The sequence below is a fragment of the Leptidea sinapis genome, chromosome 27 (assembly GCF_905404315.1).
Source record: "Leptidea sinapis chromosome 27, ilLepSina1.1, whole genome shotgun sequence".
In the NCBI taxonomy this organism is placed as follows: domain Eukaryota; kingdom Metazoa; phylum Arthropoda; class Insecta; order Lepidoptera; family Pieridae; genus Leptidea; species Leptidea sinapis.
In genome coordinates, this window is record NC_066291.1 from 9,586,115 (window position 1) to 9,689,984 (window position 103,870).

A 103,870-nucleotide genomic window follows, 5' to 3' on the forward strand; every position below is an offset into this window, starting at 1 on the left:
ATGTCGTATCGTCCCGGAAACACCGCACAAGGAAGCTTATTCCACAGCTTTGTAGTACGAGGAAGAAAGCTCCTTGAAAACCGCACTGTGGAGGACCGCCACACATCCAGATGGTGGGGATGATATCCTAATTTGTGGCGTGTCGTGCGAAGGTGGAATTCGGCGGCAGGAATCAGGTTGAACAGCTCTTCGGAACACTCCCCGTGATAAATGCGGTAGAAGACACACAATGAAGCGACGTCTCTACGCAACGCCAAGTGATCCAGCCGTTCACAGAGCACTGGGTCCCCGACAATTCGAGCTGCTCTGCGTTGCACGCGGTCAAATGGATCGAGCTGAAACTGGGGTGCGCCAGACCAGAGATGACAGCAATACTCCATGTGTGGCCGGACCTGCGCTTTGTAGAGCGCTAGAATATGGGCCGGCTTGAAGTATTTCCGTGCTCTATTGATGACGCACAGCTTCTTCGAAGCCAATTTGGCCTTGCCCTCCAGATGGCCACGGAATTGGCAATCGCTCGAGATTTCGAGCAAAAACCGTCGACAACGACTTGTATGGGGCGCACTCAGTGAGGAAGCTAGAGGTCCACTTGCATAAGCTCTCGGGAAGCCCAAATAATGGAAGTTTTGAGAGGAGCGCTTTGTGCCATACACGATCAAAGGCCTTCGCTATATCCAGGCTAACGACCAGGCCTTCCCCCTTGCTTTCAATAGCCGCCGCCCATCTATGTGTTAGGTATACCAGAAGATCACCTGCCGACCGACCATGATTTTGGAGAGCAGGGCGATTATAGCAATAGGCCTGTAGTTTGCCGGATCCGAACTGTTTCCTTTTTTTTGGATCGGGTGGACAAGGGCTGACTTCCATGAGTCAGGGACTACGCCTTTGGAATAAGAGTGCCGGAATAAACGCGTTAGCACCGGCGTCAACTCAGGGGCACACGTTCTAAGCACAATTGGAGAAATGCAATCCGGCCCGCTCGATTTCCTGACGTCCAACGAAAACAGAGCTCTCCTAACAGTTTTCTGTCTGAACTGTACTTCAGGCATAGAGCTCTGACACCGCGGGATGGTCAGCGGTGTTTTTCCGTTGTCGTCAAGAGTCGAGTTGGAGGCGAAAAGAGCGCACAGGAGATCGGCTTTCTCTTTTGCCGTATGGGCCAGGGTGTCATTCCTCATGTGCAACGGCGGCATAGACGGCTGGTTGAAGTTACCGAGAGCAGCTTTCGACAGCGATCAGAGCTTGCGTGTTGCGGTCGGGTAACTGGAAAGCTGCTCGCCGATTTTGACGACGGGCTTTGACTTCGCACGGGTGATTTGCCGCTTAAAAAATCTGGATGCACGGTTATATTTCCTCTTAAGAACTTTGCAGTTCGGATCCTTTGTGCCCAGCGCCGCAACCCAAGTTCGATACGCCTGTTTTTTGCAGTCAGATGCTGTTTTAACTGACGCATCTAACCAGGGCTGTGATCTGCCACCGATCGGTACTACAGAGCTTGGTCTAAAAATATCCATGCCCTGCAGTATCACATCGGCTACTGTAACGGCGCAGGCACTAGGATCATCTGAAGGGAAACAAACCGTGCCCCAAGTGTAGTATGCAAAAAAGGAACGCAAGCTATCCCAATCTGCTGACTTGTAGTGCCAAACGCGGCGGGTCGCTGGTGGTCTGCGACGTTGGCGTCGGATGGTCACTACACTCCTGGCCAGGCAATGGTCGGACGTTCCGAGAGGGGCGTCGACAAAGACCTGGTAACCATCGGGATTTGTAGTCAGCAGAAGATCTAGTAAGGACGGCATGTGGCTATCCACATCCGGGAGCCACGACTCAACCAATTGGGACAGACCATACACCAATGCAAAATTATGCACAGATCGCCCTGCGTAGTCTGTGGTACGTGATCCAAGCCATTCGGCATTGTGCCCGTTGAAAACACCCGAGTGGCCTCCGGTCCTCGACACTAACCTATGCGAAACATAGCAGCACTACGCCGCTACTTCACGCCGGTATTCTGTGCGAGTGTGGTAAGTAACCCGGACGAGTCTCGCCCGATTGTGCTGACGTCAAAAGACGGTAGCGTGACGCTCCCACTTTCAATAATCCCGTAGTCGCCTCTTACGACACCCTAGGGCCTAGGACTACCCTATTCTTATTAAGCCCCGGGGAAGCACAGGGCAAACTAACTTATCTAAATCAAGAATTTTTTGCCCATACACCTAACGGAAGTTATCTGGTAATCGAGTATAGTAATGAAAAATTATCTTCTTTTATTGTGTTTTGGTTTGTTCTGATGGTCTTGTTTCCAATGCTCTAAATAAATAAAATAAACAACAATTAATATTGTCATTTGTCACTTGTTTCAACTGACAGCGCCAAGTGCTAAAAACATTTTGAAAGTTTTGGTTATTTGATTTTACTTTTCAATTTTATTTTTCGGGCTTCAGCATGCGGAATATTACTGAAATTGTGTTATATCTAATTTTATAAATAATTTTACTTACTTTAAATTTACAATAGGTTACTGAAAATAGTTAAAGAATAGTTTTTGTATGTAGAAATAGGTACTTTCCAAAAGAAATATTATTTTAATTAAAATCCGGTTTAAATACACACAGAAACATGGTATTTTATTTTACGAGTAATGTTGTTACGCCTCCAGTTACGTTATTTATGGGTGCCGATAAACATGAAAGTAAGTATTTAAACATTCGATCCTTGGTAAAAGTAAGAATTTAAATTTATAACGGGCTTCAAATTCCAGATGAAGATCTCATTAAATGGGGCTGGCCTGAGGATGTATGGTTTCATGTTGATAAAGTCTCATCAGCACATGTGTATCTAAGACTCAAACCTGTAAGTTGATCAGACACCATCCTTTTGTTTCAAGTTTCAACCCTCTTGATATTGTGGTGATTTTGAGTTATTTAATAAATGCAGATGTAAAAAAATTCTTACGACATTTAAATTTGATGTTTTATAATTATTATATATTTATTTTGTAAGCTTTTTTTAATTATAATTTAAGAAATGTATAAAATTAATTGTTTATAAATATGGTCTCTTTAAGAATTATAAAAATATTTATATATTATGTTTATAGGGACAAACTATTGATGATATTCCTAATTCTGTGTTAGATGACGCATGTCAATTGGTAAAGGCAAACTCTATTATGGGAAACAAAATGAATGACATTGATATAGTTTATACAATGTGGTCAAATTTGAAGAAAAGCCCAAGTATGGAGGTATGAATATTCTTTACAACTGTTTGATTTTATTTACTATAAGAATAGTCATGACTCATGACATTAATATTCTTGCAGGTTGGACAGGTTGCTTTCCATAAAGATAAAGATGTGAGAAAAGTTCATGTAGCTAAAAGATGCAATGACATTGTAAATAGATTAAATAAAACTAAAACAGAGTCATTTCCCGATTTAAGAGTAGAAAGGGAGACTAGAGATAGACTGGAGAGAGAAGATAAGAAGAAACTGTTAAGAGAAAAAAAGGAAAAGGAGAAAGAAGAAGAAAAGAAGAAAAAAGAGGAAGCAGAACTAAGAAGTTACTCAACATTAATGAAAAAAGAAAACATGACAACTAATTATGATGGAAATGATTCAGACGAATTTATGTAAATAATAATATATTGTGCCAAAATCTTATACTGTAATTACATACCTACCTGTTATTAACATTGAAAATCTAGGTTAATAATTTGATGTGTCTTAAGTTGAGACATCTTTATCCAACTATGTGGAATGCACCTGCAGCACTAAATATGTATGGGTAAAAATAAATACATATTTATAATTTCAAATAATTTTTATTCCAACTGATGATAGGGAATTAATAACCCATGTGGGATAGTCTTTGTTAGGATAAAGTTCATCAACAAATGTTTTCACAAATTCTGGAAAAGTCCCTTTTTCAATATTAGCTCTCATTGTACGCATAAGGCGCATCTGAAACAAAAGAATTAGCTAGAGATATATATATAACAGTTATGATTAAATCAATTGTTACTGTGCAGTTAATAAGAACTACGTGATAGAGCCAACATAACATCACAAAATATAAAAATGGTTATGCAAGACAACATTATAGTACTAGTTCAGACTGCACACTTTGAGTAGGCTCTTGATATGGCGAATGGCTTGCTTTTAATAATACATACATACATAAAATCACGCCTCTTTCCCGTAGGGGTAGGCAGAGACCACTTGCTATAATCCTTACATACTTGTTTCGCTTTGTACACTTTCATTATTCCTTTCATACATGCTCTCTGGTTTAGGGTACTCTTGACCTGGCTTTTCAAGACATCCCCGATTTGATCTTGAAACGTCCGCCTAGGTCTACCCCTTTCAACATTTTCATTCACACTGGCCTTATACACTTTCTTCATCAATCGTTCTTCATTCATTCTCTTGAAATGTCCAAACCATCTCAGCATATAGCTGCTTTTAATAATACCTTTATTATACAGCAAACCTAGAACAGTTATAAAGTTGGAAATGCTTCCGTAGTATGAGAACTAGACACAGATGCAGAAAACAATGATATAATTAGCTATAAATAATTGTAAATGCTACAACATTTTTATTTGTACCAAAATTTAAGACCGAGCCAACTGTCCGAGTGACAAAGAATCCCAGAAGTGAGGGATATCACTTAATAATAACAAACTGTGTATCAATGCTACTTTGATGAATAGCTTTTTAATAGTTCTTCAAAATTAAATACTATTATTAATACAACTTCATTTATTTACAAGTTGCATGAATATACTATAGACTTTATATTAAATGTTAATATCATATTCAGATTCAACTGTTATAATTTGATTAATCAATTCAATTATTTCTTTGATTAGTACTTACCTAATGAAGAACAATTTCAACAATGCCAGAGGACCAAATATTAGTTTTGCATGCTATAATTCCTTTGAAATAGATGTCATATTCACATTCATCTGTGATGTACTATTCTAAGGTAGTTCTATATTTTCTTTATGACCAAAATCTCATGGCACAGAAAGTAATCACTCAATTGAATCGTCAATCTAATATATATAGCTTAATGGTTCTGAGGTCCCCCAATTAGTGGTTTTGACAAATATGTATGAGAAAACTATCACATTGCTCCTACCATGATAAACGTACTATAATAATATAATATGTATATTTTCACAAAATAACTGAAAATATAGTGCACCACACCAACTTCAATATGAAGTGAAAACAGCTTTTTTTTATGGAAAAGGAGGACAAACGAGCGTACGGGTTACCTGGTGTTAAGTCATCATCACCATATTCTCTTTCAACACCAGAGGAATCACAGGAGCGATGCTGGCCTTTTAGGTAAGTGTACGCGCTTCTTTTGAAGGTACCCATGTCGTATCTCGGAAACACCGTACAAGGAAGCTCATTCCACAGAATGTAAAAACCGCACTGTGTAGGACCATCACACATCCAGATGGTGGGGATATCTTAATTTGTGGCGTGTCGTGCGAAGGTGGAATACCGCGGCAGGAATCAGGTAAAAGAGATCTTCGGAACACTCCCCGTGATAAATGCGGTAGAAGACACATAATGAAGCGACGTCTCTAAGCCAAGTGATCCAGCCGTTCACAGAGCACTTGGTCCCCGATTTGAGCTGCTCTGCGTTGCTCGCGGTCAAATTGATCGAGCTGATACTGGGGACCTGCGCTTTGTAGAGCGCTAGAATGTGGGCCCACATGAAGTATCGCCATGCTGTATTTGTGACGCCCAGTTTCTTCGGAGCCAATTTAGCTTTCCCCTCCAGATGACCGCGGAATTGGCTCGTGAATCCGAGACCCAGTATTCAGATACTAAGCGAGGCTGTAAGGGCGAAGAGCGGTGATACGACAAAGGGGTTTTTTAGTGTTAAACGCGCAAACTTGAGTCTTCTGGGGGTTAAATTGGATAAGGTTCAATTTACCCCATTCCGCGTCCTGCATGGCCCGTGTATACGGCATCACCAGTGCTTTCGTCTGCATAGCAATGTATGTTGGAGGTGTCCAATATATTATTGACATACAGAAGAAACAGCGTAGACAGCACACAGCCTTGGGGCATTCCAGCGTTCACGGGCTTCGCGTTCGCGCAATAACCGTCAACACCGACCTGTAGGCTGCGCCCAATGAGGAACCTGGAGGTCCACTTGCATAAGCTCTCGGGAAGCCCAAATGATGGAAGTTTTGAGAGAAGCGCCTCGTGCTTTACACGATCGCTTTATCCAGGCTATCTGCCACGCCTTCCCCCTTGCTGTTGATAGCCGCCGCCCATCTATGTGTTAGGTATACCAGAAGATCGCCTGCCGACCGACCATGGCGAAAGCCGTACTATCGGTCGTTGATCAACTGGTGACTTTCTAGATACACCTAGGGTTGGCGGTTAAGTATGCTCTCCATTATTTTGGAGAGCAGTGAGGTAATAGTCATACACATAGACATTCTTTATTCGATTAACTATGGTGTGTATATTGTATTATGCCGAATAGGATCCTTCATCAGAATTTTTTGCAGTTATAAACTGCAACACTGGTTTTCAGAAGGCCCTGAACCATCAAGCTCAGCCTGAATAAAAATTATTATTAGATATAGGCCTGTAGTTTGCCGGATCGGAACTATCTCCTTATTTTTGGATCGGTTGGACAAGGACTGACTTCCATGAATCAGGGACTACGCTTTTTGAATATGAGTGCCGGAAAACGCGTTAGCACCGGCTTCAACTCAGCGGCTCACGTTCTAAGCACGATTGGAGAAATGCCATCCAGCCCGCTCGACTTCCTGACGTCCAACGAAAACAGAGCTCGCCGAACAGTTTTCTGTCTGAACTGTACTTCAGGCATAGGGCTCTAATACCGAGAGATATCGGCGGTGTTTTTCCGTTGTCGTCAAGAGTCGAGTTGGAGACAAAAAGAGCGCACAGAAGATCGGCTTTCTCTTTTGCCGTATGGGCCACGGTGTCATTCCTCATGTGCAACGGCGGTAGGGACGGCTGCTGGACCAAGAGCAGCTTTCGACAGCGACCAGAACTTGCGTGTTCCAGTCGGGTAACTGGAAAGCTGCTCGCCGATTTTGACAACTAACTTCGATTTCGCACGGGCGATTTAGAAAATCTGGAGGCACGGTCACATTTCCTCTTTAGAACTTTGCAGTTCAGATCCTTTGAGCCCAGTACCGCAACCCAAGTTCGATTAGCATGTTTTTTTGCAGTCAGATGCTGCTTTAACTGACGCATCGAACCAGAGCTGTGATCTGCCACCGATCGGTAAGCCAAAGCTTGGTATAAAAATATCCATCTCCTGTAGTATCACATCGACTAAGCCGTTTCGCAGGCCAAAATTATGCACAGATCACCCAAGAGAACGATTTCAGAGGAGGAGTTCACATCGTCAATTGCCGCTTGAACGCAGCCCATGAGATTATCCGTTTCTGCGTTACCACTATGGGACATGTAGATACACGAATAGATGCGGAATGAGCTCCGGTCTTCGACACTAACCTTAACGAAACATGGCGGCACTAGGCCGCTACTTCATGCCGGTATTCTGTGCCGAGAGTGGTGATTAACCCGGACGAGTCTGGCCCGATTGTGCTGACGTCATAAGACGGCAGCGTGACTTTCCCACTTCTTGGTTTGACCCACCACACACATTGTTGTTGTTGTATCGGCTTAAGGTTAACCTATTAGTAACTCGTTGATTTTTATAGATGAAGAAAATTAATTATTTTACCTGAAATGCTATATTGTGAACAGAAATCAAATGACATGCAACTGTCTCCACTGATACTATGCAATGCAGATAAGCTCTGGTATAGTTCCTACAAGTTGAACATGTACAATTCTCATCAATTGGGTTGAGATCTGTTGCATATTGGTTTTGCTTTAAGTTTAATTGCCCCTTGTTGATAAGAGCACAGCCAAATCTCTGAAAAGTTAGAAAGCTTTAAATAAGTAAACAGGTAAAATTAGTTAAAGCCCTAAGGGGAGTATGCTTAAGCGGTGTGTCGTTGATGTATGGAGACACGGGGGCGTGCGACAGGCAGGAGTGCTATCCGGCTTAGGTCAATGCAGTGGATTCTTAGCATGCAAAAAACCAACGCACGTAAAATGAACGTAGTTATTGCGGAGGGGAAGTCGAAGCACATAGGCCGTATTGGCGAAAGACTGGTCATTCGCGACGGCTGTCCAAGGAAATTTCTGCCGGCCTGCCATTTCGCCACTGCATAGGTACGATGAGTTGGCTAATGTCGCGAAAGAGAAAGATGATTTACTGGGTTCCCTTTTCGCGTCCAACTCGAGTCTGAAGGTGCAAGGTGCACCACCACCACACATTCCGCGGTGCGACTCATACATGCCGAAGGTAAAATTCTGGCATGCCGCAGTGCTTACGACGATTTTCATTGGACATGCATAAATTGAGTGAGCCCGATGGCATTCCCCCATTAGTGCTGCGAACATGTACTTGGGTCTTTACCCGTATTTTCAAGATCTACTCATCAGGCGGAGTCCTAAAATTATGGACGGCGGATTTAGTGCACCTGATGCTTATGAAAGTTGCACGCTCGGATCCGTCAAACTAACGCCCCATTGCTATTATCTGGATATTCTCCAAGGTACGGAATCTATTATCAACGGGCAGCCCTTGGGATAGCTAGAGGAGAATCAGCGACTGCCAGTGCAGTTTCCGTGAATGTCGTTCTATGACTCCAGATACTACAAGTGGCAAATAGCCAATCAAAATCAAAGAGCGTCGTCAAAATTAGCAAGCAGCTTACAAGTTACCGTTACGTTACACTTCAGCTAGACGTTCCCGCCGCGCTGTTTATGGCCCATACAAAAAATAAAAGGCTCATCTTCTGGGCACTATATTTGCCTACAACTCAACAACGCAAATACAACACAAAAAACGGACTTTATGTAAAAATACAGCTACAATCGTTTAATAGTAGGTATAATATGATACAAGTGAGCTAAGTTGCTTATTATACACGAGGCTGTGGGTTGCAGTCCGAGACGTAGTCGAGGGTGTAAATCAGCCTAGTGTCTAGTGAGCAAGTTGTTCACGAGTTTAATATTCACTTTTTCAACACACTTGCGAGGAAAAAACAAAAATGTATAAACAAAACAAATAAAAAAGAAAATTATGGGAAATGGCGCGCAAGTTTTTTTTTGCACGCGCCAATTGTTAGGTGATTTATAATATAACTAATATATAGCCATACAGCCTACTTCTAAATTATAACTTTAATGATAAAATGCATATATTTTATAACAAATTTTTGTGAATTATATATAATTTGATACTAATAAATGTTATTAAAAGGCATAAAATGAATTTATTTTCTCAAAATTGATTCCTTTAGAATTGTTTTTGATTCTCATTTCTAATATACTAGATCCAAAAATGTAAACGTATTTTCAGCGGCATAAAACCTCTGTTGTTACAAAAAAACAGAATTACCCATTTCAATTGAAAATATACTCTGTCTACTCTCATATAATTTGCAGTTGGGTACTAACTTAACTTTTTTAGGGATAATTCTATCATGCACTAGTGTGTTGAATTTCGGTTTATGGCCCTAAGAATGATGCAATAAGGCTCACTTTACGAGCAAGTGTGATGAAAGGAATAAGTATTTTAAACAATATAGTATACACACATATTAAATTATTTTATTTAAATAAATTCATAAAACTACTAAAATGGCTGGCAAGCCTCCTGTGATTCCTCTGGTATAGCAAGAGAAAGTGATCAGGTCATCAGGTGATAGACATACTTGACTTGATACTTACAGCTGTTCTTGTGGGGAAAACACAGTCGAACATATCAACACCAAGAGCTACACAAACAACAAGGTCAATAGCTACACCCACCCCCATTAGATATCGAGGTTTGTTTTTAGAAAGTAGGTCTGTACTCAGACTCACTATAGGCCAAAAGTCGTCTTTTGCTTCACCACCACTGTAAATTAAAAAAATATTTAAATAGATATATACGAAGAAGCTGGGCGTCATAAATAGAGCACGGCAATACTTCAAGCCGGCCCACATTCTAGCGCTCTACAAAGCGCAGGTCCGGCTACATATGGAGTATTGTTATCATCTCTGGTCTGGCGCACCCCAGTAACAGCTCGATCCATTTGGCCGCGTGCAATGCAAACGAGCTTGAATTGTCAGGGACCCAGTGCTCTGTGAACGGCTGGATCACTTGGCGTTGCGTAGAGACGTCACTTTATTGTTTGTACCTGATTCCTGGCACCGAATTCCACCTTCGCGCGACTCGCCACAAATTAGGATATCATCCCCATCATCTGGATGTCCGTCCTCCACAGTGCGGTTTTCAAGGAACTTTGTTCCACATACAAAGCTGTGGAATGAGCTTCCTTGTGCGGTGTTTACGGGACGATACGACATGGGTATCTCATAAAAAGCGCGTACACCTTCCTTAAAGGCCGGCAATGCTCCTGTGTTTCCTCTGGAGTTGAAAGAGACTGTGGGCGGCGGTGATCACTTAACAACAGGTGACCCGTACGCTCGTTTGTCCTCCTTTTCCATAAAAAAATATATGATTGTTTTGTATGCATACATGTGGCAGAATTGGAACACCAATGTATATGGCAGCACCGGTAAATGCGGTTGAAGCGACGCGGGTAACAGTACAATGATCCATATATAATCTATACTAATCTATATGAATGAAATGATAGAGGTTTTCATTTGTGCGTGCATCATGGAAACTACTAGAACTAGATAGATTTCAATTGTCTTATAAGTTTTATTCTATAAAGTATAGCAACTTGTCCCTTCATCATCATTATCAATGCTTCCGCCGGTGGACATCCACTGTTGGACAAAGTCCTCCCCCAAAGATAGCAATGACAATTGTTCCTGCGTTGGCCTCATCCAACTTATTTTGGCCATCTTGACCACTTCATCGGTCCATCTTGTGGGAGGCTTACCAACATTACGTCTTCCGGTACGTGGTCCGCATTCGAAGACTTTACTGCCCCAACGGCCATCTGTCCGTCAAGCTATGTGCCCTGCCCACTGCCACTTCAGTTTCACAACCATCTGAGCTATGTTGGTGACTTTGGTTCTCCTACGGATCTCCTCATTTCTGATTCGATTTCGCAGGTTCTAAACGTCCTAGCATAGACCTCTCTATTGCCCGAGCAACCATGAGCTTCCTAATAAGGCCCATAGTAGCAACCATGTCTGTGTTCCGTATGTCATCACTGGCAACACACACTGGTTTAAAACCTTCATCTTCAGACACTGTCGTATTTGGGATGAGAAGATTTTGACCTGCCCAACTGGATTATTTGTCCTAGGTAGACCTACTCATCAATTTCGAAGGTACATTTCCACACTGTTACGGGAGTAGATGCGACATGGACATTAGACATGATCTTCATCTTGTCCATGTTCATTTTGAGACCTACTCCTTACAAAGCTGTATTGAGACCATCAAGCATATGGCTTAAGTCTTCCATGGTGTCAGCCATGATTACGATAATATCTGCAAATTGAAGCTGAGTGATCTATTTGCTGTTGATATTGATGCCCAGCCTGTTCCAGTCCAGAAGCTTAAAGACATTTTAAGACCACAAAATTGACATGCAAATAGTAACGACTACAGCACAATGTCAGCCGCTTGGCCGTATGAGGTATGAAATACAATATAGTAATATAATTTATAAAATATAGTTATATAATTGCCATGTAGCATCAACAATGCTAGAAATGCTTTAAACTTTTATGTGAAATAGCATACAGGGCTTGTACATAAAACCATGTGTGTTAGGATTTAGTAACAAATTTCTGAGTTATATGCAAAATAAAGTAATGTACTTAATTACCTTAAGCCACCAATTGCAAAACCATTAACATCTTTTGTCATGTGTTCATTTGCACTTTGGATTCTCAATTCTTTATTTAGCAAACCTTGAACAATAGGAAAAATATTTTGATCTGATGGTCTCTTGTGTGCTCTTAGACATCGATCCAGCCATCTACTGGTTCTCTCAGCTGCCAGTTTAATGCGATCATTGTCTTGGAATGTAGTTCTCACAACATCATCCAGTTGCATTATAATATCAGCACCTATAAATTAATTAAAACAAAGATTTGGTGTCACCAGGAAAAGTATTTTTTTTACGTTTATGCAATTATAAAATATACTAATAAGTAATAATCTTTGTCCATTTAGATTTTAGTGCCTTGTTAGTGTTTATGATAGAGGATATGAACAAAAAAATGAGCTAAGACAGATATGAGGCTGTCATGATATTACATAAAATAAGTATTATTTATGAAATAAAAGCTGATCCTAATGTCTCAGTTATTTGAATATACATAATACATTTTAAACCCTCCGATATTGACTGGTGATGGATGGCAGTAAGTGGTAGGTATATTGTTTAACCACCACCTAGGGGTGTTTCTGTGCGCGCCTATATTTTGCTTGATAATATATTAATGGAAAAGAATACCTTTCTCATTAAACAAATATTTATTTGAATGTATAATCTGGAATCATAAACAGGTGTTTGGCGCTCATGGTTATTTTGCAACTGAATTTATATATATATGTGTGTGAAGGAAAAACCTATTGAATTGGTGATAAATTTAACTATTATTTATTGTAATATAATTTTGTGTTGCTATGGATAGTTTTTTACATATTTTACATACTATCAGTAATAGAACCAGCAATGTCTACCTATCTCGGCTATCACTAGCATGATTATTCTAGCTATTTTACTTAAAATTACTAATAAATTCAGGTATAGTTTATTTCAGAGATTCTACTTATTTTATTCTATTTACATAAACAAATTGGTGTCACAGCCTACCTGCTTATAGCTTTGCTGCCACATTGAATTACAATAAATTTTTATTTGTAATTTCTTACAAATTTGAATTCATAAAATTGGAGCTATTAACCTACTTGGTAGCTCTACAGCTGTTGAATGTTTGGATGGACTTTTTGCTATAACCCCTTATTTCTATTAGGAATTTTTTACCATGTTTTGAATTCTATTATAATCAATGATATATTCATTGATTATTTTCAATTTATTGATATTAACAATTTTTGCAGCCTTAGCTAATAAAATTTATTATTTTTCTATATATTATATCATTGCCTGAAATTTGCAAAATCACCCAAAATATGAATGTTATGTGAACCCATGTTAGGGCCCTTAAATAGTCTGGATGGTTTAGCAATACCAAACAAGGAATCATGTTTTTTTGTATCTATTTTCTTGTATTTTGATAAATTGAGTGTATTTTATTAAAACATTTTAGAATAAAACAATGTTTAATAAATGAATACAAGTATTTCTAATAATTTGTAAAGTAAATTTTACAAAAATACAAGAATTTCAGTAGAACTATAAAAATGTTAGATTTTGTCAAAATTACTATACAGTAAGCATTAAAACAGTATCATGTGCCGTTTTTAATCTAGCAGGGAATCCTAAAACCCTATGTGTCACTTCCAACCGTCATGGTATGATACACACAAGATATTGGCTATGTCATTGTAGACCGCTGATGGGTTAACAAAAAATTAATTAAATTAACAAAAACTATTTTATTTTCTTCATTCCAATAAAAAATGCTACAGTTATAAAATTTACTAATTACCAATACAATTCTGAATTTCAATTGACTTCTCAGGGGTAAGCATAATTTCTGAACCATCATATGGCGACTTAAATTTTACTCCTTCCTCTGTTATCTCTGCTAATTTAAGCAAAGAAACCATTTGAAAGCCTCCTGAATCGGTAAGTAGAGCTCTATGCCAGCCCATGAATTTATGTAGACCACCTGCCTTTTTTAATGTCTTTATTCCTGGCCGATTTCCTAAGTGATAAGTATTTCCAAGAATTATTTCACAGTCTAATTCTTCAAGCTGCTCTGGCAATAATCCCTTCATAGTGCCCTTATAACAAATAAACAAAAGAAAGATTTTATTAATCCCTATATTACAATTATTAATAGACATATTTTAACATCATACCTGAGTTCCAACTGGCATAAAAACAGGTGTTTTAACTTCATAATGTGGAAGTTTCATTAAACCAGCTCTGGCTTTAGATGTTTCACATTCAGAACACAAAGTAAACGATAGGGCTGCAAGATTTGGGCCCATTATGTTGGATTAAATTAATAAAATATGTTAGTACAGTTGCTGGAATGATACACTCTACAGTATTATCTATAATATTGCCTACTGTTAATCCATTTTATGTACTATGAACTAATATCCTATTATGTTATTCATTTATGATTAGATTGAATGCAATTTAATTTATTTGCAGTACTTTGGTTGCACATTGCATTAAACACACAGAACACTTTTACTCTAACGAGATTGCACACATAAAACCAAAGTCCAAAGAGAATATAATCACTACATTTTACTTTTACTCTAAGTTACCACACCACAGATCAGAAGATAGCGCGGCAGGTTATGAATTTATCGTATTCATCCAAAGTAAAGAGGAAAAAAAACCTATCGTAACACGCGATATGCTGAGCCTGAGCAGTTGTTTCCAACGTTTTGTGAAGGGACTTAAATATTTAAAAAAAATCAACAAATTTAAAATCGGTGTAATCTTTGATAAAGCCAACTTAGCTAATGTATTTTTAGATAACTCTTCATTCTTAAAAGAACAAGACATTATCGCATCAATCCCAGCTTCATCCACTGAATTGACTGGAGTAATAACCTCTGTACCAATTGATGTCTAACAAAAATATTTTTAAAGCGCTAGCATTAAGCACAAAAAAAAATTATTAGTGTCAGACGCATAATGAAGCGTGAGAGATTTAACAATACATTTTCATTGCAGCCTACTCAGACAGGTGCAATCACATTTGCAAGCTCCACTTCTCTTCCAGACTATGTCTATCTGAAGATGTGGAGATTGCCAGTATTGCCATATGTACCTCCTGTGAAGCAGTGTTACCGATGTTTAAGGTATCGACATCTTGCCAAATTTTGTAAAAATGCTGAAAGGTGTTCAGTTTCTGGTGATGGACATTCTTTCAAAACTTGCACCATCAGTGTAGAAAAAGCAGTATGTGTTCACTGCAAAGGGGACCATATTGCTATTTCGGGCAAATGCCCTGTAAAACATCAAAAAATCACAGAAAATAAAAACAAATTTATTTCAAGACCTTACCCATCTTTATTTAATGAAAGTAATTTCCCCAGCTTAAATAAAAATCCACTAGATCGTTAATCAGAATAATATCATTAAATAAAACAGAAAATATGGCAATTAACAGTCAAAATATTACAGATATTTTACATGCAACATTAAAAAACAATAACACCTAACATATCAGACTCAAAGTATTTTTTTTATTGACTAAGAATTTACTGAAAAACATTTTTTTTCACTTCAAATTCAATTTCAACACCCTAAATATTATGCAGTGGAATGCTCAAAGCATTATGCATAATAAAAATGTTTTCAAGAAATTTCTTAGTGATAAACAAATTCACATAGCTTTAATTTCAGAGACCTGGTTAAAACCTTCTATGAAACTTAGTATAAAAGGCTATGCCATTGTGAGAAATGACTGTTGTTATGATCATAATGGTGTGGCTGTTATAGTTCATAATAGTATTCATTTTCAAAATGTAATTACTTCATATGATGATTCAATACAAAATATTGTTATACAAATACAAATTAACCACAAATTAATATCAATAGTAAGCTTCTATAGTCCTCCATGTTCCACTTCTAGTTTTATAAAATCAAAGTTGAATAATTTAATAAAGTCCATTCCTGGTCCAATGATAATAGCTGGTGATTTTAATGCACATAATACTCTTTGGGGTTGTGGAAGCACAGACACTCGTGATAGAGATATCTTAGATGTCATGGAGGAGAATGACTTGGCACTTTTGAATGATGGAAGTCCCACTACAGTTGGCTCAAACAGTTGGCGGCCGAATGGTCTTGATTTGACAATGGTATCCTCTTCATTACTTTTATCTTGTGAATGGAAGGTCTGTGATTCCCCTTTAGGTGGATATCATGTACCCATATATCATATCCCACTGTAACAGAATATACATTTGATTATATTAGTCATTTAACAAAGTCAACTCAAATCATCCCTAATCATTTCAATCCAAAATCTTTGTACATAGGCCAATCTACCAAAGATTGGCCTATGTACAAAGAAAATATTAACCAGTTAGTTAGAAAATTTGTAGTGGATCCAAATGATCCATTAAATTCATATAATCAATTTTGTGTTACTTTACTTTCTACTGTTAAAAATTCATTGCCTAAATCAAGAATTTACAATAATAATCTAAATAGTAAAAATATTCCACATGGTAAAAGTAAGAAAATATTCTTGCCTTTACCTTGGTGGAATGCAAAATGTTCAAAAGCTGTTGATGACTGCAAACATGCCTATGTTATATTCAAAACATACCCTACTTTACAAAATTACATTTCATTCAAAAAGGCCCAAGCTTTGAAAAAAGTTGTATTAAAGAATGAGTGTCGACTGGCTTGGGAACACTTTTGTAAATCTTTGTCGTTTGGTTCCTATGAGTAGAGTGTGGGAAAAAATGTGAAAGTTTAATAAAACTTATAATACAAGAAAACAATTCATTAATGATGATTGGGTTACAAATTTTCTTCAAAAATACACACCTGATACAGTAGAGAACACTTCTATCTCAAATAGTAGCCTTAAGTTATTGCCCTCCAATTCATATCTGACTGATAGCTTTACAATAGTTGAATTACAGGCAGCTTTGAAATCAAGAAAGAATACTGCTTGTGGACTTGATGGCATATCATATTAAATGTTACAGTTGTTAGATACATCAAACTTACAATGTTTTTTGGTAATTATTAATTTACTCTGGAAATTTAACACCATACCTCGCGAATGGAAAGTTGATTGTTTGGTACCAATACTTAAACTGGACAAAAACCGTAATGAGGCAGATTCTTATCGCACAATTACTTTATCATCTTGTGTTGGAAAAATTTTTGAACAATTATTAAGACAAAGGATTAAATTTTATGTTGAACATAATAGCATATTACCAAGCAATCAGTTTGGATTTCGCCGTGGTCGCTCTGCCAGAGAGAGTCTTAGCCATTTATATTTGGATATTGATGATGCTTTTCAGAACAACAAAGTCTTAGTAGCTGTTTTCCTTGACATAATTGGTGCCTTCAACAATGTAAATTTGCATATTCTTTCATCAATTTTAAGTTCACTCCAATTTCCTGGAAAAATAATAGAATGGATTTTTAATTTTCTAAATGGCAGAGAAATTTTTGTTAAATATAATAATAAATTCATTGGTTCAAGATATTCACATAAAGGTCAAGGTGGAATTTTAAGTCCCCTTCTCTTTGTTTTATACATATATAGACTGAATCTTGAACTTGGCTCTGAAGTTACTAATCTTCAATTTGCTGATGATTTTGTGGTTTACTTTTCAAGTACTAATATACAAAGCACTGTCAGTGTACTTAACAATGCCCTTAAAAACTTAAATTCATATTTTAACTTTCTTAATTTGGATATCAGTCCTGCTAAAAGCAAAGTTATTGCATTTCATGCATTTCTAACCAAGCCCATCAACATTTATTATAATAATCATTTAATTCCAAAAGTGGTTTTATCAACCACAAAATTTTTAGGAGTAATTTTTCAATCTAATTTTAACTGGGATAAATATATTGATTATCTAACAAATAGGGCTTTAAAAGCCTATAATATACTCAAATCTTTAGCAGGTATATATTGGGGATCTGATCCAAAAATACTATTAACACTTTACAAAAGTTTAGTACGGAGCCATTTTGAATATGGATATTTGTGTTATGCTCATAAATCATTACTAGTGGAAAAACTAAATAAAGTCCAAAATAGATGTTTACGGGTTATCATGGGTGCCATGATTTCAACACCCATCATTTCTATGCAGGTTGAAGCAAATATACCACCACTTAGTCTGAGGTTTAAATATCTCAAGTACAAGTTTGTTCTAAATTTGTTATCCTATACCAGACACCCTTTGCTCTTAAAATTATTTCATGCCTTTCATTTAAATCATCGTTCTTTTCTGGTCCAAGATATTGATAAAATTCTTAATTACAAAGCTAACTATGATATTTATAATAGTGTACTCTTACCTTGTCATAATGGTTCTTATTTAAGTAAGTCTTGCCTTATAGAGATAGTCATACACCACAAATTAAAATATAAAGAGGATGTCTTCAATGGTTTATCAGACTTTGTGGGATATCAACAAATCTACATTGATGGTGAAAAAAACAGTGAGGCAGTGGCAACTGCTTTCTATGATGTGACTGCAGAGAGAGGCTTAGGGTACAAGTTACCTGAAAAATTCAGTATTTTCTCAGCAGAGTCTTCGGCAATATTAGAAGCTCTGAATTATATCCAAAAGCAAGTCTCTAATAAATGGGTTATAGTCACTGATAGCATGAGTTTTTTACAAGCTTTACCTTCACATATTGGTGTTATAGGTAACGAAAAAGCTGATTTCTTTGCCAAATCCATCACAAACAACTCTTCATCTATAACCTTTTTCTAATAAACAGATTTCGCCTCCACAATCTGATCTTCTAATCTGTATTAAGAAGGAAATTACAGATAACTTTAAACAACATTGGTATCAAACTATTGAAACAAAGGTTAAATGGTATGCTGAAATTAATAATTCAATTGGTATTCCTTGGTTTTGCAGAGGTAACCAACACCATAATAGAAAATTTTATACGGTTTTGTGTCGCTTACGTCTGGGCCATTGTCTATTTAATGTTCATCTTCATCGGATAAACCTTATCCCATCTCCAAATTGCAACTTCTGTAATTCCAACGAACCCCAAAGTCTTCACCACATTTTCTTCGAATGCAGTAGTTTTATACTTGATAGGATTGTACTAATTGATCATCTACTTAGCATTTATAAATCATCAGATAATATCCCGCGCTCTCTTCCGCAACTTTTATCAAATAGAGATTGCTTCCTGGCAATCTACGAATTTATTCTTTCCACTGTGAAAGATTTGTAAAAGTAACATATGTATTGAATTGTCCGAGGCTTCTGCCTCTAGACTGAGTATAATATTTACTAGTTATGGACATGGTTCAGTCTATTCACTATTGATACTTGATATTGTAATTTAATTTGTATATATTTTAGCACTTCTACTTAGGTAAATTTTAATAATTATATATTAAATGTGATCTAGATCACATTTATCGGATTCACATTCACACATGTCAGTAGATACAATGCCTAATCTATTAAGATGAACAGGAGTGCAAACATGACCCAAACGCATTCTTATGATAGAAGAACATACTAACTTATTGCATTTGGCACGGAAAAACCATGGTTTAAATGAAATAAGTGGCTGAAGGTTAAAATATTTCCTGCCTTTTGATTGACCAGTTTCAGTCCAAAGTCTATTCCAACAATCCTGAAGGTGAACTATAGGAAGAGCACCTAGATCCTGGCAAAAAACTTTATAAGGGAAAATGTCGCCATCGACCACGGCTTCATTAGCTAGTTGGTCTGCTTTTATATTACCAGGAATGTCGCTATGGCTGGGGATCCATACAAACAACACAGAAAGACAAAAGTGATTGCATTTATTTAATAGATTTCTTATTTCTATGACAACAGAAGAAATGTTTTTTGATTTAAATGGGAACCTATTGAGAGACTGTAAGGCACTTTTTGAATCAGAGAAAATTATTGTTTTTGGAAGTTTAAATAGAATAATATATTCAATAGCCTTAAAAATACCATAACATTCCCCAGTAAACACCGATGTTTCCGGAGGAAGTTTAATTTTCTGTGATATTTTAAATTGAGCGTGATAGACACCTACACCAACGGGATCCGAGGAGGAATGTTTAGACGCGTCTGTGTAAATATGATGGTAATCAACCCAAACAGTATTTTTAAGAAGATTAAACGAAAAATTTGTACTAATATCGTGCTTATTTAAATCTGAGTTAAAATTAATTTCTGGAAGCAACATTAATGCTTCAAAGCTAGTACTGAAAAGAGGATAATTAATGGATCGATGAATAGGAGCTTTTATGTTGATAAATTTCTTAAAACTATTGATTAGACAAGGTGGTTTTTTATTTGACCAATATGCAGATGAATCTATATAATGAGAAAGTTTCTGAAGTTTGTTATAAAGAGAGTGGTTAAGAAACTGAAAAGATCGGAACATAAATTTGTCTGCTAAATATTGACGACGTAGATGTAGTGGAGGATCACCACATTCTACTTGAAGAGCATTGATAGGACTTGACCGCATAGCACCAGTAACTACTCGTAAAGCTTTGGACTGTATGAGATCTAGTTTTTTAAATGCCTTAACACTACCAGGCTCCAGCAAGAATGTACCATAATCTAATATACTTCTTATAAGAGCATTATATAACAATTTCATGCAAAAAGGGTGCGCACCCCACCAAACACCTGACAGACATCTTAAAATATTAAGAGTACGCTCACATTTAGCATTTAGGTAACCACAATGTGGGATACCAGTTAGTTTCGAATCTAAGACAATTCCCAAAAACTTAACATTATCTTTAACTGGAATCTGATAACCCTCATAAAATATAGAAATAGGAGGAGGAGTTCTTGATCTCGTGAATAAAACTATTGTACTTTTTTCAGGTGATAGATCAAGGCCGTTTAAGTCCAACCAAGTTTTTAAATTTATCAGCGGTTGTGTTATAGAAGAACTAGCTTTTTCAATAGAAATATCACGACAGTAAATTAATAGATCATCAGCATACTGAAGAACATTTACACTATTAAGTGATGATTTTAAATCGTGTGTATAAATATTATACAATATTGGGCTAAGTACTGATCCCTGGGGGAGGCCCTTTGAAACAAGTCGAGTAATTGACTTCCTGTCATCTAGTTTCAGGATTATGTATCTTTCGGAAAGCATGTTTATGATAAAATTTGTTAATAGCAGATGTATATTAAGTTGTAAAAGCTTACTCTTTAAAATACTTATTACGACATTATCATAGGCACAATTTATATCTAAGAACGCAGCTATTACTGATTTATTATTTGAAAATGATAATTGAATTTCAGAAATGAATATACTTAAGCTATCAATAGTGCTTTTCCCACGTCTGAAGCCGAATTGGGATTCACATAATAGACCGTTATGCTCAAGAAACCATTCTAAACGATTTTTTATAAGATGTTCTGTAATTTTCATCAAAACAGAAGAAAGTGCGATTGGGCGATAGGCAGAATTGTCTGAAGAACACCTATTAGGTTTCAGTAAGGGAATTATTTCTTGACGTTTCCACGTGGAGGGGATGTTACCAGATGTCACTATGGAATTTATAAGAGATAAATAATAAAATAAAGCATCATCATCTAAATGAGAGATAAAGGAATACGGAATACCATCCAGCCCAGGAGCAGAATCCTTAACATGAGACAATACACCTTTTAGTTCAGTGAGAGAAAATATACTGTTTAAACGAAAACAGTTATCATTATTTATATTTATTACAGGGTAAACAATTATTAAGTCTTCAGGAACGAAAGGTGGAGCCAATTTATCTAAAAAGCTATTAACTAAATGAAAAGGGATTGATTTTGGAGATGAATCTTTGTATGCAGATCTAAACCTTCTTATATTTTGCCATACAAGAGATGGTTTGACATCAGGTGATATTGAATAGCAGAAATTTTTCCAGCCATCAAATTTCTTTTTCTTTAGAAATTTTGAAGTTTCTGACATACTCTTTGTAAGAATTTCAAAATTCTCATCAGTGGAACATTGACAGTATGTAATTTCAGCATATTTTCTTCTCTTTACTGCCTCAGTACATTCGTTATCCCACCAAGGAGGAGAAGGAATAAAACCCAAAGAGCTATTTTTACTTGGAAATATCTCATTGGCAACCTCAATAAAGATTTTTGCTAAAGAATCTGCACACTGAGATTCTGTACCTGGATTAATTTTTGGAAGTGTAATAATTTTGTTTTTATTAGATCTTTATATAAATCCCAATCAACATCATTAAGCTTATATTTTAAACGAGGAGAATAAGTTTTATGTAATACTTTATTGTTATTATTGCAGGTTGGAAATGATAATAATAGTGGGAAGTGATCACTACCAAAAGTAGATCGTAATGGATCCCAGGACAAAGAAGAAGCAAGATTAGGTGTAGTGACTGTTAAATCTGGAGCACTTGGGCCCTCGTCAGGATGAGAACGTCGTGTAGGACGACCATCATTTAATATACACAAATTCACTGAATCAAATATATCTATTAATGTGTTACCATAACTATTAGAAGATAAGTAACCCCAGGATTCATGGCGACAGTTAAAATCACCAAGGATCATAAAAGGCTTCGGAAGAATGGAAATAATATCTTTAATTTCATTTAAGATTGCAGAAGAAGGATGAGGTATATAAATAGATACATAACAGATATTTTCAACTAAAGCAGCAATAATAGAAAAATCATTACTGTGAGAAGGAATAGAGAAGAGAGAAAAGGAAAGAGGGTGTTTCACAAGCATGGCTACTTCGCCATGCCCATCCACACGATCTTCTCTGAGACATGAATAACCACGAATCTTAAATAAAGATCCTGGTTTCAACCATGTCTCTTGAAGAGCACAGATATAAGGTTTATATTTATTTAATAAATAAATAAGATCACTTTTTTTAGGAGTGATGCTTTGACAATTCCATTGAAGAACTTTGTCCATTATTTGGTTTATAAATTTGAGTAATTGCAGAAACTAATAAGGCAGCGTTGGACGGTGAAAATTCATTTGATTGACTAAGAGATTTTATAAGAGAAATAATTAAATCAATTACTGAGGATTCCAAAGGATTTTCATTTTCTTTGTTAATTAATGCACATCCATTAGAGGGTTGGGGAATATTAAAATCCCTTAAAATTTCTTGGTGAGCAGATTTGTCATATCCTTTGCTAAGTGTAGGTGGAGGCTTTGGTTTAACAAAAACAGTTTTTTTATATGAAGTATTGTTTATAGCTTTAGGTGTTGAATGTTGATGCTGGGTTGGAAAAGTATTAGGAGTGATGTTAGGTGATGAGAGTAATGTATCTGCATATGAAATTCGAGAGACAGATGGATGTATCTTTGAAGCTTCTGAATAGGAAATACAGTTTTTAGCCATTGATTCCTTTATAGCTCTTTGTCTTTCATATTCTTAACATTTTTTATCAGTTGCAATATGGGAACCTTTACATAAACAACAAGATATAAAATCATCTTGAACAGAGCAGTTATCACCACTATGTCCTTGACCACATCTAAAACATCTTGGTTTAGATCTGCATTGAGATTTCACATGACCAAACCGACAACAATTGTAGCATTGAATAGTAGGATATATATACAAGTCTACAGTAAGAGAAGTGTAGCACATATATACTCGTTTAGGCAAAAACTGTCCATCAAAAGTAAATACCACAGACTCAGTACATTTAAGATGGTTTTGTCCATCAATCATCATCTTTCGTTTTATTCTCCTAATTTTTATGATTGGGCCACAGCCAATAGGAACAGAAACATTATCTTTTATTTCCTCTTCAGACCACTCAGCTGGTACTCCTCTGACTATTCCTATTCTACTCACAGAAAATGATGGAATAAAAGCCTTATATTTTTCATTTTCTAAATTTTTGTTTTCAACAAAGTCATTTGCATCTTGGTACTTAGAAAAAGAAATAGATAACCTATTCCGGCCTATCCTTTTTAAACTTCCATTCACAATATTTTTAATAGAATTTCTTTTGAGAAAACGACCAAATGTAACTGGATGTAAAGTAACATTATCATCGGGAGATGAATACTGTTTCTGAATGTGTACAACAAAAGGAGCAGCATCTAATGAGTTATATAACAGCCTTGCAACAGGGGGCTGTGGCTGTTGTGGAGTGTCTGTGTTATTTTTTTGTATGGTCTCTACTACTATAGAAGAATTATTGCAGGAATCGACTTTGGAAAGAATTTGTTTGTCACTAATGTCTACACATTTGCAATCACTTTCCTTAATATCCTTTTTATCACCACGGTGTTTTCATCGTCTTTTATTACAGTGTCTGCATATTCTGGGTCGAGCTGACACTCTTTTACGGCCACTAGATGTCTGAGACACAGAACCATCTGTATCCATCGTGCTACCTTCGTCATTATTAGATATAGTCACTACATGACCTATATCAGGGGCTGTCCCCCCAGGATCATCCGGGGGGTCCATCATATCATATAAAAGTGAAGAAGAAGAAGAAGAAGACTTACCAATAGGATGAAATTTACACAAATTAACACTTTAATAAAAACTAACTACTAAAATATATACAAACTACAACTTATCTGATCAAAATATCTAAATATTTACATGAAATTTAAAAATAAAATGAAAAATTATTAAAATTACGTGCGACCGATCTTAAGTTTCCCGCCCTTTCAAATGCTTGTTTTTTGTTATATTCATATCTCGTATACCTATTTTATATCGACATTCGACATGACATTGACTTGAAACATGACAGTGAAAGTCAGAAACAGAAGAGAAACTCGCTGAGTTATGTATTAACACTGAAATGACAGGAATGGTCATTTTTAGATTTAAGTTTTCTATTTTATTGTTTTATTGCACCTTTGTACTTAGCAGTAAGTATTTGTTTTCAAAAGGTTGTAAATAAAGGGATTGAGAAAAATTCCCAAATAACAGATGTTTAGTTAAGATATTTTAGAAAGCGTGGGAACGTAAGTATAGTTTTGTCTCGTGGCAAAAATGTACATTATAAGTACTGAGAGTGTAAGAACGTAGTATGACTGATGCGGGGGTGAGAACCCAGGTATTATTTGAGACCCTGGACGGGAAAATATAACTAGAGACTTGGCTTCGGCCTGATAAACAGATATACTTCTGAATTTCAAAACAAGAGACTTGGCTACAGCCTTTAAAAAAATATGATCGGACTTGACATAATATTGCAAAGAAACTGATATACTTCTGAATTTCAAAACAAGAGACTTGGCTACGGCCTTTAAAAAAATATAATCGGACTTGACATAATATTGTGGAGAAACTAAAAGAAAAAAAAGCATTAAAAACGACGAAGAAATGGCTGTTTGGGCTTGAACCCTTTGCCTGTCCTAATATTGGACCAAAAAAATCAAAAAAAAATCTTATTGCAAAGTATTCTGTCAACTGTGTATCTTTTATTTTTACTAAGCAAAAAGTATTAATTTTTAAAATTGATATTTTATCTAAGAAACATAAAAGTTTAACAATATTCACTTACTTTAAAAGTGACCCAAAATTCAGTCAGTGAATACCTTCCATTGAAAAATTGTACGTTTTCTATTTTAATTTTTATATCTTGTGTGTGAGGCTATTTGTAAGTGCGCATTTTAATTTATTACTTATTTGAAAAATGTTACGTTTTGTATTAAATTACACTATTATTTAAAAACTTTCCTACCTTAGAAAATATTACATTAACTTCCATGTTATAGTTTAATAAAATTTTGGCGATGGTGCTCAGCCACGTGGTTTTTTTTGCAATTGAGGGGATCCGGGTTCGATCCTGGGGGTTTTATTTACTATTTTCTTTTTTAAATCTTCGTTACGAATTTCGGCCTGAACGTTTTGTTTGTTAAAAATTATGTTATTATTAAGTTTATAAATTATTGCGTAATGTATTACTGTTCCTTTTGTAGGATTGTAAATTATTTATTGTATTATATGTAATATTTTTTTTTATAAATTTTTTTCATTATTGAAAACCATATCATCTAATTCATGTCACTGAAAGTTAGTCCATTTAGTTTATACTTTTAACACTGGTATGGTTGTTGAGTACTTCATGAGAACATGGTTCTAATCTCAAGATTTGTGTTGATTTTTTTTTAAAGTATGAGGTTAGTTGTCAATTTTTATTTTAGGATATTTATATTACTGGTTTTCCTTGCACAAAAGTTATGATTAAAAGTGACTAAAATGTCTAAAAGAAGAAAATTTAATAGTGACATTGGAGTGAAGTCTGATATACATAATGGGCAAGTATTGGTCTTACCACCAGAACTCCTTCAAAAATTAGGTATTTCTTTAGGAAACATAATTCATGAAAGTAAAAATATTGAAGATCAAGACGGATCAACACAAAGTAACTGTGGTATGTATGAATGTTATTTCTTATTATTTTTTATGTTCTTTGAATCCTACCATTAAAATGTCTTGTAATTGTTGAAGTAAGGCATAGAGAAACAATTGTAATAACTAATTACATTGGTAATCTCTTTAAGTCACTTGTGTGACTTTCAATGATCCAATTGTTTAAATTACCTCTAAAGCCCAACCGATGTCTTGGTCACAGTTCTAGTAACTCTCTCCTAAAATTAGGAAAAGTTCTTGAGAGGAAAAGTTTTGTTGTGGGCCTATATACAACAATTTATTCAAAGTTGACCATGATTAAGACATGTGAATGATTAAACTGCATTCCAAATGGTTGCTAATTGGCAAAAGGCAAAGGCTAAAGGCAATTAGTAAGTCTTGGTCATCCCTTGGTGTTAGAACCCTGAAATACAGTTCAGACAGAAACTGTTTGGCATGCTCTGTTTTAGTTGGATGTAAAGAAGTCGAGTGTTCCGTAAAGCATCTCACCCATCATGGGCATAGTCCCAGACTATTTTTGAAAATTTTCAAGCGGGAAGTTAAAAAAATTCAATTGGTTGTATCATCGCTTTTCGAAAACACTTCCTTTACAGCCAGGCCTAGTACCTATGGGAATTCTGGGTATCGAAATCTCGAGTAATTGGCAGGTCCGAGGACATCTGGAAAGCATAGCCAAATTAGCTTCGTTGAAGCTGGCATCCTAAATATCATCTCTAGTCTGGCGCGCTTCAGTATAAGTTCGAACCATTTGACCGCGTGCGACGCAGAGTTGCCCGAATTGTCGGGGACCCAGTGCCCCGTGAACGGCTAGATCTGCTGGCGTCGCTTCATTGTGTGACATTTTTATGGAAGAGAGGTCAAACGGGCGTACGGGTTACCTGATGTTAAGTGATCACCGCCGCCCACATTATCTTGCAACATCAGAGTCCCTTTCATAAAGCCTACATGCTCTATTTGAGTATACCCATGTCAAATGTACTAAATGTCAAAACTTTTTAACGTGAACTAAAATGGCTATCTCTCTCACATTTTAACGTAAATATTACAATTGCAGTCTTTTACATAATGATCTTTATTATAGCGTACTATGGATTTCAGTTTTATGCAATAAATGAAAAAGGAAGTATGTACTTAATACTGGTCCACAGACAACGTACTTTAATCCCTGGAGGAGTGACATTTTAGCACGGAAAATCGGCTTTTATTTATTTACAATTTGTAACGTTTTTTAAAGTGATTACCCTAGGATAATACACAAATATGATAATAACTTCTAGGATAATACACAAATAAAATTTGAAAACAAAATTTTATGAACGACGCGGGACTCGAACCCACGACCTCTGGCTGCTCTCCCAACTGGGCTAACCGTTCGAGTGACGTATCGTCATAAAATCTTGTATGCTTTGTTCAACTCTCAGTTGTGGCTTCTACGTCTACAGGATCTACTTTACAGTTGATAACCTGCTCAACCCCAATATTTGCATATTAGGAAATTGACTTGAGATGTCGCTCTTGTAAATCTAAACAATTTGTTATGTTTTTTAAAGTGATAGTTAGTGAGGGCACTAACAATATGTAATAACAAAATTAATTAATTAAAATCTTGTATGCCTTGTTCAACTCTCAAAGTAGATCCTGTAGATGAAGCCACAACCTGAGTGTTGAACAAAGCATACAAGATTTTATGACGATATGTTACTCGAACGGTTAGCTCGGTTCGGAGAGCACTGGCACGGAAAGCCAGAGATCGTGGGTTCGAGTCCCGCATCGTTCATAAAATTTTGTTTTCAAATTTTATTTATGTTTTATTTCTTTTCTCGTAAACAAGCTCTTAACTATTAGCGAAGAAATTAAAATTCAGTTAAATATTTCTTTTAATAAATACAGTTAAACACTTGAAACAATCGCGTAAGCATCTATGAAATCACTGCGAAAGGCAGTAGGCATACATTTTGAGTCACGGTCACACCGGAGTTCGGACATATATCTCGGGAGCTCGCGGTAAACTTAATCAGCGAACACTCAAAATGGCGAAAAAAACAAAGTCGTAAATAGGGCATATCCCACAATTCTAGTTTATGGATTATTTTTTTACACTTACTTATCAACCACCTAAACAAGGCATTAAAATACAAATATGTTTGTGTTATTCCATTGTTTTAATATTTTTAAAAATTAATAAATTATTGAATGGATAAGCTTTGTTAAAAGTTTTTATTTTTGTACGACTGAACTTACGAAAGAACTATTTTCTGAGTGAATTGCAAAGCAGCTACAATTTTTTATAGTTTATTTTCAAATTACTTAACATGTGAAACAATTAATTAATTATTAAAGTTTAATTCTTCCTTATTCACAATTATTATTATCTTCTAACTATCTAATAATTTACAAAATAAACTTAAAAGCTATTTAGCTTTAAATACTGAGGGCGTAGTGTTTTTACAATAATTGTTACAGCACGATTTAAAATTAATCTTACACAGTTAACTTTTTTGTTTATCGATCAAATTCCCTTTGACACTTTCAAAGACTACAAGACACGAGAATTACACTGTGTGGCAAACTGGCAACGTCGTTTTTCGATGTTGAAATAATAAAGTTTATTTAATCCCACAAAGTACATTATATAATATAGGTATAGAGTTGTCAGTCAATTTCAAGGCGAAAGCGACATCGCGTGGGAAGTTGACGAAACTTTCCTCGGTTATAGCTACATATACGTATAACATAAATACCTGTAGGTTGTTTTAATTGTAATATTAATACACAAATAAAATTTGAAAAACAAAATTTTATGAACGATGCGGGATTCGAACCCACGACCTCCGGCGTTCCGTGCCGGTGCTCTAACCAACTGTATAAATTAGGATTCAATATTCATAGTTTCTGTATTCATGGCATATTTATGGAACATATACCCTGCGAATTTGCTTTTACTGTATAGCACGATCGGTACCACTATCGCCTAGGATCAAAGACTTGGTATAATTTCCCAATGATCCCTTTATGTACTACAATCTCTGACTTTAGTGTAGGAATAATATAAATGTTGCACATGATCATAACATAAGCATCTAGTTAAATGTTTCATCTACCTATGATTTTATTATTTTATATCAATTTGTACAACAATAATATATATCATTATCAGTATACTTAAACTTTGTTATTAAAAAATATCAAAATGTGTTATCAATTATGTTTTATAATTATCTTTCAGATAATGGTACTTCTATTGCAATTAGTGCTTGTGATGACATGCATGATAAACCGAAAACAGAAGAAAACTGTACATCTATAATGAAGATTGCAAATTTAATGAAAGACTCTGTTTTGTTAAGCCCGTCATTTTCAACAAACTTCAATGTTATTGAACCTGATGTTAAAAACATACATATGAATAAGGCTGTAAATAATGAAACCATAGAAATGCAAGATATAGAACAAACTGCAGTAATCTCTACCATAGAAAGCAATGTCATAAAAGAAACCATGTGTGATAAACATATTGAATCAAATTCATATGATAACATATTAATTAATACAATTAGTAATAAAGGAATTTTAAATAATGTTAATGAGGATTATGTAAATGTAAATGAAACTCTACCAAAAATAAAAAACAAGATTAATGTTATTTCAGAGAAAACTAACATGTCTGAAGAAGTAAAGAAAATGAAATGTTTACAGACTGATACTGGTGATCTTCTACCAGAATGTTTGATATACTCTGATTCTATAGAAGAAATGCAATTACTAGAAGAAAAAATTGAAAATAGTTTAAAACATATACTATGCAGTGATAAATCTGGTTTAGAAAACATAAATAAAGAAGATTGCTTGTTTGCTCGACCAAACTTTGATGAAAGTAGTAAGGGAGTAGAAAAACCCGTTTCATCATCAAAATTTGTGAAAAAAACTAATGAAATCAAACCTGAAGAGCCACTGACTTCTGACGTTCCAGATGTTTTTACACAAAGTGGTGTCAGTAATGAAACTAAGCATGATGATCAAAATGAGGCTTACATACATAATCAAATATTATCAAACACATATGATAATGAAAGATTGCTATTGGAAAATCCTGAAATTTGTACAGCTCCAATAAAAACTTATAAAAAGTCACCAAATATAAATAATAAAATTAATGTTCTATCACAGAAAATTATTACACCAGAAGAATTAAATAAAATAAAAGTAATAAAATCAGAAAATAATAATTTTCGACCTGTTTCTGTTCATGCGACTGTTTCAATAAGTAATAGTGCACATAATGATTTGCAGCCAATTTTATCTAACTTGATGTTGAATATTAATAAAACTTCTGGTAAAAAAGATACAGACATTATTCAAAGCAATACAGAAAATAGAATTGAGGAACAAAACATGGCAGTACATCATGATAATCAAATATCAAAGCCTGAAATTTATACACTATTGTTAAAGAAGCAATATAAAACACATAATAATAGCAAACTACAAAAACTACATAAAAAAGTGAATATATTATCGGAACAACTAAATGGGTTAGAAGAATGTAAAAAAGCAAAATATACACAACCAGAAAATAGTAACATTCTACCAGTGTTTGCTAATTCCACCAATGTGACAGAAGTTAATAAAGTTATAAATACAATAATTGAAAACGAATTTCCTGCAAATGGTTTAAAACAACCATTGTCTGGTGATGATTTTGAAGAAGGAAATATAAACATAGAATATGAATTATGTGCTCAACCATATTCAGTTGATGGAGATGCACATATACATAATAATATAAATGCTGCTGATGGCTTAAAAAATGGAATAGCAATGGATGATGAATATTTTTTGCCATCGAAATCAGTACAGATAGATTCACCAAAAAATGATGTATCTTTTCCACATGAGTCTCTTGATCTCGACCTTGAGTCAAATAGAAATGTACATGTTAGTGATAGTAATGTTGATTCTAATGAAGACCTTCAATGTATATCTAGAAACCCAGATTCTGGATCACCAGTTAAAAGTGCAATTAGCAAGAATGGAGCTGACAAGAGAAAAAATATTATTCGTAAACCAAACAACAGCAAAATACTGCAGTGTGATCAAAATGTAAAAGATGATATTGAAGGTGGAGTCTCTCAATCAAAGCTTAAAAATAACATATCGCCATCCCATCTATTAGATAATGCTGGGCAAATTCTTCGGTACCCTAATGATAGTGTCAATGTTTCCAAGAGTCCTTTAAAAATTAAAAGGAATTTAATAAAATCGAAATCTCATATCCAAGGAGTTGAAAAACCTGGTGGAGATTTTAATGATTCATGCAGCATAGTCACAAATTACAAAAATATAAAAACATATTCTAAAGGTATTGTAAAACCTAGACATGTTAATTCACTAAAACTATATAATGCTGAAACTATATTTAATTCAAGTGCAAACATTGACATAACTCAAAATGGAAGTGATGCCGTTCCTTTCTCAAAATTTTGTTTATGTTATGATTTTGGAAGTTATAACTATTATTATTCTGAAGAATGTCCAAGTCACGTACATTTTTTAAATTCAAACAATATTGAAGTGAGTGCAGATGTATTGTTTAGTATTTTCAATGAAATAGAAACTATTAATACATTAAACACCCCATATGAAGAAACTGTATATTATGATGACCAGGAAATCATGAATAAAACTACTATTTGTTTTAATGAATTATATAGTGACAATTATAACTATGAAAATACAGCTGTAGAACAAAAGTCATTATGTTCTCCAGATTTTTGTTGTCCAGATGCATCATTAAAAACTTTAGAGAAATCAGATCCACCCAAAGTACTAGAAGAATCAATTATTACAATTTGCAGTGTTAACAATGACAATGAAAACACAGGAAAATTGTTAATTAAAGAAAATTTTTGTGGATCACAAAAACCTTTAAAAAATATAGATAATATGTCAGTCTCACCCCAACAAACTAAACATGCAGATTTTAAACCACATGAAAAACCTAAGAAGGAAAAGACAGAGGTGTGTGAACAAAATCATATGCTTGTAAGTAATCATGTGATTTTTCTTCATTGTTTTTGTACAAGAAATAATATGTATATTATTATATTGTAAAATTTATTAAGTTGTCCTAGGCATAATTGAGCGTATTTTATTTATGTAAAAAGTTCAACACTCAGTGGCATCTCCAAATAAATGTCGATTTCATGAGTGATTTCGAGAAAACTAATTTAATTAATATTTGTTTTAAAGAATATTTCAATAGCAACATTTGATAATAGAATTTATGAACACGAATTACAGGGTGAAGCTGATATAATAATTGGTATTGATTCAACTAATGTAACATCAGATGTTACTGATTGTGATGCTGTTATAAAAGATAGTGATACTGTGATGAAAGATTGTGATGCTTTAATAAAAGATAGTAATACTATGATGAAAGATCGTGATGCTGTAATAAAAGATAGTAATACTATGATGAAAGATAGTGATGCTGTTATAAATAATGACGACTTTAACACTAGAAGGGCAAGAGTAAGTTAAAAAAATATTATTTTAATTCGCGTATTCTCATTCTAATATCGTTTTGTGTGTTAATGACGTAATATTATATTAAATAAAATATTGATAGTTAAATATTTGTATGACAATTTTTAGCGAATTGTGCTGTAAAACTACTATTTTTTTTATGAACTATGGTACCACGATTCAAATATATATAAAATATTTCATTTCATAATTTATTTTTTCTTTTCTTTATTCTTTTATTTATTATGATCTACTTAATTATGGCTTATTTGCATTTAAAACTTCTTAAAGTTTTAAAAGCAACTCCTGACAATATTGTCGAAGCATACCTTCACACTGTTTGAAGTACACAAATCCAAATATTTCAGAATTGTATGCTAAAAAATTACTGTAAACAGTATCAAAAATAACATACTATTGTATCGTAACTTATACACACGCTTACATTATTTAATTTCAGAAGCGGAAGCAATCAAGATATTCAACTGAATCAGATGACAAACCGTTAGAATTACTAAAAATACGGAATATTGAATCTAGAACATCAGATGAACTTAATAATGTATGTACTTATGCATTATTAAATTTTTAATCGACTTCAAAAAAGGAGGAGGTTCTCAATTTGTCGGTATTTTTTTTATGTTACTTCAAAACTTTCGACTGGGTGAACCGATTTTGATAATTTTTTTTTATTTGAAAGCTGGTGCTTCCCGTGTGGTCCCATTGTAATTTGGTCCAGATCTGACAATGACATCCATGAGAAAACCATAAAAGTTTCAAATTTGCTATACATACGTATAACAAAGTAATAAGATAAATTTACGAATAACTCAATATCGCGCCGACCGATTTCGATGATTTTTATTGAAAAGGATATACTTCAAAGATAGTTTAGTGAGAGTTTGGTTAGGTTCTGATTACGGAATCCATGGCAAAGTAACGGAACTCTTCAATTAAGCGGTTACGTTCATTGCTGCATTGAAAACTTTAGTATATCTACACATATTTAGAGAAATTCTTAGTTAGTGTACCTCAAATTCACTAAAAATAAAAAAATTAAAAAAAATTAACAACAACCGACTTCAAAAACACTATTCCAAAACAATAGATATAATCTGCACTAAAAAGTATTAAAATAATTACGTATTTTTATACAATCTAATTAATCTAATTCGAGTTACGATTATTGTAATTCATCCAAGATAGGTTTGTTACTACATACATGGTAATAGGTAAGATGTGCTTGAGTCGTGAGGAGGCGAGAGCGGGTCGCTACGGAAGGACACCGATTCCAAAAATTATAATAATCGAAACTAGAATTAGATTAATTAATTAGATGGTATAAAAATACACAATTATTTTTATACTTTTTAGTGCACATTATATCTATTGTTTTGGAATAGTGTTTTTGAAGTCGGATGTTTTTTTGTTTTAACGATATTTTAAAATATGTAGGTTTACATTTTTACTTTGTTAAAGTAGGAACAAGCACAGTGTGGAACTTGTTGGTGGTGAGTTAGTTGTACTTGGTGACACTGTTGAACGCGGGAATGGATCTCTATAAGAGACACACTATTTCGGCGCTTTCTTTAAGCCCCTACAAAAATGCCGTTTAAATCTTCTACATTCTTATTACGAGGTTTGCTGACAAGATGTTGATAGGTGTGATTATTGACTACGTTATTAAAAATTAAACAAAAGCAAAAAAATGATCAAGATTATTTAAGCTCAGAGCTGCAAGATTTTTAGTGTTTTACTAAACCTAAACTAGTTGTAGTTTGAAGCTAAATTTAAATTTAGTCCACTTGTTGTGTATTGTACAAAACCACAAGAAAATAATTTCACTTCACTGATTATTTATATTATAAGAAATTGGAAATACCGATTTTGTACTTGCTGGCAAAATAGGTTATCATGCGCAAGCCACGCCTATAAGATCCATTAAATTTATTTATATTATTTTGAAATCAAATTAAAAAGTTTTCACATTTGAACAATTCATTAACGATAGATGTGTGTGGCCAATCCAAATAAGGTCATGCAACTCTGTTGGCAAGATTTACTAGTAATATTTATATATTGTGTAAAAAATTTCTCATAAAAATACTTCAGGTAGTACAAATGCAATATGAGGCACGACTGTTTTCCATACAAGTCCTACAAAGAGTTTCCCATAAGCCTATAGAGCGATTACGCGATTTTTAGTATAATTTGTGATTGGTTTATAAAGTGAAACGTGAAAATATGGGATAGACACTTATTTGAAAGCATTACCTTGAAGCGTAAGTTGTTTCTATTTGATATGACACTGGCAGTTGATAAAATAGCTTTCCTTGTTCTTGGATGAATGCAATTGCAATTATGGAAAAAGAAAACTTTATTGTTAGATTATATGTGCATATATATACTCATGGTGGGCTAAGCCATTTGTTCTGCCGTTTTAATACATATTACGCAGTCGAACTCTTATTAAAATATGCTAGATTTTAATACAGATATTTAGAGTTCTCAAAGTAAAAAATACTTATTTGATAAGATATTTCACTTAAATTTTATTATGGCTTGGGACCACCACTGATTAAGTGAACATGACTTTCGTAAATTCGCAAATTCGCAAATTCGCAAATTGTATGTTGTACCAAAATAGTACCGAACCTTGTAGGTACCTATATTATATCTTCTGATACTATTAAGTTATTACTACGTGCTATAAATGTACGCTGAAAATCGTAATTAAATGTGTATAATTTTAGACCTGTTATTAATACTTGAATATTTATTTTTCAGACCATACAAAATAGTAAATGTGGGGTTTGTCTTAAAGATGTTTCGGATTGGTTCGCTCATATTGGCGAAGAGCACAATTACATAGCATGGCCAGAGGGCACACCTAAAATCGTAAGTATATATATTATATAAAACAATTTTGTTCAATGTGTCCGCTGTAATTCGAGAGAATTTCTGGGTGTTACACTAATGTTAAAATCTCAAAAAAAAAGAAAAAGTGACTAAGTATTTGCTGTTCTTTCACGGATAAAGTATAATGTTTTGATGAAACTGTAATGTGATTATAGACTAATTTTTATTTATAAATTTTTAAAACTTCCCTCGATATAACCAAATTGCACGCGATAGGGACACGTTTTGGTCGGATTACTTATAATTTGCATACATCATACCTATAGAGGTACGCAAATTAGGGGCTAAGAACCACCACTCTCACCAATTGCAACGCCTTATGTGCAGAATGCGTGTTTTTAACATGATACTTCTTTAGGCGCGTTATGAAAAAATTAAGAGAGTGAAATTTTAAGATGCGCGCGCATCACTGTAACACAAAAGTAATATGGTGAAGTTGGTTCCTAAAATTTTCTGACGTTTGCGACATTTGTTATTTTTTTTTTTTGGTTTCTTCGTCCTTTATTAGGAGAGGCAAAGGGTTCAAGCCCATACAGCCATATTCGTTATTTAATAATTAATTATCAAAGCCATCTTTGCAAGTTTATTACAATATTGTTCTTTCTACAAACATAGAATAGCAGGATTAATAAATAATTTTAAGGATTTTTGCTTTGTTACGCCAAAGAAGTATAACTTCTTGCGTGCATACATAAGTACACACACACACACTTTTTATTTCTTTCGTTATTATAGGTACTAACTAATAATCAATTTATTAATAGCTAAATGTATCTATGATGTTTCTATCACGATTGTGTAATATGTACAATATTAACAGTCGGATCCGTGCTGCCGTAGAGAAAAAAAATTGTGAAAAATTATATTACTCATAAAATTTCAGAATCTCAATGATATAAACGCGATACGGAAGCATTTGACCGATATAGCAAGGAAGATTGGTGGACTGAAGTGTGTGAAATGTGGCTGTGTTCGGAAATATGGGAAGGCGTATTTGGAGCATGTTAATAGATGTGATGGAACTGGGGTACGTTGTTCATATTTATTGTTATAGTCTATTGTATTTACGTATAACACACCTAAGAAATAATACTTAATACACACATATATATACTAGCTGATCCAGCAAACGTTGTATTGCCGATATTAAAATCGCGATACAAAAGTAACTGTTGAAGTTGTATGTATTTTTTAATACTGACTCATAATCAAACAAATTTAAAAAAAATTTCAAAAAATTAAAAAATTAAAATTTGGCGTGGACCACTCTTAACATTTGAAGGGATGAAAAATAGATGTCCGATTCTCAGACCCACCCAATATGCACTCAAAATTTCATGAGAATAGGTCAAGCCGTTTCGAAGGAGTTTAACTACAAACACCGCGACACGAGAATTTTATATATTAGAATATATATAATACATAATACATGTATAAACTTGTAAAATTTATTTATAATTAATCTCCAACTCTACATTTTCGGATTTTACCAGTGGAAAGCGCACAGGATGCCGGATAGATTATGGGTACCACAACCTTACGATGTGTAAACATTAATGTGTTTCGGTCTGAAGGGCGCCGTAGCAAGTGAAATTACTGGGCAAATAAGATTTAACATCTTATGTCTCAAGGTGACGAGCGCAGTTGTATCTAGTAGTAACGTTCAGAATTTTCTGGGTTTTTCAAGGATCCTGAGCATCACTGCATTGTAGTGGGCAGGGCGTATCAATTACCATCAGCTGAACACATGAACCAGCTCGTCTCGTCTCTTATTTTCATTTAAAAAAATGTAACTTCATCAAAAATAGTGAAATTCAGAAAATAAATACAAGGAATTACAAAATATCTGATTATTTGGATGACAAACAGCCTAAGGATCAAGGCTGCTCAAGTTTAGTTGGCTCAAAATAAGTTATATAATAAATATTGACGAAAATACGTCACGCAATTAACATATTTTTAAAAATTAATTAAGCTATCATCTCAATTTTAGACATGTAACAGTGTTATTTTTGTGCTATAAGTACTTAAAAAAGTCTCAAAAGTCGCAAAATCTCAAGAACAAAGCTTTGAAAGAACAAGAATTTTTTACCAAAAATATACTTTTTAAACAATTTGTTATGTTATTAAAGTAAAGGATTTTTTTTTGTTTTAAATTTTATTTGTGTAATAATTAATCCCATAAGTGAGGGTTATCACTTTAAAAACACAACAAATTGTTTAGATTAGCAAGAGCGACATCTCAAGTCAATTTCCTAATATGCAAATAGTGGGGTTGAGCATGCTATCAACTCTGAAGTAGATCTTGTAGATGAAGCCACAACCTGAGAGTTGAACAGAGCATACAAGATTTTATAAACGATACGTCGCTCGAACGGTTGGCTCAGTTGGAAAGAGCACCCGCACTCTTTCTCTTCTCGCATCGTTCATAGAATTTTGTTTTCAGTTTTATTTGTATACTATTTGAAATCTTAACAGTTGACACTGAGCAGCCAAAAGCGCAAAATTTTCAGTGTGTTGGAATATAGTAGCGTAAAGAAGACAAGACAGCTCGATAATGCGTGACCAAATTATATTTGTCAATGTGAACGTTAGCTAGTGGTTTAACATGCCAAATACTAAGGAGGTAATCCCAAGCGTTACTGACTGGTTACGACATGTACACGTAACAGTTACCTGGTTACAGTAACAATAGATTCGCTTACCTCTTCTATCTTGCTGTATCTCCGATATTAGATTCTTCTTCCTATCACGCTTTGTTTGTTTATACGCTAGTATATTGTAAGGCCTATCTAACGATTTTGATAAGAATTAACTAGTAGCCTTTTTAGGAATAGTATTCATACAAATGTTGTGATTTTTATCTACTATAAAATTCTAATTAAAGTCTCTTGCCAGAAGTTGGCGAGTCAACATCTCCTGGGGATGCCTCGGCTAGAGGCAAAGAACGTGTCGAATTGATTAAAGACAAAACTTAACGTTTAACAAGACAAAACATTTGGATAATAATGGATTTCCGCAAAGTGACGCCTAATTCAATATTATATTTACTAGTACTCATATAAGTTAATATTTAATCTTTCAGAATATGTCAATGAATAATACAATAGATAGCTCGTTTGATACTAGTTTTTGCGGAAGCAAATCTGTAGTTATGTGTGGAGTTTGTAGCATGGAAATAAATACAAGTTATTGGATGAAACATAATCAAGAAGAGCACAATTGTAAGGCTTGGATACGAGGAAATACCCCACTGGTAAGATGGCAATATCAAAAGTAGACCAAAAAATAATATGACTTGATCTTAAATCTACAGAGTACCTAACTGTTTCTACAGGGTACCTCGTTTTCTTCTTTTATTAGAATACTACATTGTGCCAACCTACTTGGTCGTTAACTATGCCTTATGAGGAAGCTCATGGTCGCTCAGAGGGCTATGCTCGGAGTTTCTCTGTGAAATCGAATCAGAAATGAGGAGATCCGTAGGAGAACGAAAGTCAAACATAGACCAAATGGTTGCCAAAATGAAGTGTCAGTGACATAGCTGGACGGACAGATGGCCGTTGGGGCAATAAGGTCCTCGAATGGCGACCACGTACCGGAAGACGTAGTGTTGGTACCAACACCGATGAATGTAATGAAGTAAAGCCGATAGAAATAGATATTGTTTTTAAATAAAAAACTTTTGAAAGGATTAAAAGGCGTGTAATTGTAACTGTGTTTTACATTAGTGTTTGCGTAAAATTTACATAATATTTTAGCGAACCCGATGTTTCGTGACCTTTTCAGAGCACTGTTCTGAAAAGTTGCATTGCGTTTTAATTCTTTAAAAAGTATTTTATTTAAATATTATATTTATTTTAATCGGCTTTACTTCATTACATTCATCGGTATAATTGTTTTATTCCATTCCAAACACATTAATTATGGCGGTGCAACAAAGATAATGAACGAAAAAAAAGAGTATGTGGTGCGAGCCGAGTGAAAGAGACAAGAGAACTCTCACTAGCTTTAATTTTTATTTTATCACAGTTGTTTAATATATTTAATAGTAGACCTGGTCTATAGACCATAGCGTTATAGGTGAAGCCGAAAAACCTATCATAATCAAGATGAGATAGACTGGCGATTGCTATTTAGCCTAACAAATGCACCAGATAAAGTCAAAACTCTTAATTTCCTTAAAATATCTATTACATTTATTATAACTTAAACTCTATGGATGTTATATTTTAAGGAAAAAGTTTTGGAGCATGAAACTCGAAAAAAGAAAAAAAGAAAATCGGATCAATTGGTTCCAAATGATCTGCAATGTGGTGTATGTGACCGGACAGTTGAAGAATCACATTGGATTAGCCATATTAAAAGTTGTCACAAATATCTTGCCTGGAAGAAAGGAGAAGAAGCATTGGTTTGTGCCATTTTATAATAATCATTATTCTGATATGTATTATCAAAATTGTAATCAGGGAATCTTTTAAATACTTGACTTTTGTTTTTTTTATGAAATTAAATTATTAATATTAATATTAATTAATTATAATTAGAAATTATAAGGCGTACATTCCAATTGCTATTCCCTGTAGACGCCGCCACAGTAGTCAACCATTTTGTTTAGCTGTAAGTCAAAGACGATGTTAATACTATGTAATAAGAGGCAAGACTACCTCAGTAAAAATTGAAATTAAGTTAAGTATGAAACGTGCAGTGAGATTGACATTAGTTTGAAATAGTAATTACAGCTGTAGGGCAATTGGCGAAGAAGTATAATCCGGCTAAGTTTGAAAGCGAACACATACTTAATAAGTAGTGGATCTCATTTTTTTACAAGATTATAGCCGTCATCTTTCAATCTATCAATGACTGCACAAATCAAGTGTGAATACAATCGAGTGAATCGCTTATTTCTTAGATCTTTGCGCAACACACAACAGTCGAGAATGTATTTGTACTATAGGTTAGCTACCTATCCTGTTAATACACAATAAAATATACTATCTTATATTCCTATAGTTTGATTTCGTTACTGTCGTTTGAGTCGTCATTAAAATATAAAGAAAAACCAAGTAACCAATATTGTTGCAAAAAAAAATATATATAAATTATTATATTATATTGGACCCTATTGTTTTATATAATACCTACATTAAATTAATTTTCAGGATTTCTCCGATGACAAAGTCGTTCATAAACATTTGTACAACATTAGTATTATAGAAAATGGACTTGATTGTCACAAGTGCGGCATCCGAAGGAAATATGTTAAATCATACCTAGACCATGTGCAGAGGTGTGAAGTAAGTATATATAAGTATACTACTTCATAGTAGTTTCTGGTAAAGTAACAACACCCATGCATTAAATCCTCTATTAAAATCTAAAACAGTTAGCTTATTGCCAACATTAAAACACCCAATGTTCTTCTAACTATTACATCATCCAAACGAGTGTTGTAATGAAATTCAGTACAACATTACAACACTCGTTTGGATGATGTAATGGTTACTAGGACTGGCTTTTGAATGTTAGCAGTAAGCTAACTGTTTCAGAATCTTTTATAGAGGATTCAAATTATGGGTGTAGATAAAGTCTTGTGTGCAACTGTTGATGATTAGGTATTAAAACACTCATATGGTATTATTATCACAGCCGGCTTTGCCTCATGTGATACCCACATTCGTGTTTTAATACCCCTTATTACACAATAGTTGCATAAATAACTATTACTCGAGGTATTTCTATTCGCGTTAGTTTTGCGGTACATTTGGTAATGCGACGCAGTACTAAGCTTTTACCAAATATAAATTACTCAATGTTGAGGTTCGGCATATTCTCCACCTGTGTTGTTAATAAACGCGAAGTAAAGTTATTCCAAATATTAAACTTTTTGTCTTTATCTTACCTTTTTCACTACAGAATTACATGACAGAGAGAAGTAATTTTAATCTTGCAGTAACTTTACATCGCTTTTATTAATAAGACATTAACGGCCTTACAAATAAACTGGGTATAAAGTTATAACTGATGATAAACAAAGAAAATGCAAAATGTTTACATTATCGTTGACAACACTGTCAATACAATGATAATTCTGAAGTTTTCCTAATGACAAGCTGCCTTGCAAATAAACGCGGGAAACGTTATATGTCCGAACAAACCTGATGTGTTGTTTGTTGTCAAACAAAATGTCTGTTTGTTAACATTTAACATATTCTTGGTTTATGGTTAGTAAACTTAGTAACTTTATGCCAATTTTATTTGTGGGGCCGTTAGTGTTTGGCTTTTGACGACACTGTCCTGCTGAATGCGACTGAATGAACCTTTTGAATATGTGTAATGCCTCAGAACAGCGTGTTTTATGTGTTAGCCAGAATAATGACAATGTTTTAGGAATACTTATAAAATAAATATCAGGAGTACCAAGAAAAACGAAGCATGTTTGAAGCTTAGATAATTTATACGTCTAGATAGAGCCTTTTTCTGCTAGACAACCGATGAGAACAGGCCAGGTTTATACATTAGTGGGTATATAGTAGCGTGACACGCTACGTCTTGAACTCGCGATTTGTATGTCACTTTGTGTTAGTGTGCGTGCATGGCTAAAAATAGAGGTTAACTGTCAACTTGAATTTTTTTCACAGCTACCAAAGTCTCTCTAGACGTAGAAATTATCTAAGGTTTGAAGCATGTATTATTTTTATAATAATCTCTGTCTAATCCCCCGGTGACTATATGTATGTTTATACTCACTTGATCAGTTAATACCTTTATGGCTTAATGTTAATGTTGTAATAATGTATGTCATAATGTTGTACCCATGCTTTAAATCCTCTATTAAAGATTCTGAAACAGTTAGCTTATCGCCAACATTAAAACACCCAATGTCTTAATAACCATTTCATCATCCAAACGAGTGTTGTAATGTTGTACTGAATTTCATAACAACACAGCTTTGTTGTTTTTTCGATCCCTTCATTCGCTAAGAGTTTCAACAGACAGCCACATTCTTATTGCTTGATGCGTGGTATCTGTATGAATTTCAAAAAAAGAACATTTTATTTTACGCGCGTTCTACACTACCAGAACGTTGCGCGCCGTAAAAAAGTAGGCTATTCGAATCCCCGCCATTTTTCTTCGATATTTTTATTGTTTTGTTTACAAAAAATGAGCGATTCAAGTTTTGACAGTGCACCGCCAGATATTTTAAGCGCTGCAATGTAAATTACTACTAAAATAAATAATTTTTTCATTAATACTTTGTTTATTTATATAATCAGTAATGGATGATATTAGGTTACTACTAGAACTGGCTGTTTTAATGTTATCAGTAAGCTAACTGTTTCAGAATCTTTTAGAGGATTCATAATCTGGGTGTAGATAAAGTCTTGAATGCAACTGTTGATAATTAGGCATTAAACCCACATCCGTGTTTTAATACCCCTTATTACACAACAGTTGCATTAATAACTATTCACATTTTTTTTAAAATAGTGTAATTACTTCATTAAGACGACAAATTTACCTACCAATTTTTTTTAGGTAGCGGATAATACTAATAGTGAGGGTGATTGGAGTGTAGATGCGGTAAGTCTAATATTTTATAGTCAATTAATATATCTTTGTCGGCAATGCGTCAGTTAAGGGTCTTCTGTTAATTAAAAATTTAATGTACTTAGAGGGCGACCATTTATTACCTGAAGCGTTTAAGGGCGCGAAGGCGTCGAGTCGAGTCTCGGCTAATCTCACGTAGTCAGAGTGAGGTTGTGGCAAATATCATGTAATAAATTTTTTGTACGAAACACTGAGAAATTTGTGAAAAATGGAATAAATCAAATAAAAAAGAATGGGTGTTATAAGTCATAAATAAAAGAATTATACTTAATTTTTTTTTATGCAATCAAAGATAATATACACTGGTTTATTTTAAAAATTCGCATTCGAAAACTCTTAGAGAGAAATTAGGGATGGGAGAGGGAATCTAGTATAATCTCACGATATTCACAAAGAGGACAGGTTCAAAAAAGTTGCCAAAATCGTCGAACATAATTTATGGACACCCCTCAATCACATTTTAAGAAAATAATAACTGACTAAAAACTTTTTTATTAAATTAATTTTTAGTTGCTATTGCAGTTTTATGACCCAGACATTTATTTTAGAGTTCAGTACATGACCCAATGAATTTGAGTGTAAACGATTCTACCATACTAGAGGACAGCGTAGTACTAACAGACACTCGCACCACGGTTTGTGGCGTGTGCAGTCAAAGTGTGTCGAGGAAAGAGTGGTTTAAACATATAGAGAAAGAGCATAGTTACATGGCGTGGGAAGAAGGAGAGACACCGCTGGTAAGTCTTGAGTATCCATATACTTAGTTATATATTGTTCATTCGGATTACTGTTCTTATATCGTTTATGTTAATTGTGTTCAGAATGGTGTTTCGCAATTTGTAAGAATTGTTAAAAAAAGTTTGTGTGGTAAAGGTTATTATAACATAAATGATTTTCTTAATAATACCACACAGACTGGGAATGGAGTGAACACCCTCAGTCTCTGTAATTATAAATGTTTATTGTACGTTATTACATTGTAACCATATTTTTATGAAAATAAGCCCGCTGAGTTTCTTGCGCCTGTTCTTCTCAGGCCTTTATATTATTTCGAATGGGTAGTAGTTTTTGTCGTTCAATAAGTGATTTTAAATCCTATTTTGAATAAAAATATTTGAATTTTAATCTTCAGTGATCATTGCCGCCCAAGGTTTGTATTGCGCAACTAGTCAAATGTTCATTTAAAATTGAATGTATTGAAAATAATAAAAAACCATTCTCATGCACTTGGAGTTTGAATACATACAACACAACGGTATAATTTTAAGTAAATACTACTTAAACATATATGTAATCGTTTTTTTCCACTATGGTGCCCCGACCGAAATTAATATTAAATCAACTCATCCTTAAAATCTGTGTTGAAAAACTTGTCCATATGCAACTGTACATTTTCTTATCAGAAAAACGATGTCTGCCTGATGATAAGACGACCTGGTCATAACAATGCGCTCAGGATTCTTGATTGAACCCAAAATTCTGAGCGGCATCGCAATTCTGGGAGAATGCTGGGAGAGTTTCTTGCGCCGCTTCTTCTCTCTCAGAGCGCCATTTGTTTCCGAAGCGGTAGTAGTATCTAGTAGTGTAAGAAATGACATCAAAAAGAATTCTAAAGGAATCAATTTTGAGAAAATAAATGCCTTTTATGCCTTTTTATTCCGCTCGTCACTTTGAGACTTTGTATGTTGTCTCGCTAGCTCGGTAATTTCATTATAGTCCGAGCGGGTTACGGTACTCTCACGCATTGCCCTTCTCCGCAACACCACCCGCTACCCGCTGACGTCTTATTACCCCGTCACCGCCTCCGTCCGTCACCCCTTGGGACGGTCGCGCACGAAGTTGTCGGACCATAGCTCCGGCGCCCATCAACCCGAAACAGAATAAAGGTTGTACAGTGCACTTGCAGTGTTCAATTCTTAATATTGCGTCACGGTAGAAAAATAGAGACACAAATCATAGATACATAATTAGGTATTGTAACATTGGTGTGATACCAACTATTATCACACCCACATTTCAAACCTAAATTCGCGTTATAACACGTCAGTATAATGACCCTCATTACATGTTACATGTTAGTAATATGTACAAGTATTAAAAGCGCGTAACGCCATTTACAAAGCCGGATATACTCGTATGATCCCTCTGGTTGTGCAGGAGAGTATGATAGGCGGAATTTACCCCCTCTTCCATAAAAATATTACTACCGTGTTCTTACATTAGCTTACTTAATATTATTTTTATGTTTAAAATACAAAGGGGGCGAACGCCGTTCTGTTCGCATAACAAAAATGGGCATATACATTAATGATACATAATAGCTTTAAGGGTAAATGTATATATAATCAAGTCCCAGCCACTGTTCATGACAGTACAATATTATATATTTGATGAACAAGAGCGCAAAAAAAAAGAAATGCTGCGAGAGTTTCTTGCGCCGCTTCTTCTCTCTCAGAGCGCCATCTGTTTCCGAAGCGGTAGTAGTGTCTAGTATATAAAGAGAATCTAGAGAGAAATCTAGAAAGAAAAAAAAAGAATCTTTAACTTTCATATTGTCTCCTTTGCCATAGTAGACTGTAATGTGGCCAATTTTTAATTCGCTATTGTAAATTAATAATGATATACTTTTTTTTTCTTATAGGATTTCAGCGACTCTGATGTACAGTTCACCCATTTAAGACAAATATTAAGGAAAGTCGATGGTCTCATTTGTGCCAAGTGCAACTGCCGCCGTCGAAATGTGAAGTCGTTTTTAGAACATATAGAACACTGTAAAGTGAGTGTTAATGTATTTTAAGGGCTATTTTAAAATGTCTGATTCAATATTATAATATATTGTGGTCTTTGTGTGTTAATGGACTACATATTAACAAGTTTTTGTTATTTGAATTTGAGTTAGATTTAGCCAGAGCCATATGTAATATGTCATAAAATATACCAGACTCTAGTTTATATATGATCTGACAACCCAATAATGTATGACAATATTTGATTTATCAATGTGTGCGTTACCAAATGTTTCGCTAGTTGAATATTCAAAATACTAAGGACCCAATTCCAAGCGTGTTATAGTTATTTATGCAACTGTTGTGTAATGAGGGGTATTAAAACATGAATGGTTTAATACCTAATTATCAACAGTTGCATACAAGACTTTATCTACACCCAAAATATGAATCCTATAAAAGATTCTGGAACTTAGCCAGTCACTAGGACTGGCTTTTTTAACAGTTAGCTTATTGCCAACATTAAAACACCCAATGTCCTAATAACCATTACATCATCAAAACGAGTGTTGTAATGAAAACGGATGATGTAATGTTGTACTGAATTATTTTATTATTTAGTTAAAGCATGGGTGTAGATAAAATAGGTTACATCAACAATAGATTCGCTTTCCTTTTCTATCTTGCTGCATCTCCGTCACAGATGTTTTTCGCTTTTGCACGTTTTGTTGGTCTATGATACACGGTAGTGATAATACATTTAGCTGATACTTCGGAGTTAATATTATAATTTATAAGTATTAGGCTTTTAAAATGGGTAGGTGAGAGCGAATGAGGAAAATGGACATTATATAATTCAATGTGTTTAAATAATATACATATAAAGAAGCGGAACGGCAATGTGCTTGTAAGCATACTTCTGTCATTAGTCCTGGAGTATATGAGATGAGATATATATATATATATATAAAACGTCATTGTCCATTTGTTTAATTTATTAAGTCTTTTCCATTGCTTACACGCTCATAGTGACTTTTGACAAAATCACAGAAATAACATTATTTTATTATTATAATTACGCCTTATGAATACGGAGACTTAGGATTTTATTATTTCTACTTTTAAATTTTTATTTTCAAAATTTTATTTTTCCAGATCGACACTACACTTGAGGAGCAGCAATCAACGACAGAAGACATTGATAATGAGTCGCAGATTATCGACAATTCACCTGCCGAGTGTGGGGTGTGTGGAGAAAAAATATGTGCTGGGAAGTGGATTAAGCATATAGAAAATAAACATAATTATATTGCGTGGAGATCAAGGGAGATACCGCTGGTAACATACTTTAAACTTTTATCGAAACTCTCGCAGTAATTATTGATTTAGTTATTCGTTCAGTCTGCCGTTTTATTTTTTCTATAGAAACAAAATGGTGGTGCAATGAATTAAAACAGAAATATATAACAATTCTCGCTCGCCACGTACTAATGTGTTTTCGATTTCATATGTACCTATATTTATTCAACCCTTTAAGAAGTCGGCAATACCATTGTTATTTCTGGGGTCTCAATTATCACCATCAGGTTACCCGTTTATATGCTCGCCTGTTCATCTTTTCGGTAAAAGCTCCTCTCAGTTGATTATGATAGGATGCATTGCTTATTTTTAATATTATTTCTGTACTCGACTGTGCCGAACACTGAAAACGAAGAATCCATTGTTCTATAGGAATTTACACACATACATACACATACTCACGGGTAGGCAGAGACAATAGACTGCCACATCCTTACAAATCTCACGCGCTTCCTTTGCATTCCGTAATTACTCAACTCTTCAGACCTTTCCTTTTCTCGAAACTTACCCAATTTGGCCGACGAATGTTCTACGAGGTCTCCCGCGACCGCCCTTCCCCATACACACTTGCCTTAGGTATATATTTTCTAAGTCATTCTCTCTTCACTCATTCGCTCCACGTGTCCAAACCGTTTCAGGATATATAGGAATAGGAATAGGATTGGAATTTATTTATGTATAAAATCTTACTACATTTCAAAATATGCTCAAATAAAATTACAAGCAGCCAGACACCTTTCTAAAAGGCCTGCAACGCTCTTGTAAACCAGTAACACCAGTTACAGGGGAACGTAGGCGGCGGTGATGACTTAACATTAGATAACCCGTACGCTCGTTTGTCCTCCTCTTCTATAAGCACAAGACAGCGATAAACCTGGAAATAATTGAAGTGTTAACGGCAGCGAAGATCAAACCATACACTAATTTACCAAAATTTCTTTGAATAATATTGAAATTAAAATTTAAAAAAATTCGAATGCGAAACTTATACTTACGTGTCGGGTTCGGTCTGGTGCATCCTGAATGAGAAGCAACGGCCTGCTTTTGTGCCACCGCCGCTCTGCTTATATATATGCAACTTAAGGACATTGTTCATGATGACGTAGTGATAACCAAATTAAAGTCCTTTAATAATGTTTCTTCTGCAGAAAATATATCCTTTTCCAATCCCTGGGGGTATATTTTTTTTGTAAAATTCTTGCTTTAAAAGATTATTTTTAAGATTACCAAAAGACCGAATTTTTTTCATGTATAGTATCCGTTCTTCTTCTAGAGCCATCTCCAATTGGAGGTTGGCAATCATTAAGGCTAACTGGTTGTTGTTCAACGCTGCCCTTAACAGTGATTTTGTACTCATATTGAACCACTGGTGAAGGTTCTTATGCCAGGATATTTGTCTGCGGCTAGGTCTTCGTTTGCCTTTTTATCTTTCCTTGTATTATGAGCTGTAGCAGGTCATATTATTAGTTTTCGCATTATATGGCCCAGATGGCTCTGCGGAGTTTCCCAATCTCTTCAAGCGGGTGGTATTACGAACGCGATCTCTCCATGAGCAACATTCGTCTGTCCACATTTCGTATGCTTCTAGCTTGTTGCTCATCGCTTGCGTGAATGTCCATACGACCCCATACAATAAAACTGAGAAAACATAGGACCGTGTTGCATCCGAAGGGTTTAAAATACGGTTATTTTTAAATAATAACCCTAACAGACCTTAATGATTAAGTAAGATATAGTTATTCTTGGTTGACCAAGAATAACTATATAATGTTAATTAATATACTGTAATCAAATCGAAGTAATGGCTGTTGCAGAATATGGAGGATACTGATGCCATACAAGAACATTTATACACACTCAACAAGAAACTGGGCGGGTTGACTTGCGCGAAGTGTGGGTGTCGACGAAAATACGTTAAATTATTTTTGGAGCATATTAAAAACTGTACCAACTCAGAGGTAAGTTTATTTTCATTATTATTTATATGTCTAGATATAAGTACTGTGACAGCTGTGAAATCGTCGAAAAAAAATGAGATTGACAGCTAACCTGTTTTGAGCAATGCACGGACACTAACACAAAGTGACCAAGTTGCGAGTGTAAGACGTAGCTTGTCACGCACATTAAAGTAATAAACCTGGCCTGTTTTCATCTTTTGTCTAGCAGCAAGAGGCTGTATCTAGAATTATCTAAGATTATTTTATTAACTTACTTTTCTGTTTTACAACTGCATTCATAAAAAATAATACAAAACCACAGACATTCTTCCAAATTAGCAAAAAAGTTGATCTCTATATTTTTTTATATTATTTTTTATAAATCAGAAAGAGTTAGTGACTGTGGAAGGATTTGATGTTTGAAGATAAATTGAATGTATTCAACAAACCTTCATTCATAATTTATCAATCTACCTAGTAACTTTACTCTTAACAGTATTTTAGTAATAATTTTTTGTTTGTTACCTTAAACATTGGTTACAATCCAATTTTGTGTAAAAAATTATATCTTAATAAATAGAATTTCTCTCTCTCCACGCTCTTCTCGGAACGACCGACCATTGCTTGGTCGGGAGTGTAGTGCCTATCCGATGCCCACGTCACATACCACCAGTGACCCGCCGCGTTTGGTACTACAAGTCAGCGGATTGGGAAAGGAGGCGTCCCTTTTTTTGCATCCTACCCTTGGCAAGGTTTGTTTCCCTTCGGATGATCCCAGTGCCTGCGCTATTGCAGTAGCCGATGTGCTACTACAGGTCATGGATAATTTTATACGAAGTACCGATCGGTGGCAGATCACAGCTCTGGTTCGATGTGTCAGTTAAAGAAGCATCTCACAACAAAAACAGGCGTATCGAACTTGGGTTGCGGCGCTGGGCTCAAAACGATCCGAACTTCCATGTTCTAAAGAAGAAATATAACCGTGCCTACAGATTTTTAAGCGGCAAATCGTCCGTGCGAAATCGAAGCACGTCGTCAAAATCGGCGAGCAGCTTTCCAGTTTCCCGACCGGCTTACGCAAGTTCTGGTCGTTGTTGAAAGCTGCTCTTGTTAACTTCAACCAATCGTCCCTGTCGCCATTGCATTTGAGGAATGACACCCTGGCCCATACGACAAAAAAGAATGCCGATCTTCTGCACACTCTTTTTGCCTCTAACTCGACTCTTGACGACAACGGAAATACACCACTGAACATCCTGCGGTGTCAGAGCTCTATGCCTGAAATACTGTTCAGACTGAAAACTGTCCGGCGAGATCTGTTTTCGTTCGACGTAAGGAAATCGAGCGGGCCGGATGGCATTTTTCCAATCGTGCTCAGAACGTGTGCCCCTGAGTTGCCGCAGGTGCTAACGCGTTTATTCCGGCACTTATATTCAAAAGTCATTGTCCCTGACCACCCATTGGAAAAAGTGTGCCTCAGACCTGAGAAGAAGAATGAAAACAGATGGTGTAATGTTGTACTGAATTTCATTACAACACTCGTTTGGATGATGTAATGGTTATTAGGACATTGGGTGTTTTAATGTTGGCAATAAGCTAACTGTTTTAGAATCTTTAGTGGAGGATTTAAAGAATGGGTGTAGATAAAATAGGTTTCGTCAACAATAGATTCGCTTTCCTTTTCTATCGTGCTGCATCTCCGTTACGGATGTTTTTCGCTCTCGCACGTTTTGTTGGTCTATGATACACGGTTGTGATAATACATTTCGCTGAAACTTCGGAATTAATATTGTAATGATTAAGTATTAGGCTATTAAAATGGGTAAGTGAGCGAATGAGAAATATGGACATCATATAATCCTAATGTGTTTAAATAATATACATATAAGGACATATCATTCGCAGTCTGAAAGCGGAACTACTAAAGTGTGCTTAAAGACGATTTATTTATTTATTTAATCAAGGTACAAAAACGATTACAAAGTAAAACATATGAAATACGAAAATAAAAATAAAGATCTTATTTATCACTATAAAATTGTAAATCTAACTATTGTACACAGCGATATATTATTTCCATTCACATTGAAAATATGTAAGTACAACTAATATTTGATTGTTATTTTAAAATTATATAAACTTTGACTAAGTATGTTGATTTCACAATTTTTATTACTACTTAACTCATCATATAATTGGCACATACGATGAAGTGGATTATTATATGCGACATTGTTGTAACAGTGCGGTATTGCAAAAATTGTAGGCATACGAGTGGCTTGCTTGCGAGTAATAAAGTGAACATCTGGTAATAAATCATTGCTGAAAGTCCCATGCACAATCCTGGTTAGGATAGCCATGTCAGCAATTTCTCGCCTGCATTTAAGAGTTTGAAATTTAAAATATACCAAGCGGTCCTCATACTCAGGTATGGATCGTCTCAATCCCATTCTCATACTTAATTTTCTAATGAATCGCTTTGAACTGTTTCTATACTATCTTTGTCAGCTTTGCAAATGGGAACAGTACTCAAGTTGCTGTCTTACTAGTGAGGTGTAAAGTATCTTTAGCGAATCTATATGCTTGAATGGTTTTGATGTGCGCATCATTAATCCTAGCATCCTACTTGCTTTTTTCACTATAGTTTCATAGTGATGTTTAAAACTTAATGATGAATCGAACCTAAATCACGTACAACCCCAACCCTGACTAAATTGGTACCATCTATGGAATAGTTAAAATTTATTGTATGCCTTTTTTTCGTGAAGCTAATAAATTGACATTTTTTTATATTTACTGACATGTCGTTAGTTTTACACCATTCATATAGAGTATAAACGTTATCCTGAAGTATATAGCAAGCTTCGATTCTTGATATCTGGGTGTATAATTTAATATCATCAGCATAAGCTAAACATTTACATGTCATTTTATCAAGAAGGTCATTGATGACGATCAAAAATAGCAGGGGTCCTAAATTTGAGCCCTGAGGGACCCCGGAAGTGGGTTCAAAAGGAATAGATTCAAATCCATACAATGCAACTATCTGGGAACAATTCATGAGATAACTGTAACCAACGATGGAACATTACCATTAAAACCTAAGTGTTCCAGCTTGTTTAAGAGAATAAAATGATTGACCCTATCGAAAGCTTTAGAAAAATCAATATACACTGAGTCAACTTGGGATTTACTATTAAAGGATTGACATAAGTAATTTGAATATGTTAACATACTTAAGATGTTAGCATACTTTTGTCGTTTGTCGCGTGTCAACTGTCATTGTCCGAATCGGGTTCTAAATTCAACATACGTAACCTAACCTGACTAAATATTCTGCATTACTGCTTATGTGATTTACTGAGTATATGAGATGAAATATATGTATAAAACGTCACTGTCCACTTACTGCTTACACGCTCACGGAGCCTTGACAAAATCACAAAAATAACACTATTTTATTATTATAGACAAAACAATTAAATATTTAGCTTTATGAATACGGAGACTTATGATATAATTATTTCTGTTTTTAAATTTTATTTAAAAAAAATATATTTCCAGACTGAAACTACACTTGAGGAGCAGCAATCAACGACAGAAGACATTGATAATGAGTCGCAGATTATCGACAATTCACCTGCCGATTGTGGGGTGTGTGGAGAAAAAATATGTGCTGGGATGTGGATTAACCATATAGAAAATAAACACAATTATATTGCGCGGAGAGCAGGGGAGATACCGCTGGTAACATACTTTAAACTCTTTTCGAAACTAGTGGTGAACATTGATGTAGTTATTCGTTCAGTCTGCCATTTTATTTTTCCTATAGGTTTTAGAAACAAAATGGTGGTACAAATACATAACAATTCTCGCTCGCCGCGTACTAATGTGTTTTCGATTCCATATGTATATTTATTCGACGCTTTATAATATCGGCAATGCCATTGATATTTCTGGGGTCGCAGTGATCATATACCATCAGGTTATCCGTTTATATGCTCGCTTGTTCATCTTTTCGATAAAAATTTCCTCTTAGTAGATTATGATAGGATGCGCCGCAAAGTTTTAGTATTATTGCTGTACGCGGCTATGCTGAACAACGATGAAGAAGATCGTTTTATAGGAATCTATTTATGTATAAAATGTTATTACATTTCAAAATATGCTCACATACAATTACAAGCAGCAATACACTTATCCAAAATGTTTTGAGTTTTCTTTTGTGTTAATTCCGCCAATCAATTGTCTTTACCCTCGTCCCATGAAATGACGCGCTGTGATTGGTCGGCCGTTGAAACGTATTACCCCCGGAAGTGATACTTAACAATGGTGAAGGGACCAAATTTGTTTGTTCATTCAACAATGTAAACATGTTATTTTTGTGTTTTATTATTTCTAATTGCTCTAACACATTTAAGCGAAATCCTTTTTCACATTTATGTAAAATATTAAAATTATTATTGTTTCCGGGTGCGTGACCGGTGTCAATTAAGTGTTTCGAGAAGTGTGATTTTTCAGATAATTATTCCTAAATACGGCAATATGTTCCTTTAATCTTTTTTCGAACTTTTGACCTATTTGACCTATATATACCACGTTACAAGTGATACAACTTAGTAATATTATATATAATACTAGCTGACCCGACAGACGGTGTTCTGTTCATAATAAAAAAAACTCTTGCGGATGGAATTTTGGAAAATCCGTTTGTAAACTCCGCAGAATACTCGCAAACAACGTCCATCGGCCCAATGCGAAAGCTAGTATGCAAGCAGTACTACAGTACAGTATAAGTACTGCAATCGTATCGAAACCCTGCTCGATTCAAATCAGTACTTCATAAATTTCTTCTTGTGCGTCGAAAATTATCTATATGTTGTCGACCTCTGAGGTTTTACTGGACGATTTCGTATTGCCAGCCTATCCGTTTTACGGGCTGCTACGCTTTGCTCTTGTGATTCATAGCACGACGTCAATCCATACTGACGCGGTTCTTTTCTTCAGTCCTTTCATTCGCAATGTTTCGAATCCTAGTTGCATTACGTCTTTGTCAAGAATAATTTGATCGTCTTAGTCGTGACATTGTTAATGATAATATCGGCACAATAAGCTAATAGTCACTCACACACTCGAAACAAACACACCAACCAGTCAACTTGAATAACATGATGTGCACTGTCAGTTGTATTTTATTACTCATGTAGAGTGAAACTAACAAAAAACTTCATTGAATTCTTTCTATTCTATGATCGAGATGTCATGAAAATGTCAATCCATACAAAATGTCTCAGAAAATAATTCTTTCTTATTATATATATTTTTCGATATTTTATTGCTTATTATCCTATTCCGGACTAAGAGAAATCCAAAAAAACAAACAACAGAAAAATTGGTCTAGCCGTTCTTGAGTAAAAATGGTGTAACTAACACGACTTCGTTTTATATATAGAGATTAGTAATATCATTATAAATCCGGTGTAAAACTAACCTTTAATAATGTTTTTTCTGCAGAAAATATATCCTTTTCCAAACCTTGGCGGTATTTTTTTTAATCCTACCTTTACAAGATTACTTGTAAGATAAACAAAAGGCCGAATTGTTTTCATGTATTATATCCATTTTTCTTCTTCTAGTGTCATCTCCTATCGGAGGTTAGGCAAGCAATAAGGCTAACTGGATTTTGTTCACCGTTGCCTTAAATGCCCTAAACAGTGATTTTGTACTCATATTGAACCACTGGCGAAGGTTCTTCAGCCTGGATATTCGTCTGCGGCTAGGTCTTCGTTTGCTTTTTATCTTTACTTGTATTATGAACTGTAGCAGGTCATATTATTAGAATTTCGCATTATATGGCCCAGATATTCAAGCTTTCTCCTTTGTACACATTTGAGTAACGCTGTGGAATTTCCCTTTCCCCTCAACCTGGTGGTATTGCGAACGCGATCTCTCCACGAGCAACATTCGTCTGTCCACATTTCGAATGCTTCCAGCTTGTTGCTCATCGCTTGTGTTAATGTCCATGCTACCACATACAATAAAACTGAGAAAAAATAGCACCGTGTTACCCGCATCCGAAGGATTTAAAATACGGTTATTAAACGCTTTTTATTAGCTTCACCTGTATGTTTGTAACCGACTTCTTTGGGCGCGATTTTGACCCACTTTAAACGGCTAGATGTCGTTCAAACTTTGTAGATTTATCGAGGACCGATGACATTACACTAATTTGATAAAATTATTCAAATTTTCAATTTGCAAAATATCATTTTTGTTAATTTATATAATTTTTAAATAAATAAATCACTAATAAGCGCCATCTAGTAATTCATTGTAAACTACAAAGGAAACGCGCGACATGTCAAGACAGTTCCACAAAATTAAAGTATCTAATTCGTTTAGAAGCGAATAGATGGCGGTGAATTTATATTTCCATTATAAATTATTAATGCGTGATTTAACTGAGCTAATTATTATAAGAGCTAGTTCGGGGATCTCGGGCTAGCTGAATTAAGTAATCTTTCAATATAACTAAAATATTTTTATTCGCAAATTTTAAAATCCCTTCATTCAATCTAAAAAAAATAATTAAAATATGAAAAATAAATAATAGTTTAAAAAACTAAAGAAATTCAACTAAAAAATACAAAATAAATTTAAATTGGAAATAGTGTAAAAAATATTATATATTTCATTTTTGAAAAAACGTGGGGTGCTTTTTATGATTTTATTAAAATAATAATTCTTCTACATCTCACGCTTTTTATAATGAAATATATAATATTTTTTACACTATTTTCAATTAAAATTTATTTTTTATTTTTGATTTGAATTTTATATAAAGCGTGTCCTTTAGTTTTTTAAACTATTATTTTTTTTAAATTATATCCATACCAAATCGTTATCACCAACCAAGAATAACTATATAATGTTAAACAATATACTGTAATCAAATCGAAGTAATGGCTGTTGCAGAATATGGAGGATACTGATGCCATACATGAACATTTATACACACTCAACAAGAAACTGGGCGGGTTGATTTGCGCGAAGTGTGGGTGTCGACGAAAATACGTTAAATTATTTTTGGAGCATATTAAAAACTGTACCAACACAGAGGTAAGTTTACTTTCATTATTATTTATATGTCTAGATATAAGTACTGTCACAGCTGTGAAATCGTCGAAAAAAAAAATGAGATTGACAGCTAACCTGTTTTGAGCAATGCACGGACACTAACACAAAGCGACATACAAGTTGCGAGTGTAAGACGTAGCTTGTCACGCACATTAAAGTAATAAACCTGGCCTGTTGCCTACCAGCAAGAGCCTCTATCTAGAATTATCTAAGTTTATTTTATCAATGTACTTTTCTATTTTACAACTGTATTGATAAAAAATAATACAGAACCACAGACATACCTACCAAATCAGCAAAAAAGTTGCCCTCTGTATTTTAATATTATATTTTATGAACCAGAATGAGCTAGTGACTGTGGAAGGATTTGGTGTTTGAAGAAATATTGGATGTACCTATTCAACGAACCAAAGAGAATTTAAACACTACGTTCAAGAGACGGGAGTGCTATACAAAATAATGAGAAATGTCGCTTGTATTGTATTGCACTAAATCTTGATACCAACATAGTCAACTAATGATGTTATATCAGAGCTGCCAATATAATAAATATATAGGGTTGGAATCAATACATAATTTTTATCGATAATTAACTAAAAATTTATATATTTACATATATATATATATATTAATTTTGGTATTGACCTAAGCAAAGTCTAACTAGTTTAAACTAAGGGATACGTTTTAGTTATCTCAACGAAAAAACAATTAATATTTTATTAATAATTTTGTTTTGCGTTAAAGTTTCGGCTTAGACAGTCTTTGGTATTCGTTTTTCAGATGTTGCAATAAAGTCGTAGGCGAGGGTCCTGAATCTGAAATTATAACAGAATACATATTAGCAGAAGTTAGTTAACCCTAATTTTTAGGCTATAAATATTTTTTTTCACATCATAACCACAATATAAAATAATAAAAGGATTTTAAAGGTTAATAAACTTATAAAATATTTTAAGATCAATAAACTTATTAAACAAAAATATAGATACCATAAAAATGAATTAAATAAAAATAAATTTAATAATAATTTAAAATAAAATATCGACGATCAATTAAAAAGTGTCAAACACTACAGCTAGATTATAATACTATAATTTTTGTTCTAGATGAATTAAATCAATACTCTATCACTTTTAATCACTTTAAGCATTCTTTATTAGCTTATTATTTGTTCATAAGTGCTTATCTTTCTTTATCCAAAAAGAATTTAGCCATGAACATTCTTTTACTCCCATCTGACCAGCCAGATTTTAAACCATATATTTTAGACATTTTTTATTACATGGTATAGCTTAGAAAGTCTTACGCATTTATTATATAAATAATTAAGCACATTACCCTGAATAATACACGTAAAAGAAAACGAAAATTCGTAACAAAAATTGTTAACAGTCACTTTTATTTTGAATGAATGACAGTCACATGACACTCAAACCAAAACAAACAAAAGAGTCGAATATATGTTAGAGCGAGACAGCGTTTGCCGCCATTATTTTTATTGCATTGACATACATATTCGAGTTTATTAGAGAGTTGCGCCAAGCTGCAACGAACCTTCATCCATAATTTATCAAACTTCCTAGTAACTTTACTCTCAGTACTAATTCTAGTGTTTGTTACCTTAAGGTAACATACACAAACCTATGTTTAAACATGTTATTATGTTTCATCCATTTTTGTGTACAAAATTATATCTTAATAAATAGAATCTCTGTCGACGCCCCTCTCGGAACGTCCGACCATTGCCCGGCCAGGAGTGTAGCCTATCCGATGCCCTCGTCACGTGTATCGAGTGGGATAGGATGCGTTCCTTATTTGCATCCTACCCTTGGTTTGTTTTCCTTCAAATCATCGCAGTGCCTGCGCCGTTGCAGTAGCCGATGTGATACTGCAGGGCATGGATATTTTTATATCAAAGTCTAGTACCGGTCGGTTGCAGATCACAGCTCTGGTTCGATGCGTCACTTAAGCAGCATCCGACTGCAAAAAACAGGCGTATCGAACTTGGGTTGCGGCTCTGGGCTCAAAGGATCCGAACTGCAAAGTTCTAAAGAATAATATAACCGTGTCTGCAGATTTTTCGCCCGTGCGAAATCGAAGTACGTTGTCAAAATCGGCGAGCAGCTTTCCAGTTACCCGATCGGATAATACAAGTTCTGGTCGTTGTCGAAAGCTGCTCTTGGCAACTTCGATCAACCTTCCCTGCCGCCGATGCACTTGAGTAATGACACCCTGGGCCATACGGCAAAAGACTCTTTTCGCCTCCAACTCTTGACGACAACGGAAAAACACCGCTGACCATCCCGCGGTGTCAGAGCTCTATGCCTGAAGTACAGTTCAGACAGAAAACTGTGCGACAGTCTCTATTTTCATTGGACGTAAGGAAGTCGAGCGGGCCGGATGGCATTTCTCCAATCGTGCTTAGAACGTGTGCCCCGGAGTTGAAGCCGGTGCTAACGCGTTTATTCCGGCACTCTTATTCTATATGGAAATATTGTGCCTCAGACCTGAGAAGAACGAGAAAGTAAAATCATATACGTCGTCCAATAAAAGACTTACTAAGTTGACTTAATGTATTGAGATGCAATAGTCAAAATGTTTATTTCTCAATATTCTAATCCGCACACAATACAAATTAGTTTAAATGGGTATCTTTTATAAGGAAAAGTTGTACGTCAACGTGTTATAGTCCTATTCTTAGCTCAGCACAACGGACGTCAGGCACGTCTCGGCGGGAGCAATGTAAGATCGCCACAGCCTCCCTAGCTGCGGCACGTGGAGGTGAATTCGTGTTCTTCCTCCTTCTGCAGTCGCGGGCATGTTTCGCCTAGCTTTTTACTCGCTTTAACTGTTTAGTAATTTGATTATTAGTGTCAGGAATAGATATTATCACGTACGCACTCTAACTAGTCTGTATCGAAGGGAAGTTCAGTACATGTTTTACAGCTATATAAATTAAATCACTTTTTGTTGCTACAGGAAAAAGAGGAAACCGGAACAATCTCTTCACCTTCTGTTATTGAAACTATGAAATGCGACACGCGGATTGTCTGCGGTGTTTGCCAGAAAAATGTCTCTCGAAAATGTTGGCTTAGGCACATAAAAAACGCGCATAATTATTTGGCATGGATAGAAGGAGAAACACCTTTGGTAAGAACATATTTTTCTTTTCCTTTAGGGTCTACTGAGTGAAAAGGTGCAAACCCTTTGTTGTTAAATTTTTCCTTGGCTTGAAGTAACTTACTATCTGCAATTCATTACCATATTTTGCTAACAAACATTCAAAATATTACGCTCCCTCGATTGGGATTGTTTGCAATACGCCAGGGCTTAACATTATTTATGATTCTGATAATCCATAAGGAAAAGTGTAAAAAAATGCATTATGAAGAGATGGCGAAAGTGGCCATAAATATTCTTAGGTTAATGAAGTTTTTAGAAACTTCATTGAAAAAAGACTCAAACTACAATGTCCTTTTATTGGTATTAATTAATTAATTATGCCATAACCATATCTTTGCTTTTGGGGGATAAAACTTAATTTTGCTTACTAATTACAATATGTTTTGGGGGAAACACTTGGATATTTGCAAATACTTTAGCTGACTACATAAACATTTCTCGTAGGACGAGACTAACAAATATTAGTATTTTTAGACGAGACTAGCAGGACGTTTAGCTGTTGGTAATTGATACGCTCTGCCCATTACAATGCAGTGTTATACAGGATTCTAGAAAAACCCAATAATTTCTTAGCGGCGCTAAAATTGCGCTCGTCACCTTGAGACATAAGATGTTTAGTTTTTGCTCAGTAATTTCACTAGCTGCGGTGCCCTTCAGAACGAAACAATAATGTTTACACATTACTGCTTTACGTCAGAATTAGGCGCCGTTGTGGTATATTATATTATTATGGGTTTTTATTACAGGACATCAATGATGAAAACGCGGTATACAATCATTTGTCAGCAATAAATGAGAAAATACCCAGTGGTCTTTTATGTCAGAAAAGGTGTAAAACTCGGTATAAAGATGTGAAGGAGTATTTACATCACAAATGTGAACTGGTAAGGCCTTTTATACCAAAATTGTGTCCATTTTATTCACTATCTTAACTATAAACAACAACTGACCAGTACTTTATATTTTAAATGAGATTTTCTAATAGTATGGTTATGTATATGTCGGTGTTAAACCAGGGTTTCCTTGAATTGTCCATCATGAAGAAATACAACACTAAGAATTTCTCAGTTTATTGAAGCACAACTGCTAGTATAGATATGAGCCGCCTTTACATAAAATAACCGCTTTTATAGCTTCCATACAATAGATGAAACAGGGTAGATAGAACTTCTTTTAAAACACAAATAAAATTAGGTATTGTAAAATAATTCCTAAATACAGCTCAATAAATGTTTTAGTGAATTTATATAACTTCAAATGATTTATATAATAGTTTATTCATTTAATTTGAACAAACATTACGAAGTAAGTAGATGGCGCTGCAAGCAAGTTTCGAAACACAATTAAGAAAGACTTATTGCATAAAATAATAAAGTTTGATACAGAATAACGATATTAATTCTAATACAAATTAATTTGAACATTGACACATTCAATTAAGTATTTTAACAATAAATAAAACATATCATAATCAAACAGTCAAAACAGTGTCTAATAAATTAGTTAGCCCTTCATAAATAACAGTTTTATGTTTACAAATAGCTATTTGTATTTAAATCTTATATATTTCAGATATTATATCTATAATAATATATTCATTTTAACGATAAACTAAAACATAAATATCAATAGTTGCAAACAATTGACGGTAGGTGGCGATTTGCGCCCGTATAAACGTACTTATATAGAACAACTTTTATATATTTTTTTTTCCTATTATTTTTACAGAATATTATAAAGGAAAAAAGTTTAACTCCCGTTGCCACGTCTCTCATCGTTGAAGACGACGCTGAGGTTATTTGTGGCGTTTGTCAGCACAACATGCTTGGTAAAGATTGGCTTAAACATATAGAGGAAGTTCATGGTTATATGGCATGGATAGAAGGAGCAACACCATTGGTAAGACACCTCGATTGGTTATTTATAATCAATAAGCAAGCTCTTTCTAATATATCAGTACGGTCCTGCTTAGAGATAAAACAAATGTGTGGCCGCCATCTTGTTTATTAATGGTGACGTCAAGTCCAGGCAGACACTTCAAGAATCACCATCAAAAGTACCATTTACAACCGAACCACAGAAGTCACGGAGAATGAATAGTTTGATCTAAGTCGAAGAGCAGAGGTAACTATGTCAGGACCATCGCAAATAGACATATATCTCTGAGCCAGGTGGATAGGCATAATTGTGTGATCATCATGGTTGATTAGTAATAATATGAAGATATGTAGTTCAAATCCTTCAGCCGCCCCTATATAAATACAAAGCTGTCTCCACGTCTAGTCTAATACCTATGCAAAGGTTGTCACAAAAAGTTGTTGTCACACAGCACAGGTGGTAAGAATATCCAAAGAAAAAAATAACGGGTAATACCGCGGGAGTGCCGCCAAAAGTGAAAACTTGATCATCAATGTTGTGCATTTTTGAATATTTTGAAAAGGTCAGGGAATAATTTCGCACGAATTGCTTTATTTATCAGTATTAAAGTACTAACATTTCTGTGGTTAAGTACAATATTCATTTCTTCCTCTATCGTACACAAAAATGACAATTTATGGTACATAAAAATTTTAAAACTTCAGAACTATTACAATTATTTTACATTAAATAGTTTATCTCTCAGAAAAATCAACATTCATCCATAATTTCAACGACCGTCTTACGAATTTTCTATCAGGCCACGTGTTCTGACGCGAGTTTATCAATTTATACGCATCCAAGAAAAGTGCCCAACGCCGCTATAGAAGCTTTCACTTCAAAAGTACTAATTTTAGGAATTTTTGATTTTGTGTGCGTGACAGCGTCTAATTATCGCTTATATTAAAAACGGCAGGAGAGGTACTTCACCCTTCTTTATTACCACACCCCATCAATGCTCTGTCTACTGCCGAGTTGTACAACTACACTTTTGGTATTAGTGCCATCAATATTAACGGCATTATTGTAAACTGATACGATGAATGTGGTTCTTACAAGTTGAAATCGGTGAGTCAACGAAAAAAAAGGCATTTTCCACAATATTCTGCCCTTAATTAATGACTTTGCTTAGTAATAAGTATAAGTACCTTCTGGCTGTACCAAAAGCTAACACCAACTACACTTTCACCTACAATAAAGCTTATTATGATTTAGATATGTTTTACTTGTCCAAAGTACAGCTAAAAAAGAAATAAGAAATATACATCTACTGCAATGATTATCCAAACACACACACACACACATGCACATATACTGCATACACCGTTAAATACACTACACACAACCTTACATACACGCACACATACTCCTGTAACCTTATTTTGTTAAGTTTATTTTCTAAGTAGCTTATTATAGTAATTGTAAATATTTGTAACCTTATTCTGGCTCTTAAAGGCTTTCTTAAAGTTCAGTTTTGGCCTTATTTTTCTACTTTATATTATTATTATATTGTATATAAATTGTGACGCTGTTGATTACATATATAAGATACATTTATTACACGTATTGTACTTATTTATTAAATATTAATAAAAGTTTAATAATTTGTGTTTTGTATATTGCAGGATACCAATGATGTACAGACACTATACAAACATTTGTCAGCAATAGTTAAGAGGTTGCCAAGGGGTCTGGTGTGTCCCAAGTGTAATGATCAACGTAAATATGTGAAGTCATACATGCAACATATAAAAATTTGTAATTTCGATACGGTAAGGTATCTTATTTCGAAAATTATTTGTTTATTATTTATTACACGCCACAAGTTAGGATATCATCCTCACCATCTGGATGTGTGGCGGTCCTCCACAGTGCGGTTTTCAAGGAGCTTTCTTCCACGTACCACAAAGCTGTGGAATGAACTTCCTTGTGCGACATGTGTACCTTCAAAAAAGCGCGTACACCTTCCTTAATGGCCGGCAACGCTTCTTTTGAACTAGTATTAGTTGCGCGTTTATTCACATACTGTCAGCGTCAAAATGGCGACAGTCAAATGGAATTATTTATTGTCATTGTCTCAGATGGACAAAGGAGCATTGATGTTACGGTTAAGTGATCACCACTGGCCCTACTTTTAAGCAACGCCTGAGGAATTACCAGAGCCGGGCCTGTGGACAGAACCAGAACAGATGTAACCCTCGGAAAACTCAAGTTGTCATTGAATCACCGCCATTTATTGTATCACCGCTAATCCACAACACTACCCTTAATGCCTCACCCTAGTATGGGGATGCTGTCTCTCGAATTCTTATGTAAAAAACCAAATTAGCTTCAAAGCTTCTTCAATAGAGCGAGACAATTATACTAAAGCTGGCTCACATTTTAATGCTCTATACGCGCGAATTCGGGTACATGTGGTCTCATTTTTGGTTTGGTACAATCTAGCATCAAAGTGCAACACAGATCTGATCCAATTGTCGCCGATCCAGTGCTCTGAATGGCCCGTACATTGCGTAGTAGTTACGTAGAATGCTAGTAGCAGTAATTGTTGTGTAGGATTTGGGAGAAGAAAGTGCCTTCCTGTATTCTTTCCGACTCGATTTAGAATGAAGATGGACGCCACACATCTCGATGATGAAGAAATGACAATCATGAACGTCAAAAAAAAAATTTCAAATTTTTTAAATTTACCGCTACTTCGTAAAGGGTTGAGCTAATGCGAAGAAGTAGCAAGAAACTTATTGCCACTCTTTTAAATCAAGAATTACACTTTCATCGTTTTACAATTCATTTCAATTACAATATATTATGTAAAGTGATGCAACAAATGGCGCTATAGTGCGGTGCCGGAGTACTGCGACAGGCACCAAGTGGCATAGCCCTTCGGAACACTCCCGAAACATAATGCTATAACCTCCATACGACGGTATCTGTGAACATGTTGAGCAAAGTCTACCAGAGTTGGGATGGCACACGGTGGAATTTCAATCGTGTTAAAACGCCGACTCCGCGATTAAAACCTACAATAAAAACATTAAAAGGCATAAAAGGCATTTATTTTTTTTAAATTGATTCCTTTAGAATTCTTTTTGATGTCACTTCTAATAACTACTAGATACTACTACCGCTTCGGAAACAAATGGCGCTCTGAGAGAGAAGAAGCGGCGCAAGAAACTCTCCCAGCATTCTTTTTTTGCGCTCTTTTCAATAAAAATATACAATATTGTACAGTCATTTCTATCGCTATAAAACAATCACAATCTAGTCCCAGGCTGTCCGATCATTTAGATATTCAGCAGTGGAGTAATAAGATTTACGACACAGACATTTTTTTATAAAACATTTATATTTATTTATAGATAATGCCTGAACAGTGGCTGGGACTTTATTATAGAAGTGTATACATTTACCCTTAAAGCTATTATGTATCTTATGAAGCCTACTAGAATTAGTTACAAGCAATCCCTTATTTCTAGTGTTATAATAATGAAAATTGATCATTTCAGATTGATCTTAGGTCTTCTTTAACCAATAACAATTGCGACGCGCCTGTCTCGCGCACACAATGCGGCACAAAATTATTAAAATGTCGAGTTTGTCACATGGAGGTGCCGAACAAAGACTGGTTTATGCACAAGCAAGATATGCATCATTATTTGGCGTGGACTGAAGACGAGTCTCCAATTGTAAGTTGTTTTTATTCAAGTAATACTTATTTTGGCGCGTTAGGGAAAAATTCTCAGAGTCGACATCCTGACGTAAGCTGGTCAACTAGATACTTCCTTTGTCTCCAATTGTGCCTATATTAAAATAATTTAGTCGTATTTAATTACACGTAATTTCACTGAATTATGCGGTATAATTATATTTTAAATATATAAAACGAATCCCTTTTGAAAATCTTATTTCCACTTGTGAGTCTAATATTTGAAAGGTATAATAGCCATGCCAGACTCTGACAATATAACGAGTCTGTGTCCTAAAGTATATTGTCACGGATACTCACGTCTAATTACTTTCTAAGAAATACATGTATATACAATAATTTAATAAACTAAGCGCTTTGAATCAATTCAATTTTCAATCAATTTTTTCTACTAAATAAATAGTCTTGTCCATTTTAGTTTTACCCGTGGGAGATTCCTTTGCACAGGATGCCGGGTAGATTATGGGTACCACAACGGCTCCTATATCTGCCGTGAAACATTAATGTGTAAAACTTTACTGTGTTTCGGTGTGAAGGGCGCCGTAGCTAGTGAAGTTACTGGGCAAATGAGACTTAACATCTTATGTGTCAAGGAGACGAGCGCATTAGTAGTACCGCTCTATTTTTGGGTTTTTCAAGAATCCTGAGCGGCACTGCATTGTAATGGACAGGGCGTATCAATTAGCATCAGCTGAACGTCCTGTTCGTCTCGTCCCTTATTGTCATTAAAAAAAAGCTCACAGGCAATGCGACTATATATTATAACTAGCTGACCCGGCAAACGTTGTTTTGCCATATAAATTATTTTAGAGTTAGACCGTTTCTAGGACATTGCAACATTACTTTATTTTTCTAAAATAAACGTAGCCTAAGTTACTCCTTATTACATCAGCTACCTGCCAATAAATGACAGACAGACAGAAAGACAGACAAAAATTGTAAAAAATGTTATTTTGGTGTATGTGTACCGTATATATATTCATAATATCCAATTTTTATTTATATGTATAGATAATTCACACAATATTTTTATAAATTATAGCCTATATGTTATTCTGGTGTGTATGCTATATTATTGTAGTTTCATCAAAATCCATTCTGTAGTGTTTGCGTTAAAGAAGTTCAAACATACATCCAGACATACAAACTTTCACATTTATAATATTATTAGGTATATTATAATAGTTTAATTTCAGAAAGAAGATGATGCTGCCGCCATTTACAGTTATCTTTCTGATATTTCCAAGAAACATTCTGGACTTTATTGCTCAAAATGTGATGTCCGTCGTAAATTCCCTAGGAATTATCTGGATCATATAAAACGCTGCTCGAATGTGGTATGTATTGAAATGACTTGTATAGAGTTAAAATAGCTATTTTTTTTAAATTTTGATGATTTTTTTTATTTTTGAATTATTATTAGTGTCTTGACAACATCGATCAAATATGTATTAGATTCAGCCTCCCATAAACATCTGCACTACTCGAGACTACAAAATTATCAAAATGATATAAAAGTAGTTTAAGAAAAGTCAACCTTATTGAGGTCAGCTAACGTTTAGTTTCCTTTAGTGCTCTCAAACTATTTTAGGTCAAGAGACATGATTAATTACATACCATATATTATATACTTTTAGGAAATAAGATCAAAAGGTTTTTTTTAACAATTGAGAAATTTAAATACAACCAACTAAGAATTCACAAACAAGCCAACATCTAATTAATTAACTTTAATTGAAATACATCAATTTGTCTTCTAACAATAAATTTTAAAATATCACAGTGACTCATATTCTAACAGCAATTGGGCAGAGTACCTAACGACCTAACTAGTCAACGGTTGCAGCGGAAATGTGTCGACGCTAGGGAGACATCACCTTTCATAAATGTCTTCACCCTGTCCACCTCTTTTCTTTGTCGTATCCCCTCAATTCGAGATCACTCCTCTAACTGCCGCTGTATTAGCATACTTGGCGTCGATATATCGAGCGACGTTCAGTTCCGTGGTCACTTGGAAGAGAAGGCCAAACTGGCCTCAAAAAAGCTTGGTGTACTCAGTAAGGCGAGACAGTACTTCACTAAAAGCCACCGCCTGCAACTTTATAAGGCGCAAATTCGGCCTCACATGGAGTACTGTTCTCACCTCTGGGCGGGTGCTCCCCAGTTCCAGCTTCTTCCATTTGACCGCATACAACGAAGAGCGGCTCGAATAATTGACGATCAAGTCATCTCCGATCGGTTTGATTCTCTAACATTGCATAGAGATGTGGGTTCTCTCTGCATCTTCTACCGCATTTATCACGGGGAGTGCTCAGAGGAGCTGTTCGGGTTGATTCCAGCGGCCGAAGTCCACCACCGGACATTACGTGCAAAGTACCATCCGCATCACATAGACGTCTGGCATTCCACAACCGCGCGTTTTGTTCGAAATTTCTTGCCTCGGACAGCCACTTTGTGGAATCAACTACCGGCAGCGGTCTTCCCGAAAAGATACGACTTAGGGACCTTCAAGAAAAAAGCATACTCCCACCTTAAAGGCCGGCAACGCATCTCTTGACACACCTGTTGTTGCGGATGTCCATGGGCGGTTGCCTCACCTCTCCCCATCCCGTGAGCCTCTTGCCCGTTTGTCCCCTCTCATATAAAAAAAAAACCTTCACTGTCAACACTGTGTAAAACCGTTAATTTAAATTATCGACTAAGTTACGTAACGAGTACAGAGAAATTTTCCGTCCGGGCGCCGATCGGTAAATAGGCTGTCAACCGCCGCTTCACGGTATTTATTATACGGTATCGTAACAGTTGTGACGTCACGAACTTAATAGCAATAAAAAAATAAAAATTATTTAACCCATTTCTTATTTTAAAGTGATAAGCCTCACTTCTGGGATTAATTATACAAATTGAATTTGTAACCAAAATTTATGAACGATGCGGGACTTGAACTCGAGAAGTCGCGGTTTCCTAATATGCAAATATTGGGGGTAGAACAGGTTACTATGAACTTTAAAGTAGATCCTGTAAATGAAGCCACAACCTGAGTGTTTAACAACGTAAACCAAAATTTGCGACCCATGCTTACTCGAACTCGGCTCAGTTAGAAAGAGTTAAAAATGTTAATCTGGCAATGAAAAACGTTTTCTGAAGGTAATGCCGAAAATTCGCAGTTTATTATTTGATGTATTTAGATTGGTATTTTACACACCTTTAGTGCCGTTTACCTGCCAAAGCCACTGTAACCCAAACTCCATAATGGTCCATCGTTCTTACCTGTGTTGGGAGCATGCGCTGACAAACTTTAGGCTTTTATAATATAACGTTGGTCTGGGGTCCACGGGCTCTTGCTCTATTCAGATCTGTGGTCTTCGAATGTTGAAAATGTAAAGGAGAGTATTTTGAAAAGCAATTAACATAATATTTTGGTTATAACATGTTGTTTTTTTAAGTTAAGCAAACTTTTAGTGTGACCTACGTAAATGATATAAGCGTATTTGATTGAAGGCTGATAAAAAATTGAAAGTGCCAAAGTATGTCCATCATGTTTATACCTCTTACGTCGATCTGTATATTTAAAATATGTACTTACAGAGTATTGAAATGAATTTAAACAATGTATCGAAGGAGATTTTGTTGGTTGAAGCGGAAGATTCATTGATGGTAATGTGCGGCGTATGTGGAAAAGAGATGGAGAATTTTCAATGGATCACACATATTCAAGCAGATCATAGATACTTAGCTTGGAAAGATGGAGATACACCGTTAGTGAGTCCCATTAATTTTCATAATTTCGCTATTGTAAACATTCATATAATGATAATTAAACTCCAGGAACGTTGTATTTTCTAGGACGTCAATGATTCAATGCAAGTTAGATCACATCTTGAGACAATCCTTGAACAACATGAACGATTGCTTTGTCCCAATTGCAAGGAAATGAAACATAATGTTAACAGCTACCTGGAACATGTGGAAAATTGTCAAATCGGCAATGACGATGGTGTACAAAATCCACAAGGTATGTTTATAAGTTACATAAAAAAATAGATTGATGCTGAAATGGCATTCTCATTAAGCTTAACCTTATCCTAAGAGGTGGTTAGTACTTTTGTGTCATTTTAACCGACTTCAAAAAAGGAAGAGGATCTCAATTCGACGATTTTTTTATTTTACTTCAGAACTTTCGACTGGGTGATTTTGATGATTCTTTCTTTAATTTGAAAGCTGGTGCTTCCTGTTTGGTCCCATTTTTCTCCAGTTCTGACAATGGCATTCTTAGAGAAAACCATATGTCTTAAATTTGCATTCAGTATGTGCGCGACAAATGGACGAATAACTTCAATATTACGCAAACCGATTTCGTTGTTTCTTTTTTTATTGGATACGTCAAGGGTAGTTTGATAAGAGTTTGGTTAGGATCTGATTATGGAATCCATGACAAAGTAACGAAACTCTTCAATTCTTAGGCGGAAAATAACAATACTCTGCCGAATTTTATATGCTATCCGAGTCACCTACCGTAACGTGGTTATGGTCGAGTAATAGTCATAGTCAAATATGATGACCAACGAAACTCCTTAACGGCTTACCATAAGTTCAATTCTGTCTCTAAACAAATTGCAATGTTCTTACGTTCGTTGCTGCATTGCAACATGATGCAAGGGCCGTGTTTAATTTTATTAAAATTGCATAATAAATATTTACAGATATTTTCGTGTGTGCTATTTGCGGTGCTAAAGGAATGCAGAAAGATTGGAGAAGCCACGCCATCAATAGTCACTATAATGTTGCCTGGTATGTGGGCGGCGATCCTATTGTGAGTTGAATTTATTTATTTACATATTAAAGGATTTTTTTTTTTAATTTAAAAAAAAATTTTTTTTTTTTCAAATTTTAAAATTTTGTTTTTCAAATTTTATTTGTGTACTAATCCTAGAAGTGAGGGTTATCACTTTAAAAACATAACATATTGTTTAGATTTACAAGAGCGACATCTCAAGTCAATTTCCTAATATGCAAATATTGGGGTTGAGCAGGTTATCAACTGTAAAGTAGATCCTGTAGATGAAGCCACAACCTGAGAGTTGAACAAAGCCAACAGAATTTAATAACGAGGCGGAACTCGAACGGTTAGCTCAGTTGGTTAGAGCACCGGCACGGAACGCCGGAGGTCGTGGGTTCGAATCCCGCATCGTTCATAAAATTTTGTTTTTCAAATTTTATTTGTGTATTAATGCTAGAAGTGAGGGTTATCACTTTAAAAACATAACATATTATATTAAAGGATACGTAGGTTAAATAACACATGCACATCCTCATACTGTTTTGTTCAATTTCCTATTTTAAGTTGTATAGCCTACTTGAAAAAATCTTTAATTTTCTTCTTAGGGTGCCATCTTCTTCTTATTTTTATGAAAAAGAGGGACAAAAGAGCGTACGGGTCACCTGGTGTTAAGTGATCACCGCCGCCCACATTCTCTTGCGACACCAGTAGAATCGCAGGAGCGTTGCCGGCCTTTAAGGAAAGGATGGTCCTATTTCCGTGAGACAGTAATGTGTAAGCATTATTGTATTTCGGTCTGAAGGGTGCCGTAGCTAGGGAAATTACTGGGCAAATGAGACTTAACATCTTATGTCTCAAGGTGACGAGCGCAGTTGCAGTGCTGCTCAGAATTTTTTGGATTTATAAGAATCCTGAGCGGGACTGCATTGTTATGGGCAGGGCTTATCAATTGCCTTCAGCTGAACGTCCTGCTCGTCTCGTATTTTCATAAAAATAAGGTGTACGCGCTTTTTTGAAGGTACCCATGTCGTATCGTCCCGGAAACACCTCGCAAGGAAGCTAATTCCACAGCTTTATAAGAGTAATTATTAATTATGTCTGTTTCACTTCAATTGTAATTTTTGCAGGATCTTAAAAGTCCACCTGAGGTGGAGAAGTATCTGAAAGAGTATAAAATGTTGAAGAATAATACATTGCGATGTCTCAACTGTGGTACAACTAGAGCTTCTTCCCTCGGGTTTTTCGCTCATGTTGTGTGTTGTGGGAAAACAGAAGAGGTTAGTTAATATGTAGATAGAATTTAAAAAGATATACTGCAGCCTATTTTTTATAGAATTTAAATAGTTATACTGCAGCCTATTTTTTTTATGGAAAAGGAGAACAAACGAACGTACGGGTCACCTGGTGCTAAGTGATCACCGCCGCCCACATACCCTTGCAACACCAGAGGAATCACAGGAGCGTTGGCAGCCTTTAAGGAAGGTGTACGCACTTTTTGTGTAAGTCCCCATGCAATACCCATCACCTATTTAGAATTATTGTTATTTAGATTACCTGTTTTTTTGGAATGTCTAGATAGGGCAATAGGAAACCTCACTAAAGTGCATTAAAATCATGATGAAAATGCAATAAACGTAAATAAAATAAGAATGTTAGAGTGTCGCCGTGTTTCTGTCACTCAGTCACCTCGTATGGCTTCTGACGTCACGTTGACACAAAAAAAAACACACCTGGCTTCTATATTATTGAAGATATTCCAAATTATTCACATAATTGTTTAAAAACTAAGTCTGTATCTACAAACATAATAAAACAAATATTTAAGCATCATGCCTAATCACTTCAACTTTAAGGATAAGTGATTGAGTTGTTCTTTAAGAGAAAATTTGACGAGACATGTTAGATGTCCACCTGGTCGTAAATGATACAACCTTATGCCTATTACTAATGTCGGTCAGGTCATCCTGTGCAGAGAAGCCTTCCACTGCAAACAAGTGTATTGTTGTCTCTTTTATACACAGTTTTAGATAACGTATTGATATTCATTCTGAAATACGGAATCTGAGAGTGTAATATTTAGGCGGGAAGAAGTAAATCCTTCCAATTAATTATGTTTTCTCTTTATTTCGAGCTTTTCTTCGATTATAGTGGTAAATTACCAGTGGAAGGCTCTTTTGCACAGGATGCCAGCTAGATTATGGGTACCATAACGGCGCCTATTTCTGCCGTGAACCAGTAATGTGTAAGCATTATTGTTTCGCTCTGAAGGGTGCTGTAGCTAGTGAAATAACTGGGCAAATGAGACTTAACATCTTATGTTTCAAGGTGACGACGCAATTGTAGTGCCGCTCAGAGTTCTTGGGTTTTTCAAGAGACCTGAGTGTCACTGCATTGTATCAATTACCATCAGCTGAACGTTCTGCTCGTCTAGTCCCTTAGTGTTAAAAAAAGTTCATTCTCTGCTGACAGCAATATCACATCTACTGGTGTATCTGCATTGTTGCATCGGTAATGACTGACACAAAGTATTTATGTATTAAATAATGTTAAACAATTTGTAGGAGATTGACATGTACAAATTTCCGTGCGACTTATGCGACCAAAAGTATTTGGGTGTGTACAAATACCAACATATGGGGATGCATAAACAACAGATGTTTGCGTTATCCAAGAGGGAAAAGATAGAAGAGAAGGTATGTGAAGAACCAACGAATGAAGGAAAACGACGGGCCGCTAAGAGGTAAATAAATAAGTACTTACAGCGGCAGAACGAAAATTTATTAAAGTAGGCGCTACTTTGCGGAAATCCATAATCATCTGATAGACTGATCAGTCTCGTGCCAGATTTTGGCGAGTCAACACGTCATGAGGATGTAGAGGCGAAACACGTGTCGAATCGTTTAAAGACAAATATTGGCGGAATTAACACTACAGAAAACTCAAATCATTTTGATAGCCACAGAACGGACAAAGACTCAAATTATTTTTTTTAGGGACTGTCACATTACACACACATTTATATTGATATTTCATACAGATTGTTTTGTATTGTTCTGGTAGGTTCGTGTAATAATTACAGTGTACACAGCACTCATACTATAAAATTTATTTATAATACTGATACACGTGTAAACGTTACAACTTAACAATAATTATTATACTCTAATAAAATTGCCGCGCGGATTTATTCTTCCCCTCTGACGCATCACTTCGCGCATCTAGTTCCCCGCGGAGCGAGAAGTTTTTTATTTTAAAGTATTCAAATTGATGTAGTAAGTTATCCTTAAGAGAGAGAGATACGCCATCACGGATTTTTCTGTAGACCTAAATAAGATATACAATTCCACCATACATTATTTTGTTATATCTCAAAGGGTTTAGACAGCGTTTTCGTTGAAAGCTCCTAGGCTGCTTTTTTTTTCCCCCGATATCTCCAACAAATATCGTTTATGTATACAAAAACAACAAATTATATACAAAACCTTCCTCGAGAGCCACGGTATCCATTGGTGAAAAGAGCATGAAAATCGGTGCAGTAGTGTTTGAGTTTATCGCGAACAGACAGACGCGGGGACAATATGAGGGGTTAAAGTATGAATTTTCCGAATATCATTTAAGTGTACCCGTGACATTACAATGTCTCTAAAACCAGGACGTAAAATTGTAAGAAATTAAGTCGATTGACAATCTACCGTTTTATTATAATTTCCACAGACATGGATCGAAATAGATGCCGCGAGTGTATATACTTCGCGGGTCAAAAAGACGACAAAAAGAGGAGCAATGCTCTTCCTTTGACTCTTTTATTTTACTTTTTATTATGATTTATAATACATTGCCGATTTTAGTAATAAGCAATACCGACTATTGATGTACTTAAAACGTCAACTAATGATGAGTTGAGTGGCTAAACGTCAGGCTCGATGCACTGGCATTTTTAACGACGTCACAGTAGGTACAAAAAAGGGCACGCTTGGTTTTCATACAGACGGAGGGATTTGCGTTATCTACTTGGATCTATGTCTGTGATAATATCACTATTGAAATTATAATATCATGGGTTTGACAATTTACCTACGACATATGAACATATACATTGTTATTAAGTACTATTTTAATTACTTTTGACCCAGTTTTGAGCTATATTTTCTAGAGCCTTATGTACAATGATTAGCCCATGGCCAAAGTCCATATTTATATATATGTTTTCTTTTGTTTCAGGGCAAGCACCATTATTGAGAGCTTGACTACGGAGGTAAAAAGTTATTTTATATTGTGTCTAAACTATTGAGATTGCGATTGAACGTATCACTGAATCCATGATGTACTTATTTCATACATGGCACTGACGGAGTCAGCTTCTACTAGTAAATGCACTTTGAAGTATATTATCAGCTTCATGGAAGATGTTGGTCTGTAGTAACGGTCTCATGGTCTTCGAAGGATCATTCTCATAATTTAGATGTGTGCTTGTTCCTGCAGAAGTTTCACGGAGCTTTCAGCCACGTCCAACCACACTGTGGAATGAGGTTTCGTGCACGATGTTTCCTTCATTATCAGTACACGAAAACCTTTCTCAAAAACCGGCAAGGCTCTTGTGAATCTCCTGGTGTTGCAGGAGATTCCACACACACACACTCCCTCTCACTCGTTCTCCTGCGCCGAAAACTGTCTTCAAACTAGAGCAGGTGACCCATGCGCTTGTTTGCCCTCCTATCAGTCCGCGGGAACATCAGCTGTCCTATAAGCCCACATAAAAAATTCGACATAACGTTATAAATTACTTAATACTCGTCATCATCATCATCAGCCGGAAGACATCCAATGCTGGACTCCCCCAAAGATACGACGATCGGTCCTGCGCTGCCCTCACCTAACGTATTCCGGCGATTGACCTCTTGACCAGATCATTGGCCCATATTGGCCCCCCGCCTACCAATACTGAGTATTACGGTACGTGGTCGCCATTCGAGGACTTTACTGCCCCAACGGACATCTGTCCGTCGAACTATGTGCCCTGCCCACTTAATACTCATAAGTTCATGAATATGGTGCTAACAATACATACTATTTAAATGAAAACCTTGTTGACTGACAATCAAATATTTTAAAGGATTTGAAGAGTGAAGAAGAAGTGTACGACTCAGACACGTCCGTGGAACTTGGAGAACTTAGTGAGGAGGAATCTGTCGATACCGACGTTGACTCGGCCGTATCTGACCAGGAGCAGATCGAAAATCAGAAAAAGGATAAAAACAAAAGTCAGCATGCGCGTATGTACAAACGAACTCTTATTCTCTGTTTCACTTGTATATCAATGATATTGTGAATAAGTTTTCTGTGCAAGAATAGCTTTACATAATCTGTGTTATTTATAAATGTGACGTAAAGTTATTCTAAATTTAAAACTTTTTGTCTTTATCTTACCTTTGTACCGCTGGGAGATTTCTTTTTTAAAAATGGAGTAACTTTTTTCTTCAAAAGTATTCTTTATTTTACAACTTTTTTGTTACTAATAAAATTAACCTGACGTTGACATATGATTGTTACAATACAGTTATTCAAGTTGTCATTACCTAGACTATTGATTCAAATATTTTATACACAGAAGCACAAAAACAATATTTTAATAAATTGGAACTAAAATATTTTCTTTTCATTTAATGTCGTCATACAAAACAGAGATTATAGAGGTATTCTGTGTAGTTTATATTATCTATGTTAACACTTGCCGTTGGTGTGATCGATAGAAATAAAATCAATTTTAAACTCGTGTTCTTTTTTAGGAAAACAACGCTTTTATAAAATATTATTATTAAATGTGGAAAATTTCACTTAAACTACTATCTTCCGGGATGGCATTTGATTACTCCATATTTTTTGTGTATTATCTTTTCAATTATATTTTTAAAATTAATTAAACGTAAGCACCTTTAATATTTCACAGATACGAAAGTGAACAATCAACGGATACCTTTTGAAATCATTAAGCCACATACATATATTGAGCACGCTGCTAAAGAATTGTAAGTAAATCGTTTATTTTACAATATGAAAACGATTTCAATGTTATTTCTAATAACTTTTAAGGTTTCAATTCGGCGCGTGTTTCGCCTCTACACGAGACATCTTCAGTAGATGTTGACTCACCAAATTCTGGAACGAGACTTCTTAAGGAATGTTACTTACTACTTACGCGTGGAATTGGAAATCTTAGTGGAATTAACACTCAACAAAACTTATAATATTTGGATAATTGAGCGCCTTTTGTTTCCGAAGCGGTAGTAGTATCTAGAAGTTATTAGAAATGACATCAAAAAGAAATCTAAAGGAATCAATTTTGAGAAAATAAATGCTTTTTTTGCCTTTTTATGCCTTTTTTATATAAATAGCTGACCCGACACAGTTGACAGACGTTGTTCTGTTTATAATAAATAAAATAATGTTTTTATATGAATGTGTCAATAATATATCATAACATCAAAAATTACTTCGTAAAATATGCACCCTGCTGTCGTAATGAAATTGTTTCACAGCAGAACTGTCAAGCCGTGCGTCAATAAATTCTCTCATAGAAATTATGTATGGACACAACAAAGGAAAAACAAATTTGTTGTTTTTATTTAATTTAGCAGCATTTTCCTATTTATTCACCTTTTAAACCTTCTCTGGACTTCCACAAATAATTCAAGACATAAATTTGCCAAATCTGTCCAGCCGTTCTCGAGTTTTAGCTTGACTAACGAAAAGCAATTAATTTTTATAAATATAGATATATATTTTCTAAACTTTCAGTGAAGATACGCATTACACGTTGGACACACTATTTCCACAATGGCTGAAATGTGAATGCGAGGAAGTTTCATTTGATAACCTGAGCTTATACATGCCGCCATTAAAAGAATCTTGCAACATAATGCAAGATAAATGGACAAAGTTTAGCTTATTTGAAGCAAGAATGGCAAAGGGTACGTTTTTAACATCTCATATTTTCTGCATTCAAATCGGAACATACTTTTGTAAGATATTCAAAGTTGGGTCGTAAATATTCAATAAGTTTTTTTTGTACTGGAAAATAATCATCAAACTACCACATATGTGATAGTTTCATATAAAATATTTCAAAAATCTTGCTCAAAATTGAAAGTGTATCAATGTAGGTGGTGGGTAGTAAGATGTGCGAAGTCTCGGAAAAGCGATTTATGAACAAAATTGTGAATTGAATGAAATCTGTCAATAGTTTGCTATTTTTGGGATATTTTTTGGTTATTTCTCCCTCATGAATGTGTTCATTAATAGTAACTGATAAATGAATTTTAGTTTGGTGATTTTAACGAAACGGTGTATTTTTACAAATTACATTTAATTTTAAATAATAATATCTAATCGATTTTAAAACTAATGTAACTTAAGAATATATCCTGTGACGTTTGTAATTATTTTTACTGATATGTAAAGTTGTATTGAATTGTTAATATTTGTAGGTATCACTTTGTTTGTTGGTGCCAGCATTAGGAGTGTCTGCTGGGTGCCGTCCCGCTCTGATTCCAATGAATCAAACCATTACCTGGTTGTGAATTGTCACAGAACGATCGACGTGCCCCGGATCGACGCCGATCAAATCTGTGCTCATCCCAGCATGATACAGATTTGGAATTTCAAAAGAATGCACGAGTAAGTACCTTATATATCTAATAGTATATTTCACTAGGAAAAAAATATGCATTTGAATTGTAATCGATAAGTCCTAAGAACAGGGTCCCAACAAGTCCTTGTCTTCGCTAGTTTTTATTTAACTATTGCTAATTGGAAATGTTGCATAAAAATAAAAAAAGATACCATATAAGTAACTAACTGACCCGACAGACGTTGTTCTGTTCATAATAAAAAAAAACTCTTGCGGATGGAATTTTGGAAAATCCGTTCTTACCTCTACTCGGTGAAAAGAATATTCCTACCAATTTTCAAGTCTTTAGTTCTAATGGTTCCAGAGATATCGTGATGAGTGACTATCTACGTGGAAATCTCTTATATATATATATATATAGATTATGTAATTAAATAATTGATATTATAATGAGGAGTATTCTTATGTGCTAAATAGTTTTATCTACTTCGTCAGTATTGACTTCAATCTGTCTAGGCAGAGATAAAACGCAACATTCCCAATATTTATGACAATTGTTGACTAGACTGGGAAATTCGATAGTGACTTGCGTATGTGAAGTCGCAAACAGTGTCGAATTTTCATTTGCGGAGTGCGCACGAAAAGCATCTTACACTCAAATATATGTCAGTAATGGAATAAGTTTGTCCTTATGTTCTTGAGGGTGCAAAAAGACATACAGACAAACATTTCACAATACGCAGAATTAGTGTCAGTGAGTCGTAAATGTTCAATTCAATTCAATTTCTTTATTTGCGAATTTGGGTGATATACAGGTGTTGAATATAAACAAAAATATATGAGCAGCCAAACTCTGCTTAATTACAGCATGCAACATTAAAAAAAATATTACTATACTATTATATAATGTTCTTCATATTATCATCTAAGTGTCGAAAATCTAAATGACAAAAAAACTAAATAGATGTCAAAAACAATATTTATAATAGTTAAAAATTGTCCGTAAGGTAATCACTGATTGTATAGTATGTCTTATCTATTAGGGACATTTTTAACTTTTTTTTAAAATTCGGGATCTCCTCCGTTTCTATAATAACCCTGGGTAAGTGATTATATAAACGAGGCTCAGCGCAGAAGAGGTTTTTTGTAAAATGGGCACAATTACTGGGTGGCTGTTGGAGCTCAATGGCATGTCTTTTGCTCTTCGTCTTTCGTCGTGTTCGAAGTCAGTTATGGTACATGAATACAAAACATCCTGTTTATGTCGTTAAGGAAAAGTACACGCGTGAAAATACTAAAAGACACATTCGCATAAAATAGTCTGGTATAGATGACTGATGTTCAGTTAAGTGGTCACTTGGAAGTGTTAGCCAAATAAGCCTCTTAAACGCCTTTGGCGGAACAATACTGCACTCGAAGGCACTGTCTGCAACTATATAAGGAATAAAATCGTACGCACAACGAATAATATATTCTCGCCGCTTACAACTAAGAGCGGCTTTAATTATTGACTATCAGCTCAAATATTCATACAGCGTAGTCTTTTAGATAGGGATAGACCCTGGCGAGGCTGGTCGTCATGGCATGCAACTCCTGGGGAAACTCTTTGAATCATTAAGATCTTAAAAAAACATAATCTATGTCGACGACCGAATTCTATGGTAACAAATTTATTTTTTCATAATGTCTATTTATATCAATTATAATCTTAAAGATCATTAAAGGCATAAAAGGCATTTATTTTCTCAAATTTGATTCCTTTAGAATTCTTTTTGATGTCATTTCTAACATACTAAATACTACTACCGCTTCGGAAACAAATGGCGCTCTGAGAGAGAAGAAGCTTTGTAAGAAACTCTACCAGCATTCTTTTTTTGCGCTCTTTTTAATGAAATTTCCACTAAGATATTCACCTATGGTGCAGTAGGCATAAGCTTCTTAAGAAGGTAACTGTTTCAGGAAACCAGAGTTTGTATTTGGGTTAGCACATGACTATGGCACCGTGTGGCGGATGGACTGGTGTCCGTCGGGTGCACGGGAACAGTTTCCGGAAAATAACGAAATTGGATTTAAACGACTCGGTTTATTAGCCGTCGCCTGTTCAAATGGGTCAGCGTATATTTTCTCTGTGCCATATCCTTGCACTGTGGTGAATAAGTAAGTTTCAAACGTTAAATATTATTTTATACATTTTTTTTATTTACTTTTTTATTTTTATGAAAATACGGGATGAGACGAGCCGGACGTCTTCGTCTTCAGCTGGTAATTGATACATCCTGCCCATTACAATGCAGTGCCGCTCAGGATTCTTGAAAAGCTCTTAAATTCTGAGCGGCACTACAATTGTGCTCGTCATCTTGATACAACAAGATGTTAAGTCTCATTTGCCCAGTAATTTCAATAGTTACGGCGCCCTTCAGACCGAAACACAGTAAAATTTACACATTACTGCCTTACGGCAGAAATAGGCGCCGTTGTGGTACCCATAATCTGGTCGGCATCCTGTGAAAATCCCACTGGTAAAATTTAAATTATAAGAATTGTGATGGCGAAATAAAAATAATATAAAATACACCTTAAATTTTTTTACTAAATTAATTTCAATATTATGTTTTACAGTATTAATAAAGTTTACAAACTAAAGCCGGTAGCAGAATTACGTTTGAATAGAGGTACAGTTCAAAGGAGTCAGGCGACTGCCATCAATTGGTCCCATGTGAGTATATCTTAATATATTATATAAATTACGTGTGTTTGTCCGCGATGGACTCCTAAGCCAGGCCGCTAAATAATTGTAAGAAATGAAGTCGATTGACAATCTACCGTTTAATTATAATATCACTAGTGAAATTATAATATCACGACTTTGACAATATACCTGCGACATATATACTAACTAGCTGACCCGACAGATGTTGTTCTGTAGATAATAAAAAAAATACTGTTTTATAGGAATTTGCCAATAATATTTCAAAACATCAAGAATTATTTCGTAAAAATGCTCCCTGTTGTTATAATGAAATTGTTCCACAGCAGAACTGTCAAACCGTGCGTCACTAATTTCTCTCATAGAAAATATGTCCATACAAAACAAATATTGAAAATAAAAATAATTATGAATCGAAATAAAAACTATCCTATCTCTCAAGTTGGACCAAACTCCACTCCATGAAGTAATCCCCATTAAAATCCGTTCAATTAGTTTAGGAGTCCATCGCGGACAAACAACTTGTCACGTAATTTATATGCATTAAGATATCTAAAACAAAGGTTCCCCCTTAAGGTTTTTAGTATTTGTTATAGCGGCGGCAGAAATAAATCATTTGTGAAAATTTGAACTGTCTAACTATCACGGTACCATTTTTACCCTTTAAAAATACAACATAATAAACTATTATAATTATGTATATGTATTGGAAATATTATTCTATTTGAATTATAAAATAGCAACTTACTGATTATGAAGAAGAAGACTGGAACAATTCACAAACTTTGTACACTTATTCTAACTCGACCACTCTATTTGACGCCCACCAATACCTGACTCAGTAACGGTCTCATTGCTAATTTTTGTTTTAAACTGTCGCTGGATCTGTTTCGAGACGAATTCTAATGTGTCTCGGACTTCATTGGCTATTAAAATTAAAGGAAAATAGACCATAGACAAAATAAGAGTCAAAACTGGGTGAGGGAAAAGCGTGAAATACGTCACCGATGTTACTGTATGTGTAAAACTGGTTACTTAGGAGTGAGGAGATTTCGGAGAATTAAATCCATAAATATTACTTGGAAAAATCTAAATAACATTATGTATTTTTATTTTTTGATATTCAGGGAAAGGGTCACACCAATTTAATGGTCGGGTATTCGAATGGGATGACAGCGTTTTACAATCTAGAAGATGATTCACCACTACTCAAGTTTTCAGAGAACGGTGTCGACGTGTACTATCCTTATTATGACAGTATGGCTCACAACTCTTGTGTAACAGGTTTGTTGAATTCTTATATTAAGTAAATAAAAAACCTTAGCAGAATTTCACACATATTTATGCTGAGTGAAATTTTCACGTGTACATAGATGGCAAAACCACTCAAAGGAGGCTTATTTTGATGAGAATTAAAATCAAAATGAAATAATTTGGAAGAAGTACCTATAAATGAAATATTTACATCATTTGGTAGTGTTTCTAAGTAGGATCGAATCACGAGAAGAAATATCATTTGATAATAATCATTTGACGATGACATTTCCTATCACAATTCGATCATTATTAAAAAAAATAAACATCCCGAGTTACGCAGGCCCAACACGGCTAAACCTGCATACGTTGCCACCCCGTACCTCGACGGAGTGCTGATCGAGCACCCATTGTCTTTTACATTTCTTTAGCTTAATTATAATATTGTTTATTCAGTCTTGTTCCAATTTTTCTGTGAGTAACATTAAATATTGTTAAATAAAGTGCTTTTTAAAAACTTAATTCCCGACGCCCGATACATAACTGGCGCAGTCGAGTAGTCTCGCGGTAGCTTCTTTTCGTCGGTATAAAATCTTCCGAGTGTAAAGTAGCTGTGGTTTTCGAGCCGCTAAACCGCAAGAATTAAAGAACCTCGTCGGTCGTTGGGACATCATCATCAACGCGCACGAAAACCCGGAACATTGGGAATTCACGCGCTGGGCAAGACTCGACAGCAGATGCAGATGCTGATTTGGTGAGTACTCTCGCTATTCAAGTATCCTGCTATATCTTCTGTCCTAGTATTATATATATTTTATTATAAAAGTTAAAGAACGTTGCGTAAAGCTAATATCGCTAAATAACGGGTTACACTTACTTAGTGACAAGAAAGGTGTATCTAGGTGATAATTACCGAGTATTAGAACAATAGTGTAATCCGAAACGCAATGTCTTTCAATGAATGTGATAAGGATTTTAAATTCCTTGCCGATTTATTACCACGGTATGATGGGAACCCAAAGTTATTAAACTTTTATATTAGAGAAGTAGAAAATATTATACAACTTTTAAGTGAACCCTCCCGGGTTCACCCGGCATTTATATGTTTAATAAAAAGTAAGTTAGGAGGTGTCGCTATTGATGCGATAGCCTACGAAGAGTCGTTAATAACGTGGGAATCCATTAAAAACGCTCTAATTAGACGTTTAGGAGAACCGCGCAACGAAATCCAGGTGATGCAGGAGCTCACGCGGACCCGTAGGAATAAATACGAAGATGCGGAGACATTTGGCAAACGACTCCGTGAGTTGTTAGATACTCTTTACTCGGTCGGTAAACACGGAGACCGTTCGTACTATGAGGAAATGGTTATAGAGCAATATACTAATCAATTAGATATCAATGTTTCGTTAGGAGTTAGAATAAGTAAACCGTTAACATTAGAGTCAGCAATTATGGCAGCAAGGCAAGAAGAGGCTAGGCTCGCTCACAGTAAACCTTTTTATAACGGGTCACTTACTTCCCATTTTAAGCAAAAGGATGCCCCTAGAGTTTCGCAACAACGGAATATTCCATCAAGGAATTTTATAGGGACGCAACCTCAGCACCACCAGCCTTCAAATATCGTAAATCGTCAAAATATGTCTATACCCCCTACACCTAATTTCAAGAGAAACTCAGGTAATTTTAGGAATAGTAACAGCGCGAATTTTAGGCAATTTAATGTACCGCAAAGACAGGTAACACCTAAAATAAGTTCCGATGTTACTATGCGGTCCGTGAATAAACCGGATACGCCCCAGTATGCTGCTCAGAACGTTTTCTATACTCAAGGTCAACCAGTATTATATGGCAATGAATGCCATAGCAACTACAATGAAGGTGAGTACCCATATAATGTAGTACAGGAACCTGAAGAGGAGTACCAGCAGGATTTTCCTCAAACCCAGGAGATGCCAGACCAGACCTAGTGAAAATAAACTTGTTGGTCAGGGATTATCTCCCTTACATAGAAATACCCGAATTAGGAGGTAAGTTTCTTATTGACACTGGAGCAAGCCGAAGTGTGATTGCTTCAGATGCTATTTTTAATACGTATTATGAACCTTATGTGGAATATCAACCTTTTGAAATATCAACGGCTCATAGCGTTTCTCGTCATAATTATGTAATAAACCTACCCTTACCACCAATTTTTAATATTAATCTTAGTCATAAATTTCTTATATTTGATTTCGATCCAAAATATAGAGGTCTTATAGGTTGTGACTTATTGAGGTCACTAAAAAGTACAATAGATTTAAATAAAAATATATTGCGCACATCGGCGGTAGATATCCCGATGTACCTAAATAAACCAATTAGGAAAATTAAAATAGGTCCTAAATGTGAAAAATTGGTTCATGTGAAAACACATCACATCGACGGCCAATATTTACAAGAAAAACTTTATTGGTCGGAAGACTTAGAGTCACCCGCAGCCTTTGTGACGGTAAAAAATGGTTCCTTCAGAACCACGGTTATAAACTATAATAACGAAAATAAATTTATCCCAGTTGTAACCAATATTAAGTTAGAAAAATTATCCGAAAATCTTGAAGTAAGTAAAATAAATACGTTAAAAGTAAATCCAGATGTGGACAAAATATTAAAAGAAAATTTAAATCAAATACGTACAAATCACATGAATGAGGAAGAAAAAAGGGAAATAACAAAAATATGTTATCAATATCGTGAAATTTTCTATTCAGAACACATACCCTTAACTTTCACTCATGCTGTGAAACACGAACTAAGATTGACAAATAACAACCCCATCTTTGTTCGTAACTACAGACAAGCCCCTAAACAACGGGACGAAACAAAGAAACAAATTGATAACTTATTACGACAAGGTATCATAAGAGAGAGCATATCACCTTGGTCGTGTCCAACTCATATAGTACCGAAGAAACCAGATGCGTCCGGTAAAGTTAAGTGGCGTCTTGTTATAGATTATAGACGTCTTAATGATAGAATAGTAGAAGATAAGTATCCCTTGCCTAATATACATGACATACTTGATAGGTTAGGAAGAGCCCAATACTTTACAACATTAGATTTAGCTAGTGGGTACCATCAAGTGGAAATGCACCCTAATGATATAGAAAAGACAGCATTCTCTACAGAGAGAGGGCATTATGAATTTTTAAGAATGCCCTTTGGCTTAAAAAACGCACCAAGTACGTTTCAGAGGCTAATGGACCATATACTTAGAGGCCTTAGCAACGTTTATACGTACCTTGATGACGTAATTATAGCTTCTACATCCCTTCAGGAACACATTGACAAACTTAGACAGGTATTTGATAGATTTAAAACTCATAATTTAAAAATACAACTTGAAAAATCTGAATTTTTACAAAAACAAGTGAACTTTTTAGGGCACGAACTAACGGACGAAGGTCTTAAACCAAATAAAGACAAAATAAAAGCCGTATTAAACTTCCCATTGCCCCAAAATCAAAAAGAAATAAAAGCTTTTCTTGGACTTGTAGGATACTACAGGAAGTTCATAAAAGATTTTGCTAAACTTACAAAACCAATGACACTTTGTCTAAAGAAACAAAGTAAAGTTACACACAACGCTGAATTTATTGATTCTTTTAATAAATGTAAACAAATCTTAACAAATGCCCCAATCTTACAATATCCAAACTTTGATGAACCTTTTATATTGACAACAGATGCATCAGACGTAGCTCTTGGCGCGGTTTTATCCCAAGGAAAAGTGGGATCGGATAAGCCGGTAGCCTACGCATCACGTACGCTTTCCGACACAGAATCGCGTTATTCGACTATTGAAAAAGAATTGTTAGCCATTATATGGGCAACAAAATATTTTAGACCTTATCTATATGGTAACAAATTTACAATTTACCCAGACCACAGACCACTCACTTGGCTTATGTCATTAAAAGACCCTAATTCTAAGTTAACTCGCTGGCGTCTAAAGCTTGCTGAGTATGATTATAACGTAATATACAAAAAAGGACGTCAAAACACTAATGCAGATGCATTATCTAGGGTTAAAATTTTCCATAATAGCATAGATTCCTTAGCTGTAAATTTTGACGATAATTACGACGATAATATAATAGATAGAATTTTTGAAAATGCACGTAGAGAAAACGAGATGGAGCAATCAGCCCAAAATAATGTGGAAGAACCTGAACCATCCACAAGTAACATTAACTTACCAGTACCTGTACTCTCTCAGGCTGAATCAGACAGCATGAGTGCAGTCACAATTAGTGAGAACCAGTTAATAAGTACAAATCATACCCAACCTGATAATGAAAATGCAGGCATACCAATACTGACAGACGCAATAGACAGACAATTGAAGCAATTTCACATACGATCAACCCCTGGTTTCGAATATAGAGTCGATAATCGCTCTACAAACTCTAAAACAGTCATCAAAGATGTTTTTATTCCAATTATTAATACGGAACAGGAAATTATACGTTTCTTAAAAGAACACACTATAGCAGGTAGAATATTCCATTGCTATTTCTATAATGAAGAGCTATACTTGGCCTTTTCTAGAGTATATACTACAATCTTTAACGATAGAGGCCCTAAATTAATTAGATGCACAACTCGCGTCACTTTAGTTGAAAATAAAAATGAACAACAAGAATTAATAAAGAAATACCACGAAGGAAAAACAGCCCATCGAGGTATTCAAGAGACACATAAGCAGTTACACCGAAATTACCATTGGCCTAACATGTTACTTACGATTCAAAGATATATTAACCAATGTGACATATGTCTTAAAGCAAAATATGAACGAAATCCATTTAAACCAGCTTTATCATTAACTGATACACCCAGAAAACCAATGGAACACCTTTACATGGATCTGTACTCGACAGGAGGAGTTACATTTCTAACTATAATCGATAATTTTTCTAAATTTGCTCAAGCTATTCCCATCAGTGCATGTAGCAGTGTTCACGTAGCAGACGCACTGTTACAAGTCATATCGACATTGGGACTTCCACACCAAATCACAACAGACTCAGACACAAAGTTTGATAATGATGTAATCAAAGAAATTTGTGCATTACATAATATTCATATACACTTCACAACACCGTATAACCCTAATTCTAATTCACCAATAGAACGGTTACACTCAACTCTTTCAGAAATAATTAGAATTCAAAAGATGACAAATAAAGATGACACAACTGAGACAATAATGAAATACGCACTCATTGCGTATAATAACACTATACACTCAGCTACAAATTACACTCCACATGAAGTACTATTCGGACACACAGCATCACGAAACCCTTTAGAAATTTACTATCCCAAAGAGTTTTACCAGGATTATGTAATAAAACACAAAATGAACACCGAAGCCGTACAAGAATGCATAGCAGCTCATATGTCAAAGAACAAGGAGGCTGTCATCGCCAAGCGCAACCAAAACGCCGAAGAAATTGCGCTCAAGGTAGGTGAAATAGTATATAAGCAAGTAGCTAAGACAGCAAGAAATGATAAAACTAAGCCCGTATTTAAAGGTCCGTATAAAATTATTCATCTTCACCCTAATAACGTATTGGAGATTATAGGTAACCACCCTAACTCAAAATCAATCAGAGTACACTTCAAGCTTCTACGAAGACCTCATCTTGTTTCAGGATCCTCATCTCAGGAGCAATCGTGCTCACAACAACCGCCGACGTAACGCTTGTCCCTATAAATGATGAGAACGGAATCCTTTTGCTTAAACAGGGTCAAGTACTACGACAAGTCGATTATTTTAATCTTGCATGTGTCTATAATGTCACGTATCTACATTTAACATCAATTAAACTTTTATCTTTATTCGAGAGTGTTAAAGCTGCCGAAAAAGATACATCAATTGGAGACATACATAGATCGTACAAAGATCAAATAGCACATAGTTTATCTCTTATAAGTAAGAAAATTAGTTTTATTATTCCGCACATTAATAGAAGGAAGAGAGGCCTTGTAAATGGTTTAGGCTCTATAGTAAAATCAATCACAGGAAATTTGGATAACGATGATGCACTTAAATTCGAAGCAGAAATTTCTAATATTCATAATAAAGTAAATAATATCGCGAGCACCCAGGGCAAATCCCTGATACTTGCCGAAAATACCATTAAAGAATTTAGCCATCAAATTGAGAAAATAAATTTAAATCAAAATAAATTGCTTCTAACCATCCAAAATCAATCACGGATTAGCGATAAGATTGCCAACCATTTACATTTCTTAGAGATATACGTAGAAATAGATTTTAGCTTACAAATTATTTTAGATAGACTAGAAATTTTAGAAGACGCAATGACGTTTGCGCAATTAGGAGTAATGCACCCCAGTATTATAAGTCCATACAACCTTTTAAATGAAATTTCATTAATTCATAAAAAACATAAGTTTTTGCCAGTAGCAGATATAAGTCTAAATAAGATTCATGAGTTCGAAAAATCTATAAAAGTAAAATCATATAGTACGGAACATTCTTTGACTTTTATCTTAGAAATCCCTTCCATTGATTCTAATATATATGACCTCATCCACATGTACTCCATTCCTAACTCGTTAAACCTAACTATTATTCCAAAATCCAAATACCTAGCACTTGGTAGCGATGAGTACGAATACCTGGAAGGCAAATGCAGAACAATCAACGGAAACACGCAGCTCTGCGAGATGTCCAACACAGCATCCACGAGGGCATCAGAAGATTGTATTATATCGCGAATTCAACACCGCACGTCAAACTGTACATACGCGAAATTGCAAATTAATAAAAGTATAGTGCAGAGGATCAAGGACAATACTTGGATAATTGTCCTGAGAGAAGAAACAGTCATCCACATCAAGTGTTTAGCAAAATCTACATACAAAAAGGCTTCAGGTACATTCCTACTTACCCTTACAGAGGAATGCCAAGTTGAGATACTGAATAAAACATTAAACTCAAACCGCAAAGAGATTACATTTAATGAAGTTGTTCCACTACCTAGAAATATTGAAAAGAGTGTACCAGTACAGTATCATATAAAATTGGAAAATATAGAACTGGACAACCTGCAGCACCTTCTGGAGACAGCCCAAGACATATCTGTCACGGAGAAACCACACTGGACCACCATGATGGCAACACCAAGTTGGACTACCCTTATCCTATATGGCTTGCTGATTGCTGTTGGAGTCACAAGGATCATTAGCTGGAGGAAGTCGCATGCAGCCAAGGACACCGCTGTACAACACAGTGAGGACACTGTGGGAAGCTGCCGGGTCAGCTTCCAGCTTAAGGAGGGAGGAGTTACGCAGGCCCAACACGGCTAAACCTGCATACGTTGCCACCCCGTACCTCGACGTAGTGCTGATCGAGCACCCATTGTCTTTTACATTTCTTTAGCTTAATTATAATATTGTTTATTCAGTCTTGTTCCAATTTTTCTGTGAGTAACATTAAATATTGTTAAATAAAGTGCTTTTTAAAAACTTAATTCCCGACGCCCGATACATAACTCCCGCGAAGATTTTTTTTTTAAATTCGGGATGTTATTGGTTTTACTCTGTTTCTCGAAAATCGAGTTTTTATCAGATCTCGATGTTTTAAGGTCCTAGAAAGCTTCCCTGACTATTACCACGATAATGTTACAGACATTGTGTGTGTATGTATGCTACCATTCGAAAGGGCTTGACTAAACTGAGATTTTTAATACAATTTGGACAATTCAAAAAAATTATAAATGTTTTTTTTGGAATAGTTTTAAACGGATTTACCGATCGACTGAAAACTGCGTGAAAATCGGTTTATTCATTCAAAAGTAATTGCAGTTATAAATTTATAATATAGGGTTTTACTTAATTATTATTAGACTATTATCAGACTTTTGAGCTTTTACTAATTAACAGTTAAAGTTTTGGCCTGCTATGTCCACTTGAAAAATCACCTCTTAGTCGATAACGTATCTGACTGTTGAACGTTGGGATGATATGTTATCTAAAATTTGTATGTAAGTGTAACTTAAGCACATTATTTCATTATTTTCACTATAAAATTAAATAATGGGAGATGCGCTAAATTTTTTTAAATTTAATAAATAATCAAATATCACCATGAGCGCTAATTTTCTAAACTAAGTAACTACTTAGTTTAGAAGTTTCTAGAAGAAGAACTCGAATTCTAGAACTCTGACTAGAGTATCTTATCTTAAATTATGTAAGCCCCAAAATATTTCAATGCTGCAGTTTATGTAATTCCTTTATGTTTTTGTTTATGTCTTTAACGGCTGTTCCCAATATTCAGTCTATTTGCGGTTGTGGCCTACTTGAGATAAAAAATCGTAATTATCGTTGGCTTTTGTGTTACCATAAACTTTTCGACCGTAACTCATTTTATATACTTAGATTATAATTTAGCTGACATGTACATACGTATATAAGCCCCTAAATAAATAAAGAAAAAAAAAACTCATTTATAAACGCTGTCTGTCAATGGGAGGACGTACCTATAGCTTACCAGCGATATAAGTTTGTATGGAAATTGCAGTTCATGCGTCTTAATATAGGGCGATAAGAATGACTTATCGGTTATATTGGGACAACTTCAGATTATTGACAGCTAATTACTGACAGTAGAAGGTAGTAATTTATCTTGGCGAATCTTTGGCGTTGCGCAGAGATGTGGGTGTCTCTCTGCATCTTCTACCGTATTTATCACGGGGAGTGCTCAAAGGAACTGTTCGGGTTGATTCCAGCGGCCAAATTCCACCACCGGACATTACGTGCAAAGTACCACCCGCATCACGTTGACGCCTGGCATTCCATAACAGCGTTTTGCTAGAAATTTCTTGCCTCGCACAGCCACTTTGTGTGATCAATTACCGGCTGCGGTTTTCCCGAACCGTTACGACTTAGGGACCTTCAAGAAAAGAGCATACTCCCAACTTAAAGGCCGGCAACGCATCTCTTGATACTTGATGTTGCGGATGTCCATTGGCGGTTGCCTTACCTCTCCCCATCCCCTGAGCCTCTTGCCCGTTTGCCCCCTCTTATATAAAAAAAGCCTAGGTAGTATATTGGGAACGGCCGTAAGAGGTGTGTTGATCCATTGTTCCAGATGTGTGTACTTTTCCGGGTCGAGTGGACGGCGTGAATGGTTGTGAGCTGGGCAGTGTGTGTAGTGCGTCGCCGACCGGCGTGTGTGCGAGGCTGTCACGGGGCGGGGCCAAGGGCGGAGCCCTAGCGCGCGGCGTTACCGTGACGGCGGCTGAGCTGACCTACTCGCCGCTGTGGCCCGCGCCGCTGTTGGCCGGCCTGAGCGACCTGGGTGAGAACGGCTTTTTTTTAATGAAAATAAGGGACGAGATGAGCAAGACGTTCAGTTGATGGTAATTGATATGCCCTGCCCCACGGACTAGTAAACAAAGAAGGACTCCGCGCCGTGATATTAGCAAGTAAAGCACCTTTATGCTTGTGTGTGTGCGGTTACGGGGTATACCAGTTACACAATTTTTTCTCCCTTAAATAATCTTATATCCACAAATACTTTTATGTATCTACACTTTTTCCCAACGCTCGACGGCATTTTTAAAATATTTTAAAGAGACGCAAACTGATCTGTCACAGACGATGATAATTCTCATAATGGCCGCCTATCGGCCTGTAGTAGTGTAAGTGTGTGCGTGGAGCTATGTTTTTACACGTTTATCGGCTTGTTTTGGTGCTACACTATTATGTAAGGTGACACGGAGTCCTTATTTTTTTACTAGTCCGTGGCCCTGCCCATTACAATGCAGTGCCGCTAAGGATTCAAAAATACTGAGCTGCACTACAACTGCGCTAGTCACCTTGACACATAAGATGTTAGGTCTCATTATATATCTATCCATATATATATCCAGTAATTTCACTTGCTACGGCGCCCTCTAGACCGAAACACAGTAATGCTTACACATTACTGCTTCACGGCAGAAATAGGCGCCGTTGTGGTATCCATAGATTATGGGCATCCTGTGCAAAGGACTGGTAAACACTACTCTGTACCCACTAAAGTTAGCCGGACACTAAAAGTTTTACACTTCTAGCTAATCAGAACTATTTGAATTTCGAATGCCTTCAGATCTGTGGTCTTCCTTTTTTAAATAATGGTTCGATCGCACGAAAAAATGTTTAAAATATAAAGGAGAGTATTTTGAAAAGCAATAGACATAATATTTTGGTTATAACATGTTGGTTTTTTAAGTTACGCAAAACTTAGTGTAGGTCACACTAGTACGTCAGTCACGTAGATTTAATACCAACTTATCTGTGAAGTGGCAAAAATTGGAACTACAGTCGCCATGTTGAAATGTCATTCTACTGTCAGTGTCTAATACTTTCGAGTGTTCCTTGTGTTTTATAGCGAGATTTCTGAATTTTAAGCGTTAAATATGCCCCGACTTTGCACAACATTGGAATTAATTAGCAACACTGAAACGACAATGGCGACACCCGTCAGTTCACAGTTAAGTTGGTGACACTGTACCTGCGGCTAAAAGCGACATGATACTAATATGACCTGATCCAGGCTGCCAGGCCGGCTAGATAACTGTTTTAACTTTTGTTTGTTTATAATCCAAGTCACTAGAGACAATAACTACATAATTTTAAGTTATTTATTTTGTTTTGTATAACTTGCAATGAGCGATTCTCTCCTAACACAGATTATTTAAATCTACCAAGAGAGTTTCATATATGATTGTAAATGACTGTGTACAAATAAAGAAATTTTGATTTTGATAAAATAATATTTTACTTGTAAATTATATTGAAAAAAGTGGCTGTTTTTAATTTATAAGTATATATTAGTGCATACAAATGTTTACCCAACGCCTTTACCAGAACACAAAATAAAAACATGGCGTCTGCCTGCCTTCCCGTTTGTTTAATCTCCCAAATGGCTGAACAATTTTTCCAAGACTTTAAATTACAGACAGTCATTTTTAGTATTATAGTTTAATTTGAGATAGCTTTTTACCTAGTTAATTATGATTAGGGAAAATTTGTTTGTGGATATTTGAATTTACTACTGCTTTCTTTAGTTCAGGCCTTCTAGAAGGTTTCACCACCCTCTTCCCTTAAAGGCCGGCAACGGTTCTGTGATTTCTCTGGCAATAGAATGTGGGCGGTGGTGATCACTTAACAGCAGGTGACTCGTACGCTTGTTTGTCCTCATTTTCCATAAAAAATGAAGTGAAAACGACGATTTTATGCTTCTAACTTATTACCTTGTAACTACTGTGTGACATCAGCAGTCAGTTTTGCAAACGGTAAGGCCTTTGTCCAGCAGTGGCCGTCTTCGGGCTGAAATGATGATATTGTATGTGCAGTTCACCAGGCTGTGAACGAGGTGGACTGGTGGGGCAACGGACGCAGGCTCGGCCCCATCAACACGCTGGCGACCTGCTCCCGCTGCTGCAGCGTGGCAGCCGTCACCTTCACCACCATCAAGACGCTGGCTGTTCATCCGGCGTTCAACGATAAGACTCCTGTAAGACCCGCTTCATTGCTTTATACCCACTGACCTCTACTATATACCACTGGACTGGCGGCTGTCAAAGTGCTTTTGTGCCTGTTTGATACTCGCCATTTTGGCGCTGTTGGCCATGTAGCGAGAGTCTGCGGTACTAAAACTAGTGATGACAACCTCAGCACATAATATATAAATAATATAAATAACACGGAAAACGAACTCAAAACTAGTTCTCTGGACGCTCGCGTGTGGCGCTTCAAATAGGCACAATTTGCTGTCCAACATATTATGGAATAGCCTGTCCAGTGGTTATACAGGTCTTATTAAACAATCATTAATAATAATTACAGTCATATTAAATAATCTCTAACTCTTCTATATATACATCTATACATATTGAGTCGAGTTTTCATCAGATCTCGACGTTTTAAGGTCCTAGGAAGCGTGCCTGACTATTCCCGTTATGGTGTCCGTACGTCTGTATGTATTTATATATATATATATGTATATGTGTGTGTGTGTGTGTGTATGTATGGATGTATGTAAACCTCTTATTACTGGTTGGCACCATTCGAAAGGGCTTGGCTAATCTAAGATTTTGAATACAATTCGGACCGATTCGGACAGGTAGACTTTATGAAATCTCAAAAACACGCCGATTTATTTTAATATATTTTTTTAATGACTTAAACTGCTTTACCGACCGATTTCAAAAACTAATCAGCTCTTAACATATTTAAACCACGCCGATCGCCATCACGCCAGTCAATATCGGTTGATTTGTTCGTGAGTTATCGTTGAGATGCCGCATTTAATTGCTGTTTTATAACTGATTACCAAACACAAAACATGCAGTTTCTTATTAAATCTAAGTTGAAGTTTCAAAGTGATTGTTAGGACTAGGGTTACCATACGTTTGGACAAATCCGGACTTTTAGACTCTAGTCCGGATCTTATCATTAATTAGATGGAATATAATAATAAAACTATACATATCAAATAAGTCTTCAATCTTTACGAGAACGAAATCTAAACAAGATCAACTAAAAAAACCGGACTTGTAACGGAATGAGACACAAAATACAAATCACACCCAAACAAAGATGATAAATGATGGCATTGACATTTATGGCGTTTCCTTTCACGAATTTGGCATGGTCTTTTGGTCTCATCACCATTGTTATGTATCACTTCCGTAGGTAATACGTCACCCTCTAAGGAGTGAATTTTTGTAAAGCGTCGACTAATTATTCGGGTATATATGAAATGTCGTATCGATATTTTATTCCGTATTTAACCGACTTTCAACCAAACAAATTTCTTTTTACCTAAGTGAAATCTAATTTAAAAAAAAATTGCTTCGCAGATTCAAACCATTGCAAGGATAGAAGCCAAACCTCTACGGAACGAAGTTCGAAGTAAAAACGTTAGACCGGAGCTGTACAGTTACGAACATTTCATAGAAAACCACGGCGTTGAGTTCAGACCGGTATCAAAAATACCGAAGGTGGGTTCATTTTCCAAGCTTTTATTTAACTGGTGCTAAGTAAAGTGAAAGACGTAACTTATGTCCGTCATCGCGTGAACTTTGGCGATCATTTACGACTAGTAACTTGTTTAGTATATATTTTTATCTACAGCCATGCGTTAAATCCTCTAGTAAAGATTCTGAAACAGTTAGCTTATTACGAACATTAAAACACCCAATTTCGTAATAACCATTACATCATCCAAACGAGTGTTGTAATGTTGTACTGAATTTCATAACACATTGTTTTTTTTTTCGCTCATTTTTTCAAGAAAAATGGCGGGGTTTCGAATAACCTATTTTTTTTTTACGGCGCGCCACTTTCTGGTAGTGTGGAACGCGTATAAACGAAAATGTTCTCTTTTTGAAATTCATACAGATACCACGCATCGAGCAATAAGAATGTTGCTGTTTGTTGATACTCTTTGCGTATGAAGGGATCGAAAAAAAAACCAAGGAGTGTTGTTATGAAATTCAGTATAATATTACAACACTCGTTTGGATGATGTAATGGTTATTACGACATTGGGTGTTTTAATGTTGGTAATAAGCTTACAGTTTCAGAATCTTTAATAGAGGATTTAAAGCATGGGTGTAGATAAATACTATGACACAACAGTTGCATAAATAACTATTTCAACACACTTGCGTAAATCGCCATAATTAGTAATATTAAATTATTAAAACAATCGTGAGCAATAATTAACTTTTTTACTAATACGGCTTTACTCACGTTTTATCACTGGATACCGACTAGTTTCGGACCATTCGGAGGTCCTTCATCAGGGTGAGTGTTGTTGGTTCGCGATAACGTCCCACCTCTTACAGCGGACTTGTGCTCGTAGTGCGCGGCTGGACAGGGCGAGGGAGGCGGCGGTGGTGATGACTAGCACGGTATCACTGACATTGTATCACTATTGGTGTCCACGGGTGCATGTCCACTACGTGATCATCGGCACTATGGGTCTTATTGCGAGACGCGTTTTGTAACACAGGTTTCCAAGTTGGTGGCAGAGCCCAAGCCTTGTCTCTATTAAAATTAGGTCGACGGTCAATTTCCATGTCTTCCAGCAACTTGCGAGACACAAAGTTTTTAATGCCAGCCAACACTTTCACCCTATCGAACCTAATATAATGTGACGTGTCGGAGTTTAGGGCGTGCTCACACCGATAAAACGTGAGTAAAGCCGTATTAATAAATAAGTTAATTAGTAATATATTCATCATGTTTGCAGTCCGAGCTGTATAAGCCCCCGAACAGAAGTACCCTCGGCCCGGAGTTGTTCCCTCTGTGTGACGTCACCTCGATGTCCTACTGCCCCTCCTCCAAGCACCACAACAAGCTGGCCGTCGCTATTCACGCCGGTTTCGTTTTCATCATCAACGCATGATGTTTTCTTACCAGGTTAAAAGGTTGATTTAATAGTTTTGTAACATTATTTAAGTTTCTACTCGAACCTGCCCCACCGATGGGAGGCTCCTTTGCACAAAATGCCAGATAGATTATGGGTACCACAAGAGCGCCTATTTCTGCCGTGAAGCAGTAATGTGTAAGCATTACTGTGTTTCGGTCTGAAGTGCGCCGTAGCTAGTGAAATTACTGGGCAAATGAGACTTAACGTCTTATGTCTCAAGGTGACGAGCGCAGTTGTAGTGCCGCTCAGAATTTTTAGGCTTTTTCAAGAATCCTGAGCGGCACTGCATTGTAATGGGCAGGGCGTATCAATAACAATTAGCTGAACGTCCTGCTCGTCTCGTCCCTTATTTTCATTAAAAATAAACCGAGCTAGACGCCCCTGGCGCTGTTACCCAACGGGTTTAATTAAGCCTACCGTCCTTATGACGAATGATTTATAAATCTTGGTATGTTGTTCAATCTCCAATTGTCCGTATCGTCCATTAACTTTTGTAACAAATATCTAGTAATTTGGCATTCAATAAGCTGTTAAATAGTGAATATCTCACACGGTTTATGGTAACTTTCACCATACATTAAAGGGCTAAGATTTGTTCGTTCGTTGTTAGCTCCTACTGTCGGGAATATGTCGACGTACAAATAACTCTGTAATTTAATAAGTGTCCCTAGACAGCACTGTTTTATTTTATTGTTTCCCATTCTTTTTATTACCTTTAAACATCCTTTATATAATATTGTGGTTGACATTGTTATACGAAAATCATAATCTATCAGGCTGTCTCAACATAAATTTACGGCCGTTTTCAATAACCTTAGTTTAACTTACGGATACATTGCTGTCACCGTTTAATGACAAGATCTTATCTATCCATAGTTATGTCCAATATAGTTATAGTCTAATGCTATCTGTCAATAGGTTATTGATATATAAGTAAGCGTAAGAGGATAGATTTGTCTACCTCTAGTGAGTTAAACTAAGGATAGATAGGTTATTGAAAACGAGCTAAGAAGCTGTCAGAAAAAGCCGCATAAGTGTAATTTCGTTAAGACCTGACAAGTGTGGTGGGTTACGTCACAAATTATATTGTTATGAGCAAACGATAATTTCGGGTGGGCTATCTGCTCGTGTATTGAATTATTTCGATGAAAATGCGTGAGTATGTATGCACTTTGAAGGATAATGAGCGCTGTATTTATCAAATGTAACTGAAACATATGTATAAACAATGTATAAACCTCTAGGCCATAGCGTATAAATATTTTTGTATCGTGTGCTTAGATAATTTAGATTGCATAATATATTTGAAAGAAAATGTATATTTAATATTGACACACTCTTACACATATTATCTTGCCCCAATACTAGGCATAGTCTGTACTATGGGTGCAAGACAACGATATGTAAAACAATATACTTACTTAAACATACACACATACAAATAAACATCCATGACTCGGAAACAAACATTCATATTCATCATATAAATGATTCTACCAACCGGAATTCCAACCCGGGACCTCTAGCTCAGTAGGAAGGGTCACTAACCACTGAGCTATAGGTCGTCAAATATATAAAATACATTTATACATTAAAAAAAACATAATTTAATTTGTATTAATATGCGAATAGAAGGCTTTATTAAAGTCTATTACAAACTTGATATGCAGAGATCTCTTTTGTGTGAATTTTTGTAACGGAAAACAATTATACTATTTATTCATTATACACCTGGGAACTATGACAGCCTTTAAAAAAATCAACCAAGTTCAAAATAAGTAAACCAAAATAATAGATATAATATGCACTAAAAAGTATAAAAGTAATTGCGTATTTCTATAAAAACTAGAATTATTACGAATGTTGTTATTTATGGAATCGGTGTCCTCCCGCCGCGGCTCCGCTCTCGCCTATCACCTCGACCTCACCTCGCGCATGCGACTCAAGCAAATCTCACCTATAACTATGTATGTAGGTAGAGACAAACCTACCTTGGCTGACAACTACCTCTTTGATTTTAAGTGAATCTGAAATACACTTACTTACTAATTTATCTGAATATGCATAGATCTACAAAATTTTGCAAAAAGGTAAAAGAGGATAAAAGTAAATTAATTAAACAATGCAAACAAGCTCGAAGTTAAAATATAATTGATTGGCTATTAATAACCAGGTATTGATCGGGATCCTTTCGTTACAATCAGTTGAGTCCCAATCCCATCCTCGATGGCTCACATTGAAAAAGATATAACAAGTTATCCAACACATGACAATACAGCAACGTAACGTAAGTGGGGCCTCACACCAAATATAGTAATATACTTATCTGTGGCGTGCAAATAATGACGCCACAAAATGCACGCCGCATATATATCATAGATACTGGCTAAGCTATCTGTAGTGTACTGACATCTAGTCTTAACAGAGTATATGTTAACTATTATTGTCACTGTCACGACATAGACCGTGTGACGTTGAGGCCAGTTCTAATCGGCTATTGGTTGCGTGCAGACGTGTCCGGGTGTAGTACTACATAGTAATGATTAGTTGTTTTACTCGTGAGCAAACGAGGAGCATTACACTATCAGTAGTATTTGACTTCAGTCAGTGATACTTGACAAAAACTTATTTATATAAAGAAAATAATTAATATATTTTAGTTACTTAGTATGTAATGTTTATGTGATACTAAAATAACATGTTTAAGCACTACGTTTTAGCAATTTAATATTTCTGTATTTTTCCAAATATATTTCGTTTAAAAACTTAAATCCATCAGAAAAATTATACAGAAAGTTCTTAAACATTGTAATTAGGTACATATATTACACCGAAGAAAATGCATCTTTTTATTGATAACCTTACTTAATTTATTTAATAATTCTGTAAGTAAATCTGTAATAATATTAATTTAATTAATAAATATTATATTAATTACATAAGGAGGAAACATTAGCTAAGGCCTTTTTCAGATGTAAATTTCTAAAACAACCAGGGCCGTGCATTGGTTTTCTAGTAAGGTTAGGAATTGTAGATCTAACAAGTCGGTATTTGCGCTTTAGTCCGACAGCGCTAGGTTTTGAGGTTTTAACATTTGAGTTGTTTGTGTTTCTCATACCTATGTTGACGTTGTAGTTAAGGTACTCTTGACATGTCAATTTTGTGTTCTTAAAATGCCTCCATCATAACCACAATGCACTTAGTACAACTGCTGCTCCGACTAAAAGTGCTGAGTAAACACAAAAATAAGGTAATTAGTTTTTGGCAATTTCCTACTCCAAAAATTAAACGGTTACAACGAAACTTTGGAAATTAAATGGCAAGGAAATATTCTATGTCGGACAGTTCTGATTTTTTTCACTTATTGCTGTCGGATTTGTATACTAAGTTTCAGTTTGCGACCTCTACGATTAAGCTGACATAGACTTTAAGCTGACTTCCCAAAAATAAAGCAAAACAGAGACCCAGATAATGATGATATTGGTTTATTTGAAAATAATTTTGATCTTAATCTCCACTCTCTCACCAAGAATATTTTTTAATTGAGGTGAGCGGCTTTGGCCAATACGATAGTAGAGAATAGACATATTTCTCGTGTCTGGAACCTCGTGCGCGAGCAGCGTTGGTCGCTTGTAAGTAGGTATAGCAATATAAATGTTATTTACAACCAACCAGTAATCATAATCAAGCTTGGAATAACGCCAGAAATGTTGACGTATACCTAAAGTCAAGTGGAAGGAAATATCACTCGGTATTCATATTTCATAAAGATGTTGCCATAACTCAATTTATAAAGCCACGCCTTTTGTGTGTTCTTTTATATTCTATATGATTTTTCAAGCGTACAAATTGACGTATAACAACAAATTTCGCCTCTGTTTATTCTGTGCTGTCAAGAAAGAGATATTCTGTCTTTATAAACGCAGTGTAAAGTTATTCGAAGCTTAAAACTTTTTGTATTTATCTTACCTTTGTCACTACAGAATTACATGACAGGGAGAGTAATTTTAAACTTGAAGTAATTTTTCACTGCGTTTATTTATAAGACAGTTTAAGTTTTATTATTTTAAATGTAATTATAAAACCTTACTTACTTTTATTAGGAACCCCAGATTATTATTAGAGCGAACGCAAGTGAATTTATTTCTTTCAACACCGTTGATTCGTAGCTGCTTAGATTGAGAAGAATGGACAACAAACTGACTAATTTCTCTTTTATAAATAAATAAAATCAATTTGAAACAGAAGTATCAATTGTAATACTGACATACTCAACTATAATTACTTATTCATAAATCTATACTAATATTATAAAGCTGCAGCGTTTGTTTGTTTGTTTGTTTGAACGCGCTAATCTCTGGTACTACTGGTCCGATTTGAATGATTCTTTCAGTGTTGGGTAGTCCATTTATCGAGGAAGGCTATGTTTTTTTTTCAATATTAGGGATCCGTAATAAAATTGCTATTTTGTAACACAAGGTGTAAAATCGAAAACCTATTTTTGCGTGCGCTGCAAAACTATTGACAATAGAACAAAATGATGTACAGGCTATAATATAGGCAATATTTTATTACTTATAAAACTATCGCGTGAATTATACTTTATATGGCAAAACAACGTTTGCCGGGTCAGCTAGTTAAAGATAAAAATAATTATTTAACAAAAAAGCGTACCGCTAACTAACCATTACGAGAAACATTCGAAAACGAAAATGCATCTCTCTAACGCAATTGCTTATCAAGTCTGCCCATTATGCCTCGTGTAATGGCGCCTCTTCACAATCGGCGATAAAAGGCAAAGATGGCTTATTTGCTTCTAGTCGTCGATCATCGTCTTTAATCGTCTTAGTGATCGCGACGATCCGTGACTAGTCGGTTTTTCGGGCACGCATCAAAGGGAATTCGCATGTAGTTGCGTACGCGTGCCCACACGATCGCCGGTCATTCATTCACTGGAGGACACTGGACAGTGAGCGAAGTTCGCTAAGTCGCTGTCGTCGCGCCGTTGTTTTGATTACCTTTCAGGCCTATCGCAGACGATAGACTATCCGTGACACAGTTTTTAGTTTGTGATAATAAAACATATATAATTATATGCAGTACCGCATAAGACGCGCAAAAAGTCTGACACACAAAATATCTTCGTAGATCTGGCAGACCGCGCCGCACCGCGCCGTAACAAAAGTGCGCCAAAAAATATAACATCATTTATTTTTTATTTGTTTATTTATTATTATGTTTAACGTTTAGAATTTCTGTGCTCTGAGATCTGCCATAGACATTTTGCGCGTAATGCAGACTTTTTGTGTGCTGCAGACTTGATAGCACAAAAAGTGTGTCATCTGTGGTAGACCTTATTTACATAGCGCGAGTACGATACAATGACAACATGGTGGTCAAATTAAGAAACATTTAAATTCATAGAACTTTATCAGAACTGCCCAGAAATATGCAATACGAAACATAAATATTGTATACTGAATTTAAATTAATGGTACCACCAGCTATAAACTCCAGGTCCATCTTGAAGCTGCCACTCAATAAATGATCACGGACGATCGTGTGGATGCTTACACGATGATCAACGATTAACTTGCCGATGACACACGATCATCGCCGATTGTGGAGAGGAGGCATAACACTAATAGTGTATCAACTCTCTTTTTTGCTGCTAAATATCTTCAAAACTGTATCGACGTCTAGTCGCTAAAATTATGCTAGGGTTCTTACAAAAACTTGCTATAAGATGTTCACGCAATTGTTTAGAGTAAAAAGATACTAATTTGATTAAAAATCACTAAATATATTGAACTGATTCGTCCGGTACTGTCAAACTTCAGAGACAAAACAGTACAATGGCTTCTTCTTAGGAGTATCCATCTTGACAGATGATCGTTGTTGGTGTTACATACCTAAATACGATTACTGGAACGAACCGAAAGGCCGCAGACGGCTCCGGCAGGAGGAGGACGCTGCTCTCCTTTATGTTGTGAACGGTTATGATACGCTGTTGATACGTTCTAGTGGGCGTAGAACCGTGTGGTGCTTGTTTCCGTACCTGATACGTTGATAGCACGGTCATGATATACGACGGTGTAGTGATAAACTCCTTTAGTAAAATGTGTATAAATCAAAATACCTTAAAATCCAACAACACTTCTATGGTAATTAAAAAATATATTTGTGCATAAATTGTATGTGTGAGGATAGAATATTGGAATCGATCCATAACCTTGAGTTGACTGTTTTTTTTTTATTATCACAAACAATTAATACAATGTCGATTTGAAATCACAAAGCGGGTAGGTCGAAAATTCGCCACAGAGAAACTATACCGAGTTAATTATGTTATGTATAATATTTTCAATGTGTGATTTGTTCAATAAAATATTATTTTTCTAATTTAATAAATCATACCTATAGTAAAATAAAAATATGTACTGTTTTGCATTTAAGTTATTGAATTAGGTATGTAGGTAAATATTAACGAACTTTTTTGTACCTATAGTTAATTTTAATATATTTTATTAAGTTGGCGTCACATGAATTTCCCAAGTAAATGTTATAATATTATATTTAAACGGCGTGAAATTTGATTATGTTATATCACGAGTTATCTCTGTAAAAAGTTTGTTTATAGTTGCGTAAGATTTGTTCATTACTTCAAATATTATGGATATTTACTTGTAGTGTGCGCTAGGTCTTAATTGTAAAGTAACAATATATCGGAATTTAGTGATACTAATTAGTATATTTATTGTTTGATAAGAACTTGTATAAAGAGGAATGTTATTGATATGCTTGTTGCCTAATAAAGTTTTCCATAAAAATCTTTATTTTATTTCGCACTTCCCATGATTATATTTATACGTTACGGGCATACATTCAATATTGATTCAAACGGTATGAGCGTACTACGAGGGCGGCACTGAAAATTTCGGGAATCAAGGAAGTGACAACATTACTTTTTAAAAATGTATTTATTGCTTTTCGAAATATTCTCCGCGAAATTTGACTCATTTTTCCATACGATGGAACCACTCATTGAAGCAACCATTCCATTCGGAAGTTGGGGTCTCCAAAATTTCCGTTTTTGTAGGCGTCCACAGCTTCTTCGGGTGATGAAAGTCTCTGACCACGCAATTTATTCTTTATTTTAGGGAAAGTATAAAAATCATTAGGGCTTAGGTCGGGACTGTACGGCGGATGGTCTAATAATTCTATGTTCTCTTGCTCTAAAAAACTCTTTTGTTCTGTGCGCGGTGTGAGAACTCGCATTGTGATGGAGGATGATGCGGCGGTTGCAGTTTCTCTTTACGGGGTTCAGAAACGACCTGTGGCAAACAAATGCTAGCACACCATTCTGTATTAACCGTTCTTTGTCCCTCAAGAGGAATAGTCGCAACATGGCCAATTTTGGAGAAAAACGTGGCCACAATTTTTTTTGCAACACTCCGTGAACGAGCAATTTTGGTTGGCTTTAACTCATTTTCGAACACCCAAACTCGTGACTGGTTTTTTGTTTCGGGTTCGTACGCGGATATCCAGGATTCATCACCTGATACGATGTTGTGTACAGCATTTGAGGATCCTACGTGGAACCCTTCGAGAGTTCTGACGCTCCAAGTAACGCGAGCCTCATTTTGCTCTTCACATAGCAATTGCGGTATCC

General features: G+C 35.3%; 3 protein-coding genes and 2 long non-coding RNA genes across 7 annotated transcripts; 3 read left to right on the forward strand and 2 right to left on the reverse strand.

The window, feature by feature from the left end:
• The first annotated feature begins 2,389 nt into the window (after positions 1–2,389).
• On the forward strand, positions 2,390–3,822 carry LOC126972699 (coiled-coil domain-containing protein 25). The gene is made up of 4 exons (XM_050819597.1): positions 2,390–2,692; positions 2,762–2,853; positions 3,101–3,247; positions 3,326–3,822. Exons 1-4 carry the CDS (start codon positions 2,620–2,622, stop codon positions 3,635–3,637), a joined length of 624 nt encoding a protein of 207 aa, XP_050675554.1. The 5' UTR covers positions 2,390–2,619; the 3' UTR covers positions 3,638–3,822.
• LOC126972679 (queuine tRNA-ribosyltransferase catalytic subunit) lies at positions 3,806–14,417 on the reverse strand. Of its 2 annotated transcripts, XM_050819564.1 has the most exons (6): positions 14,064–14,413; positions 13,688–13,985; positions 11,893–12,136; positions 9,827–9,995; positions 7,764–7,958; positions 3,806–3,964 (listed from the first exon to the last, which is right to left on the reverse strand). In XM_050819564.1, the coding sequence occupies exons 1-6, from the start codon at positions 14,193–14,195 to the stop codon at positions 3,815–3,817; spliced, it is 1,188 nt and encodes a 395-aa protein (XP_050675521.1). In that variant the 5' UTR covers positions 14,196–14,413; the 3' UTR covers positions 3,806–3,814. The 2 variants fall into 2 exon arrangements, with proteins under 2 accessions (XP_050675521.1, XP_050675523.1); XM_050819566.1 differs by lacking the exons at positions 7,764–7,958; positions 9,827–9,995 and having other exon boundaries at positions 14,064–14,417.
• A 796-nt stretch (positions 14,418–15,213) lies between these two features.
• On the reverse strand, positions 15,214–20,269 carry LOC126972706 (uncharacterized). The gene is made up of 4 exons (XR_007731189.1): positions 18,568–20,269; positions 18,235–18,441; positions 17,134–17,319; positions 15,214–16,121 (listed from the first exon to the last, which is right to left on the reverse strand). It is a non-coding gene; the product is annotated as an uncharacterized LOC126972706 (long non-coding RNA).
• Positions 20,270–21,399: 1,130 nt separating this feature from the next.
• Positions 21,400–22,846, forward strand: LOC126972705 (uncharacterized). 2 transcript variants are annotated; one of them, XR_007731188.1, is made up of 3 exons: positions 21,400–21,797; positions 21,930–22,102; positions 22,216–22,846. It is a non-coding gene; the product is annotated as an uncharacterized LOC126972705 (long non-coding RNA). The 2 variants fall into 2 exon arrangements; XR_007731187.1 differs by lacking the exon at positions 21,400–21,797 and having other exon boundaries at positions 21,804–22,102.
• Positions 22,847–25,348: 2,502 nt separating this feature from the next.
• On the forward strand, positions 25,349–98,453 carry LOC126972665 (uncharacterized). Its single transcript, XM_050819546.1, has 40 exons — positions 25,349–25,528; positions 26,076–26,305; positions 29,531–32,346; positions 32,605–32,838; positions 33,293–33,394; positions 35,620–35,730; positions 36,635–36,778; positions 38,837–39,007; positions 39,989–40,162; positions 40,914–41,048; positions 43,291–43,335; positions 43,911–44,099; positions 46,004–46,138; positions 47,244–47,426; positions 49,262–49,405; positions 52,949–53,131; positions 56,360–56,503; positions 59,501–59,671; positions 60,451–60,588; positions 61,433–61,603; positions 63,247–63,393; positions 65,128–65,307; positions 66,524–66,664; positions 68,916–69,085; positions 69,174–69,342; positions 70,031–70,140; positions 71,235–71,384; positions 72,669–72,847; positions 74,329–74,362; positions 75,221–75,380; positions 76,055–76,133; positions 76,903–77,075; positions 77,592–77,781; positions 79,694–79,891; positions 80,354–80,450; positions 81,569–81,725; positions 90,862–91,071; positions 93,113–93,273; positions 94,622–94,762; positions 96,019–98,453. The coding sequence occupies exons 25-40, from the start codon at positions 69,189–69,191 to the stop codon at positions 96,172–96,174; spliced, it is 2,349 nt and encodes a 782-aa protein (XP_050675503.1). The 5' UTR covers positions 25,349–25,528; positions 26,076–26,305; positions 29,531–32,346; positions 32,605–32,838; positions 33,293–33,394; positions 35,620–35,730; positions 36,635–36,778; positions 38,837–39,007; positions 39,989–40,162; positions 40,914–41,048; positions 43,291–43,335; positions 43,911–44,099; positions 46,004–46,138; positions 47,244–47,426; positions 49,262–49,405; positions 52,949–53,131; positions 56,360–56,503; positions 59,501–59,671; positions 60,451–60,588; positions 61,433–61,603; positions 63,247–63,393; positions 65,128–65,307; positions 66,524–66,664; positions 68,916–69,085; positions 69,174–69,188; the 3' UTR covers positions 96,175–98,453.
• The last annotated feature ends 5,417 nt before the right edge of the window (positions 98,454–103,870 follow it).

What these genes read in the sequence shown, in the direction of transcription:
- LOC126972699 (XM_050819597.1), top strand. Translation starts at nt 2,620, where the DNA reads ATGGTATTTTATTTTACGAGTAATGTTGTTACGCCTCCAGTTACGTTA. An exon ending in GGGTGCCGATAAACATGAAA is followed by an intron (nt 2,693 to 2,761) that starts GTAAGTATTTAA and finishes TTCAAATTCCAG; the next exon opens with ATGAAGATCTCATTAAATGG. An exon ending in AGAAAAGCCCAAGTATGGAG is followed by an intron (nt 3,248 to 3,325) that starts GTATGAATATTC and finishes ATATTCTTGCAG; the next exon opens with GTTGGACAGGTTGCTTTCCA.
- LOC126972665 (XM_050819546.1), top strand. Translation starts at nt 69,189, where the DNA reads ATGCAAGTTAGATCACATCTTGAGACAATCCTTGAACAACATGAACGA. An exon ending in AAACAAAAGTCAGCATGCGC is followed by an intron (nt 75,381 to 76,054) that starts GTATGTACAAAC and finishes AATATTTCACAG; the next exon opens with ATACGAAAGTGAACAATCAA. An exon ending in CGGTATCAAAAATACCGAAG is followed by an intron (nt 94,763 to 96,018) that starts GTGGGTTCATTT and finishes TCATGTTTGCAG; the next exon opens with TCCGAGCTGTATAAGCCCCC.
- LOC126972679 (XM_050819564.1), bottom strand. Translation starts at nt 14,195, where the DNA reads ATGGGCCCAAATCTTGCAGCCCTATCGTTTACTTTGTGTTCTGAATGT. An exon ending in TGAAATTCAGAATTGTATTG is followed by an intron (nt 12,137 to 13,687) that starts GTAATTAGTAAA and finishes ATTAATTTATAG; the next exon opens with GTGCTGATATTATAATGCAA. An exon ending in TTTTCCCCACAAGAACAGCT is followed by an intron (nt 7,959 to 9,826) that starts GTAAGTATCAAG and finishes CTAACTTTTCAG; the next exon opens with AGATTTGGCTGTGCTCTTAT.